The sequence below is a fragment of the Notamacropus eugenii genome, chromosome 2, assembly GCF_028372415.1.
Source record: "Notamacropus eugenii isolate mMacEug1 chromosome 2, mMacEug1.pri_v2, whole genome shotgun sequence".
NCBI lineage: Eukaryota > Metazoa > Chordata > Mammalia > Diprotodontia > Macropodidae > Notamacropus > Notamacropus eugenii.
The window spans coordinates 8,614,997-8,758,289 of record NC_092873.1 but is presented as its reverse complement, the minus strand read 5'-3'; the positions used below and the strand labels follow the sequence as shown (position 1 = coordinate 8,758,289).

The window sequence follows — 143,293 nt, the reverse complement described above, 5'->3', positions numbered from 1 at the left end:
ATGAGATTCTTTTCCACTTAGAGGTACTTTGAAGGAATTATGGATAGAAAGTTGAGCCTGGGGTTAGAAAGATCTGAAATCAAATGTGGCCTCAGATGCTATCTGTGTGACACAACTCCTTTAATCTTTCTCATTTGGGGGATAATAACAACAGCTATTTCCCAGGATTGGTGTAAGAATCAAATGAGATAATAATTGTAAATCTTTTAGCTTTGTGGCCTTTATTTTAGGCACATATTAGACACATGATAAATGCTACTGTCTCTGCTCCAAAAACATAGTGACCATTGTCGATTATGTTAAACTAATCACGGCCTCCCACATTTTCATAAGCACTTCCTAATTTTAAAAAAGTGTTCTCTTCACCTGGTTCATTTCAGTTTACTTGTCTTAACTAAGAAATTATTGTGAGGGCCAGTCTCATTCTTATGGAAACTTCTTTTCTTTTGCATTTTTATGTTTGAGAAATTTTTCTAAGTTTCAGAAATCAGTATAGCAAAGAAATAAGTTTTGTTTTCCATTTAACTCCCCTATCACTCATTGTCTTCATTTCCCTCCTTCTTTTAGGAGCACATTGATGGAAATATTAACCTTCCAAAGCTTTTGGCTTCAGGCTGCAGTCAAAAAACTAGGTGTGGACCGAGCCCTCGAAGGTAAAGCAAGGAAGCAATAAGTTAGAGTCCATCTTTGGCAGTACAAATTACCTCATTTTATTTGTGATCAGGGAAAACTGGCAGCCTTTTTCGTCTAATGTCCCTGAGCATGCAAGTTTTCAGTATGTCAGCTTTCAGTCAGATTACAGTTTCTTCCTTGTTCAAAACTTACATCATCAACTAGTGCATGTTAATTATGCTAATTACACTATAGTAGGTCCTCAGTAGGTTGCAAAGACTTTGTGTAAGACATGCCCTCTCTCCGTGAAGAATTTACAGCCTCAATAGGAAGCCAATGCAAAATAGAGGAATTTCATTTTTAATATAAGGTAACACATAAACAACTATTGAGGGAATGATATACATATACGTATTTATAAAAGGGAGAGATCACTACAATTGGAGATTACAGTGGATGGGATTAATCCCGTGGTGTTCTTCTTAACACGAGAAACACTCCATGCAAATTTGCGGAGGTAACACCTCTACTGGAAGAACAATTGCCAGATACTTAAATTTTATGCTTGCAAATGTACTTATGTTTTTATGGATCAACTCTCCTATGCCATCTGTTACTTCCTCAGTTGTAGCCATATATAAATGAACACATTTCATGTACCCGTGAGAAGTGCCATTCATATTCCTTAAAATGAATTCTAGACACACAGGGAGACAAGATGGCGGAGTGAAAGCAACGACTCACCTAAGCTCCTGGAAAAACTCCTCTGGATATCTCTGAGGGGAGAGTCTGACCAGACTTTGGAGGTGTAAAATCCAGTGGGTGACGGACTTTGACGGATTCGGAGCCCAGGCTGTACCGGAGGGTCCAAGGGAGGGATCTGTTCCGCGGGGGTAAGACCCCGGCGCACAGCGCAGCGTGGTCGGCGCGGCAGGGCAGAGGGGACCAGAGGAGCCCGAGAGTGGCGGGCGAGACCAGCGGAGCAGGAGATAAGCCAGGCCGAGCCGGTGAGAGCCGCTGAGTGCCAGACATCAGCGCAGCAGCCCTTGAAATCTTCAGCCTGAAGACGGACTTCGGTGGGTCACTACTTGAACTTCCAGGAACTGGGATGGCAGAGTGATCAGTAAGTGCTCTCTCCTCCCCCCTGATGACCGTGAGGGAACCATAAAATTCTTCCCCAGATTAATCCTGGATCAGCGGGAACAGCAGAATGGGGCAGGTGGTCTCATAACACCAGAGGCTGGAAAAGTGGCAAAGGGGGATTCTTCCTACTGTGGTGGAGGCGATCTTCAGGGACAGATGACCCAGGGCAGAGAAAATTCGCACTGAGACCCAGGCAAGCCTCAGAGCCGGGAGACGAGCCCCAGGAGGGGCGGGAACACGCATTAGCTTCTAGGCGTGCCCCAGCCCTCCAGGGGAAAAGGGAAGACAATAGGGAAGCTGGGATTACCATCCCCTGACCTTGCCTTTGCCTCAAGTCAGCTGAGGAGATATCCTGAGACCAGACCACACCTCCCACACACCTAACAAGCTAACCCCAAGGTTAATTGGGGAAACAAAAAACAAAAGCCTGCTTTTAGCCCAGACACACATCAGCTCAACTTAAAGATCTGTACCTTCTGACTGAAAGAACCAAAAGCTACAACACTCAGCCAACATGATGAATCGGAAAAAGCAGACGAAAAGTGAAAAAACCATAGAATCTTTCTATGGGGATAAGGACCAAAACACAAACACCAAAGAGGTTAGACCTGAGACTGTACTTCCATCTGAAACCTCAGATGGGACTATGAATTTCTCGCAAGCACAACTAGATTACCTGGAACGTCTGAAGAAGGATATAAAAGAAAAACTGGCCAATGATTTTAAAACTATAAAAAAAGAATTCACTGATGAGAACATCACCCTGAAAAAGAAAATTGAAGAAATGGAAAAGGAAGTTCAAAAATTAACTGGAGAGAATAATTCCCTAAAAGGAAGAGCTAATCAAATGGAAAAGGAAACCCAAAACCTAATTGGGAAAATTGATCAGATGGAAAAGGAAACCCAAAACCTAACTGGGAAAATTGGTCGATTGGAAAAAGAAGTACAAAAATTAAATGTAGAAAATAGCTCCCTAAAGGGAAAAATTGGTCAGATGGAAAAGGAGATGGAAAAGCTAACTGAAGAAAACACTACGATGAAGATTAGAATTGGGCAAGTAGAAACTAATGACTCAATGAGGCAACAAGAATCAGTCAAACAAAATCTAAAGAATGAAAAGATAGAAGAAAATGTAAAATATTTAATTGGAAAAACAACTGACCTGGAAAATAGATCCAGGAGAGAAAATCTAAGAATTATTGGCCTGCCAGAAACCCATGATGAAGAAAAGAGTCTGGACAATATCTTCCAGGAAATCATCAAGGAAAACTGTCCAGAAGTACTAGACTCAGAGGGCAAAATAGTCATCGAAAGAATCCACCGTTCCCCTCCCGAAAGGGATCCCAAACTCAAAACCCCAAGAAATATAGTTGCCAAATTCCAGAGCTATCAAGTGAAGGAGAAAATACTACAAGCAGCCAGAAAGAAACAATTCAAATATCAAGGACACACAGTCAGGATCACACAGGACCTTGCAGCTTCTACATTAAAAGATCGAAAGAATTGGAACCCAATATTCCGTAAGGCAAAGGAGTTGGGACTTCAACCAAGGATCAACTACCCAGCAAAGTTCAGCATAACATTTCAGGCAAGGAGAAAGTCATTCAACGAAATAAGGGATTTCCAGAGCTTCCTGACCAAAACACCAGAACTCAATAGACAATTTGATCTTCAAATGCAGGTCTCCAGAGAATCATAAAAAGGTAAACAGAGGGGAAAAAACAAAAACAAAAACTTGCTACTCAATTAGGGAAAACTGTTTACCTCCCTATAAGGGAAGATGATACCTGCTAATCTTGAGAACTGTGCAGCTATTATGATAAAAGGGATATATGTAGAGGGAACGGGCATAAAGTAAATGATGTCATGTCAAAAATATGATTTAAGTATGAGAAGGGAATGTAATAGGAGGTGTGGAAAGGGGGAAGCAGAAAATGGCAAATTATATCACAGGAAGAAGTACAAAACTATAGTAGAGGGAAGGAGGGGAGGGAGATGAGCATTGTTTGAGAGGTACTCTCATCTGATTTGTTCAAAGGAGGGAACAATAATCTTAAGTAGATAAGCCTAACTAGCTCTATAGGTAGTAGGAGGGGAAGGGGGAAGAAAGGGGAGGGTGGCTAAAAGGGAGGAAAGAAGCAATAAGAGTAAAGGGAACTAAAAGGGAGGGGGGTCAAAAGAAGGAGGGGAAGGCTGCAGGAGGAGGGGGAGAAAAGTGAATACTATTGAGGAGGGGAAGGGAGACAGGAGAGCTAAAAGCACAAATGGTGGGAAAGAGGTTGGAGGGAAATACACAGATTGTAATCATAACTGTGAATGTGAATGGAATGAACTCTCCCATAAAACGGAGACGGATAGCAGAATGGATTAAAAGCCATAATCCATCAATATACTGCTTACAAGAAACACATTTGAAACGGGGGGATACACATAGGATAAAGGTCAAAGGATGGAGCAGAATATATTGTGCTTCAGCTCATGTAAGAAAGGCAGGAGTAGCAATCCTAATCTCAGTCAAAGCAAAAGCAGAAATAGATCTAATCAAAAGGGATAAGGACGGAAACTATATCCTGCTAAAAGGCACCATAGACAATGAAGCAATATCATTACTAAACATGTATGCTCCAAGTGGTATAGCATCCAGATTCTTAGAGGAGAGGTTGGGGGAGTTGAAGGAAGAAATTGATAGCAAAACTATACTAGTGGGGGACCTCAACCTCCCCCTCTCTGAACTCGATAAATCCAACCTCAAAATAAACAAGAAAGAGGTTAAGGAGGTAAATAAAACTCTGGATAAGGTAGATATGATAGATCTTTGGAGAAAATTAAATGGGAATAGAAAGGAATATACTTTTTTCTCAGCGGTACATGGAACATTTACAAAAACTGACCATGTACTAGGACATAAAAATCTCACAATCCAGTGCAGAAAGGTAGAGATAATCAATGCATCCTTTTCGGATCATAATGCATTAAAAATTACATGTAATAAAAGGCCATGGAAAGAGAAACCAAAAATCAGTTGGAAACTAAATAATCTAATTCTAAAGAAGGGTTGGGTTAAAGAAGAAATCATAGAAACAATCAACAATTTCATTCGAGAGAATGACAATAGTGAGACAACATACCAAAACTTATGGGATACTGCAAAAGCAGTTATTAGGGGAAGTTTTATATCTCTGAATGCTTACATAAATAAAATAGAGAAAGAGGAGATCAATGACTTAGGCTTGCAGTTGAAAAAGCTAGAAAAAGAACAAATTGAAAATCCCCAAGTCAATACCAAATTAGAAATACTGAAAACCAAAGGAGAGATTAATAAAATTGAAATTAAGAAAACTATTGAATTAATAAATAAAACCAATAGTTGGTTTTATGAAAAAACTAATAAAATTGATAAACCTTTGGTCAATCTGATTAAAAAAAAGAAAGAAGAAACCAAATTACTAATATTAAAAATGAAAGGGGTGAACTCACCTCCAATGAGGAGGAAATTAAAACAATAATTAGAAACTACTTTGCCCAACTTTATGCCCACAAATTCGATAATCTAAATGAGATGGATGAATATTTTAAAAAATACAAATTGCCCAGATTAACAGAAGAGGAAGTTGAATACTTAAACAACCCCATCTCAGAAAAAGAAATTGAACAAGCCATCAATGAACTCCCTAGGAAAAAATCTCCAGGGCCAGATGGATTCACCAGTGAATTCTATCAAACATTTAAAGAACAGTTAATTCCAATACTACATACACTATTCTTGAAAATTGGGGAAGAAGGAGTCCTCCCAAATTCTTTCTATGATACAAATATGGTTTTGATACCCAAACCAGGAAGAGACAAAACAGAGAAAGAAAATTATAGACCAATTTCCCTAATGAATATAGATGCAAAAATTTTAAATAAGATTCTAGCAAAACGAATACAGCATCTTATCACGAGATTAATACATTATGATCAGGTAGGATTCATACCAGGACTACAGGGCTGGTTCAATATTAGGAAAACTATTAGCATTATCGATCACATCAACAACAAAGCTAACAAAAACCACATGATTATCTCAATAGATGCAGAAAAAGCTTTTGACAAAATACAACATCCATTCCTACTAAAAACATTGGAGAATGTAGGAATAAAGGGAACTTTCCATAAAATAATAAGCAGTATCTATCTAAAACCTTCAGCAAGCATTATATGCAATGGGGATAAGCTAGATGCATTCCCAATAAGATCAGGGGTGAAACAAGGTTGTCCATTATCACCACTATTATTTAATATGGTACTAGAAATGTTACCTGTAGCAATTAGACAAGATAAAGATATCCAAGGAATTAAAATAGCCAAAGAAGAAACTAAGTTATCACTCTTTGCAGATGATATGATGATTTACCTAGAGAATCCCAGAGATTCAAGTAAAAAATTACTAGAATTAATAAACAACTTTGGCAAAGTTGCAGGGTACAAAATAAACCCACACAAATCTTCTGCATTCCTATATATTAGCAACAAAGTCCAACAGCAAGAGATAGAAAGAGAAATCCCATTTAAAGTTAGGGTAGACAGTATAAAATACTTAGGAGTCTACCTGCCAAAACAAACCCAGGGATTATATGAACACAATTACAAGACACTTTTGGCACAAATAAAGTCAGATTTAAGTAAATGGAAAAACATTAGTTGCTCATGGGTAGGCCGGGCTAATATAATAAAAATGACAATTCTACCCAAATTAATATACCTATTTAGTGCCATACCAATTAAACTATCAGACAATTACTTCCTAGAGCTGGACAAAATAATATCAAAATTCATTTGGAAAAACAAAAGGTCCAGAATATCAAAGGGACTAATGAAAAGAAATGCTTGGGAAGGTGGCCTAGCGCTACCAGACCTCAAACTGTACTATAAAGCAGCAATTATCAAAACCACTTGGTATTGGCTAAGAAGCAGAGAGGTAGACAAGTGGAATAGACTTGGCACTCAAGATGCAGTAGGCAAGGAATATAGCAACCTTCTGTTTGATAAACCCAAGGACCCCAGCTTCTGGGATAAGAACTCATTGTTTGACAAAAATTGCTGGGAAAACTGGATAACAGTGTGGCGGAAATTAGGCATAGACCCATACCTGACACCGTACACAAGAATAAAGTCCAAATGGGTACATGATTTAGGTATAAAGATTGATACCATGAATAAACTGGAGAAGCAAGGAATAGTGTATTTATCAGATCTATGGAGAAGGGAAGAATTCTTTACTAAAGGAGAGATAGAATGCATTATGAAATGCAAAATGGATAACTTTGATTACAGTAAACTCAGAAGTTTTTGCACAACCAAACCCAATGCAACCAAAATCCGGAGGGATGTAGTAAATTGGGAAAGAATTTTTACAGCTAAGCTTGGGGATAAAGGCCTCATTTCTAGAATATATAGAGAACTGATCCAAATGTATAATCATACAAGTCATTCCCCAATTGATAAATGGTCAAAGGATATGAACAGGCAATTTTCAGAGGAAGAAATTAAAGCTATCTATAATCATATGAAAAAATACTCTAAATCACTATTGATTAGAGAGGTGCAAATCAAAACAACTCTGAGGTACCACATCATACCTATAAGATTGGCAAACATGACAGACCAAGAAAATGATAAATGCTGGAGAGGATGTGGGAAAGTTGGAACACTAATTCATTGTTGGTGGAGCTGCGAGCGCATCCAACCATTCTGGAGAGCAATTTGGAACTATGCCCAAAGGGCTACAAAAATGTGCATACCCTTTGACCCAGCAATATCGCTACCAGGACTATATCCCCAAGAGATCATAAAAATGGGAAAGGGTTCCACATGTACAAAAATATTTATAGCTGCACTCTATGTAGTTGCCAAAAACTGGAAGTCAAGGGGATGTCCATCAATTGGGGAATGGCTGAATAAATTATGGTATATGAATGTAATGGAGTACTATTGTGCCATAAGAAATGATGAACAAGAAGACTTCAGAGAGGCCTGGAAGGACTTATATGACCTGATGCTGAGTGAAAGGAGCAGAACCAGGAGAACTTTATGCACAGCAACAACCACAGTATGTGAGAGTTTTTTCTGGTAGACTTAGATTTGTGTAATAACACAAGAACTTCTTACCAAAAAAAAAAAAAAATCCCAATGGAGGATCTCAAGGCAAAATGCCTTCCACACTCAGAGAGAGAAATATGGAAGTCACTCACATATTGTAGCAGATCATGTTTGTGTATGTGTATGTGTTTGTGTATCATGTTCTGATTTGTTATACGATTTCTTTCATTTATCTTAGTCTGACTACATAGCATGACTATAGTGAAAATATACTCAATAGGAAAGTATATGTAGAATCTATACAGAATTGTATGCAGTCGTGGGGAGGGAGGGGGGGAGTGGGTGGTAGGTGGGGGGGATAAAATCACAATTGTATGGCAGTGATTGTTAAACATTACAAAATAAAAAAAAGTAAATAAAATGAATTCTATTTCCTCTTTAACCAGTTCTTAAAGATGGGTTTTATCTCCTCTGATTATTTTCCCATGGTACTGGCATCTTACCACTTAAAACACAGTCTTTCTGTGATCCTTCTGCTTTTTTTAGAACGTCTTCAACATCTATATAAAAAAAAAACCATACCCATATCAACACATCTTTTTTATTCAATACTGTAGAGAAATCTTTTGCAAAGTCATCACATATAATATACAGAATTACGTCCTAATTTAGTTATTAGTATTAGTAAAGTATTAATAGTAAAATAGTATATTAGTAAATATCCTATATGTATGCGTATTTTCTTCAACTAAGTTTAGAAACTTAAAAGATATTGCATATCTATGGCATCTTTCTCTCCCTTTATAAAACGTGCCTAATTCTAAGGACCTCCCAGAGCCAACATGATAAATGTAATGCAGTCAACATTCAATACAGCAAATGTTTCATTTTTTTTAAAGACACTACTAAAATGCCTTAAAAATATATGTACTGAATGTGTTAATCACTCAGGGAAGATCAAATGATTAAGCATTTTGGGTCAGTGTCTAGTAATCTTCTGAGTGATTTTGATATAATGAAACATGAATAAAAGTTAATAAACATGTCTTCATCGTGAAGTTTTAATTAAAACGTTCATTTTGAAAACAGATAGTTTTGCAATTTTTAGGAAAATATTGCATGAGAAAGTCTCCTTATTAAGCCATAGTTGACCACTTTGTTTTACTTGTACATAGATAGGAATTATAATCACTCCTTCCCTTTGCCAATCAGCTCACCTTCACTTCATTTTATTTCATTGAACCGTGTGGTATAAGATCTATACATGTGTTCTTACTTCTGCAGCTCCTTAATCAACAATTTGTTTCACCCTTCTGTTCTCTGCAACTATATCCATGAAAATGGGTGTACTCAATATTACTCAATGGTCTTACTTGCTCTCTGTTCATGGCTTGGACCACCATAGATGCTGGGGCATCTATATCACCATATAATTGCCTTATGAATAGAAGTTTATTTTTGCCATTAAAAAAACAACAGCTAGTCTATATTCAGATTGTAGTCAGCTGGTTCTGATGTCATTTCCAGGAATCAATCTTTTCTTCTCTCATAATAACCAATTTCATTTCTTCTTTGTGTGTGGTTTTCTTTTGCTTTGGGTAGTTACCTTCAAATTCTTCTGGAAAAAAATCATCAGAAGAGACATGCAGACAGAGAAATATTCTAAATCATCTTAAAAGCCTTTGTTCTCTTTCATTTCTCAAACTTGAGTTATGTTTTTCAGCATACCTTCTAGAATCCCCTTTTTTTCCATCTTTGTTCTGAAGTCACTAAACATCAAAAGAAGTTATGATTTGAATAAATACCTCTTTATTTCTCACAGAAGGTCTCTTCTTTGCTCTATTCAACACATTACTGGCATGGAGGTAACAATTATCTTCATGGTGGTCTTTTTATAAAGACTTGTCGTAATCATTGCTGTATGTGATGGCCAATTATGTGGAAAGATGGATCTTGTTGCTTTGGAGCACGTAGTGAAACCAACAATGATCGATCCTTCTAAGCTATCTTTCAGTTTCACTAGAATTTTATTTTGTCTTCTCGCTTATTGCGGTGACTTCATTAAGTGTGTTAAGGATTTTTTGCAATAACAGAGCAATTTCTCAGTCATCGTACACTGAAATTACCAACGGTTGAGTTAATATTCATAAAATGACTTAAACTATGATTGTCAACCCATCTCCACTGTGTGGAAGGAGGGATGCCTTTGAGAAGGACTAAAAGCCATTTATGCTTTTATCTAAGCAAGTACGAAGCATATACACACTACCTACAAGGTCATTTGTTTTGCACGGTGGGCAAATGAACTCGGAATGAAAATAGGACTTGGACGCACTTGAACTGAGCTTTCAAATGATACTGGGTATTCTGAAGACCCAGGGAAGGTGGGATTATATGCTGGCATGGGAGAAAGTCTTTGGAACATCTTGGAGATAGAAGATGGAATAACATTTTTTCTTTTTTAATTATTATTTTATTTGTTTCCAGTGTTCTACAATCACTTCCATATATCTTAGATTTTTTTCTCGTCCCTTCCCCCCCTTCCTCCTATCTGCACCCGCCCTCCATGAGAAAACATACAATTTCATATGGGGTCTACACATACATTCCTACTCAATTCATTTTCACCTTATTCATGTTCCTTAGAAGAATTAAAACGAATGGGAGAAATCATCAAACAAAAGAAAACATAATACAAAAGAAAATGTTCTGCTTCATTCTGTGATCCAGTTCCGTAGTTCTTTGTCTGCATGTGAAAGGCGTTTTACCTTAAGAGACCATTCTGAATTTTTTAAGTCCTTGCATTGCAATGAAGGACTACGTCTACTAGAAACATTTCTCACACACTGTGGTTGGTGCTGTGTGAAAAGGACTGATGGTTCTGCTCCTTTCACTCAGCATCATTTCATACAAGTTTTTCCAGGTCTCTCAAAGTCTTCCTCTTTATCATTTCTTATAGTATATTCACATTCCATTACAGTTAAATACCACAGTTTATTCAGCTGTTCCCCAATTGATGGTCATCGCCTTGATTTCCAGTTTTGGGCCACCACAAAGAGAGCTGCTATAAATATTTTTCTCCATGGACACGTACATGTGTTTGTTCTTCATCCCCGAAGAACACCTTCCCATCAAAGAACTGATGACACTTGAATTTGTTCTGAGTGAGGGAGGGCTGTGCAACGTCAATAGAATCACTTCGTCCCCAGAGCCATCTGAATCTAGTGAAGTGATATTCCTCAGGAAGCCTGGAGATGACCACAGATGCAATGGGAGACCTTGGCACTTTTAGGCCAATGGCTATACAGGTATTCCCTTAGGGTGACTCCTTGCTCATTCATTGAATAGGCCTCTTTAAGAAGTAGTCAGAGTATGGACACTCCTGCCTTCAGAGTGATTATTAAGAGTCCAAATACTAAGGCCCAAAATAAACCCTCACGTCTAAGCATAGATACTCTTTTCAGGGCTGAAGGGCAAGACTATTGTGACTCTGTGCCTCGTTAGAAATTAGCAAAACATGTCTGAGGCCCATTAATGGATGGGGAGGTCTTGAATTCTTCCCCCATGTACCATTAACCTTACATTCACCTTACGTTCAGCGCGAAGGGCATCCTTGACCCTTACGTAGGCAACAAACATTATCATTACTTAGGTAAACACGAAATAATTCCCACAAACCCGTCTTGAACTTCACATTTGCAGAATACAGAACGCAAAAACTAATTACGAGAGTGGCCTTAAGAGTGGAGGCACAAAATTATAGTACATGAGAAGTCGGCATACTCCACACCAGGTCACACTCAATACAAACAAAATGTCCAAATAATGGTGTATGTGTATGTTGTAAGATTGACCTCATATCTATCTATACTATTCAAACTATTTCATTTGTCTCCTGAAAGGGAAACTATACCATTTTAATCGTTATCAACAGTGACTTCTCATTTCATCTTCTCTTTCTGTATCTATGAAGTGGTTTTAAGAATTGAAGTAATGAATGAGGAAACAATCTTTCCTTCCTTCTTTACAAGTTAAAGATGGAAGTAGAATTTATCTTAGCGTGGTTTCTAAAATCTGCACAAGGAGAAAGCATGTATTTTGAAATTCAAATGAAATCAGTGTCTGCCTGGATAAAGAAATAATTCGAATGTAACAGACAATGCAGGAGCGGCTTTCATTTAGTACTCTCTGCCCTTCCTTGGCGATAGTGTATTGTATTTCATCATTTCCAGGAATTTTCTTTTCTGTTAAGGACCACTTACGGGTCATTTTCTGTTTATACTGAAACTTAATGAAGACAATTTTAATGTTTGAAATTAAGTATTTTAAGCATAGAATATGAAATTGATTTTCTTTTTAACGAAAAATGTTATATTGATCCAATGGAAATAAAGAGGGCACAATTTGCTTAACACAGACGAAAATTGTATTCCCAACCTGAGACATGACTACTGTGCTAAAAATGTTCACATGTCTCTTTGTATTTAATCGTGAGAAATTCATGATTGTGTTCATAATAATATTAATTTATTACATCAATAGCTTTTCTGTTGAATGTCTAAAATCAAATATACTGAGGTCTTAATTTTATTAGTCATTTCTTTGGATGTCTGCATTATTTATAAGATTTTTTGAGTTCTGTGTATTATCTTGACTTCCCATTTCCTCATTTACCTCACTGTTCTGACTTGTCTTTTCATTTGACTTCAGATGTGACAGGAGTTGGAAGAAAATATAACTAGGGAATTCAATGAAGGTATGTCCTAACTGGTCACAAATAAAATGTTATAATTAGATACTATACCTGATTTTTAAATATGGTGAAAAACTTCCACAGAGGTGCTGTTTCATTTCCACATCCCTCTTCTTCATCACGTTGAAGCATCCAGGGATTCTTCTTTGCAGGTGAAGTGCAAGATTTAGCAGCTTCTTTCCAATAAGCTAGAAAGGTGGCACAAGCCCTCTTGTGTCTGTTTCCAGAAGAGAAGCCTGGTCAATTACAGAGAGACTCAGATGCCGAAGCCTGGTCAGTAAGTAATGAATCTTTGGCCACCATATCCCATGAAACAGAAGAAAGAATAGTGCTGAGTTCTCGGTAGCACCTTCTGATCTTCAAATGAGAAATGAGTCACATTGGGCGAATGCCCTCAGGATGATAGAGGATCAAGGACTGTCTGGATTAGAAAGCTATTGAAGTCATATTCAGTCCTGAGATTCTATTATTCTGTTTAATCCTGTGATTCTACGATGATTTCATGAGGGTGAAGAGAGAGGGGACAAACGGTACTAAGAATGCCAGGATTGAAAAACCGTTTACAAATATCAATATGATTGTTAGTACCTCAATTGACACTCTTTTTCCCATGACCAACAGTACTGAAAATCAAACCAAAATTTTTATTGACGCCCTGGTTATCAGTTTAACCAAAAGATACAAAGAAGTTGCCGCTAACTGCTATTGTGGTTCTTATTTTCTTGAAATAGGCAAATCAAATTATTGGCATGATTGATTGTGTGGTGAACTCAAAAGCAAACATCAGCATTCTTAAGTAGGAAGCATAGTTCAATATGAGCATAAGTAAAGAGGTTTTTATGAACATCATCCTGATTGTTATGTATATAGTGATTTCTACAGCAAAAATTTAAAAGGAAGATCATAGCAACAATTGGCTGAAATCAAATCAACACATATCTTAAGTGTAATAAAAAGATGAACTTTATTATAGCACTTGAAACATTGAAAGCCTTGTGTTTGAACTTTAAAACACCTTGTATGGTAGATGACTTCCCCAAGAGCTTGAGTTCAACTCATCCCTATGATAAGACACATGCTGCTTATGACACCATGACCAACTTCCTTCACTTCAAAGGGCTCAGGACACTCTTAGGCTCAGTTGGACCAGTGACAATTTTCATGCTTCTCACACACAGAATTCCTTCCTATAATGAATCCTTTGTCCCAAGTAAAAGTAAAGAATTGCACACATACATATATGTGGTATGTGTATACATACACACATATAGACGTACATATATATAAGGTCAATTGATTTTCCTTCTTTGCTTTCCCAGCAGCTACTGATAAACTTTGATTACAAACCTTGACGGACTTCTCCAGTAGACAACAGACTAAAAAATCCTTGAGAATGCCAAAGATGAATCAGCATCCGGAAATACGCTTAGAGGAAGAAATAATGTTTATGTATCAAATGAACTATGTTTAACAATGTTTACTGCTTTTCCATTAAATATACAAAAGTGAACAAATCTTGACTTCGAAAATATGTTGTGTCATGTTTTAATATGCACCATGTGTATATGTATGAAAATATGTTTGTACAATCCTTTATTAAAAACGTTTATTTCACTATATTTTTAACAGTGTCCCTCAAATTGTTAGTTGTTGCAGGAATTCTAGAGACCACTAAATTGGCTAGAACACTTTAATTACCTATCATTGAACGTTATAATGTAATTTCTATTTAAGAAATAATAGAGAAGACAGGTTTACATCTTATTCAGATACAATTGCTAAACTAGTTGTCATTTTTTAATTAAAAAAGAAGACAAGCTTACTTTCAGATGTATTTTTCCTTCCATTTTGTGTACTGGAGAACACTGGTCCAACATACATGAGTTCCTGCTGTTGATTGCTAACATCTTAGTGCATCAACTGAGAGTTAACTTCGTGTTGTGTTGATTCTCATGTCTCTAACCAAGAATGATTTAGGACATTTTTCCTGTCACCATACGTAACGTTAATTACTTCCTCTAAAAATTACCTGTTCATATCGTTTGACTGTTTATCAGTTGGGGAAGGCCTTGTATTCTTCTCAACTTGAATGAGTTTTCTATATATTTTAGAAATGAGGCCTTTCTCCAGCCAATATTCATAAAAATCCCAGTTTTTTGCTTCCCTCCTAATTTGGGTGCATTGGCTATGTTTGTGCAAACTTTTCTAAATGTAGTGTAATCAATATTATGCATTTTGCATTTCATAATATTCTCTATCTTTTATTTGGTCATAAATGTCTCCATTCTCCTTCAACTGAGAAATAATCTCTTCCTTGCTCCCTGATATTTTTATATATTATCAGCCTTTATAGCTTGATTGTGAACCATTTGGACTTCTTTTTCGAGCATATGCTGTCAGGCATTGGTCTATGCCCAGTTTCTGCCATGCTATTTTCCAGTTTTCCCAGCAGGTTTGGCAGACAGTGAGTTTGTATCCCAGAAGCTGGAATCCTTGGGTTTCTCAAACAATAGGATCCTATAAGCATTGATTAATGTCTCTTGTGTACCTAACCTATGCCCAACCAACTATGTCTTAGCCAGTACCAAGTGGTTTGGATGATTGCTGCTTTTTATTAGAATCTGAGGGGGCTGTTTTGCAAGATGGGAGAGGGAGAGCGTGTACTCCCCTATGCTGTACCAGAAATTCCTTCAGATATCTCCAAAAGGAGAATCTGAATAAACTTGACTTTTCACCACCTCCTCCTGCAGCCTTCCCTTCCTTCTTTTGACCCCACTCCCTTTTACTCTCCTTTACCCTTACTGCTTCTTTCCTCCCTTTTATCTTCCCTCCATTTTCTTCCCCCTTCCCCTCCTACTGCCTCTGGAACTAGTTAGGACTATCTAATTAAGGTTATTGTTCCCTGCTTGAAACAAATCAGATGAGAGTACCTCTCAAACAATGCTCATCACCCTCCCCTCTTTCCCTCTACTATACTTTTGTACTTCTTCCTGTGATGCAATTTACCATTTTCTGCTTCCTCCTTTTCACATCTCCTCTTAGAATCCTTTGGGCATACTGCAATCATATTTTTAACATGACATCATTTACTTTATGCCCGTTCCCTCTGCATATATCCCTTTGATATTTCATAATAGATGCACAATTCTCAAGATTAACAGATATCATCTTTCCTCATATGGAGGTAAGCAGTTTGCCCAAATTGAGTAACAAGTCTTCTCTCCCCCCCCCCCCCCCGTTTACCTTTTTATGCTTCTCTTGAGACCTGCATTTGAAAATCACATTGTCTATTACTTTCGGGTGTTTTTGTCAGGAAGGTCTGGAAATCCTTCACTTCGTTGAATGGTGGTCTCTTTGCCTAAAATGTTATGCTGAAGTGCGCTGGGTAGTTGATCCTTGGTTGTAATCCCTGCTTCTTTGCTTCAGGGAATATTGGGTTTCAATTCCTTCGATCTTTTAATGTAGAAGCTGCAGGGTCCTGTGTGATCCCGACTGTAGCTCCTTCATATTTGAATTGTTTCTTTCTGGCTGCCTGTAGTATTTTCTCCTTCGCTTGATAGTTGTGGAATATGGCCACGATATTTCTTGGGGTTTTGAGTTTGGGATCCCTTTCGGGAGGGGAACGGTGGATTCTTTCGATGACTATTTTGCCCTCTGGATCTAGCACTTCTGGGCAGTTTTCCTTGATGATTTCTTGGAAGATACTGTCCAGACTCTTTTTTTCATCATGGCTCACTGGCAGGCCAAGAATTCTTAAATTGTCTCTCCTGGATCTATTTTCCAGGTCAGTTGTTTTTCTGGGTAGATATTTTACATTTTCTTCTATCTTTTCATTCTTTAGATTTTGTTTGACTGCTTCTTGCTGTCTCCTTGATTAATTGGTTTCTAGTGGCCCAATTGTAATGTTTATGGAATTGTTTTCTTCAGTTTACTTTGGCATCTCCTTTTCCATCTGCCCAATTTTTCCTTTGAAGAAGTGTTTTTTTCCAGTTAATTTTTGTACTTCCTTTTCCATTTGCCCAATTTTCACAGTTTGGTTTTGTTCTTCCTTTTCCATTTGACTAAGTTTTCCTTTTAGAGAGTTATTTTCTCCAGTTAATTTTGTATTCCTTTTCCATTTGTTCGATTTTCCTTTTCAAGGAGATGTTCTCATCAGTGAATTCTTTTTTTATCATTTTAAAATCATTGGTAAGTTTTTCTTCTATTTCTTTCTTCAGGTGTTCCAGGAGAGTTGTTTGTGCATGCGAGCTGTTTCGAGACCATTCTGAAATTTCTGAAGGAAGTACAGCCCCAGTACTGACCTCTTTGATATTTCTGTTTTGGTCCTTATTCCCATAGAAAGATTCTATGGTTTTTGCCCTTCTGCTTTTTCTTGTTCATGATATTGATTGTGTGTTGTGGCTTCTAATGCTTTCAGTTAGAAGCTGCGCAACGTGGTGTAGAGCTGACTTGTGAAAAAGCTAAGAGCAAATTTTTGCTTTGTGTATCCCATATCAGCCCTGAGGTTAGCTCCTTAAGTGTGGGGAGGAGTGGTCTAGTCACAGGAGATCTCCTCAGTTGCACTGAGGCAAAAGTAAGCTCAGGGGATGGTGATCACAGCTGCCTTATTGTCTTCCCGTTTTCTCCTGAAGTGCTAAGACACTCCTAGATGCTAGTCTGAGTTCCCACCCCTTCTGGAGCCCCTCTCACGGTGCTGAGGCTCGGCTGGGTCCCAGTGCGACTTTTCTCTGCCCTGGGTCCTCTGACCATCTGGTTTGCCTCTGCCACAGTAGGAGAAATTCTCTTTACCTATATTCCTAGCCTCAGCTGTTGGGAGACTATTTGCCCCCTTTGCTGTTCCTGCTGACTCAGGATTTTTATGGGGAAATATTTTATGGTTCTTTCACAGTCATCAGGGTAGGAGGAGAAAGCACTTACTGATCACTCTGCCATCCTGGCTCCCAGGAGTTCAAGTAGGTTCACCTTGTTTGATCTGAGGGCTGATAGTCTCAGGAGCTGCTTTGCTGATATCTGGCACTGAGTAGGTCTCACTGGCTTGGCTTTGATGGCCTCCCAAACATGGTTGCAGCTCAGCCCGTTCTGCCTACTGCTATGAGGTTTCCCGGGGCCCCTCCACTCCACTGTGCTGGATACACTGCACTGTGCGCTGTGGGTTGACCCTCACAGAACCGATCCTTCCCATGGACCTTCCAGTCTGTCCTGGGCTCTGAATCCGCCACAGTCTGTCTCTCACTGGATCGCACACCTCCAAAATTTGGTCAGATTCTGCCTTCAGAGGTATCCGAAGGAGTTTTGCCAAGAGCTTAGGTGAGTCGTTCTTTTCACTCTACTATCTTGACTCTGCTGCCCTGTTACAATTACCCTGAATCAATCCGAGAGTGGCAGAATCCACTGTGAGATGGAGTGTGGCAGATTTCCAACCCAGGACGGTCTGGAATTTCGATGGGAAGAATCTCTAACATGGGGCTGGGGGAGCGTGGAGTGCACATGCTGCATCAGCACAGAACACACCATAGTGGAGCACCTGGCTGGACTGAAACTGAAGAAGGTATGCGAATTCTCCAACATATCAGCCCAGGAAAGGAGTCCTGTGTAAGTGAGGGAGAGAGATGTACAGGACCCTTGGTAACAGCAGCAGTCACTCCTGTGACTCTCAGCCCACAGATCCAAAGTCTGTAAGTTATCTACTTGAACTTCTGGGAGCCAAGATGCAGGAGTGATTGTTCAATGCTCTGCCCTTCCCCTTGTTGATCTTTGAAAAACCCTTAAAATAATTCCCCAGGACAAATCCTGGAACAGTGGGATCAGCCAAAGTGGAAAACAGTCTCTTAGCCTGTGAGGTTCAGAATATCTCAAAGGGCTGGGAGGTCCACCTTGCTAAGGCTGAAGGGGACCAGTATTGTAGGTGTTCTGGAACTAACCTGGAAAATATATGCAGGAGAGAAAATGCAAGAATTCTTGGTCTAACAGAAAGCCATGGTGCAAAAAAGGACCTGGACAATATCTTCTAAGAAATTATCAAGAACTTCAGCGAACAAGGAAGAAATGTGAAACCCCAGTGCGTTGGAGTCCACAAACCAACACCAGGAATCTATACATGCCTCAGCATCCTAGGGGACTAGGGAAGACAGTAGTGCAGACACGTTCACCAACCACCGAGTGTTCCTATGCTCTAGTTCAACAGAGGAGATCTTCTGTGGCCAGACCACTCCTCCCACACACTTAAGGCAGCTAGCTCTCTGGTAACTGCTGGGAAATCTTGAATGATTTCATCTAGCCTCTGCTTTCTCACAACAGCCACCTCAGGGCCAGGTAAGCTACAGCTTTTATTCATTCATTGATTCATTCGTTGATTTCAAGTATTTATTTATTTTTAGTTTTCAACATTTATTTCCACAAAATTTTGAGTTCCAAATTTACTCCCCATGTCTCCCCAACCCCACCCCAAAACAATGAACATCCTCACTACCCCTTCACCCAATATACCCTCCCTTCTATCATACCCCTACATTCCCTTGTCCCCGTCCTCTCCCTTGTCTTGTAGGGCAAAATAAATTTCTGTACTCCATTATCTTCCCTTTATTTCCTTTTTCCCAGTTGTATGCAAAAACAATTCTACAAAATATGTTCCTCAAACTTTGAGTTCCTACTTCTCTACCTTCTCCCACTGAAAGCTACAGTATTCACTGTAATATATCTGGGATTCTACCTGTCAGAAGAAAACCAGGGGCTATATGAACACATTGACAAAACACTTTTTACACAAGTAAAGGCCGATCTCAGTAGGTATTAAAGCACCCGTTGCTCATGGGTAGGCTGAGTCAATATAATAAAATGATAATTCAACTGAAATTACATTATTTCTTTAGTGCAATACCTATCAAACTACCAGATAACTATTTTAGAGACCTACAAAAGATAGAGAAAGAATCACAATTCATCTGGAAGAACAAAAGTCCAGAAAATCAAATGACCTAATTTAAAAAATGCGAGTGGAGTGGGGGTAGTACTTCCAGATCTCAAATTGTATTACAAAGCAGCATTCATCAAAGCCATTTGCTACTGGCTAAGACACAGAGGAGTAGACCCGACCAGGGGAAAAATATAGGTACACAAGACACAATAGACAATGAATGTCCCAATTTATTGTTCGAGAAAGCTGAAGATTCCAGCTTCTGGGAAAAGAACCCACTGTTCGACAAAAATTCCTGGCGAAACTAGATAGCAGTGTGGCAGAAACTGGACAGAGATCAAAGCCTGATACCTACACAAGAATAAAGTCCAAATGATCTCGGTATAAAGATTGATACTATACACAAATTAGAGGAGCAAGTAATACTGTATTTGTCCATTTTATGGAGAATGGAGAAATTTTTGACTGAAGAGAGAGAGAACATTATGAAGTGCACAACGGATAAATTCGATTATATTAGCTTGAAAAGTTTTTGCAGAATCAAATCCAATTCAGCCTAGATTAGGAGGAAAACAGGAAACTGGGAAAGAAGTTTTGCCACTGGGGTCTGTGTAAAAGGTCTAGTTTCTACTATATAGAGAGAACTGAGTCAAGTGGACAAGAATACAAGTCATTTCCCACCTGGTATGTGGTCAAAGGATAGGGATAGGCACATTTTAGAGTAAGAAATTAAAGCTACTTGTAGTCACATGAACCAGTTCTGTAAATCAATACTGATTAGAGCGATGCAAATAATAAAAAACTTGGAGGTGCCATATCACACTTATAAGATAAGCTCACATGAGACAACACGAAGATGATAATTGTGGGAAACGATGTAGGAGAGTTGGAACATTAATTCATTGTTGGTGGACCTGTGATCTGATCCAGTCATCCTAGAGAGCCATTTAGAACGATGCCCAAAGGGCTACAAAAATGTTCATACCCTTTGATACAGCAATATAGGAAAGGGTCTCCCACGTATAAAAATATTTAAAGCAGCTCTATTTATGATGGGCAAATACTGGAAATCAAGGGCATGCCCATCATTTGGGGAATGGCTGACCAAGATGTGATATATGAATGTAAGGGAATGCTCTTCTGCTATAAGAAATGATGAACAGGAAGACTTCAGAGAGGCCAGGAAAGTCTTACAGGTACTGGTGCTGAGTGAAAGGAGGAGAACCAGGAGAACTTTGTACACAGTGCGTGTGTACAACCACAGTGTGTGAGGAATTTTTCTGGTAGACTTCGTCCTGCAAAGCAATGCAAGGACTTCAACAATTCCCAATGGACTTTGGAGGCAAAATGCCTTTCACGTCCAAAGAAAGAACTGTGGGATACATCACAGCACGAAGCAAACCATTTTTTGTGTGTTACCTTTGGTTTGGTTTTATGGTTTTTCCCACTCATTTTAAGTCTTCTATACAACACGACGGAGGTGAAATTGCATTCAGTAGGAATGTATTGTATAGGCTCTTTAATACCGCTTGCTGTCTTTGCGATGGAGTACGGAGAGAGGAGACAATGAGGACGAGGATGCTGAAAAAAATCTAAGATAATGGGAAGTGATTGGACAACACTGAAAGCAAATAAAATAATCAATAAAAAACCCCAAAGAATGAAAAAATAGAAGACAATGTGAAATATCTCTTTGGAAAAACAACTGACCTGGAAAATAGATCCAGGAGAGACAATTTAAAAATCATGGGACTACGTGAAAGTCGTGATCCCAAAAAAGACCCTAGACACCATCTCTCATGGAATTATCTCAGAAAACTGCCCCAATATTCTCGAAGCAGAAGGTAAAAATTTCACCTCCTGAAAGAGATGCAAAAAGAAAAGCTCTTAGGAATATTGCAGCCAAATTCCAGAACTCCTAGGTCAAGGAGAAAATACAGCACTCAGCCAGAAAGAAAAAATTCCAGTATGGTGCAAATACAATCAGGAAAGCAGAACATCTAACAGTTTCTACATTACGGGACTGGGGAGTTGCAATATGATATTGCAGAGGTCAAAGGACCTGGGATTAAAACCAAGAATCACCTACCCAGCAATATTGAGTAGAACACTTCAGGGGGAAAAGCGGTCATTCAATGAAATAGAAAACTTTCAAGCATTCACGATGAAAACCCCAGAGTTGAATAGAAAATTGGACTTTCAAAGACAAGAATCGAAGAAGCATGAAAAGGTAAACATGAAAGAGGAACCATAAGGGACTTACTAGAGTTGAAATGTTGACATTCCTATATAGAAAGATAATATTCCTAACTCTTGAAACTTTTCTCAGTATTTGGCTAGTTGATGGAAGTACACACACTCACACGTGCAGATACGGAGAGAGGGAGAGGGAGAGGGAGGGAGAGAGAGAGAGAGAGAGAGAGAGAGAGAGAGAGAGAGAGAGAGAGAGAGAGAGAGAGAGAGAGAGAGAGAGAGAGGGCTGAGGGTATGTTGAACAGGAAGTAATGATAAGTAAAAATTAAAACTAAGAGGTGAGAGGAATATATTGGGAGGCGAAAGGGACAAATGAAAGGGGACAAATGATCTCCTATTAAAGAGGAAAGAAAAAGCTTTCTCAATGGACTGCAAAAGGGGTGAGGTGGGAGGAAAAAAGTGAAGCTTACTCTCATCACATTTGGCTTAAGGAGGGAATAACATGCACACTCAATTTCCTATAAATATCTATCTTACACTACAGGAAAATAGGGGAGCAAGGGATACCTGGGGTGTGGGAAGGCAAATGGGATGAGGGAGTAATTGGAGGTAAACACATTAGGGGAGGGACAAAAATCTAAAGAGAAAACAGGAATAAATACGGGGCAGGATAGGATGGAGGGAAATATAGTTAGTTTTTCACAACACGATTATCATAGAAGTCTTTGGCAAAAGCCTGCTAATAGAGCCTATATTGAAATGCTTGACTTCTGAATAGGTATGAGTGGGGAAGTAGGAAAGGAGAGAAGCTGAAATTCAACGTTTGAGGAAAGAATGTTCAGAATTGCTTTGCACCCAACTGGGGTATAAGAAATAGAGGTAATGGGGTATAGAAATCTATCTTGTCCCATCATAAAACAAACAAGATGGGAACAAGGGAAGGTAGGGGTGTAATAGAAGGGAAGGCAGAATGAGGGAAGGGGCAATCAGAATGCAGGGTGTTTTGGGATGGGGGAGGGGAGAGACGGGGAGAGAATGTGGAACTCAAAATCTTGTGGAAATGAATGCTCAGAAATAAGAATTTGTAAAAAAGAAAAGACCAGAGGTGAATCGAAAATTTGACTCTCAAATACAAGAATCAAGAGAAATATGAAAAAATAAACAAGAAAGCCAAGTCTTAAAGAGCACATTAAATCTGAGTTGCTTACATTCCTACGTGGAAAGTTGTTATTTACAATTCCTGAGACCTTTTACATTATTAGGGCAGTTAGAGGTAGTATATGTATATGTATGTGTGTGTATATATACATACATATACATATATGTATTATGTATATAATTCCATATGTCTGTGAGTAGATGCAGATATATATGGGTATGTAAATATGTATATTATATATGCCTATGTGTGTCTCAGTATATATGTGTCTGTGTATATATATATATATGTATATATATACGTATATATTTGTATACATACGTGTATATATGTATACACACAAACAATATAGACAGAGGAAACAGGATGACCTGAATATGAAGCGAGAATACCTAAAAAGATGAAACTTACTATTGAAGGGTATGTATTATGAGTAAGAGCAAGGGAGAGGTGGAATGTAGGAAATCATCTCATATGAAAGATAGAAGGAAAGGCTTTTACAACGGAGGAGACGAGGGGTGGGGGATGAAGGGAAATAAGTGAGCCTTACTGTCATGGGATATGGCTAGAGCGGGCGAATAACATACACTCAACTGCATGTGTAAATCTGTTTTCCCCTACAGGAAGGCAAAGGGAAAGGGCATAGGAGAGGGAAGATAACATAAGGGACAGCAAATTTGGGAAAGGGATAATCAGAAGCAAACACTATTGCGGGAAGATAGGTCAAGGGAGAGAATGGAATAAGTGGAGGGCAGGATAAGACAGAGAGTAATGTGGTAAGTCTTTTAAAACCAAACTATCTGGAAGTGCCCTGCACTGTTAGACATATATGACCTATATTGAATTGCTTGTTATCTCAATCGAGATGGGTGGAGAGGGCGGGAGAGAATATGAAACTCAAAATTTTAATACTAAATGTTAAATATTGCTTTAGCATGCAAGTGGAAATGAAGATGTAGAGGCAAAGAATTACAGAAATCTATTTTTCCTTACAGGAAAATAGAGGTGAAGGGGAATGGAAGGAAGAAGGTGGGTACTAGAAGGCAGGAGAGACTGGAGGAAGGGGTGGATGGGGTGCATGCTGTCCTGGAGTAGTGGCTGGGGAGAGGTGGGGAGAAAATTTTTAATTCAAATTCTTGTGGAATTATATGTTGAGAACTGAAAAATAAATAAATTACATATTTTTTTAAAAGACGTTTGTTGAATTTCATTGAATAGATTGGGATCCTTTCATTTTCAATCTTCAAAGGACATCCTGCAAGAAAAAGATAAATAAAGGAAGCAAATATGTCTGTGTTTTGTCCTCTGTTAAACGACTGGTTGCCTGTGTTACAGAATTTTGTATGATTTTAGCATAGGATTGGAGATATCATGTTTCAGGAGAAGATTAAACGTTTTTACTGAGTCAAGGACTTTTAAAAATTAACAAAGATATCCAAACACGTCCATTTAAGAAGGTATGGTCTGCTTGATAACAACCTCTGAAAACCTTTTCTTCCCTTATGATGCATCCATCCAGGATACCTTGTATGCAAGCACAGTCCATTCCTATGGTTTATCATGATGAGGACTGTGTGTGAGGCTTAATTGCTGCTGTATTTTTGAGTCACATTTTAAAAAGGAAAGGAGCCTCTCACTCCTTCTGAACTCTTTCCTCCTTTCAGATATCTTGAAAACATATTCCTCAGTTCCATCAAAATTTTGTTGTATTCATTTAATTAATTGTAAATTTTATCGTTATGCAATTCTTCTGGATATGTTGGTTAGATCCAAGTGTTCTTCCTAGTTTTATCTGTTCAGCTGCTGTTGCCATTTCCTCACATTCTGAACTGGGCATAGAAGAGGTAGAATTCAAATGTTGTAGTTCCGTTATCACCACTAATCAGAAAAAATGTTCAGACCTGCTCCATTTCACGTCTCTATATTGTTCATCCACTGTAACTTATGAATCGACTTAGAACCCTAAGAACTCCACACTAACGTTTCCCCCTACTGCTTTTCATTCTCACTGTTTTGTGAGTTTATGTTGTTTGTCATCTTATGTTCTTTGGCCCTAAGCACAGTGACTAGCATATAGTAAATGCTTATGAAACTCTTGTTGATTGGTTAACTTTCTACGAACTCTTACAATTGGGCTTGTAGTCTAACTCTATGTTGCCCTTCCCTTCCCTGGCCATCTCTGACTGATAAGAAAATGATGTTTCCGGACATTCTCCTTGTGGTAAGAATTTTGCCTTCATAAAGCATCAAGCTACTCTTAGAAAGCAAGGTATGGGATTGTAAGAAGGTAAGCACAGAGGCATAGTGCCGGTAGAGCAGCAAAGTAGTTCAATCATTTTGGAAAGCAGTTTGGAGTTGTGCAAATAAAGAGGGTATGACATTCATACTTTCTGAGCCAGAGATTGCACTATTAGGATCTTTGACAAGAATCAAGTCCTCATCCACAAAACAATATTTATCGCACTAATTTTTGTCATAGAAAAGAATCGAAAAGAAAGTAGATGCCAAAGAATTGGAGAATAATTAAACAGATTATGGTACATGAATGTGGTCAGATATTTATCTGTGCTATAATAAACTGCAAATATCATGAAAACAAAGAATCATGGAGACATTTGCATGATCTGACTCAGAGTGAAGAAATCAGAGCCAGGAAAACAATATATACTCGGACTATGGTAATGTAAATGAAACCACAAGCACAAAACAATCAAAAGTGAATGTGGTAGAATGACAAATAAGCCTGTTCCCAAGGAAGAGTTAAAATGGCACTCCCACCTCACTCATTTACACTGGTGGGAAGTTCATCAGTGTGGAATATTGGTTATGTTTCCAGATTTATTTGTTAAATTGAACTTTTCCTAGCTGTTCTCTTTGTTATAGTTTACTTTGAAAATATTATTTTTTATGTGAGATGGCTCTGGAGGTACAGGAAAGGACACTAGGGAAAATTCTGGTGATGGAAGAAAGCAAATTATATTGAAGAAATGAATTTAAAAAAGAAATAGATGAGGGTCTATATCTTTCCTTTTGACCATTTCAAAATACTTGACATTGAATGTTTATATTTCTGGTGTTGCAGCTGATGTAATTCCATGCTATATCCCCTTTTTTTCTTCAAAGATAATTCTACTGCTTTTCTCTACCAAGATTAGCCTCTACCAAGAACATGATTAAACCACATAAAGATAATTCATTATTAAGTAATTATTATGACAGTAACCCATGATTTCCTTTATTATAAGATAAATGTCTCCATGTGTGTGTATGTCTCTGAGTGTGTGTGTGTGTGTGTGTGTGTGTGTGTGTGTGAGTGAGTGAGTATATGAATGTTCACTATATTTGTTGTCTCCCTACTCGACTAAGGAAAATATTCATGTTATATAGGTGTTAGACTTTTGAGTGGTCACTTTGAGTTCTTGATTCTTAGGTATATTTTCGCACGTAGTTTGTGTTACATTTCCCCTTTTCCAATTTATCACTGTCGTTAGCCCGTGCGACAGTGGTGAATCTTGTTAAATTCTTCAGAGTAGAATTTTCATATTTCCTCACTCTCTCCTGCATATTTCCTTATTGTCTACTACATCCACTTCTATATATTATCTAACTGAGTTGTTCTGAGGAGTGAACTTTGTAAATAATAGCATTTTGAGGTGCTGAATAAATGGGAGGAGATAGTAAATATAATAAGTTAATGAGATAGTATAAGTACCATATGATTTAATGTGATACCATATAACATGGCATAATACAATTATAATATATGATATAATAAAAAGATATCATAAAATATGACATAATATATCATGTGATGATGTAATGTGATGTCATTTGATGTGATGTGATGTAACGTGATGTAACATAACAAAATATAAAAATAACTATAATATATTGCAATGCAATGCAATACAGTCTAACAGAATATATGTACACTAGTGTCTTGTAACTCTTTTCTGAGCAATGTTTGATCCACTCACTGAGACTACTAGACGATCAATGCCCAAATCAAATGAACTTTCTAATTTTGTACCCATAATGGAACTAGTGATGGGAAGTATGGGGAAAAACAGAAAATGAAAAGAGAAGTCTGTCTCCTCATATCGGCAGACTGCAATATCTGATACCACTCCTTTCATCGCTGCTGCAGTGGAAAAAAAAAAGCTCCTAACCGTTTTTCTCCTTAAGCTTACAACAAGGGTAAGGGTGGAGGGGAAAGAGTAGCTGTGGGAGAGGAGGTTCAGATCAATAGGAATGTTAGGAATTCAGAAGTTGTTACATTGAAGAATCTGCGATTTACTGTAAAAAATTCAGGAATTACTAAAACTCCTATCTCATTTCTTTATTTTTGTTGCTCTCTATGATTAATCATAATAGGATGACACATCTTAAACATTTTGATGAGCAAGAGGTATAGGTGTAAGAGAAAAATGATTGCATAGGAAATGGGAACTTTGACCAGCTATGTAACTTTAGTCACTTCGTCTCTCTGGATGTCTTTGTAAATGACTTATACTTGATTAGCTCTGAAGATTCCATTTCGACCTTCATAACCAATGCCTTTTGAAATATAGCACATTGTTAGCCTTTTGAACATTAACATAGACTCTTACAATACAGATTAAGAACCTTTGAGTTGTAATAAAAATTTCAACAGTTCTAAAGTAATTCTTCATATCCAAAGTGCAATATCTGTTTTTCTTAAAAAGCTAATGCGTTACTTAAAAAAACACTTTGAAATTCCTTGGACATAAAAGATCTATCCTGCATCAGAGTTATTTTTCCCCTTTCTGACGTCACGAAGGGATTCATTCAAATTTCTCAAGCATTTGTCATGAATTTTTTTGTACTATCTATGAGTTCGTTGTACTAATAACCTTAAAAGGATCTTGCATTCCAAACTTATATTACCTTCGTCAAGGAGGAGAAACTTTTACTGATTGAGGGAGTTTCTTTTCTTTTTTGGACCTTATTGTAGGAACTGTCTTACACTAGGTAAAGTTTTCCAGTCACTGAGGCTTATAACCTTGGCATCACTTGGACTGTTTCTTTGCATTCATACCACATATCAGATCTCTTACCGAGTCTTGTTTCTACCTTAAACATCATCTCTTGTATATATCCCATCATTGTCATACAGACCCTCATTAACTGGCTCTTGGACTATTCAGGAACCTTCTTAATGGATCTGCTGGCCTCCAGTCACTACCTGTTTCAAGTCCATATCCTATTCTGCAGACAAAGTGGTCTTCCTAACTCCTAAATATACTAATCATTTCATTTCTCTACACAATAAATTCCACTGGCTCGTTTTTAGCTCTGAGATCAAATACAAAATCCTCTACTTGATTTTTCAATAACTTCATAAACTGCCTCCTTCCTGTGCTTTCAGTTGTGTTACACTTCTCCGTACACTTCTTACCCTTACAGATATTGTCCCTATTCCTCATAACGATTTTATATCACAGAAATACGAGTCTACAGCATGACAAACAAATGCCCTTTAATTGTTCATTTTATCATTTTAAACACTCCTATCACTTGTCTCCTTAAGGACATGCAAAATTTTATCTCATAATTTGTTAATCGTTAGATCATAAATGCCACTATCCTCCACTGCAGAAAAATTGAAAATATATCTAACCTATTTGAAATAACAATCTACGCAAGCTAAAGGGACATATAACAATTGATAATAAAGCAGACATTAGGCTGACCTAGATGTTTTTAAATAAGTCGTTTGACTTTACAATCTCTTCCCATATATGTACCTTCCCACCCTGTCTAAAGAATGATTTTTTGATCAATTTTTCAGAAGATGTAAAATCCCTTCCCCAGCGTCCCTATCCTGTTACCAAAGCTTTCCAGGACCATTGAAAGCTTTCTGTATTACGTAAGGAGGAAAGGTGCATTCTTTTTTTTTCTTTCTGACAATTCTTTGAAAATATTCTTTACACACATGGAAAATCAGTCTATGAAAAATGGAAAAGCTGCTAAAAAACCTGAGCATTCGGCTTCTACTCTGAATCTGAGAGCCACATGACCACTGATAACACATTCTGTTCAGAGAAAGGCTGAAGACCGAGGCCTACATGTCCAGGAGTTGGAAAATATTCTATTATACTTAATGCTTTAAATTAAGAGAAGCAGGCACTCTTTAATGGGGAAAAAAAACACAGATTGAAGTCAGATCATTTGGATTCAAATCCCACGCCTCATATTTCTAGTATGAATGTGGATAGTCAGTTGACATTCCTCACCTGCATTTTTCTCATATCTCAAATAATGGCGTTGGTTGAGATGTCCTCTGAAATCTCTTATACCTCAAGCTTTATGATTCTAATATTTGATTGACCACAGCAAAAGAATACTCAACAAAATGCAAGTGGCATATTTCTACATATGTGGTTAAGATGATTTGATGTTGAACAAATGTACAAATGAACAAAATGTAGTCACATTTTAGTTGTTTAATTATTAATTCTCTGGTATTTCATTCTCTTTTTTAATAAAACTAGTAACTCACATTCAAATAGTCTTCTAATGTTTTCATTAATACTCTTAGTAGTATTCTTTTCAATTACATGTATAGTTCTCAACATTCACGGTTGGGATTGGAAGTTCAAATCCCTGTGGACGGTCTCGGGTGGGTAAAAGTGGGACTTCTAAATCTTAGAGCTCTCACGAGACCCCCCCAGGGAACGGCAGGGAATCGAGGTGAACCGAAGTATCTCGAGTAATTCCGCCTCTTCCCGTGAGAAACGTGATGGGAGAGAGATCTCCCCGCCCTCGAGATTGTCCCGGATCTGGGCACACCTAGTTACCTAACAGCACGGTATTCAGATGCAAACTGTGCGGCTGAAGGTTAAGTAGGATTGAGGAAGCCTGAAAGCTCTCTTAGCACGTGAGGAGCCAAGAGGACAGTAGGTTCCGCTTTTCTTCTTTCCTCTCTCCCCTCCCCCTCTCTCCCCGCTTGTACTTCTACTTCCAATCCCTTAAGATCCTAGCCTCCTTAGGAAATCTCCCCCTCTTCCTCCTAAGGAAGACTCCCCTGCACTTGTAACTAGACCCTGAAATAAAGCTCAACCCTTGTTCGACTCTGGAACGTCCTTTGTCTCATATGAGCATCCAGTTTTGGCCAACCGAAGACCTCGGAGGTGAGGTAAGAAGACTCGGGTAGCCCACACAGGCCTCTAGGCCTGGCAATTCACTATTGTAAAATTTTATGTTCCAAACTTTTCTCCCTCCTTGATTTTCCTCCCTTCTGCCCATGACACCAAATAATCAGATCAAGTTTAAATCAGATAAAATATTTAAAAAATGACAATTCAACCTAAATTAATTTCCTTATTAAGTGGCATACCAAACACAAGATAAATAGCTTCTAGAAATAGAATAAATAATATCCAAATTCATTTGGAAGCACAAATGGTCCAGAATATCAAGGGAGGTAATGAAAAGAAATGCTCGGGAAGGTGGCCTATCTCTGCCAGATCTCAAATTATATAATAAAGCAATAACTATGAAAACCACGTGGCTAAGAAACAGAATCTTAGATCAGGGGAATAAGTTAGACACACAAGACACAAAGTCAAGGAATGTAGCAATCTATTGCTTGATGAACCCATGGGGAAAGGAGCAGGAGGGAAGAGGAAAAAAAAAATCTAAGTTATATGGATATGACTGTACAACACTGTAAACAAAGAAAATTAGAAAAAGAAGAAGAAGAAAAGAAAGAGTTTAAGATGAATGAGTCAATTTCTTATTCTTCATGCTGGGGGAAGGTCTTTGATTCCCTAAAATAGAAAAGCGATGCAGAGGACATAGTGCACTAAAAAGGTTTTCACCCACTTACTGGAGGAATGAAATGAAAATCTTTAGACTACTAGAGTCTTTCCTTCCCTTAAACCAACTCGAGCCCTTTTTTCATAGAGAAAGTCCTTCACTTTTAATTCTATGTTGTATTATGAAGTTTCTTAATATTAGCGGTAATCATCTTGCAATCAAATTTTGTTTCACCTATTTTTGGTAATTTTCAAATCTCTTTTCAAATAGTTTCCGAATACTTTATGATTCAGTCCTCCTTGTCAGGGATATTTTTTTATCTTCAGGATTAGAGAAGCGGAGAATGAGAGGGAGCTCAGAATTTCTAAGAGCCCTGGAAAGACTGCACATGAAAGGCTTTCCATCATTTGCTTTCTTCAAACAGTCTATCTCCTTTTGGGAAGACTCCAATTCTTAGAAAATTTGTGTATACGTGAAATCAATATTTGTGTCTTTGCAGTTTCCACTGATGAGCAAAACAAGCTTGATATTTCTCACACGTGACAATTTGAAAATCCTTGATAGGTGCTTTTAACACACTATATTTAGATACATTTTATTGGACATGAATTTTATAATGGCAGAAGGTGAAAAATTTCTAACATACAAATCTAGATAGAAAGTCACTGGAGCCTAGAAGATTCATGTAAATATAAATTCCCCAACTTATCTACTGAGTTCCTAAGAGGAGCAAGAAACATGTGACTAGGACTTAAACAGAAAGTATTGCTTTGCAGTCATGGGGAAGATGTAAATCCCAAGGATGTAGCTCTCCAATGACCTGCTACGTGTTCTAACTACTTCAAGAGGAATATAAAGAGAAGATATTTCACATTCTTCTATGTTATGGATTACCTTATTTTTCAACCTATTAATTTGTCTATCCCTTTCAGATTATACTTGCTCCACTTCCCCCTTGTCAAGAAAATCTCCTTTTTCAGATTCTCCAGATTTCTTTTTACTTGTTTCCAAAAGTTTTTTTTTAATCTGTGTGAATGAGCAGGATAGTTGAGTCAAACTCTTTATAGCTCAAATATTATATAATTAAAAAGTATTAATTTTGACCAAGTGCCTTAAACTATTTTGAATCACAGAGAAGGAAATAAATCTAAAAAGAATTCTTGATGTCATCCAACAACATTTTCTTAAAAAACAAAAGCAGAGAAACAGTAGCCTAACTTATCTTTTCATCCCTATTGCAAGAGATGCATATTCAAGATCAGCTCTTCATTAATATAACTTCATTGTACAATATTCCCCAAATGAGTTTTGGTTATGTTTTAATATTTGTAGAAAGCCGGATAGCTTCCACCAATATAATCCAAAATCTAAAACGTAAGTAAATTTCTTTTGAAAAACGTTTTACACTGATGTGTTTTTGTGTCTTTGTAATTTTAGTTGCAGATCTGGATAAAGGAGCTAGCGAAGTATTTGAAGGTCCTACTCCACACAATACAAATGATATCATTTAATGTTATTAGACTGCAAAGCTGCATTTATAATGTTCCTTTAGTGGATGTAAATATAGACAGTCCCTAACATGAAAAGTCAATTAGAACATTTTGAAAATGAGGAAACCAAGGCCTGAAGACAGAAAACCCTTTGTGAAAACTCATATGGACAGCAAGGGGCTGAGCCAAGCCTGGGGATGTTGGAAAAGTCACCTTCAAGTGCAGGTATTTCTTAGTATATATGTATCGTATCAATAGATATTATGCATGCAAATATATACTACACAGTAAATGTAGCTATTTGGCAACTGTTCTTGCAGTAGAATTGCTAACTTTGCAAATTTTCATTGACCATTTTTTTGTGTAGGGAAGAACAGGACTGGCTTAACTACCACCTCCTCTAACCCCCGACTATAGTGGTCTCTCCTTTTTATAAATATTTACATATATACCATTCAGTGAGTAGTTCTTTATATCTTACCTTGTATTATAAATGAACTTCCACTATTCTGCATTGGCTTCCCAGTGAAAGTGCATATTCTACAAGGAAAGAGGACATGTCTTACACATAGTATTTGTAACCTGGTCAGAATTAACCATAGTTTAATTCACATAACCGGCATTCACTATTTGATGAAGTGTTGAAAAAGGAGGAAACAGTAATTTGGATTAATTCTTATGTAGTAAAAACTTAGTTGCCAGCATAGTCAGGGAAATTAGACAGGGAAGAAATGATGCCAGTTTTCCCTGGAAGGCAATCATGTGAGTTAAGTCATAATGCCAAAGATGGACTCTAACTTAGTGCTTCCTTGCTATACCTTCTACTGCTCAGTTCACACGTACCTTCCCAATTGTAGCCTAAGGACAAAAGTTTTGGAAGGCTAATATTTTAATCAATGTGTCCCAAAAAGAATGCGACGGTAATAAAAGGAATGGGTGGTAGGGGAGTTAATTGGGAAACAAAACATATTTTATTCCAGTATTGATTTCTGAGACTTAGAAATATTTTTCAGGTCATTCTAACCCCAGGCCAACATTCTATCCATAATTCCAGCAACGTACCTCCAAGCAGAGAACAACCTCGTCGTCGAAAATTTTATTTTTCAGTGTGCTGGCATAGATTTCTATTACTTTACCATTGAAAATGGGTACAAGACTGAAAATAGGTTTTGAAGGATACCAAGTATATATATTTCTGTAATTTTTGGCTGGTGTAATGATGAATATATTACATTTAAAAGCACATAAATGTGAAACACAACTGATAACAGAGAAATGTATTTTGCAATAACAAAGGGAACATTTTAGGGAACTTGACTGTCAAACTCTTCTATGCTTTCCTTAGCCTTTATTATAATAATTTTAGTAGTAGTAGTAGTAGTAGTAGTATTAGTAGTAGTAGTAGTAGTAGTAGCAGTACTAGTACTAGTAGTTTTAGTAGTAGTAGTAGAAGTAGTAGTGGTAGTATTGGTGGTGGTTGTAGTAGTAGTACTTGTAGTAGTGCTATTAATAGTAACAGTAAAACATTTTTTATTGAATTTCTATTTTGCCACTGGGAGACTCTAGGGAATTGGGAACTAATAAAAAATGAGACTAGAAAGACTCAAAGTGGACTATTCCAAATACAGTCCACATATGACCTTGGAACAATTTTAATGTTAGCTACACTTTCAACTCAGGGTAAAATCAAGAAATAAACATTTACTTAGCTTCTTCTTCTTCTACCACTATGAAGATGACTACTACTGCTAATGCCACTACCACCACTACTACTACAATAATGACCATGACTTTTGTTTCCAACAAGCTGTGAAAAACAAATTCTATGGAAGATGACGTTTTATAAACAATCCATGTCCTGAAGGAATTACAGTCTAGTTGAGGAAACAAGCCTTAGGCACACAGAATGGTAGGTTGATAACAGGAACAACATAAGGCTATCAGTACACAGTTAAATAGGAAATCATGTGGTATGAGATGAAAAGTGGAATTCAGAAGACTGTGAAATCAATAGGACTGAAAAGTCCAAAAAGACATGTAGCAAAAGAATCATTCTTTTGGAATTCAAAAGGATCTTGGAGGTGAAAGAGGTATTCGTGCATCAGGGTGCTGAGGAACAGATAGATTATGGATAGGTAGCAGAAATGGGGAAGTATAATTAAGCAAGAAGAAGAGCATGACTGAAGTTGTGGAGATGCAAAGCAACACGGTGAGATCATTACGAATAAATTAGAGAATATTAATAAGATTATTCATCTAATTAATTTAATTCTCAATGTCCGTTGGCATGCACAAGTTATATATTTACAAATTATGAAGAAATATCATTTTTCTCTTATTCAAGTGGTTTGATTAGAAGTAAGCAACTTCCACTTCACAGAACTGTTATGGGGATTAAATGAGAAAATAAAGATTAAGGAATTTCCAAATATAAAGTGATGGAAATGACTTAGTTAGTACTGTTACTTGGAAAACTATCTCATTCTTTGCATAAGGACAGAAAAACAAAACTGTCAAACACCTAAAGAGTGAATATAATTATCCCAGTTGAAGAGTAGAAATGGTGGAGTTTATCAATCTTGTTTTATGTCCATTTGAACAACAGACGCAGTGTTCAGATAATAATGGTAAAAACTGAAGTTACATTGAAAACACTTTCCATTAATCAATGAGCAACTACTGACTTTTTGAATACATAGGTTGCATTTAGTTTGATGTATTTCCTTCTGCAGTTTTGTTTCATATCCCTCAAATTATTTCAAAAAAGTGATTTACCCTCTAGTTAAGCTTCTGTCCTGCATGTTTTTTTGAATGAGTAAGTTCTAGTTGAAGCTTTCTTACTGTAACCTAATAGAAATATGTTCGCATTGTTTCTATTAATTAGTTCATGAATTCATATCAGCTTATATAAGAAGAATAAACCTTAAAAATTAACAGATATAAATATTATGACATGCAACATAATTTCATTAATGTATTCACACTTTTGGTAGATTTAGAACTAGAAATATTCTCAGGGACTAGTGAATACAACCACCTCATTTTGCAGATGAGAAAAGCTACACCACAGAGGCCAAATGAGTTACGCACAGCCATAACGGTTGCAATTAATAGAGAAATGAAGTGCAATTTGGCTCCTGAGATTACACAGCTCTTTTGACTATACCACCCATCCTTCATTCAGCATGGATCAAAGGCTATCTTCCTACATTCTCGGTATACTCCTCATAAAGTCATGCATTCAGCCCTATTTCCCCATTACCACTTTCTGAGATTTACAACACCTCCAAGGCCACCTAGGGGCTAAAATTTGTTTTAGTGCAATTCACATGGAAGATGGGGCAATGGAAAGGAAGAATTTATAGGTTCCTATTCTACATAGAAACTTCAGGGTTTCTCTTTCCATTTTTCAAAAAGGTAGAGTACTTTATTTGAATAAGGACATCTATTGTAAAAATTGCGTTTTCTTTACTCCCATAGTTTTCCCTGAAGGATGAACATGTGCACTGATACGCTAGTCAAGCTTGGTAAAAACACATGAACAGATTGATTTGGATTTCTGGAAGCCAAAAGAAAAAAAAAAGAAAAAAGAAAAGAAAAACAGAAAAAAAGATCATTCGCTATCATTCACATCTTGAACTGTCCTTGGCAAACATACAATTCAATTCCTTTTTCTGCTAGAATAGGAAGTACGCTCTTGGCTGCAGTCAATAGGCAGAAAAAGGGGAAAATATGTTAATTCCACCACTTAAGTAAAGGGAAATCATTTCATTTCATTTCATGCCCTAATGTAGCAAAACTGCATACATACGTGTGTGTATTTACACACAACACAAATACACAGTTGTATTTTTATAGATATATACAGATATGCTATAAAATCCTATTTATTTCACTAGACAATAAATTATTGTACATATTATTAATAGCAAATAAAACTGAAAAGCAAAAGAAATTAATATTTTTCCATCATTAGATAAAATTAAGTATCATGTAAAAAAAAATTTAACTAAAGTCTAGGAAGTTTTAGAAAGGAAACATAAACTAAAGGAAGCCAATATAAAATTGTGAAAGGAAAAATTGGCATAATGAATTGAATGCCTAAAAACAAATTAAGTTCTAGCATGAAATCATGAGATTCAATCACATGATCGTATATATTAAAATTAAATATATATATTATTATACGAAATTTTTTTTACCCAGCACAATTTGTTGTAGTCTGGCCTCCCACTGCATGTGCGAAGAAATCTCAAATAATAAGAACTGCTATTATACCACAAAAGACTAACCATCTTCAAAAAATAAAAGGCAATCATTCAAGAAACTACAATTGTGTGCATTTAGCAAGAAGTGTTAGTAAAACAGAGAAAAAATAGTGAGATAAAAATATGGAGTGGCAATGCAAAGAACATTTTTTAATTGGAAATATTAATGTAGAAAAAATACTTATCCTTAATGCAGAATCATAATATCTTTGAACAGCATCACCGTCCTAAATTTTAAAGGGACATAGTGGACAGCATTTGGAATAACATTAAAAATATGATCCAGGGATTAATATTTCTAAAATTATTTCCAAGTGTTTTGAATTGAACATAGATCGACTGATAAATATTTTCAAGTAATTATGAAAAGTGTAACTATATTATTCCACACAATCAAAATTCAGATGTACCATTTCAATTATTCCATAATTGCTAGCATAATTTTTCAGGATTTTCTTCAGGTATAGCATTTCATGTAATTTATTCCATGGCAGAATTAAAATGGAAAAGTAGGCATATTATTAGAGACATCAATTCATCAGTATTTATGCACAAGGGATTAACCCTACGTGTATTTATGAAAGCCACATTTCATGGGCTACATAATTTCATTATCAAAAAGAGTCATCTTATTTGAAAGATGATTTTTAAATTTTATTTTCATACTTTTCTTTTTAATTTTATTTTTATTCTATCAGTTTCATATTTGAAATTATTTCCATTTAGTTATTTAAATATCTATATTCTATTACATTCTGTTTAATTATTTTTTCTTATAATGATTAGGTTCATATTTTATTACACAGTGCTACATTATTATTCTAGTAGCATATTCATCGTATTATTGTTTCTCATTCTCCTTTCCTACATATCAGTATTTTTTCAATGAAAGGTAGTATCATCTGCAGGCTGAAAATTCAAATCTTCTTTTATCTTGATCAAAATTACTTTGATTTTCATTTTAAAAAGAAAATGCTTATCCAACTATGACAAATAAGGAGCTATCTCTTTTTCTGCTTTCCCATTTTCATATTTGCACATTTGTTCTCTTAAGGGATTATATTCACTGATTACCTCTTTATTTCTCTCTTCTACCATAAAAATTTGTTTTTCAGTATCAACACGAACTTTGCTGAAGACATCAATACATTCTACCTGGTCATCACTCCATACCTTTTCTTGAATGATGCCTTTGTTTTGCGTATCTTCAAGCTGTTGTTGAAGTAATATATTTTCACTCCAGATGTAAGCTAATCTTTCTTGGATAGATTTATGTTTGACAATATATTTGTTCAGTTTTTCTTTTTACACTTGCTTTGTGTGTTCAAGTTTCTTTGCGTTATGTTGGGCCTGTTTTACTTCTCTCTGTGTGCTTTCCAAAATGGCTATCGTTACTCTAAGGTAGTCATGTACATGGTACAGCTCATTTTTTTACACTGTTGGCTTTACTTTTAGGTGTAGAGAGCTCTTGACAAAGGGCACAATTGCCTTTCCCTAACCTAGACAAGTTATGGTTTAGTTTGTCCTGTAAATGAAGTCACTCATCTCTTTCTCCCTGAAAGGTATGTCCAAAGGCTAGTTTCGATGTCTCACTTTGTTCATGACCTCAATAGTAGAAGGGGTGCTATGATTTCATTTCTGTCTCAAGCCTTTCCTATTTTTCTTTGTTGCATTCTCTACCTTAGTGTTCAACACTACATTCTCAGCTGTCCGAACATTTACTTGTCCACTCTACTGGGATATGATTTTTGTTACTGCTCCTTCATTCAGTTGTAATTCCTCTTGAAGCCCATATTTCTTTTCTTTTCAAACCTCAGTTTCTTCTGGATCTTGATTTTCTTTTGCATGATCTTTAATTTTTACTGTATTTAGCTCCAGTTTGAGCATAGCAACTTTGTACTGTAGGGTTCCAATTTTGTCCAGCAGATATTTTTCTTTTTCATTACTATCATTCGGGACCTGAATACAATTAAAAGGGGAAAAAATGCTATTCAAGATTAAATTGTATATTCTGAGTTTTCCTTAGTAATTCAAAACAAACTCCAAGGGGCCAAGAAGCATACGGAGAAAAAGTAAATCGAGGGAGTTGCACGTATTTCACATTTCGGTCAGACTCAGGTTTCCCAAAGAATAGGTCTTCAAGGTGCTTCATCAATCTGAAGATGTGGGTTGGAATTTTAGGCCTGTAAAACTGTCTGCCTTTCAGCATATTTCATTTCCTTTGCTCTATCGATGGGACACCACACTGATTCATCCTACAGTAATGACAAAGGTAACAATACCTACTATTTGCACAGGCATAGTAGGGTTCTGTGCAAATGACTTTCATTGCATTATCTCACTTCAGACTGGCAACACACTTATGAGGGCAATATTCATATTGTTCAATTCATTTTACAGAATCGAACTTAGGTGAGGAGAACTTGTTAAATGTTCCCTCCCCCCCGCCCATATCATCACACTCAGTAGGTTTTAGTAGCAGTATTTCAATCTAGGGCTCTTCATACTCGAAGTCTAACACTCTTTTGCAAAAGTTATTTTCCTCTTAGGTGTTGAAGATAAGAATTTGTCCTATATTTAGAGTCATTATTCTGGTACAATCATCTTAGCTGCAAACCAATGAAATGATGACTGTCTTAAACTTTCCTAATACACGTCTTGAGAAACAGCTCTTTTCTGGGAGAACTGTAGCATTTTCATTTTATCATTGATTTAAAACTTTTAGAAGTTTTCTAGTCTGAACATCTCTTTTAAGGATGGGAAAAGTGAGACCCGGAGTGTGGTCAGTAGATTGTAACCTAAACTTCCTTTGCCATCAAATTTCAAAAGAATAGTGGAAGAATTATTGAGTTCAAAGTATAAAAGTTTGATGTTGCAGTGCCATCAGTTCAAGCAAACTGGGCCCCATTCAGGATAGGTGGAAAAGCTATCTCAAAATGCTTAGAAGATCCATTCTATGAGATTCCTTCTATAAAGTCACGAGGAGAGCATGAATAGGGAGCACTCCAGTACCCAGGCGGCAAAGGACTACTAAGGGCTAAATGATTTACTTGCTAAATGATTTACTTCCAATCGATTTTGGATAAAAGAAATGCAAAATCCTAAATCTGGCATTTGAGGAACTTGATTTTTTATCATACAGAGCAATGATGAATGTCAATTACTGAATCATTGTAATGGAAGGAGCCTTATTTTAGAAATCTAACTGAAAGTTATTCCTGTTACAAATCCTTATGTTCCTTCTCTTTCATGGAACATGTGTGAGACAACATCGTGAAATCGATCAAATTATTATCATGCATTTTATCACTCTTTCCCTCTGCCTATGAAAGCAGAAACGGATGAAATCAATTAATGAAGGAAGGAAAGAAATTTGTTTGAGATATCACCTTCTATTGGTTGCATTCCTTCCTCCCTGTAGGTATTAGTGACACTGATGAGCTGCCCCTTTCTGATTCTCAGAAAGGGCAGAGGTGCTCCCTTTGTCTTCCTTCCCTTCTAAAGACCCCGTCCTTTTTCTTTCCCCTTCCTCTTCTTACTGCTTCTGAGCCTAGTTAGGTTCCATACTTAACTGAGTATGTTCTTCCTTTCTTGAATCATATCTAATGAGAGCAAAGTAAAAACAATGCTCATCTCCCTCCCTTCTTTCCCTTTACAGTCATATATTTTTGTGTCTCCTTAAGTGGAGTAATTTACAGTTTTCTGCGTCCTCCTTTGCCCTTCTCCCATTGCAATCTTTTTGTGATACTTAATTCCTTTTTTTGTCACATCTGTTAGTTTATACCCACAGCCTCTGTCTATGTCATTATAAAGATAAAATTTTCAAGATTTTTAAATGTCAGAATAAAGATAAAATGGTCAAGATTGTGAAGAGTATTGTTGTCCCACATAGGTATGTCAACAGTTTTCTCTTATTGAATAAGCTGATATTTTTTTAAAATGTGTTTTTCTTGTTTATTTTTTCATACTTCCCTTGAGTCTTGTATTTGAAGGTCAAATTTCCCATCAATCTCTGCCCTTTCATCAGGAAGATCTGGAAGTCCCTTCTTTCATTTAATATCCATCTCCTTTACTGAAAGATCACCCTCATTTTTGCTAGGTACCTGACCCTTGGATATAGTCCAACCTTCTTTGCCTTACAGAATAGCATATCCCAAAGCCTCTGACCTTTTAATGTACAAGTTCCAAGGACCTTCGTGATCCTGACTGTAATTCCATGGTATTTGAACTGCTTCTTTCTGAATGCATGCAGTATGTTCTCATTCACCTGATAATTCTGGAATTTGACTACAATGTTCCTTGCAGTTTCAAATTTGAGATCTCTTTTAGGAAGTGATGGGTGGATATTTTTGATGACTAGGAGAAGGAAGTGGAAGAGGAGGTGGAGGAGGAGGAGGAGACAAAGAAGAATGTGACCTCAGCAGATCATATTAAGGAATGGGAAAGATGTTTACATTTAAATTACCATTACCGAAGGAGGAGAATAAAAAGGAGGAGAGCAAAGAGAAGAAGGAGGGGGAGGAGAGAGAGAGAGGGAAAGGGAAAGTGAGCGAAAAAGTTAAAGGTAAAGGAAGAGGGAGAGGGATAAGAAAAGGGGAAAAGAAGTAGAAGAAACAGAAGAAGAAGAAGAAGAAGAAGAAGAAGAAGAAGAAGAAGAAGAAGAAGAAGAAGATGATGATGATGATGTTGATGATGAAGAAGTAGAAGAAGAAGAAGAAGAAGAAGAAGAAGAAGAAGAAGAAGAAGAAGAAGAAGAAGAAGAAGAAGAAGAAGATAGAGAAGAACAAAAAGGAGAAAAAGGAGGAGGAGGAGGAGTAGAAGGAGGCAAAGGAGAAGGGAGAGGAGGAGGAGGAGGAGAAAAGGACATCATCTTGTGAGTATCCGTTATTGTTGTATTCAGAAGTCCAGTGATCATGGACCTGAATGAACAGAATGAATGTTAGTAGTGCAGAGTACAAATTTCACATCATGAATGGAAAGCTGCAGAGGAAAAAAAGGGGAAAAGCCAAAGACCATGTGGTCATAGCTGTTTGTATTCCCCTTTGCAAGTACTTCCTGAGGTAACATCAATAAAGATCGCCAATCTGCTCTGCATTATATGTACCTTCAAAACCAAGGCAGCTTTCATGATCTATTCTAATGGAAGTCTGCAACAGGACGATACAAACAAATACAGAGAATGAAAATATCCCTGTCGGAAGAGACATTATAAATTCCAGAGTCCAACCTTGCAGTCAATGTAAGAATTGTGTCTGTAGTAGTCACCCATAGTCAGACAGTGTCTCCTGAAGGAACTTGTCTCACAACCAATCCATTCCATTGCCATAAATTTTCATTTTTCTTATAAAAGTCACAACTAGGCACCTTTCATCACTGATTTGACCAATCTGTTCTAGAGATACCCAAGTCAGCACAGCAGCTCTTCACGGATCTGAAATTAGACATCATACCGTCCCTCAACTGTCTTATTCATTCTTAGTTCATCCATATCACTTGTCTCTGAATTGAGTTCAGCCTTCTCCAGTCATCCTGATTCATATATGGCCAAAGAACCCTGGTGGTTCTGGAGGAGAAAGTGAAGCTGGTGACTTTGCACAGCCATTCCTTATTGAAATCCAATTCAGTGGTAAGCCGTGTCATCATCTTCTTCAAGTTCTATTGCTCCTCAAGAATAAAGGAGATACCAAAGCCTGTGAGTAGCTCACTTTAGCTCAATAGGGACCCAGCTGAGCAGTTCTAGTTGGGCTACTCAGCTCGTCCTGTCCTCTCTCCTCTTTTTCTCCCCGACATAGGGTATCACCTCTTTCCTGTAGGGGGTTCTGCCCAAAGAAAGGTGAGATTTCATGACTCAAACCTACATAGTTACCGGACATTTACTGGTTGGATTCGCTTCTTAACGATAATGCCTTCAACTCAATTCATTCTGCCTCTGATTAAGTGAACTATAGGTCGCTGACGAAGTACCACTTAATGAGTATTTTTTGGCCATCCTGGCTTCAGAGTGAATGTAAATAATAATTGTTTCTCTTCAGGAGAGAAGAGAGTTGAATTTTTTTTTTTAATTTCCATTAAAGGAGATATCCTTTGATTTACCTTTTAAACAGGCTTCTTCACTGAACTGGCATTGCCTCACTCAAAGTGAGAATTTGAAAAGACATTTATTTCAAACGAACAAGTTTCCTCGGCACACGCTGGGTCATCTCCAGTCATGCTGATCGATATGTAGCCAGTGGACTCAGATGGCTCCAGAGGAGAAAATCAAGCTGGTGGCTTTGCACAGCCCTCCCTCCAATCCAGTTGAAGTATAAGTCATGTTGTCTTCTTACTGAGGTCAAGGTCCTCTATCAGAAGGAAGGACAAACCATAATCACAACTCTTAACTTATCAATATTCCTCTTAATATGTAGCCCCCATTATTATCATAGTCTTGTGGACGGGGACCCTGCAGCCCAGAGGTGAATGGAACTGTTAACTTGCGAGATTTAAACTGTATTATTCTATTACCGTAGCCTTTCTTATGATCAGCTAAAACGAACATCACTTTTTCCAAGAAACTGCTGCAACCCACTCTTCCCCTACCCTTACTTAGGACATATCTAGGGCAATGATAATTTTGCAGAAGCTAGGCTTGAACCCAGGGCTTCCTGTCTAAGGCCAGCTCCACCCTCCCCGTGCCAGGCAGCCTGTCCCTGAGGAATCATTGCCCTCCTCTCCTGAAGGTCAGAAGGGAAAAGGAAGAATGAGAGCAAAGAGGAACCTAGGCTACCAGACATCAGAGTAGTAACATGCTACTCGTTTTCAGTCGGGGCGTCAACGAATTCTTAAAGCCTTGTAGACCCTTGGCAGGCTATGGAGAATCACCTCTTCCTTTTACAGACGCAGAAACTGAGGCTGGGAGAGGAGGTGCTTTCCCAAGTGAAACAACAGAGCCAGTCCGGAGTTCGACATTCGAATCCAAGTCCTCTGAATCCAGCTGCTCCAGCTTTCCCATTAGGTCTCCTCCACCCCTTCACAGCCCCGCCCCTATGCATCCTGTCCCAGCGCGAGACCCGGCAGAACCTCTAGCAGGGGAAGCAGCCAGCCTTGGGCCCAGCCACCCTCGCGATCATGACCTTTGGAGCCTTCCAGCAGAGAGTTAATGGACCTGGCACGTGAGCACTCGTGCAGGCTTAATCTTTCCCGTTGGGCGCGTGCGCATGCCTTGAGCGTCTGTCAAGCTCACGCGCACTTCGGTCTCGCTCGAGGCGTTGCTAGGGCTCCAAGCATCTCCAGGATCGATTCCTTTCTAACTGTTGCCCTGTTTGGACGCAGTTTCCTTGGAGTCTCTGACTATCGAAGTGTTTTGGAGAGTAAGCGAGCTCCCGGAGAAGGCTGAGGGTCTCCAAGTGAGTTCTCCAGACCATCTCTGAAGCCCGCCCTCAGGATGAGGAAGATTTTCAAAATCTTGAGAAGGAGAGAGCGGTCTCCATCTGGCTCCTCCTCTCCCAGGAGAGACAGCGAGGTCCGACCCTTGGTCCCAGGTGCCGGTTATGTCATCAGAATGAAGGACCTCGGGAAGATCCATAAAGCTGCCTCCTTCGGGGATGTGACCAGGGTGCAGCACCTGCTGCTGCTGGGCCAGGCACACGTGGACGATCTGGATAAAGAGAAGCGGTGAGAGGGCGCTGGGGGTGAGAGAAGGGATGGCCCCCCCCCAGGAACAGTGTAAGACACCCCCTCCTCCACCCTCCCTCCACGAGTCTGCATGTGCCTTGGCTAATCCTTGGAAAACTTGTCCTTTGAGCACCTGGGCCAGAGCAGGCGCAGGCTCTGCCTCCTGGAGATTGGATCCCAAGTTCTGAGTGCTGGTGACCCCTGACCCTCCTGCCTGCCCATTTTTAATGGAGGGGAAACTCCTTCCTTTTACTTGTAGTCTGCTTCCAGCTGACTTACTCTTTCTCAGTGACGTGGTGGGAGCAAATGCTGCTCTCTTCCAGTGAAATGTTCTTCTGAGTCTGCTATTTATTTCCCAGACGTTTTTGTTCATCATATCCGGTCAGAAGAACTAATGCACATTGTAGATGTCCTCGGGTGAGAAGGGTGGCCACTTATATTTATTTGGGCAGCGATTTCGATTTCAGGCGGAGTAACAATAATGCATTTTATGTTACAAGTATAGTACCAAACAAGAGTACAATTTTGATTTTCGTAATTACCAAGCATTGACTTAGCTCTCATTTTCATAGCACACCTCTACACCTGGCTTCTGCAAATGGCCATCCAGATGTTGTGTCTCTCTTAGTAGAGAGAAAATGCAAAATAAACCTGCGTGACAAGAACTATCAGACATCTTTAATGAAGGTATGCCCTAGTTAACCTTGCTGGTCTATAGAATGCCTTTGGAATAAGAAAATGTGCTTTACTAAATTATTTAAATATCACTAATGATGTTTTAGTATACTAAATACTTTTTAGAGTATTGATTGTCTCTTTCTCTACATTCCATTCACAGGCAGTACAGTGTCAGCAGGAGGAGTGTGCAAGGATCCTGCTGGATTATGGTGCAGACCCTGCTCTGATGGATACCCATGACAACACTGCACTTCACTATGCTGCCTCTGGACTTAACACAGCCATAGCAGCAAAGCTGCTTAGACATACAATAGACATGGAAGCAAAAAACAAGGTAGAAGTCTACCTCTTGTGTGAGAAAATATTTTCTGAGATCAAATGTGTAAATCAGGTATTTTCCAATGCACATTATATTCTTGGAAGCATTTCTTTAATGCAAGTATCTTAAAATCCATCTCTACTCAAAGTTCATTGGCCTTGGGAATTTTCTGATGGCCAGGCAAAACGGGGAGGAGACTCCATTCACAACGGAACTCTTAATGAGGAACTTCCCTCGACTGCTTTGGACCAGGGCCTGTTCTAAGATTTAATCTTCGAGTAGGGTTGTTAACCTGGGATCCATTAATTTCAAAAAAAATCACCATTTATTTTATAGTTCTTTCAATGTTATTGGCTTCCTTTGCATTCTCTGTATTTTAGGTATTTAAAAGCATTATTCTGGAAAGGGGTGCATGACACACACACACAAAAAGTTATGAAAACGTGACTTAGGGAATGGTTTGTAATGGTGAAATGTGAAGTGACTTCCCAGGCTCACCTAGCCACTCTAAGTGTCTCAGCAGCAGGCCTTGAATCTCTGTTTCACTGATTTTGAGTTTGGCTCTCCATTCAGTCCACCACATCTATCTCTCTAGAATTTTCTTTGCATGCTATATTAGGTCTGGTACCCAGAATTCAAAGGTTCCATCAAATATCTGTCTGCAATACTTTACATATAAACCTTTACCTATGATAGTACAATGTTAATTGGTCAAGAAGAAATGTCATAATGTTTTAAAAAATATTCTGTTAAAAATTTGTTCAGCATAAAACTGCAGACAGACATTTTACAAGAACAAATTCTTAAGTGTATGTAGGTGTGTTTTTTTTTCTATTTCCTACACGCTATGCCGTTTCCTTTCTAGACTTATTGAGTATCTCCTGATTTTTAAGAAAAGGTTTGACTCCTCGTCACTGCTGCTCAAGAAAGAAAATAAAAATCAAAATATACATTAGGAGGGTTGTGAAGGGAGGGAAAATATCAAGAGAATGACTTTCTTCAAGGTTCAGCCACCTTAAGGCAAGATTTTCTTGAGTTTTGAGGCTGGTTGTAACACACTTCAGGGGAAAGGATGAAGAGAACTAGGCAACTTGAAAACTGACCAGAACTTAGTTGTAGCTTGGCCAAGTACTGGGGAAATAAGGGTGACTGCACGCAGAACGATCATTGATCATGACATGAAGACAGAGGAAAGGAAGGTACCCCTAAAAGATTAGGAAAATCTCTTACACATCCTGGTTTTCTACGTCCTGATCACAAATTAATAACTGGAAGCAATCCCAGAGGCTATCTAACTTCATTCCCTCATTTTACATGTGAGGAAATTAAGGCCCAAAGAAGTGAAATAATTTACTTACGGTCACATGGAAATTAACTAACAGAAGCTGGATTTATGCCCTGCTCTTCTCATTCCAGAGTTCCATTGTAGCCTACTTCCTTAGCATGTCATTAGCAAGTTCACAGGATGTTCACAACATGCCTTCAACTGAATTCTATCATATAAACAATTCTTGCATACCTTAACTTGATCTTTAATATGATTTTGCAGGAAGGCTGCACACCACTTTTGCTTGCAGTTAAAGAAAATAACCGAGATATGGTAGATCTTTTCTTAAAGAATGGAGCAAATGTGAATACATCGGATAGGCTTGACAGGTACGGTAATTAAAGCTTCCAAGAAAAAAAGAGGTAACTGTTATTAGAGGAATAAGAACAACTTCAATCAGGGAACTCTTAGTGAGCAACAATAATTGAAATTGTTCATCACTGAGAAAGGGTGACAATGTGCACAAACATCAATTATGAAAAGGGCTACTATTTATGCTTCTGCAGCAGAGAAAGCCATTCATGTGGGCATGCCATCCACCATCAATTAGTGATTTATTTTCTCAGGTTTCATTGTTTGATTTTCAATGACTTAAGATCATCACATAGCTGTTTTGTGTACTCGTGATGCAATTGATTCTCTACATGAAATAATCTTCATGTCAATCATGAGAATTGATGTGTGTAATTTTTCCTTCTTCTTCCTTTCATTGTTCTTAAGGATATGTGCACTGACAAATACAAATCAATACAATAATAAGATGACTGACTTTCATGATCCTGTGACCTTATCACTGTGAATATTTATGCCACTGGCTGAGATTTTAGTCCTTCCATACTTTCTTATGCTACAGGATTTTTGTCCTAATACCAGAAATTCCACATAGAGGATCCAAGAAAGGCATTGAAGCCTTCTCCTGGTTCTTTTAATATTTGAGGACGATGGAAGCACTTACATTGTCACATTTTCTCTCTTTTATTCTTTTAAAATTTATTTATTTTTACTTTTCAATTTTTTGCAGTTTTCAAATTTTGAGTTCAAATTGCTCTTCTTCCTGGGCCTCCCCCTTTCCCAGGATGTTATGCAAACTGATATAGGCTGTACATGTACAATCATATTCAACCTATTTCTACACTGCTCATGTTTGACAGAAGTAGCAGAATAAAAGAGGAAAATCTGAAGACAGAAAAAACAAAAAACCAAAAGGGAGAGAAAATAGTATGCTTCCACCTCCATTCAGACTCCATAATTGTTTCTCTGGATGTGAATAACATTTTCTGTCATGAGACTTTTTCCCCCGGTTTTCTCAGCATTTTTTGTCAACTAGTGAATTCAGAAGCTGGAATCTTTGGATTTCTCATATAGAAGATTACTGTAGTCATTGACCCTGGTTCTTTGATACCAAACATATTCCACTAATCCTACACTCTGTTTCTCAGCCTGTCCCAAGTGGCTTTGATGATTGTCGATTTATACAATAGAATTTTATATATGGTAGAGATAGATCACCTTCACTTGTATTATTTTTGATTAATTCCCTTGGTATTCTGGACCTTTTGTTCATCCCGATGAATTTTATTTTTTAATTTCTATACAATAATTTTGGTAGTTTGATTGGTATGGCACTGAGTAAGATATTACTTTTGGTACAATTGTCATTTGTATCATATTAACTTGGCCTACCAATGAATAACTGATATTTTTTAGATTATTCAGATCTGACTTGATTTGAGTGAAAAACGTTTTGTAATTGTGTTCATTGTTGGTTGGTTTGTATTGGAAGAGAGATTCCCAAGTATTTTATATTGTCACAATTCTCTTTCATCGCTCAATTCTTTGCACACTTTTCCTTCTACCTCTCTTATATGATTTTAATTTCCTTTCTGAGCTCTTCCATGAGCTCTCTCTGGGATTGAGCTCACTTCTCTTTTTGCTTTGCGATTTTGCCTATACGTGTTTTGGCGTCATTCTCCTTCTCTGAATTTTTTTCCTCCACATTCTTTGTGGCCACAATAACTTCCTATGGTCATTTTTTCCAATGACTTTTTGCTCGTCTTTTTTTCCCCTTTCTTTTCAATTTGAGCTCTGCTCACAATGTGGAAAGGGCACTGTTTCAGAATTTTGTAGCAGGGTCTCCAGGTCCTGGCTGTTTACCTGGTGCTGCAATGTTTTGCTGACTCGTGTGGGAGCCCTCTTTTACGGTGGTTTGCTCGGGGGATGGGAGTGGGAATGAAAGGCACTGCTGCAGATAGTAGGGTTCTGGCAGCTTACCTGATGCTGTCCCGGAGTTCTACTGCTGATGTTTGTCATGTGCTACGACTGGTGGAGTGTTCTTGAGTTTCCCTAGATGTACCCTGAAGTTCTTGGCATTGTAACCATTGGTGGCTGCCTGTTTCCTTAATCACCTGTAGGGATAGACCCTACCTGTTTGGCTGAGTCTATTCTGAGGCATGTCAGTTCTTAGAACTGGAGTCTGCCCACTCCCTATACTGGGACTCCGAATCTACCATTGCTTTGTTGAGATGAGGCTTGCTGCTGCCCTGTTGGGATACTTCCTGTCCTGGAGTATGCTCCCTTTTACCTAAGTGAGAAAGAACTTCCCTGTCAATCTTCCAAGGTTTGGGGGCTCTAAGATTGTTTCACCCTATACCTTTGATGGTTCTGCTGTGGCAGGACTTGTTTGAGGGCAGTATTTTATGGTTGTTTCGAGGTGAATATTGGAGAGTTATGGCGATTTACTGCTTACTCCATCATCTTGGATCGCAAAACTAAAAATAATCTTTTAAAAAACAAACCTAATATTTTAAAAGATAGGATAATATTAAGAGCTAATACTATATTTCATAACTCCATCAGTTTCAATCTTTCCCATAATCCTTTATTCCGCGCCACCCCCAAATATATTGTACTCGTTCCTTTTGCTATGTTTGGTATTGAGATTTTGGATCAGAGAAAAACATTTAAACAGAATCAACATTTCTACCTGCCATAAAGAGTTTATTAACACTTGAATATACCTTAAAATATCCATAATTTCCCTATATAATATATTTACATTACATGGATATTTTTGACACTACTTCCACCTTCCACAGAGTTAGCCTATTATATCGGTTATCACTGCGTGAGTGTTCACCCTTCTTTGCAGAGGAAGACCATGCCATCAGGGCAATACTGCCATGACTTGCAATTGACTTTATTTTGAGCGAGGGAGGGCTGTGCAGGTTGCCAGCCTCACATCTCCTCCAGAACCATCTGAATCCAGTGACCAGATATTCATCAGGATGACTGGAGATGACCCAGGATGAGACAATTAGGGTTAAGTGACTAGGCCAAGGTCACACACCTAGTGAGTGTCAAGTATCTGAGGTGAGATTTGAGCTCAGGTCCTCCTGACTCCTGCACTCGTGCTCTATGCACTGCACCACCTCGCTGCCCCATGAGTTATCACGAAGTAATCAAGGAACAGCACACCTCTACGTGACATTACTGATATACCTACAATACTGCCTTAGGCAGAAAGACAGTGAATTATTCAACATAACACAAACTCGGAACTTCAAAAGATCTCTGTTTTCACGATTTTGGATATTTTCTCTACTAGTGCAGCTTGTAATCACACTAACTCTTTATCAACTGCCTTCATGGGTTAATGGGCCTTCCTGAAATCCAATGGTCCTAGCTATCTGGTGATGAACCTTTCTTCAGTTACATGAGCTTGTCCATAAACATTACTTTCAAAGAGCCTCCACTTTCCTTTCAAGGCTAGTAAACAAGTGGAAACTTGGTGTAGGCTCCCTTGAAAGTTCTTCACTTTTGTACACAAGTTACTCTGATGCACTACCTTCTTGTTGTCATGAAAATCTTGAATTGGACAGTTCCTGCTAGAACTCTAAGAGGACAAAAAATACCCCTCTCAATCCTGTCTTTCCTTCTTTTCCTAACTGCCATTTTTCATGCTGCATATAAGCACAAAAAGTACTCATCCCTCACGAAGTATTCATGTTGCACATGCGTATAACCTCATATATGAGATATCCTCTTGTTGCAACATATCGAGAGAAATCTAATTACGTGTGACTCCTTTAAATTCTGAAATGTCGATGGTTTCTTTGTTATTCTAGAACAGCCCTGATGATTGCTGCCCGTTGTAAACCAACAGGTGTAGTCAGTCTTCTTCTTCAATATGATATTGATCTCTCTTGCCGAGATGCATTTGGACAGACAGCTGAGGAACATGCTGCTTTCAGTGGTCATTCCATGTAAGTATCAACGTTTTAATTCTAATAATTTGTATGGAATTGCATTTAAAATCATTTCTCCTCTATACAAAGGAGACTGTCTGGGACTTTCATAGTTGCATAATATGGCAAGCATCTGGCAAGCATACTTCAAGGCACTGTGAAGAAGTTGGTCCAAAGGCCAATTTCGGTTATCCAAGTTCAGGAGGACATAAGCATGAGACGAGTTACAAAGTAGAGTCAGGGTATGTGAGATCAGATTTTTCAGAAGTAAGGATAACGAGGATGATAGGTGCCATTTTTATAGTTCTATAAGGTTTTCCAATGTTTTCCATACATTTTAGTATTTGATCATCCCAAAAGTTCACTTCACAAAAATTTATTTATAAAGTCTGCTTTAAAGACACGGTTTTTTTTTCCTGTTTGTTTCTTAATCTTTGCTGATACCTCCAGTTATAGTAGATTTAAAGTTAGTTTTAGGAAAAGCCACATGATATGTTGGACACCTGAAAGTGAGTGACAGCTAAAGAGAATAAGTAATAAATATAATAATCAACATCAAAATTTACAATGAGGCAGTTTGGTCAGGGGAAAGAGTGCTCTAATTGGAATCAGAGGACCTGAGGAAAAATGATGCCTCTCACTTTATGGATCACCCTGGAGAACTGTTAACCTTTTCTGGAACTCAGTTACTTAATCTAGAAAATAAAGTGTTTGGAGTAGATGATCTAAAGCTCTGAATCTATACTTCTCTATTACTGTGACTCTGAGTACATGTATACTAGGTTTAGGCTGAATAATTAGCTATACCCTACAGACTTCATCAAAAGAATAACAACAATTTTGCTGATAATCTGATTATTAAAGTCTAAGGTATGCAGAGACCCGGTACGTATAATTTTATCTTGGTTGATGTAGAAATATTTTGTTTTATCTTTTACTTTGTACATAGTCATTACGAACTAATTTATCAATATGGACAACAGAAGGCACTTAATCAGCCCCTTTCACTCCAAATCAGCAGTTTGGAAAGGGCTGCTGATTCCAGATTTACCGTGACTGGACCTGCCAACGATCAGGAAGGTAAGAGTGACAAATTAAAAAAAATAGCTAATTTTAAAAAATAATGAAAGAGCAATCTTTAATTTCATATATATTAAATATTTACGTATATAAATATATGTATATATGTTCTATTTCCATTTTATACTTTTAAAGGGTAGGAATTGGTCTATTTTTGGTTATTTACTTAATTATCCTTGTAGGTTGATTATCCTGAACAAAACAGCCTCAAGGTATTTTGTGTTATTAATGTCTGCTTTCTCCAAAAATTTCTTTAAGCAAGTTACAATAACAATTATCAGATTTCTCCATTGTTCTAAATGTAATTAATGAAATCATGTGAAAAATTTTGAACATATTTCACATGTATTATATGTAGTGATATTAGTTATTTTTGATGCTAAAACATGGGAAAAATAAGTACGTAAACGTCTCCTGTAACTGTAGCATGTTCACACACAGAGGCACACCGACACAGATGGGCTCATCTAATATTTGGACATATAAAGGCAGAACGGTAAAACAGCTGGAGAGCAAAGCCTTCTTCCTTTTTGGAAGTCTATGAAAATCACTTATCCAAGCTTTGGAAATGGATACATTTTAAACGTTTCCAACATTTCTAAATGTTCATAAAGCTTTCAGTTCAGAGATACCAAAGAGGATGCAAAAGACACAGAAGTTAGGGGGAACAGGGGACAAAGGTTTGCAAGGTAATACATATATGTTCCTAGATTTTTGGTAGATATTTGCACATGTGCCCACTTCCAACATCATCCTAGGAACACTTCCAATCTCCTGATTCAGGCCGTTAAACTTTCAAAGAGAAGAGATTTTTCTGAGTGGTTGCCTAATATTGAATCCTGCCAGCTGGGCCATTGGGAATCTCAATGACCTGGGGTTGCAATAATAACTTCATCCCGTATTTATGAGTTTTCTGTTTCAAATCAATTTACCCTTTACCTTGTGAGAAAAGCAGTGTGGGTATTCTGTTTACTTCCATTTGAATGGTGATGAAACTAAGGAGCAGTTAGCTTAGATGCCTTGCTCATGCCAACAGAGCTCAAAAGAAAGTGTGATCATGCGCATATTACACTACAGAACTGAAAGAGATGAGCTATGTAAATCGTCCCTTAAAAGAAATAAGAAATCACAATGGCACAAGAAACAGTATTTAATTTTAAGTATATCTAGTACAGTCTAAAATCACATCCTTTTCAGAAAACATTCCTTGCTTATAGCTTGTCAGGTGATGAATGAACTTCATTTTTCTTCGTTTTCTTCGTTTGTAAAATAGTATATCTCTAGCTACATACATGCAAATAGAATGAACTTTTAAGATTAAAAATGTCAAGTTGTATTCCTCAATTTCTATTATGTTATCTAGAGAAAGAAATTTAATCAAATTTTTTGAAATTCCAAATCAAATTGTAATAAAAATAATTGTACTTAGGAAACTCAATGAAGGTGGAATGTCTATGAATTTCATCAAACAAGAAAATTTATAGTCTACAAGACGGAAATAAATATAGGGAAAACTGAAAGGATTGTTACTGATAGAACTATTCATAAGTAGGTTTGTGACAGATATCTGAATGCAGACACTGACTTTATGAAATATATAATAACCAGAATCATTTTCTATAGAAACCCAAATCAGAGTGTAAGCGCAACCATAGTAAGGTTAGAATTTTAAAAGCTTCAAACAACTAGGGATAGGAATAGGAAGAAAAAAATTTCTTTTTTTAAATATATTTTTATTAAATATGTATGCTTTCCTTGAAATACTCATTCTGTACCATAAGACATTTATTTGTTCTATCTCATTTATGTTCATCCAAGAATTAGTAAAATTTGTTATCTGATACACGAGTGTGGCAGTACAGCATAGCTTCATGCAGCATTAGACAAAATTGGTGATGACTTTTTTGAACTTGAGGAGTCACTGAGCTGTGACCATGAACCTCAAATCTTCATTGTTTTGAGGGGAAGATGAGAGTAGTAATAAAGTGAGGACATATTTTCTTGAGTTTTATTAGTAGTGAACCCTTTGCGTACACATTTTCTTATAAATCATATTGGCAAAGGAAACCAGGCTCTTATCATGAAGTATGAGTGTGATAGAGTTCCGATCCTGGGGCCTGGTAGTCATTTTTCGTTCCCTGAAGCAACATCTTCCTTCCTTGTAATTATTTCTTGTTTTCTTTTGTTCACATTGAGAATAAGCCCAAATTATTTGTCAGAGAAATTCGAAATTTTCTGGTTTTCTGGCATTTTGACAAATTATTGTATTCTGGGGTGGAGCATTCCCTAATCAGTAATTCTCATTTCTTTGATATTTTAATTCAGGGTTATGGTAGCAAAGTCACAAATTATCCCAAAACATTGCAATCCAAAAGTCTTTTTTCTCTCTCTCCCTGATGATTGATATTCAGTTTTGTTTTCATGAAGCCATTACTTTAATTGAGTAATGTCATCTTGTTGCACAACTCTTCATGGGTAATACAAATTGGAAATGCTGACAAGTAAAAGTTGTCCTTCCCAAGTCAGACAGTGCTGTAGTGTAGCTAGATAAGACAGGCAGGATTTAGGACTAAGTGATCTAGTCCTGGCTCTGCCAGGTATTGTGTTGAATTAAGAAATCCAGTGCTCTTGTTAATTACTTTTCTCTTCTTGTCCTTAGCTTTAGGAAACAATGAGATGAATTTCAGTTTAATGAGTGGGTTATATAAATGTCTGCCTCAGGATACAAGCCCATATCACACAATTCTTTTTGGTGATAAAGACAAGACTTGTATTTCCGTTGGCATGAATTATCTCCTTCTGCAAGAGCAGGTTAGCACCTTCTGTGAAACTTCGGGTGGCAGAGAATTGACTTGAGCACTGAAAGGTGAAGGGATATATTAATTTTCACGTAGGCAATATCACAATCAAAGGTGCAACAATAATCCTATATACAAAAACTTGCACAGTAGTACCTGTTTCTTGATGCATTTACCTTTGTGCTCCCCTCCAGAAGGGCTCTAGAGCACGGCCCCATATTTCAGCGGACCAGAGGACCTGACTTTGACTATACATACATACATATTTATGTATGTGTGTGTATCTATGTATACGTGTACATATACATATATATCAATAATTGAAAATTCCCAAAGTTAATAAAAAGTTTTGCATATGTTCATTGATGCAACCAATTCCTCTTGTCAAACTAATTGTAAATACTTAATAAACAAGAAACCCCTGATAAAAAAAAAGCTTTGAATTTAGTAATATATTGTGGACTGATGAATAGTAAAGGTAATTATATAGTTTTGTATATTAAACAACATCTTAAGACGTTTTTGGACTGATATATAGTAAAGTCATTTAATATTTCAAAATAGACAATGGCTGATGTAGGAATTTAAAGATGTAAAATTTCTTCCTCTAAGGACATGAACGAATTGGGCATGCAGGTGAAAAAGCCAGAACAAGAAAAAATTGAAAATCCCCAAGTAAATCCCCAATCAGAAAGACTGAAAACCAGAAGAGAGATTAATAAAATGGAAATTAAGAAAACTATTGAAGTCATAAATGAAACTTTAAGTTGGTTTTATGAAAAACCACAAAATTGAGAAACCTTTGAGCCATTTGATAAAAAAAACAAAACAAAACCAAAGAAGAAAAGCAAATTACACTATCAAAGATGAAAAGGGTTGAAGTCACCTACAATGAGCCGGAAATTAAAACATTAACTAGAAATTACTTTGCCCAACTGTATGCCCATAAATTCGACAATCTAAAGGAGATGGATGACTATTTTAAAAAATGTGAATTGCCCAGATTAACAAAAGAGGAAGTTGAGTAGTTACATAACCCTGTCTCGGAAAAAAGAAATTGAACAAGCCATCCATGAACTCCCTAGGAAAAAATCTCCAAGGTTGGATGGATTAACAATTGAATTCTATCACACATTTAAGGAACAGTTACTTCCAATATTATATCGAGTATTTGGGAAAATTGGCAAAGGAGTCCTCTCAAAGTCGTTTTATGATGCAAATATCGTTGTGATACCTAAACCAGGAAGGGCCAAAACAGAAAAAGGAAATCCTGGACCAATTTCTCTAATGAATATTGGTGCAAAAATTTTAAAAAAGATTTTAGCAAAAAAAAAAAAATACAGCAACTTACCTTGAAAAGAATGGTTCATTATTAGGAAAACTATTAACATTATTGATCATGTCAAAAACTAACAGAAACCACATGATTATCTCAAAAGATGCAGAAAATCCTTGGACAATATACAACACCCATTCCTATTGAAAAGACTGGAGAGCATAGGAGTAGATGGAACTTCCCATAAAATAATAAAACAATAAGTAGTATCTACCGAAAACCTTCAGCAAGCATCATATGCAAGGGAGATAAGCTAGATGTACTTGCAAGAAGACCAGGGGTGAAACAAGGATGTCCATTATCACCCATGTTATACAATATGGTACTAGAAATATTAGTGGTAGCAATAGGAGAAGAAAAAGAAAAGGATGGAATTAGAATAGGCAAAGAAGAAACTAAGCTATCTCACTTTGCAAATGATATGATGATATACTTAGAGAATGCCAGAGGCTCTAGTAAAAAACTACTTGAAATGATAAATCATAAACAACTTGGCAAAGTTTCAGGTTGCAAAATGAACAGATCTTCTGCATTTCTATATATTATTAACAAAGCTCAAGAGCAAGAGATAGAAAGAACAATTCCTTGTAAAGCTAGGTTAGACACTATAAAATATTTAGGAGTCTACCTGCCAAGAGAAATCCAGGGATTATCTGAATACAATTACAAAACCGTTTTTGCACAAATAAAGACAGGTCTAAGAAAGCGGAAAAACACTAGTTGCTCATGGCTAGGCCAAGCCAATGTTAAAAAAACATGACAATTCTACCTAAGTTAATTTACTTATTCAGTGCCATAACAATCAAATTATCAGATAATTATTTTCTATAGCTAGACAAAATAAGATCAAAATTCGTCGGGAAGAGAAAAAGGCCCAGAATATCAAGCGAACTAATGAAGAGAAATACCAGGGAAGGTGACCTTGATCTACCAGATCCCAAATTTCATTATAAAGCAACAATCATTAAAACCTCTTGATACGGGCCAAGAAACAGAAGGGCAGACCGGTCGTATAGCTTACGTCCTTCCGACGCAGTGGTCAAAGAATATAGCAATCTACACTTCGAGAAAGCCAAGGAACCCAGTTTCCTGGGATAAGGACTCACTACTTGACAATAATTGCTGTGACAACTGGATAACATTGTGGTGGAAACTAGGGTTAGAACATTGCCCAAAACCGTACACAGGAATAAATTCCAAATGGATACATGCTATAGGAATAAAGATTGATACTATAAATAAATTAATGGAGCAAGGAATAGTCTATTTTTCAGATTTATGAAGAAGGGAAGAATTTTTGACTAAACAGGAGGTGGAAAGCATTATGAAATTCAAAATGGAAAATGTTGATTCCATTAAACTGAAAAGCTTTCTACAACCAAACCCAATGCAACGAAGATTAGGAGGAAAGCAGAAACCTGGGAAACAATTTTTGCAATTAGCGTCTGTGATAAAGGCCTCATTTCTAAAATAGATGGAGAAGTGAGTCAAATGTACAAGAATAGAAGTCAATCCCCAGCCCATTACCGGCCAAAGGTTATGAATAGGCAGTTTTCAGAGGAAGAAATAAAAGCTGTCTAGAGTGATATAAAAAAAGCTCTCAAGAACTTTTGATTAGAGAGATGCAATTCAAACCAACTCTGAGATACCACATCACAGCCATCAGGTTGGGTAACATGACAAAATAGGAAGATGATGCATGTTGGAGAAGATGTGGGAGAGTTGGAACACTAATCTCTTGTGGGTGGAGCTGGGACCTGATCCAACCATTCTGGAGAACATTTTGGAACTATGTCCAGAGAGCTAAAAAATGTGCACAGCCCTTGACCTAGAACTACCGCTTCTAACACTGTATCCCCAAGAGATCACAAAAATGAGAAAGAGTCCCAAATGTACAAAAATATTTATAGCAGCTCTCCTTTGGGTGGTCAAAACCTGAAACTCTACGGGATGCATATCATTTAAGGAATAGCTGAATAAAGTGTGGCACAGGAATGTAATGGAATACTGTTTTGCTATAAGAAATGATGAACAGGAAGATTAATGAGAGGCCTGGAAATAGTAATGTGAAAAGATTGTGAGTGAAAGGAACAGAACCAGGAGACCTTTGTACACAGCAACAACCGCTATATGGGAGGAATTTTTCTGCTAGGCGTAGCACTTCATTGCAATGCAGGGATTTACATAATTTCCAGTGGTCTCTTAAGGCAAAATGCCTTCCACATGCAGGGAAAGAACTACGAAATTTCATCACATAATGAAGCAGATCATTTTCTTTTATATTCTGTTTTGATTTGTTTTAGGATTTCTCTCATTCGTTTTAACTCTTCTATGTAACATGACCAAGGTGAAAATATATTGAATTGGAATGTAAGTGTAGAATCTATAACAAACGGTATGCTGTCTCAGCATGGACATGGGGAGATACGGGGTTACAGGGAGGGGGGAATCTAAGATATATGAAAATGACTGTTGAATACTGAAAACAAATGATATTTTAAAAGTATACAATAGTTTCAAAGCTTCAAATTTTGATTTCTGAGATATATCTCCAACATGTACATAGCTTTCTTTTTCATTAATGGTAAAATACATATGTGGAAAGGGTGTTTATATATTAATAACTTTGAATTACTAAAGGAGATGACTAAAACAATTTTTCTTTCTTGAAATAACTCTCCAAATGGCAAAAGTTTTTCCATCATGTCTTAAAAATATTTTATATACGTTCTTTCCTATATGGATAAACTAAACTTAAAAAGTAGCTTTTATATTTTTATAGTTTTGAACATACACTTCCATTAATTTTACATTTTCTCCCCCTCCTTCCCTTTCCCCCTCCTCAAGACATTCTGCAATCAGATATAGGCTGTACATGTATTTTCCTATCAAACGTTTTTTCACATTAGTCATGTTATATAGAAGAACTGGAGTGAATGGGAAGAGCCATGACAAAGAAAATAAAACGAAAGGAAAATTGTCTGCTTGACTCTGAATTCACACTCCTTAGTACTTTCTCTGGCTGTGGACGGCACTTTCCGTCATGAGTAAAGAAAAACCTTTTAAGACTGATAAATTAATGGATACCAGAGGTGTAGAGATGCCAGTAGGCAGCACTGGTAAGGAAAGAAATGAAACTGTATTATTAACTGTTATTCTACAAGTGTGCATCGAAGTGGATGTATTCAAAACATAATTCTAGCTCTTTATTTCTGAGATAAGAATATCATTTATACGTTGTTTGAAAGTACCTTATTGTGATTGCTTACATATTACGCGAATTTCCAAATTATACAACTAATTAAGGAATCATCCACACTGGGGTCCCTTGTGATATAATTGCATCAATCACTGCCATTGTTTGGAAGATATGATGCTGTGTTGCAGCATCAACTTCATAAGAGCCCCCTGGGAATCTTGAGTATCCATCCCTTCAAAAGAATCACCTTTACATGTGTCACTGTGGAGCATGTTATGTACTGCTCCATATACAAATATGTAAAACCCTTGAAGTAGGGTCTACTTGAAATGTGCGTTGCATGTTGTGTTAACACTATATTCTTGTTTTATTTCAAGAACTGATAATTGATTCTAATTGCTGTGATGCAAACGCCATAACCGGAAGTACACCAAATTATGGCTTTCATTCTTTAATTCACATAAGGGTATCCAACAAGGCTATTCGTTTTGTGGGAAGTTGTGATGGTATTATATTGCTGAAATACACTTGTTGATAAACCTTTCATTCTTTTTCTTTCAGATTCTCTTGAGAGACATCAAAATGTGAAGGTAATAAAAATGATACTGTTAATTTACATCTGATATTTATTCAAAGCTTTCAATATAACTATCTTCTTCTTATTGGTTTCATAGTCCATTCAACCCACTACAGAAAAGCATGTTTATTACACGAATGATAATCTGGGAAATGGAGTTCAGGAAAAACGAAAGTCATGTAAGTGTCCTAATTCTATAATTTAGGAAGAAAGAAAGTATATTTTTAAAAACGTAAATATTCATATCCTTTTTTCCTTCCATTTCTCCCTACTTATCTTACAGATTTAGTGGAAGAAAGGAACTTAGATGACTCAGATGATATTGACGGTATTGTCTCATTTTCCCCTTTTTTACAAGTAGGAGATTAAGTGATTTTTATTTTCAAAAAATCACACCTAATAGGAGATGTGCCCTGCAGTTTTCAGTTTTTGCTGTTGTGTTATGAGTACCGTATTTCAAGTGGCATTTTTGTACTTGCTGCCTCCTTTCTACATTTCCCAAAGCCACATAAATTGAGTTATGTATGTATTATCGCAATTCAAGTTAGTATTTATTAAGGAACGATTATTTATCATGTGAATATCACATTCTTGCTGCTTTATTGGACGATGGAAAGATAAAAACAAACAGTTTTTTTGCCTCAAGAAATTTACTTTCTCTGAAGGGGTACAACGTACAAACTGTGTTAAAATGTCAGTAGTATGGAAGGTAAGGGAGAAGAATTACACTGCTCCAGGAAAATTGAGGGGTGAGAGATCAGGAGAAAGGGTATTGGTTGTGGAAGAAAGGTTTCATAGCCCCGAGAACTGCAGCAATAAGGTACCACAGAAGGATTGAGAGCAAGAGAATGGCCAGTTCAGGGTCTTAAAGAGATTACTTGATGACTTTGTGTAGAAGGAAGCAGAGAAGGTAGAATTCAGAAATATGAAGACTGCTTAGTAAGCTATGGCAAAAATCCAGGTAAAAGTTGAGGAGTTCGTGAAATGGGGGTTCTTTGATACTGATGAAAAGGGAGAGGATGACAGATGTGATGGAGGTAGAATCAACAGGGACTTAGCAGCTTTTGCATGTGTATGTTTCTTCATACACACACATACATATATGGATGAGAGGAGTATCAAAGATACGGGCCCATATTCCTGAGAAGATGGCATGCGTTTACCAAAGATAAAAAGTATTAAAGACTGTAGATTTAAGAGCTGGAATGGAGAGAAAAGAAAATGATGAGTTCAGACTTGTTCATGTTGAATTTGAAGCTCCAGGAGGACATACAGGCTGAGAGATCCAGGAGCCAGTCCCAAAAGATGGTGCCCAAAACACAGAACAGTATTTAGGTGTGGTCTGACGAAGGCAGGGGTCAGCTGGATTTATATCTCCCTTCCTCTGAACGTGATTTCTATTTTGATGAAATCTAAAATTGCTTTGTCTCTCACGGCTATTATATTGATTCAGAGAAAGCACATCATCCAAAAAACTCCCAAGAAATTCTGACAACCATTTCTATGTAATTCTCTATCCTGTTCTTGTACTTGCGTTTGTTATTCTGCCCAGAAAGATGACTTGTAGGAATTTGTCAAATGCTTTTCTGAAAGGGAGGCAAAGTATAATGACAATAATACCCTGTTCCGTCAGTCTAGTAAGATTGTCAAAATGTGAATATAGTCTGCTATGACGTGTTCTGACCCTATCTCAAGAAATCATGAGAGTTGCTAACAAATAGCATCAGAGGAGGTTATCCATGAAGCATAGAACTTGAACAGTATGTGATCACGATCATGTAAGGTCAAGAAAGAGTAAGAACGAGGATAAAGGCTATCAGATTTAGCCTTTAGAGACCATTGCTAATCTTGGAATCAGCAGTTTCTGTAGAAGGTTAGATCCAGGGCAGACAAAAGGGTTTGACAAATGAATATAAATAACTCTACTACTTGGACAGTGAAAAGGAGGGCAGATATCAGATAATATATTCCCCACATTCCGTGAAGGCTAGCAAGCCTCTCTCCTGCTCTTTCATCATTGAGAAAAACAAGTAACCCAATGGATTGATTACTCCTGGCCTAACTACCAAAATGATCACACATGACCATTGTTCATTAGTTTACCTTTAATTTTCAAATTTTACAATTTCATCTGGAATGAATACATAAATCAATCCTCACAGCTTCCTGTGATTTGGTATAAAATGAACATCTCACAAGCTACTTAAAATGCAGCAGTTGATTGAGATTACAGAATAATTTGATGAATGCATGATTAGTGAAATCGAATTTTCTTATATTCATTCCTTTCTTGAAAAGAGAATACAATGGATAACTTATAGCTGTCCTGATTGCCACTGCTGATAAGAGGGGGAGGTTTCATTTCTATGAGAAAAATACTTCTGAATAAAATCACCTGTTACTTAAACATTAATGCCCATTTAACCCAATAATTGGAATTTAAAGGATCATCAGAGGAAAGTCAAGAAAGTTTTGATAAAAGTGACCTGGAACAGGTATGTAATAATAATATTCCAATTTCTGATATTTTGTATTATGCAAAGTGCCTTTCATGCTAGTTTGCTTGCAAGACTTTCATAACTTGGTTTACTTTTCAATGCTTTTTGCAATAACTTTAGAAAATAATGCATGTTTCAGTGACAACGAATAGGAATAGTTAATCTGAAAATGAATAATTTTAGAAATTGTCTCCTAGTCAAATATGTCCATTGTGAATGCTAGAAATTTGATGATAAAGCTGGAATTTACTTCATTTCTCCCTATATATTAAAGAAGAATGTTTATAATCAGGAAGATGTGATTATATATATTATACATATGATATAATAATATATGATTATATATCGTTATTTTATATACGTTATATGATATCATACATGATATCATACATATATATAATAATTTTCACAAGATTCCTAAATAATGTAGCTTCTAATGGGTTAGGTGGCATACTAGGTAGGGTCAATAAGACCTAATTTTGAATCCATCCTTGGATTCCTAGCTGAGTCTATGATACTGGACAAGCCACCTTACATTTGTAAAATGATTATGAATATTGCTTGTCTCACAAAATGGTTGTGAGAATGCCACGAAGTTTTGTGAAAATCTGAAAGTGCGACAGAAATGTTAGCCATTGTTGTTCTTTAAATATTTGTTTTTTTAATTTTCCCCTGCTGTCATGTATTTTACAGGACACAGTACAGATGGATGCAAACAATTGTGATGACCTCACTCAGTCTTCTGACACAGCTACAGAGGGTGATGATTTACCTGCCTTGAACTATAAGAATGTTTTGTTAGTGATGGAACAACTTAGTGTTGGTTGTGATGGTACGAACGTTTTACAATTTCCTAAGAAAATAACAATGTTCAACAGAAACCAAAGATGTGTGTGTATGCAAGAAGATACAACTGAAGTCCTAACCCATTTTCTCATAGCAAAGTAGAGGTCAGCTTAATCTCTGGCAGGCCTTCACCAAAGAATCACTAAGTACCTATTGTGTGCTAAATATTCAAAGTTTAGATAAGTTTCCTCATTCAATGTGCAATCTAGTACGGAATATAGCCTACATAGATAACTCAAAAATTAATATGTATATTCATATATATATGTATATGTACATATACGTATATATGTACTATATATGTGTGCATACATATGCATATATATATGTATGTTTGAGAAGCACAGTCATATTGCTGTTTGAGGTTCAGTGGGGGAAAGACTATCAACATTACAAAATAAATAACCTGTGTGTGAAGGTAGCATTTGAGCTGACTTTTAAAGAATGAGTATGAATTCAGTAGGTAGAGATCATGGGAAAATAGGGAGATGAAATGAGCATTTTCAACCATGGAAACTCTGAGTAGAAAGGTAAAAAAGTGACACTGAAAAATCCAGTTTTTCTGGACAATATATACCTGTAAGAATTAAATATGGAAAGTTAGGATATTGCACATTTGCACAGGGCCTTGATTTTGTCTGTAGTGCACACACTTAAACGTGGAACTTCAGTTTCATAACGTATAAAATGTCATACTTCACAGGATTGTTGTTGGAGGAGGTGTATTTTGTAAGCCTCTAAGTGCTATATTATATAATCTGTGTTATTAATATTGGTTGGTAATAGGAGAACCATTGAAGAGACTGAACTGACTACGAGTATAAAGGTCTCAAGGAGTGAACTCTTTCATGAAAAGAATAGTCAAAATATGATAATCTTTCATAAAATGGCCCCAAATATCAAACATCTTGTAAATATTCTGCCTAGTTTTTATAATTCTTCTCTCAGCATGGCATAGAGGATAGTGCATTGGACACGATGCCATGAATAGCTAGGTTCAGATTCTGCCGTTTACACGTTCCAATTGTGTGAATCTTAACAAGTCTTTTAACTTCTCTGTGCCTCAGTACCTTCTTTTCTTTGAATCGGTGAGCTAACCAGTTCCCTCAGTGTCAGCTTCGCTTCTACTCCAGTGTGGCTACATCCAGCAACTGGGTTCTCTCTTGTTGCCTCACTTCAGTTCAACAGTGAATGAATATATGAAGAATTGGAAGTTACCAAGGAAAACCCAATAATCAAGTTCGTTGAAACTGTAACGACATAACGAACATTTCTAACTCTGGATTAGGTCTCAATTTGACTCCATATGTCTCTCAAGAATAAAGGGGCAGCTATTTTCTTTAGTGCTCAGAACGATTTTTGACCTTCCTCTGGTGTTTCAAGTTACCAGAGGTTTCGCCAATGAATAAATGAGGATGGATATTTCAATGTGTGAATATTACATACTTACTGATATTATAAATCTCTAAAGAGGAAACAGTGTTTCCATACAATTATGTAAAGCAAAACATATTTATATTTCTAAAATAATTCAGTATATTTTCATTATGTAGATATTAAGTATATAATCCCTTGGATGAATCTTATTTGTCCCACCCAGAATACACCTCAAAATATTTCCTTTTCACAAATATTTTTCTTTCATTGTGAAGAATTCTGAGCTTTCAGATTTTTTTATATCAATTAATTTGTCACTTAGAGATTGTGTTTCATTGCCTACAGTGCACACATAGAAATAGGTTATTGTCATCTTCAATGTAAATTTTTGACAACGCATTATTTTGCAATATGTGAGGATTTATACGTGGATATGATTTTGTCATTGCCAGAGTATTTGAATTCTAAGTATACTGCTATGGTTCAGCGGATTTTAAAATACTCATATTTTTATTGACTTGCGTTTTTCTCTGTACAGATTTTATTAAACTTCTGAAAAATGAAGATGCAATACTTAGATATGATCGATCAGTGGTACGTAAAAAAGGACATTGTCCATTACTCACCAGGAAAGTGAAGAGTTTAGAAAACAAGATTTGTGGACTGCGGGAAGAATTATCAGAAACAAGGCAAATGGTGTCTGACTTAGAGCAACAAAAAGCAGAATGGAAAAGAGAACTCCTTAGCACGAGGTATGGAACTCATGATTTTAAACAAATCCTTGGAAGCTTTTTTCTTACCGTTGAAGAAATGTGATAGAGGATTTGAGGTTAGGAAGGCCAAAATACCACCTCATTCAAACAGTATTATGAATGAGCCCTACTTACTCATTTTTACTCTGTGGATATCAGGTAGAGATGCATTTGTAGTGAATTTTGAAAACTGTAACACAAGTAGCTGTGTTTCATTTTTTTCAACATGAAGTAAAAAATCACTTCACTAATCAATAGTAATGGAAAAATGGATGTAATTTCATATGCATCCCCCTCTACACTTTTCACCGGCGTCTTTGAAATGTATCAGAACTCGGGAATTTGGAAATAATCTTTTGTTCCAGCTCCATACAATTTATGGAATTTCTCTTCATTGAATACAAGAAACAAAAGCATCCAAGTGAATATATGATACAGTTTTGATAGAATTAAAGTGCCCTGCAGTAGCCTGGATAAAAAAAATGGGTCCCCTCTGATTTTGATGACAACTGGCAGAGGGGCAACAAGTGCCACGCAAAGACCAGAGTACCACGGGCAGGTCACCTGGAATGAATTCACAAACTCAAACATTTTTGACATCAAGGTAAAGCTTTCTGACACTTTTCAGCAGCAAGGGTTCTTAGGGAAACTGCAACCCTAGCTGGGTACAGGTAAAGTTTATATACGATAGTCTATAGGAAAACATGTGCCAAATATGCTAAGCAGCTGATTCAAGGTGAGACTAGGCAAAGGTTAAGCAGAGGTTATTTCTTAAAGGAACATGCACTTTTGGTATCTACCTGGCAGGTATTATACGCAGAGTTCACAGGGAAATAGCATAAGGAGGAGTGGCAACTGCATAGAGATGCGGTTTTCGGACTGAAACATCCCTAAGTTCACTCGTGGTCAGGACAGACTAACGGATGCCAGATTGGTCTCACGAATATCTTGTTGGACAAGAAAAATGTAAGGGAGTGTTCCTATATCTAAATCGAGGAAACATATGATGGGTCAATGAGTAGTCAATGTCGTTCTGGCCATGTTCACAGACTGTTCAGCCAGCACACAGCTGTTCAAACTTCTGAATTCTATGGTTGTAACTGGCTATTGTATCAGGTAAGGAGATAATAGTTGTTGCTGTGACAGGCTGTTTTCTTGCACTGGGGAGAAACTGCCTGAGATAATGTTTTGAGGCTAGGGAGAAATGCGATTTTGAAAGAGAAACGTGATTTTAGAATTGTGTCCAAGCACAGGCACCCAAGAACTCCATCAGTTTCTGACACATCCTGACTTTGTGAGCCTGTGCAAGTTACGTTTATTCTCAGTGTTATAGGGAACAGAAACAGGTCAACTCAAAAGTGTAGAGCACGGACCACTCTGCATGAACAGAGGGAGTTCCTTGACAGGGAGTTCCCTACATAGATCGAGTTCCCAATAAATTAATCTTCTTTTCCTTTAGAAATCCAGATGAGTATATTCAATGGTATTTCATCCTTATTTCTACTGCATTGTCATTGAAAAAGGACAATTTTCATCTAGGGTTCCCGGGAAGCAAGAAGAAATTGAGCAAGACGCTGAAGAAAAGCTAGTTCTAAAAATGAGTCACCAGTTCAGAAAAAAAGAACGACGTGGTGAAAAAGTGGAGCTAAGACAGGAATTTCAATACCCTCTCAGAACTCTGGACCTGGAATTGAGAACAGAAACAAATCATTCGAAACAGGTAAATTGGAATTTTAAAGTCACTATTTCCATCTGTTCTTGGTAAGACAACTTGTGGGTTCCCTGGGAGTGGGGAAGTGAACATCATACTCTTTTTAATCTTGAGAAAGGACTAGGATTTTTATGTCTAGTGTAAGTAAGTTGGGTCTAATCATTTGTAGATATGTACTCATGAATATAAAAAAATATATATCCCATGCAGTAGCATTAGAATGTAAAATTGCAGTCTAAAGAGCCATGAAAGAGTAAAGTGAAATTAGTACTTTTTAAAGTATATCTCACAGTAGAGGATCACTATGGCGTAGTGAATAGAACTAACCTGATATCCAGAGAAACCTGGGTTCAAATGTTGCCACGGAGTTCATCTCACCTAACCCTGAGCCAAAGGTTTCAAAGTCCCCCAAATCTGTCCATAGAACTCAGTGCTGGAGGATCTGTTTGACACCACTGCTCTATCCTCAACTTTGATAGGAACATAAGTTCCAGAGGATTCCTCTCCATTTTTAGAGAGAGTCTCCTTATCTGAAAATACTTTGGGCAATGCAAGTGCAAGTTCGTTCTCTTTTTCTCTTCCTTTCACTACACTTTAGCACACATCCTTCAGGCTTTCAGAAGAGTTTATTGGTCTCTAGGGTCTTTATGTTTTACTTATTTACGTGTTGATTTACTTAAAATTATTGCAGACTTTCTACATGGAGGAAATGCAAACTCTCAAGAAGTCAGAGTACTGGACTGAGCCTATTCATAACATGATATTTAGTGAGGATTACTGTCAAATTATACAATTAGTTACAAAATTAGGTTCATACGTATGAGTTGGGGGAAATAGGTTTAGATAGCATTTTGCCTGAAAAGATATAAGAATCGTGGCCAGTTCTAAACTAAAGTTGATTTATTGATGTTATTTGAGAACCCAAAAGCTAGTGTAATTTTGCATCTTATTCAGAAAAGTATAGCTTCCAAAATAGAGAAGGCGAAAAGCACTCTCTACTCTGAAGTGAATAAGTAGATAGGCTTATGTTGTTTAACTCATTTGTGGCTTCCTCAGAATTATGCTCGCTAATAAGCAGGATGGCAAACAGGATGAGAAAGGCCCTTGGGGACCATGACTTGTGAGGATGTGTTCAAGAAAACAGAGCTATTGATCCTTATATGTTCAAGTTTTTGAAGGAGAGTCATGTGGAAGAAGGACGAAGCTTGCTCTGCTTCAGTCTAAGGAGAAGAGCTAAGAGCCATGGATAAGAGTTGCACAAATGTACATTTTTAAGATTAATGAGAAAAAACTTGCCAACAAAGAGAACCATCCACAAATCGAATGAGTTCACTTGAGATATGGTATCTATCCTCACCTGTGAAGACTTCAAGCTGAGGCTTGTAAGAGTTAGGGACTTAACCCTGGGTGTGGATCGCCCTGAGGAGTGATTGAGTTTCCTTTCCAACTTTGAAATGCTTTCCTTCTTGTTGCTTTTCCTTTTCAGTAGCCTGTTTTTCTTTGAGTTTTTAAAGTTAGTGTCCGTGCTTTGTCGGATTCTGTATTCCAGTTAAAGGTAAAATGTTGTTGCTGACTGTTGAAGGAAAATGATGATGAAAATTTTATAAACTTCTTGTCCGCAGGACGAAGAAGAGCTAAAGGAAACTCAAGGACCACTTTTTCCGGGGCTAAATGTTATAGCTTTGCAAAGTGGGATTCTGAACAATCCTCTTTCGAAGCAGAAAGAAAACAAAACAACTGCTTCCAAAATCACTCAGACTTCTGAGATATTTACTTTGGTCATTTTCAAATCTAACTACATATTTTGAAAGTTCAGATTTCGGTTCTTCATTTTGGGACATCTTTGTTATCCTCAGTCCTGTCCATCTGTCTGCAACAGATAGTTCAGGACACAGCTAGTGACTAAAATCAGCACAATACTGTTTGTCTTGCTTGACCGTTTCTTTTTCTTTTAATTGAATGATCTCTCCCGAGACCCAACTTTACGTCTACTGAAAAAAGTTCCTGGTGCACAACAGTGCCTCTTCCTTTCTGGACATAGGAAAGGGGCAGCACATCAGTGTCACTAACTCCTAGCTTAGAGAGAGAAAGGAATGCAACTAGGTAGAAGGTGACACCTCAAACACAAACCATTTTTCTTCCTTGATTAAGGGATATCATCTGCTTGTACTTTTCAGGGAAGAGAGTGAGGGTTCTGAAATATATGTTAATAGATTGCTCTATTTCACCTTCTTGTCTCCCTCATCTTTCATTAAAGAAAAGGAATAAAAGTATTTGCCACAGAAATAAATTTCACTTAGGTTTCTGACATAAGGCTCTATCCGGGCCATGAATTCCTCCATTCGCTCACATTCATCATTGCTCAGCATGATAGAAACACAAGTTTCTCAAATGCCAAAATTAGAAATTTTCATTTTCTTCTGTTTTTCAACAGTTGTTTGAAGTAAACCATTTGGGTTGTTGGCCCTTAGTAGTCCTTTGGTGCTTGCACACTGGAGTGCTTCATTGAACTCACCTGTGACCAATTCATGCTCTCCTTCTGGCTTTTTAGAAAAGATATCATAGAATGCAGCTTCTAAGCTATTGGATAAAACTCTGTTCTCTGGTCCTGAACGGGATCCAACGCTTCTGGAGGAGTTTGGTTGTGATGGGAGTGCAATAGTCATATTTTATTATTTGGCCCCAATAATTCTTTCATCATTTCTTTAACATGTCATGGTTAAGACTAGGTTACCATCAGTAGGGGACCACATTCTAGGCCTGACTTTTCCCTTCCCTAAAATGAGAGATTTCAACTTGATAACTTCTAAAAGTTTTAAATCAATGATGCTATGAAAATGCGACACATCCATGAGAAAATCGATTATTCGTAAGACTTCTACTAAGAAACATAAGACTTATGAGTTCATTGTTCTGGAGTGAAGTTCATTGTACCAGGGCAAGGAGTCTCCATTTAGGACAAATTCTTAATATCAACTGCTGAAAGGAAATAAGCTATTGAAAAAAGTGTGCTAGATTTGGAGTCTGAAGAGACCTGGATTGAGATATTGCTGCTGATACTTACTGAGTGTGATAATGGACAGGTTGTTCAATAATGTATCCTAACCTAAGTTCTAATCTGTAAAACGGGGAGGAGAATATCAATATTTCCCGCATCAGGGTGTGGCAAGGCTTAGGTGAGACAATGTATGGGAAGTACTTTCCTGAATACCACCAAAGGCAATGTGTCACGAAGACTTTAGAGAGGCCTGGAAGGACTTATGTGAACTGATGATGAGTGACAGGAGCAGCACCAGGAAAATGTTGTATGCAGAAACAACCAGAGTGTGTGAGGAAATATTCTTGTAGATGTAGTATGTCATTGCATTGCAAGGACTTAAAAAATTCCCTTTGGCTTCTTGAAGCAAAATGCCTTCCCCATACTGAGAAACAACTATGAAATTTGATCGCAGAATGTAGCACAGCATTGTCTTTTCTGTTACATTTTGTTTTATGGTTTCCCCCGTTCATTTTAATTCTTCTAGGGAGTATAACTAAGGTAAAAATGCACTTAATAGGAATGTATGTATAGATACAAGATACTAGATAAGATATAAGACAAGATATTGATGCTCTATAAGATCGTACACCGTGTAAGGCAGTAAGTGGAGAGAGAAGAGGAAAGGAGGTGGGGGAAAGGGAAAAGAATCTAAGATATACAGAAGAGATTGCACAACACTGAAAATGAGTAAAATAACACAACATAGAAGAGGCAGTTTGAAAATATTAAGTATTTTAATTCTATTAACAATATGACTTATCAGCGTGGAATAGAATGGACAGAGCAAAGGAAATAAAATATAAGCTTTCTAGGCCTAAAAGTACACTCCATGTCTTTTGATTAATGAAGCACTTTTAAAATGTGTTCTTTGTGAAAACTGACTCTGAGAGAAATGTGAAATAGGGCAAACTCCCTCATTTTAATTTTGTTTTACTAAAGTATGCTTCTTGGTACCTTGGCGTTTATGTGGAATTGCTAGGGAATAATCAGCATCCATAACTTTATTTTGAGTAGCACTTTTTTTCTGTTTATTATGTTTAGATTCCTGACAGCCATGAGAAAGAAAAATATCTGTTCGACAAAAATCAAATCTTAGAGGATGAAAATGCCATGCTCAAACTCGAAGTAGATACACTAAAAATTAAGAATCGAGACAAAGAAAACCATATAGAAATTTTAAAGGAAAAGAATGATTATCTTCAACAGAAATTACAGTTGAATGCAGAAATATTAACAGCAATCAGAGTACAGTACAGTGAAGAAGTAAATGTTGTGACAGCTGAGAATGCAGTGCTGAATTCTAAATTGGACACTGCAAAACAAAACACAGAGAGACTAGAGGGCGAAATTGAATCATACAGGTCTCGTCTGATGTCTGTTATTGACGATTATGAGCAAAGTGAGGCGTCCAAGCTAGCCCTTGAACATTCCTTTCAGGAAGCAAGAGATGAGTGGCATCATGTACAGGACAAGTTAAACAGTGACTTGTCTAGTTTAAGAGAGAACCATGCTTTCCTTTCTGAAGAACTCTCTCAGGCTGAAAGTGGAGCCAAGAGTTTAGAAAATGAGCTAGGCCATGTCCATGAATCCCTCAGAGAAAAGACATATATTGTAGAAAACACACAGAGAGAACTGAACCATGCTGAAGAGAAGGCAAAGGAACTTGAAGAAACAAATCAAGTGTTAAAGGAAAAACTCAACAGATATAGTTTGGAAAATGAATCTCTGCAAGAAAGATTAGGCCAAATCCAGAGTGAAAATATGGTGCTTCAGCAAGCGCTTGAAGACACACAGAAGAAAGTCACGATGAAAGAAAATCAACTGAGTGATGCCCAGGTACAGTTTATTGATCTCTTCAACAAACTTTATGCTGATAGTGAAAAACAACTTCTTCTATTAGAAGAGAGCAAGAAAGTGTTATTCAGTGAATGTAACCACTTAGGAGAACACATGTGTAAATATGAAATTGAGAAGGGTGAGAGAGGGTTCGGTCATTAAATGTCTTGGACAAAGATAAAGCTTTTCGAAATGAAAGTCAAAGTAATTTTAATCAAGATAATTTAGGAATTTGAATTCTCAACAGGCAGGTGAGGTTATCAACTTTCATTGGGAAAATGCTGATATGTAAGAATTGAGAATGAGAATCCATAATATGATAAATAGAACAAGTAATATCATGATTTTGAAGATATATGATTGCAATAATAAGTAAATATCCTGTAATAAAATATAAGTAATTAACTTAAATGAAAATAATGTGACATATAAAATAATAATTTAAACATCTACGAAGTGAATGATTTTTCAGGAAGCATTTACAAAAGGGAGATATCACTAAAGTTGGACGTTAGAGCAGATGGTATTAATCCATTCATGTTTTTCCTAATGCAAACATTACTTGATGCAATTTGGTTGAGTTAGCAGCCCTACTAGAAGAACAATTGCTGAATACCTACCTATTGTATATCTATATCTATCTGTCTATCTGCCTATCTGTCTATCTATCTCTCTATCTACCTATCTATCTATCTATCTATCTATCTATCTATCTATCTATCTATCTATCTATCTATCTACCTACCTACCTATCTATCTATCTATCTATCTATCTATCTATCTATCTATCTATCTATCTATCTATCTACCTATCTGTCTGTCTATCTGTCTATCTATATTGACATGTAAATATATATAATTATATATTTATTTGTATTGATATATTTGTTCCTGTGTGGATGTGTATATGCACACACAGAAATATACATGTACACATACATAGATACATGCACATTTGTGTGCGTGTGTTTTTCCAAATGTGTGTCTGAAGTTTGTTAAAACTCTGCATCTAAGGGTGACTTTTCCAAGATTTTGTGTTCTGCTTCAGTCCATTGCCATCTAGATGGCTTTCAACAAATGATTTTCTGTCTTTAGGCTTCTGGTTCTTGATTTGTAAAATGATGTACTAACTCATCAGTAGTGTCCCTTTTTGCTCGAACAATCTGGAGATTTACGTGCGTGAACTGCACTTCTGTTACACAATTAGCAATATGAAGGAATATAAATATTTCCTTCATAAAGGCGGTGCAAAATTTAGGTGAGATGATGCACTGAAACTCTTTTCCAAAAACCTTGACATGTCTCAGATAGAATCATCAGTGTGAGAAAAAATGTATGGAGAAAAGGAAACGAAATCTAGTGAAAGACAGACAGCTTTGTGAGTTCAAAAATGGTGCCCAAATCTTCTGGTTGATGAAGCAGTTTTCAGTCGTATGCTTTCGGCAAATTGACAGAAATGGGAAAGAGGTGAAAGTCCCTCAGTTAAGTTTTTCTCTAAATACACTATGCTTCTTGGCCCCTTGGCGTTTCCTTTGAATTTTGAAGGAAATATCAGAATAAGTCATTTTATTTTGAATAACACTTTCTTTTCTTTTTCTTATGTTTAGGTTCCTGTTAGGAATGTAAAGGAAGAATACTTGCAGGAGAAAAAGGAAATCATACAGTATGAAGTTGCCATGCACAAAGTGGAATTAAAAACAGTAAAAATTAAGGATCAGCGAACCAGAAAGCACCACAGAGAAGAAACTGAAGCTTTGAAAGAGAAGAATGAGGAGCTTCAACAGGAATTGCAGTGGAATAGAGAAGCATTAAGAAAAATCCGATTTCAATACAGTGGCCAAGTAAAGGTTCTGAAAGCTGAAAATGCAGCGCTGAACTCTCAATTGGAGAATGCAAAAGAAAACACAGAGAGACTAGAGAGCGAAATTGAATCATACAGGTCTCGTCTGATGTCTGTTATTGACGATTATGAGCAAAGTGAGGCGTCCAAGCTAGCCCTTGAACATTCCTTTCAGGAAGCAAGAGATGAGTGGCTTCATGTACAGGACAAGTTAAACAGTGACTTGTCTAGTTTAAGAGAGAACCATGCTTTCCTTTCTGAAGAACTCTCTCAGGCTGAAAGTGGAGCCAAGAGTTTAGAAAATGAGCTAGGCCATGTCCATGAATCCCTCAGAGAAAAGACATATATTGTAGAAAACACACAGAGAGAACTGAACCATGCTGAAGAGAAGGCAAAGGAACTTGAAGAAACAAATCAAGTGTTAAAGGAAAAACTCAACAGATATAGTTTGGAAAATGAATCTCTGCAAGAAAGATTAGGCCAAATCCAGAGTGAAAATATGGTGCTTCAGCAAGCGCTTGAAGACACACAGAACAAAGTTACGATGAAAGAAAAGCAACTGAGTGATGCCCAGGTACAGTTTATTGATCTCTTCAACAAACTTTATGCTGATAGTGAACAACAAGTTCTTCTAGTAGAAGAGAGCAAGAAAGTGTTAGTCAGTGAATGTAACCACTTAGGAGAACACATGTGTAAATATGAAATTGAGAAGGGCGAGAGAGGGTTCGGTCATTAAATGTCTTGGACAAAGATAAAGCTTTTCGAAATGAAAGTCAAAGTAATTTTAATCAAGATAATTTAGGAATTTGAATTCTCAACAGGCTGGTGAGGTTATCAACTTTCATTGGGGAAGTGCTGATATGTAAGAATTGAGAATGAGAATCCATAATATGATAAATAGAACAAGTAACATCATGATTTTGAAGATAATATGATTGCAATAATAAGTAAATATCCTGTAATAAAATATAAGTAATTAACCTAAATGAAAATAATGTGACATATAAAATAATAATTTAAAAACCAAATAAAACTAAAATTAGAAAATGCTTTTGTAGGTAAGAGAACTCATTTTGATTGAAGAAATTCTAGAGGCCATGACATTTTGGTTTCATAAATATGTGTAGGGGAATTCGCTAGTGTATAAACACAAATAATTTTGTTATTTTATTAATTTTCCTAGTATTCTATTTAAATATTGAAATGGAATAAATTAATTCCAACGCTGAAGCTTAAGAGAAGTCTTACCAAAAAATGCTAGGAATAATGTAACAGTTGAAAGATAACATTTCTTTTGAGATACTGTGAAATATTCCCATTAGACATCTCATTAGCATTTAAACATGCTCAACATTCTGACGAGTTTCAATTCAGATTCCTCTGAACTACTCTTTGCAACGCTAACGACAGGATGATAGTTGTAGTGAAAATCCAGAGTCTAGACACTCCTTTTCTTTTCAATTTAGGACAGTAATTCTATTCACAAAGAGGTTAATTTTGGGGTTACTAATATTATTTTTTATTGTGCTTCACTACCAATTTTTTTTTAATCTCAGTACTTTTTATTGTTTTACTAATAATGCTTGCTCGGTGTGCAAAATTGCAAGTTCTGGAATCACTGCCTTTTAGTTGTTGAATAAGAACAGCTTTACACAGTCTAAGAGCAGCTCTCATTTTCTGTGATTTGTCATATATGCAAAGAGCGTCCATTATACCATATATTGTACTGGGTAATAATTTCATTTAAAGAATTTAAAAATTTTGTCTTCTCATTCAATGGTGGAATTTAGTTAACATGTAAGAATTCAGTTAATTGTGCCCATTTTACTTTCTCAACTTTACATTGTCTTCTTTTAGCCTTACGTTTTCTTCAAAACAACTTACCAGACTTTAGTTAAATTTAGTTTCACAAAGTATTTCAACTTGTCTAATAGGAGAAAACATTTTGATTTCTTTTGATTTGGGGCTTCATTTGGTATTCATAATTTATGCAATAACTTGCCTGGCACTATGATGAAAGCAGAGATGAATTTCTGCAGTATAACAGTCCATAAACACACGACTTTGTATCTCTGTGTGTATATGTGCTTATACACATATGTGAATGAATGAATACGTCTGCAGGTACAAAACTCTGATTTTGTAATGTGCTATATATGCATAAGCGGGAGAGCTAGCATGTTTTCCGCAGTTTCCTTTTTTTTTGCCGATGGACCGCCATTACCAGGCGTGTAATTCCTATCAGAACAGGAAAAGGAATTCTTTGAAGGCTTAGCAAAGACTCTTGAAGATGGGAACAGCAGCTAGTGACCATATGTGTGGTTCTCATTGTGGCTTTGAGCAAAGCACATCATTCATGTGAAGCGCTTTTACCAAGCCTGACATGCGTACCAGTACCTACGTTCCTTCCCCCGAGTTAAACAATGAGAGGATGGAAAATTTAAACGTTTCTTGTAGATGTCCTCTTCTTTCTAAAGGTTGGTGCATAGAAATGAGGCAGTTAACTTTTCTGAAAAACCCAATGGGAAACCATGAATGTGTCTATCAAGTACAAAAAAGTATACATTCCTCCCCCCTCATTCCATTACCTTCCATGTGAGTCTCACCTATCATATTTTAGTCCCTAGATAACTTTTGAGGTGATACAATTATGCTCAAAAAACAGGCAATGGGAAATCAGGCTGAATGTTTGAGCAAGTAGAAAGATCTCATTTGACCCATGCTAAATGAAGGTTGAGTAGAATAATCAAAAGAGCTTTCTCGTGTCAGGAGCCAAGTGTCAATCTTTTTCCCTAGAAACGACTAACGTTAGGACCTTGGGTAACTCAACTAACCTCTTTGGAGTTTCATTTTTCTCATGTGCAACATGCGGGAATTTTGTTAAATAACATCTAAGTTATTTATACCGCAAATCTATGAAAATTATGAATATGTTGATGAAATTAAATTGCATGCAGAACTATAATGACTTTTGATGTGAATTTTGACATGATATTTATTTCATATGAGCTAATACTGCTTTCTGAAATCAGCAATAGAAATAATTTGGACATATATCTCTCAGGCCAGAGAAAGAAATCTTCAGCGAGAAGTTCCTGTTTCCGGCAACTACCAATCCATGAGAATAGTTTCGCAACAAGTTACATCATATTATCGAAGGAATTATGAAGAGAAGGAAAAACTACCGAAGCAAGTAGATGAAACCAAAAGTAAAGTATGTATGCAAAAAGATCAATAATTTGTTCCTGATGAATGGAAATTGTGTGCAGTGTGACATTTCCCTTTGTCTCGTCAACAGCATAAATTTTCTGAACGCTCTGTCTGTCAATTAAGTCGAATTAAATTAGACCTACAACCTCCACAATGTGTGCACACGAATTTCAATAGAAATATTCACTCATGATGTCCTTGACAATTTGGTTTATCTGTCTTTACAGAAAGAGTGAGGTGTTTTCCCAAGGACCCATAATGCCTAAATCATTTCTATGATTCCTTATGTTTAGAAAGACCTTTACCATTATTTTCTCTTTTAATTCCGAAGCAATACTGTGAAGTAGAAATTACTTGTTTACTTACGTTGAAACTTCTCCTTGAACAACAGGAAAAAGTTGTTTTTCACAATTCCTAAATATGTAAATTGTACCTGCAAAATGCAATTGAGAATTCAAGTAATGAGATGGATGATTTCATTAATATCCTCTAACTTCATCGATCTGATCTCACCATGTAGATTTCTGGTTCCATACCTTCTTCACAGTCTTCTTCTGGCTTACGCACAGTTACACGTCCTCATCTGCACTACCCGTCAAAAACATATTGACTCTTTACCTCCAGCATGCTTGTGCATTCCAAAAGAATGGTTCTTTTGCCATAATGCCATTGGGACTTTTCACCCATATGGATTTCTGAATCTCCTGAAATCCACTTTTCATTTGATATGACCTCATTGGGTATTTATTGCTTTATGCTGTTCACATCTGTTAACAAACTATTACTTCCTTGTTCTACCTCTTGTTTGCCCAACTATCATAGATTTCCTTGAGGACCGTGATCATTTAGACTTCGTTATTTTCCACAGAACGTTGTTTTCAAAGCATGCTGTCAGCAGAAGTAATTGTTATTATTTTTTCAGTACAAGTAGTACTAGTAGTAGTTGTAGTACTAGTAGTTCTAGTGATAGTAGTACTTGTAGTGGTAGCACTAGCAGTAGAAAAACAGGAACAAGGAAACTCAATGTTGTCTGTTGATTTTCCCAGGAGTTGCAAGTTTACCTAAAATTAAATTTGTTCTAAGGTAATGGTTGGCCTAAAGTGCTTTGAGTTTCTCTAGTCTGATTTTTTACAAAGTTTCCATTTCCCAGACGTCAAAAGTACAAATTCAATACAAAAGTATTTCAGTTTCTATTATCATTCTTCGAAATTATTAAAATGAAAATGCAGTTAAGCGTACAATAGCATGACAGTTAAATTCTTCTAGCCCCTTCCCTTTAATACTATCAAATACCTTTCTCCACTGTCAGTTGCTTTCCCACATTTCCATGTATTTCTGTATGCTACTCATCATGGTGGAAGGCACAACGTATATTAAGGGAGATTTCTGAGATTCTTCCAAACGCAATTTCACCCTGGTAGTCATCATAACTTGCAAAGTAAGTAAGTATCTCTGCCAAAGCAGGGAAGAAAAGAACTTTGGATGATGAGATAGTTCTCCACTTAGACGTATGTTGGGGGAATTAGCGATAGAAATTTGGGTCTGGGGTTAGAAAAATCTGACTTCAAATGTGTCCGGAGATTCTATCTGTGTGATCCTAGGCAAGTCACTTAGTTTTTCTCAGTTTCCTCAGCCACAAAATGGGGATAATACTAGTACATACTTCTCAGGGCTGTTGCGAGAATCAAATGAGATCATTATTGTAAATCTGTTGTATTTATGGCCTTTATTCTTGGCACATATTGGATACTGAACAAATGATAGTTTCCCTGCTGCAAAAGCATAAAGACCATTGTCCATTATATACAAATCATACTGCCTCCCACGTTTGGATAAACATCTCCTAATATTGCAAAAGAGTTTTCTTAACCTGGCTACTTTCAGTGTACTTAGCTTAGTTAAGAAACTATTATGAATTCCAATCTCATTCTTCTGAAAATGACTTTTCTTTTCAATGTGCATGCTTGAGAAATTTTTCAAGGTGTCAGAAATGAGCACTGGAATGAAATAAGTTCTGTTTCCCAATTAACGCCCCTATCACTTCTTGCCTTCATTTCCCTCACCTTCTTTCTGGAAGACTTGGATTAAAATATGAACCTTCACAAGCTTTTGGCTTCAGTTTGCAGTCAAGAAACTAGGTGTGAACTGACTCCTGGAAGGTATACCAAGGAAGCAGTAACTTAGAGTCCATCGTTGGCAGCAAGAAGTAGGTCATTTTATGGGCATTCTGGCCATACTGGCACCATTTCTTGTGTAATTTCCCTGATCGTGTAAGTTTTCACTATGTAAGAATTTAGTGAAATTACAGTTTCTTCCTTGTTCAAACGTTATTTCATCAGCCAGTGAATATTATCTATGTGAACAGCACTGTGATAGATCCTGAGCAGGGTAAAAGACTGTGTGTCAGACGTGCACTGTCTCCTTGAAGAATTTTCACTCTCTGTGGAAGTCAACACAAAATAGAGAAACTTCATTTATAACAAACGGTAGAATTTAAACAACTACGAAGTGAGCGATTTTCCAGTAAGCATTTATAAAAGGGAGGTATCACTAAAGTTGCACGTTAGAGCAGATGGTATTGATCCATTCATGTTTTTCCTAATGCAAACCTTACTTGGTGCAATTTGGTTGAGTTAGCAGCCCTACTGGAAGAACAATTGCTAAATACTTAACTATTGTATATCTATATCTATCTATCTATCTGTCTATCTGTCTCTCTCTCTCTCTCTCTCTCTCTCTCTCTCTCTCTATCTATCTATCTATCTATCTATCTATCTATCTATATTTACATGTACATTTATATTTATATATTTATTTATATTGATATATTTGTTCCTGTGTGGATGTGTATATGTACACAGAAAAATATACATGTACACATACGTAGATACACGCATATATATATGTGTGTGTGTGTGTTTTTACAGATATGTGTCTGAAGTTTGTTGAAACTCTGCATCTACGGGTGACTTTTCCAAGATTTTGTGTTCTGCTTCATTCCATTGCCAAACAGATGGCTTTCGACAAATGATTTTCTGTCTTTAGGCTTCTGGTTCTTGCTTTGTAAAATGATGTACTAACTCATCAGTAGTGTCCCTTTTTGCTCGAACAATCTAGAGTTTTACGTGCGTGAACTGCACTTCTGTTACACAATTAGCAATATGAAGGAATATAAATATTTCCCTCATAAGGGTGGTGGAAATTTTAGGTGAGATGATGTACTGAAAGTCCTTTCCATAAACCTTGACATGTCTCAGATGGAATCATCAGTGAGAGACAGAATGTATGCAGAAAAGGAAACCAAATCTCCCGAGAGACAGACAGCTTTGTGAGTTCAAAAATGGTGTCCAAATCTTCTGGTTGATGAAGCAGTTTTCAGTCTTATTCTTTCGGCAAATTGATAGAAATGGGAAAGAGGTGAAAGTCCCTCAGTTAACTTTTTCTCTAAATACACTATGCTTCTTGGCCCCTTGGCGTTTCCTTTGAATTTTGAAGGAAATATCAGAATAAGTCATTTTATTTTGAATAACACTTTCTTTTCTTTTTCTTATGTTTAGGTTCCTGTTAGGAATGTAAAGGAAGAATACTTGCAGGAGAAAAAGGAAATCATACAGTATGAAGTTGCCATGCACAAAGTGGAATTAAAAACAGTAAAAATTAAGGATCAGCGAACCAGAAAGCACCACAGAGAAGAAACTGAAGCTTTGAAAGAGAAGAATGAGGAGCTTCAACAGGAATTGCAGTGGAATAGAGAAGCATTAAGAAAAATCCGATTTCAATACAGTGGCCAAGTAAAGGTTCTGAAAGCTGAAAATGCAGCGCTGAACTCTCAATTGGAGAATGCAAAAGAAAACACAGAGAGACTAGAGAGCGAAATTGAATCATACAGGTCTCGTCTGATGTCTGTTATTGACGATTATGAGCAAAGTGAGGCGTCCAAGCTAGCCCTTGAACATTCCTTTCAGGAAGCAAGAGATGAGTGGCTTCATGTACAGGACAAGTTAAACAGTGACTTGTCTAGTTTAAGAGAGAACCATGCTTTCCTTTCTGAAGAACTCTCTCAGGCTGAAAGTGGAGCCAAGAGTTTAGAAAATGAGCTAGGCCATGTCCATGAATCCCTCAGAGAAAAGACATATATTGTAGAAAACACACAGAGAGAACTGAACCATGCTGAAGAGAAGGCAAAGGAACTTGAAGAAACAAATCAAGTGTTAAAGGAAAAACTCAACAGATATAGTTTGGAAAATGAATCTCTGCAAGAAAGATTAGGCCAAATCCAGAGTGAAAATATGGTGCTTCAGCAAGCGCTTGAAGACACACAGAACAAAGTTACGATGAAAGAAAATCAACTGAGTGATGCCCAGGTACAGTTTATTGATCTCTTCAACAAACTTTATGCTGATAGTGAACAACAAGTTCTTCTAGTAGAAGAGAGCAAGAAAGTGTTAGTCAGTGAATGTAACCACTTAGGAGAACACATGTGTAAATATGAAATTGAGAAGGGTGAGAGAGGGTTCGGTCATTAAATGTCTTGGACAAAGATAAAGCTTTTCGAAATGAAAGTCAAAGTAATTTTAATCAAGATAATTTAGGAATTTGAATTCTCAACAGGCTGGTGAGGTTATCAACTTTCATTGGGGAAGTGCTGATATGTAAGAATTGAGAATGAGAATCCATAATATGATAAATAGAACAAGTAACATCATGATTTTGAAGATAATATGATTGCAATAATAAGTAAATATCCTGTAATAAAATATAAGTAATTAACCTAAATGAAAATAATGTGACATATAAAATAATAATTTAAAAACCAAATAAAACTAAAATTAGAAAATGCTTTTGTAGGTAAGAGAACTCATTTTGATTGAAGAAATTCTAGAGGCCATGATATTTTGGTTTCATAAATATGTGTAGGGGAATTCGCTAGTGTATAAACACAAATAATTTTGTTATTTTATTAATTTTCCTAGTATTCTATTTAAATATTGAAATGGAATAAATTAATTCCAACGCTGAAGTTTAAGAGAAGTCTTACCAAAAAATGCTAGGAATAATGTAACAGTTGAAAGATAACATTTCTTTTGAGATACTGTGAAATATTCCCATTAGACATCTCATTAGCATTTAAACATGCTCAACATTCTGACGAGTTTCAATTCAGATTCCTCTGAACTACTCTTTGCAACGCTAACGACAGGATGATAGTTGTAGTGAAAATCCAGAGTCTAGACACTCCTTTTCTTTTCAATTTAGGACAGTAATTCTATTCACAAAGAGGTTAATTTTGGGGTTACTAATATTATTTTTTATTGTGCTTCACTACCAATTTTTTTTTAATCTCAGTACTTTTTATTGTTTTACTAATAATGCTTGCTCGGTGTGCAAAATTGCAAGTTCTGGAATCACTGCCTTTTAGTTGTTGAATAAGAACAGCTTTACACAGTCTAAGAGCAGCTCTCATTTTCTGTGATTTGTCATATATGCAAAGAGCGTCCATTATACCATATATTGTACTGGGTAATAATTTCATTTAAAGAATTTGAAAATTTTGTCTTCTCATTCAATGGTGGAATTTAGTTAACATGTAAGAATTCAGTTAATTGTGCCCATTTTACTTTCTCAACTTTACATTGTCTTCTTTTAGCCTTACGTTTTCTTCAAAACAACTTACCAGACTTTAGTTAAATTTAGTTTCACAAAGTATTTCAACTTCTCTAATAGGAGAAAACATTTTGATTTCTTTTGATTTGGGGCTTCATTTGGTATTCATAATTTATGCAATAACTTGCCTGGCACTATGATGAAAGCAGAGATGAATTTCTGCAGTATAACAGTCCATAAACACACGACTTTGTATCTCTGTGTGTATATGTGCTTATACACATATGTGAATGAATGAATACGTCTGCAGGTACAAAACTCTGATTTTGTAATGTGCTATATATGCATAAGCGGGAGAGCTAGCATGTTTTCCGCAGTTTCCTTTTTTTTTTGCCGATGGACCGCCATTACCAGGCGTGTAATTCCTATCAGAACAGGAAAAGGAATTCTTTGAAGGCTTAGCAAAGACTCTTGAAGATGGGAACAGCAGCTAGTGACCATATGTGTGGTTCTCATTGTGGCTTTGAGCAAAGCACATCATTCATGTGAAGCGCTTTTACCAAGCCTGACATGCGTACCAGTACCTACGTTCCTTCCCCCGAGTTAAACAATGAGAGGATGGAAAATTTAAACGTTTCTTGTAGATGTCCTCTTCTTTCTAAAGGTTGGTGCATAGAAATGAGGCAGTTAACTTTTCTGAAAAACCCAATGGGAAACCATGAATGTGTCTATCAAGTACAAAAAAGTATACATTCCTCCCCCCTCATTCCATTACCTTCCATGTGAGTCTCACCTATCATATTTTAGTCCCTAGATAACTTTTGAGGTGATACAATTATGCTCAAAAAACAGGCAATGGGAAATCAGGCTGAATGTTTGAGCAAGTAGAAAGATCTCATTTGACCCATGCTAAATGAAGGTTGAGTAGAATAATCAAAAGAGCTTTCTCGTGTCAGGAGCCAAGTGTCAATCTTTTTCCCTAGAAACGACTAACGTTAGGACCTTGGGTAACTCAACTAACCTCTTTGGAGTTTCATTTTTCTCATGTGCAACATGCGGGAATTTTGTTAAATAACATCTAAGTTATTTATACCGCAAATCTATGAAAATTATGAATATGTTGATGAAATTAAATTGCATGCAGAACTATAATGACTTTTGATGTGAATTTTGACATGATATTTATTTCATATGAGCTAATACTGCTTTCTGAAATCAGCAATAGAAATAATTTGGACATATATCTCTCAGGCCAGAGAAAGAAATCTTCAGCGAGAAGTTCCTGTTTCCGGCAACTACCAATCCATGAGAATAGTTTCGCAACAAGTTACATCATATTATCGAAGGAATTATGAAGAGAAGGAAAAACTACCGAAGCAAGTAGATGAAACCAAAAGTAAAGTATGTATGCAAAAAGATCAATAATTTGTTCCTGATGAATGGAAATTGTGTGCAGTGTGACATTTCCCTTTGTCTCGTCAACAGTATAAATTTTCTGAACGCTCTGTCTGTCAATTAAGTCGAATTAAATTAGACCTACAACCTCCACAATGTGTGCACACGAATTTCAATAGAAATATTCACTCATGATGTCCTTGACAATTTGGTTTATCTGTCTTTACAGAAAGAGTGAGGTGTTTTCCCAAGGACCCATAATGCCTAAATCATTTCTATGATTCCTTATGTTTAGAAAGACCTTTACCATTATTTTCTCTTTTAATTCCGAAGCAATACTGTGAAGTAGAAATTACTTGTTTACTTACGTTGAAACTTCTCCTTGAACAACAGGAAAAAGTTGTTTTTCACAATTCCTAAATATGTAAATTGTACCTGCAAAATGCAATTGAGAATTCAAGTAATGAGATGGATGATTTCATTAATATCCTCTAACTTCATCGATCTGATCTCACCATGTAGATTTCTGGTTCCATACCTTCTTCACAGTCTTCTTCTGGCTTACGCACAGTTACACGTCCTCATCTGCACTACCCGTCAAAAACATATTGACTCTTTACCTCCAGCATGCTTGTGCATTCCAAAAGAATGGTTCTTTTGCCATAATGCCATTGGGACTTTTCACCCATATGGATTTCTGAATCTCCTGAAATCCACTTTTCATTTGATATGACCTCATTGGGTATTTATTGCTTTATGCTGTTCACATCTGTTAACAAACTATTACTTCCTTGTTCTACCTCTTGTTTGCCCAACTATCATAGATTTCCTTGAGGACCGTGATCATTTAGACTTCGTTATTTTCCACAGAACGTTGTTTTCAAAGCATGCTGTCAGCAGAAGTAATTGTTATTATTTTTTCAGTACAAGTAGTACTAGTAGTAGTTGTAGTACTAGTAGTTCTAGTGATAGTAGTACTTGTAGTGGTAGCACTAGCAGTAGAAAAACAGGAACAAGGAAACTCAATGTTGTCTGTTGATTTTCCCAGGAGTTGCAAGTTTACCTAAAATTAAATTTGTTCTAAGGTAATGGTTGGCCTAAAGTGCTTTGAGTTTCTCTAGTCTGATTTTTTACAAAGTTTCCATTTCCCAGACGTCAAAAGTACAAATTCAATACAAAAGTATTTCAGTTTCTATTATCATTCTTCGAAATTATTAAAATGAAAATGCAGTTAAGCGTACAATAGCATGACAGTTAAATTCTTCTAGCCCCTTCCCTTTAATACTATCAAATACCTTTCTCCACTGTCAGTTGCTTTCCCACATTTCCATGTATTTCTGTATGCTACTCATCATGGTGGAAGGCACAACGTATATTAAGGGAGATTTCTGAGATTCTTCCAAACGCAATTTCACCCTGGTAGTCATCATAACTTGCAAAGTAAGTAAGTATCTCTGCCAAAGCAGGGAAGAAAAGAACTTTGGATGATGAGATAGTTCTCCACTTAGACGTATGTTGGGGGAATTAGCGATAGAAATTTGGGTCTGGGGTTAGAAAAATCTGACTTCAAATGTGTCCGGAGATTCTATCTGTGTGATCCTAGGCAAGTCACTTAGTTTTTCTCAGTTTCCTCAGCCACAAAATGGGGATAATACTAGTACATACTTCTCAGGGCTGTTGCGAGAATCAAATGAGATCATTATTGTAAATCTGTTGTATTTATGGCCTTTATTCTTGGCACATATTGGATACTGAACAAATGATAGTTTCCCTGCTGCAAAAGCATAAAGACCATTGTCCATTATATACAAATCATACTGCCTCCCACGTTTGGATAAACATCTCCTAATATTGCAAAAGAGTTTTCTTAACCTGGCTACTTTCAGTGTACTTAGCTTAGTTAAGAAACTATTATGAATTCCAATCTCATTCTTCTGAAAATGACTTTTCTTTTCAATGTGCATGCTTGAGAAATTTTTCAAGGTGTCAGAAATGAGCACTGGAATGAAATAAGTTCTGTTTCCCAATTAACGCCCCTATCACTTCTTGCCTTCATTTCCCTCACCTTCTTTCTGGAAGACTTGGATTAAAATATGAACCTTCACAAGCTTTTGGCTTCAGTTTGCAGTCAAGAAACTAGGTGTGAACTGACTCCTGGAAGGTATACCAAGGAAGCAGTAACTTAGAGTCCATCGTTGGCAGCAAGAAGTAGGTCATTTTATGGGCATTCTGGCCATACTGGCACCATTTCTTGTGTAATTTCCCTGATCGTGTAAGTTTTCACTATGTAAGAATTTAGTGAAATTACAGTTTCTTCCTTGTTCAAACGTTATTTCATCAGCCAGTGAATATTATCTATGTGAACAGCACTGTGATAGATCCTGAGCAGGGTAAAAGACTGTGTGTCAGACGTGCACTGTCTCCTTGAAGAATTTTCACTCTCTGTGGAAGTCAACACAAAATAGAGAAACTTCATTTATAACAAACGGTAGAATTTAAACAACTACGAAGTGAGCGATTTTCCAGTAAGCATTTATAAAAGGGAGGTATCACTAAAGTTGCACGTTAGAGCAGATGGTATTGATCCATTCATGTTTTTCCTAATGCAAACCTTACTTGATGCAATTTGGTTGAGTTAGCAGCCCTACTGGAAGAACAATTGCTAAATACTTAACTATTGTATATCTATATCTATCTATCTATCTGTCTATCTGTCTCTCTCTCTCTCTCTCTCTCTCTCTCTCTCTCTCTATCTATCTATCTATCTATATTTACATGTACATTTATATTTATATATTTATTTATATTGATATATTTGTTCCTGTGTGGATGTGTATATGTACACAGAAAAATATACATGTACACATACGTAGATACACGCATATATATATGTGTGTGTGTGTGTTTTTACAGATATGTGTCTGAAGTTTGTTGAAACTCTGCATCTACGGGTGACTTTTCCAAGATTTTGTGTTCTGCTTCATTCCATTGCCAAACAGATGGCTTTCGACAAATGATTTTCTGTCTTTAGGCTTCTGGTTCTTGCTTTGTAAAATGATGTACTAACTCATCAGTAGTGTCCCTTTTTGCTCGAACAATCTAGAGTTTTACGTGCGTGAACTGCACTTCTGTTACACAATTAGCAATATGAAGGAATATAAATATTTCCCTCATAAGGGTGGTGGAAATTTTAGGTGAGATGATGTACTGAAAGTCCTTTCCATAAACCTTGACATGTCTCAGATGGAATCATCAGTGAGAGACAGAATGTATGCAGAAAAGGAAACCAAATCTCCCGAGAGACAGACAGCTTTGTGAGTTCAAAAATGGTGTCCAAATCTTCTGGTTGATGAAGCAGTTTTCAGTCTTATTCTTTCGGCAAATTGATAGAAATGGGAAAGAGGTGAAAGTCCCTCAGTTAACTTTTTCTCTAAATACACTATGCTTCTTGGCCCCTTGGCGTTTCCTTTGAATTTTGAAGGAAATATCAGAATAAGTCATTTTATTTTGAATAACACTTTCTTTTCTTTTTCTTATGTTTAGGTTCCTGTTAGGAATGTAAAGGAAGAATACTTGCAGGAGAAAAAGGAAATCATACAGTATGAAGTTGCCATGCACAAAGTGGAATTAAAAACAGTAAAAATTAAGGATCAGCGAACCAGAAAGCACCACAGAGAAGAAACTGAAGCTTTGAAAGAGAAGAATGAGGAGCTTCAACAGGAATTGCAGTGGAATAGAGAAGCATTAAGAAAAATCCGATTTCAATACAGTGGCCAAGTAAAGGTTCTGAAAGCTGAAAATGCAGCGCTGAACTCTCAATTGGAGAATGCAAAAGAAAACACAGAGAGACTAGAGAGCGAAATTGAATCATACAGGTCTCGTCTGATGTCTGTTATTGACGATTATGAGCAAAGTGAGGCGTCCAAGCTAGCCCTTGAACATTCCTTTCAGGAAGCAAGAGATGAGTGGCTTCATGTACAGGACAAGTTAAACAGTGACTTGTCTAGTTTAAGAGAGAACCATGCTTTCCTTTCTGAAGAACTCTCTCAGGCTGAAAGTGGAGCCAAGAGTTTAGAAAATGAGCTAGGCCATGTCCATGAATCCCTCAGAGAAAAGACATATATTGTAGAAAACACACAGAGAGAACTGAACCATGCTGAAGAGAAGGCAAAGGAACTTGAAGAAACAAATCAAGTGTTAAAGGAAAAACTCAACAGATATAGTTTGGAAAATGAATCTCTGCAAGAAAGATTAGGCCAAATCCAGAGTGAAAATATGGTGCTTCAGCAAGCGCTTGAAGACACACAGAACAAAGTTACGATGAAAGAAAATCAACTGAGTGATGCCCAGGTACAGTTTATTGATCTCTTCAACAAACTTTATGCTGATAGTGAACAACAAGTTCTTCTAGTAGAAGAGAGCAAGAAAGTGTTATTCAGTGAATGTAACCACTTAGGAGAACACATGTGTAAATATGAAATTGAGAAGGGTGAGAGAGGGTTCGGTCATTAAATGTCTTGGACAAAGATAAAGCTTTTCGAAATGAAAGTCAAAGTAATTTTAATCAAGATAATTTAGGAATTTGAATTCTCAACAGGCTGGTGAGGTTATCAACTTTCATTGGGGAAGTGCTGATATGTAAGAATTGAGAATGAGAATCCATAATATGATAAATAGAACAAGTAACATCATGATTTTGAAGATAATATGATTGCAATAATAAGTAAATATCCTGTAATAAAATATAAGTAATTAACCTAAATGAAAATAATGTGACATATAAAATAATAATTTAAAAACCAAATAAAACTAAAATTAGAAAATGCTTTTGTAGGTAAGAGAACTCATTTTGATTGAAGAAATTCTAGAGGCCATGACATTTTGGTTTCATAAATATGTGTAGGGGAATTCGCTAGTGTATAAACACAAATAATTTTGTTATTTTATTAATTTTCCTAGTATTCTATTTAAATATTGAAATGGAATAAATTAATTCCAACGCTGAAGTTTAAGAGAAGTCTTACCAAAAAATGCTAGGAATAATGTAACAGTTGAAAGATAACATTTCTTTTGAGATACTGTGAAATATTCCCATTAGACATCTCATTAGCATTTAAACATGCTCAACATTCTGACGAGTTTCAATTCAGATTCCTCTGAACTACTCTTTGCAACGCTAACGACAGGATGATAGTTGTAGTGAAAATCCAGAGTCTAGACACTCCTTTTCTTTTCAATTTAGGACAGTAATTCTATTCACAAAGAGGTTAATTTTGGGGTTACTAATATTATTTTTTATTGTGCTTCACTACCAATTTTTTTTTAATCTCAGTACTTTTTATTGTTTTACTAATAATGCTTGCTCGGTGTGCAAAATTGCAAGTTCTGGAATCACTGCCTTTTAGTTGTTGAATAAGAACAGCTTTACACAGTCTAAGAGCAGCTCTCATTTTCTGTGATTTGTCATATATGCAAAGAGCGTCCATTATACCATATATTGTACTGGGTAATAATTTCATTTAAAGAATTTGAAAATTTTGTCTTCTCATTCAATGGTGGAATTTAGTTAACATGTAAGAATTCAGTTAATTGTGCCCATTTTACTTTCTCAACTTTACATTGTCTTCTTTTAGCCTTACGTTTTCTTCAAAACAACTTACCAGACTTTAGTTAAATTTAGTTTCACAAAGTATTTCAACTTCTCTAATAGGAGAAAACATTTTGATTTCTTTTGATTTGGGGCTTCATTTGGTATTCATAATTTATGCAATAACTTGCCTGGCACTATGATGAAAGCAGAGATGAATTTCTGCAGTATAACAGTCCATAAACACACGACTTTGTATCTCTGTGTGTATATGTGCTTATACACATATGTGAATGAATGAATACGTCTGCAGGTACAAAACTCTGATTTTGTAATGTGCTATATATGCATAAGCGGGAGAGCTAGCATGTTTTCCGCAGTTTCCTTTTTTTTTGCCGATGGACCGCCATTACCAGGCGTGTAATTCCTATCAGAACAGGAAAAGGAATTCTTTGAAGGCTTAGCAAAGACTCTTGAAGATGGGAACAGCAGCTAGTGACCATATGTGTGGTTCTCATTGTGGCTTTGAGCAAAGCACATCATTCATGTGAAGCGCTTTTACCAAGCCTGACATGCGTACCAGTACCTACGTTCCTTCCCCCGAGTTAAACAATGAGAGGATGGAAAATTTAAACGTTTCTTGTAGATGTCCTCTTCTTTCTAAAGGTTGGTGCATAGAAATGAGGCAGTTAACTTTTCTGAAAAACCCAATGGGAAACCATGAATGTGTCTATCAAGTACAAAAAAGTATACATTCCTCCCCCCTCATTCCATTACCTTCCATGTGAGTCTCACCTATCATATTTTAGTCCCTAGATAACTTTTGAGGTGATACAATTATGCTCAAAAAACAGGCAATGGGAAATCAGGCTGAATGTTTGAGCAAGTAGAAAGATCTCATTTGACCCATGCTAAATGAAGGTTGAGTAGAATAATCAAAAGAGCTTTCTCGTGTCAGGAGCCAAGTGTCAATCTTTTTCCCTAGAAACGACTAACGTTAGGACCTTGGGTAACTCAACTAACCTCTTTGGAGTTTCATTTTTCTCATGTGCAACATGCGGGAATTTTGTTAAATAACATCTAAGTTATTTATACCGCAAATCTATGAAAATTATGAATATGTTGATGAAATTAAATTGCATGCAGAACTATAATGACTTTTGATGTGAATTTTGACATGATATTTATTTCATATGAGCTAATACTGCTTTCTGAAATCAGCAATAGAAATAATTTGGACATATATCTCTCAGGCCAGAGAAAGAAATCTTCAGCGAGAAGTTCCTGTTTCCGGCAACTACCAATCCATGAGAATAGTTTCGCAACAAGTTACATCATATTATCGAAGGAATTATGAAGAGAAGGAAAAACTACCGAAGCAAGTAGATGAAACCAAAAGTAAAGTATGTATGCAAAAAGATCAATAATTTGTTCCTGATGAATGGAAATTGTGTGCAGTGTGACATTTCCCTTTGTCTCGTCAACAGTATAAATTTTCTGAACGCTCTGTCTGTCAATTAAGTCGAATTAAATTAGACCTACAACCTCCACAATGTGTGCACACGAATTTCAATAGAAATATTCACTCATGATGTCCTTGACAATTTGGTTTATCTGTCTTTACAGAAAGAGTGAGGTGTTTTCCCAAGGACCCATAATGCCTAAATCATTTCTATGATTCCTTATGTTTAGAAAGACCTTTACCATTATTTTCTCTTTTAATTCCGAAGCAATACTGTGAAGTAGAAATTACTTGTTTACTTACGTTGAAACTTCTCCTTGAACAACAGGAAAAAGTTGTTTTTCACAATTCCTAAATATGTAAATTGTACCTGCAAAATGCAATTGAGAATTCAAGTAATGAGATGGATGATTTCATTAATATCCTCTAACTTCATCGATCTGATCTCACCATGTAGATTTCTGGTTCCATACCTTCTTCACAGTCTTCTTCTGGCTTACGCACAGTTACACGTCCTCATCTGCACTACCCGTCAAAAACATATTGACTCTTTACCTCCAGCATGCTTGTGCATTCCAAAAGAATGGTTCTTTTGCCATAATGCCATTGGGACTTTTCACCCATATGGATTTCTGAATCTCCTGAAATCCACTTTTCATTTGATATGACCTCATTGGGTATTTATTGCTTTATGCTGTTCACATCTGTTAACAAACTATTACTTCCTTGTTCTACCTCTTGTTTGCCCAACTATCATAGATTTCCTTGAGGACCGTGATCATTTAGACTTCGTTATTTTCCACAGAACGTTGTTTTCAAAGCATGCTGTCAGCAGAAGTAATTGTTATTATTTTTTCAGTACAAGTAGTACTAGTAGTAGTTGTAGTACTAGTAGTTCTAGTGATAGTAGTACTTGTAGTGGTAGCACTAGCAGTAGAAAAACAGGAACAAGGAAACTCAATGTTGTCTGTTGATTTTCCCAGGAGTTGCAAGTTTACCTAAAATTAAATTTGTTCTAAGGTAATGGTTGGCCTAAAGTGCTTTGAGTTTCTCTAGTCTGATTTTTTACAAAGTTTCCATTTCCCAGACGTCAAAAGTACAAATTCAATACAAAAGTATTTCAGTTTCTATTATCATTCTTCGAAATTATTAAAATGAAAATGCAGTTAAGCGTACAATAGCATGACAGTTAAATTCTTCTAGCCCCTTCCCTTTAATACTATCAAATACCTTTCTCCACTGTCAGTTGCTTTCCCACATTTCCATGTATTTCTGTATGCTACTCATCATGGTGGAAGGCACAACGTATATTAAGGGAGATTTCTGAGATTCTTCCAAACGCAATTTCACCCTGGTAGTCATCATAACTTGCAAAGTAAGTAAGTATCTCTGCCAAAGCAGGGAAGAAAAGAACTTTGGATGATGAGATAGTTCTCCACTTAGACGTATGTTGGGGGAATTAGCGATAGAAATTTGGGTCTGGGGTTAGAAAAATCTGACTTCAAATGTGTCCGGAGATTCTATCTGTGTGATCCTAGGCAAGTCACTTAGTTTTTCTCAGTTTCCTCAGCCACAAAATGGGGATAATACTAGTACATACTTCTCAGGGCTGTTGCGAGAATCAAATGAGATCATTATTGTAAATCTGTTGTATTTATGGCCTTTATTCTTGGCACATATTGGATACTGAACAAATGATAGTTTCCCTGCTGCAAAAGCATAAAGACCATTGTCCATTATATACAAATCATACTGCCTCCCACGTTTGGATAAACATCTCCTAATATTGCAAAAGAGTTTTCTTAACCTGGCTACTTTCAGTGTACTTAGCTTAGTTAAGAAACTATTATGAATTCCAATCTCATTCTTCTGAAAATGACTTTTCTTTTCAATGTGCATGCTTGAGAAATTTTTCAAGGTGTCAGAAATGAGCACTGGAATGAAATAAGTTCTGTTTCCCAATTAACGCCCCTATCACTTCTTGCCTTCATTTCCCTCACCTTCTTTCTGGAAGACTTGGATTAAAATATGAACCTTCACAAGCTTTTGGCTTCAGTTTGCAGTCAAGAAACTAGGTGTGAACTGACTCCTGGAAGGTATACCAAGGAAGCAGTAACTTAGAGTCCATCGTTGGCAGCAAGAAGTAGGTCATTTTATGGGCATTCTGGCCATACTGGCACCATTTCTTGTGTAATTTCCCTGATCGTGTAAGTTTTCACTATGTAAGAATTTAGTGAAATTACAGTTTCTTCCTTGTTCAAACGTTATTTCATCAGCCAGTGAATATTATCTATGTGAACAGCACTGTGATAGATCCTGAGCAGGGTAAAAGACTGTGTGTCAGACGTGCACTGTCTCCTTGAAGAATTTTCACTCTCTGTGGAAGTCAACACAAAATAGAGAAACTTCATTTATAACAAACGGTAGAATTTAAACAACTACGAAGTGAGCGATTTTCCAGTAAGCATTTATAAAAGGGAGGTATCACTAAAGTTGCACGTTAGAGCAGATGGTATTGATCCATTCATGTTTTTCCTAATGCAAACCTTACTTGATGCAATTTGGTTGAGTTAGCAGCCCTACTGGAAGAACAATTGCTAAATACTTAACTATTGTATATCTATATCTATCTATCTATCTGTCTATCTGTCTCTCTCTCTCTCTCTCTCTCTCTCTCTCTCTCTCTATCTATCTATCTATCTATCTATCTATATTTACATGTACATTTATATTTATATATTTATTTATATTGATATATTTGTTCCTGTGTGGATGTGTATATGTACACAGAAAAATATACATGTACACATACGTAGATACACGCATATATATATGTGTGTGTGTGTGTTTTTACAGATATGTGTCTGAAGTTTGTTAAAACTCTGCATCTACGGGTGACTTTTCCAAGATTTTGTGTTCTGCTTCATTCCATTGCCAAACAGATGGCTTTCGACAAATGATTTTCTGTCTTTAGGCTTCTGGTTCTTGCTTTGTAAAATGATGTACTAACTCATCAGTAGTGTCCCTTTTTGCTCGAACAATCTAGAGTTTTACGTGCGTGAACTGCACTTCTGTTACACAATTAGCAATATGAAGGAATATAAATATTTCCCTCATAAGGGTGGTGGAAATTTTAGGTGAGATGATGTACTGAAAGTCCTTTCCATAAACCTTGACATGTCTCAGATGGAATCATCAGTGAGAGACAGAATGTATGCAGAAAAGGAAACCAAATCTCCCGAGAGACAGACAGCTTTGTGAGTTCAAAAATGGTGTCCAAATCTTCTGGTTGATGAAGCAGTTTTCAGTCTTATTCTTTCGGCAAATTGATAGAAATGGGAAAGAGGTGAAAGTCCCTCAGTTAACTTTTTCTCTAAATACACTATGCTTCTTGGCCCCTTGGCGTTTCCTTTGAATTTTGAAGGAAATATCAGAATAAGTCATTTTATTTTGAATAACACTTTCTTTTCTTTTTCTTATGTTTAGGTTCCTGTTAGGAATGTAAAGGAAGAATACTTGCAGGAGAAAAAGGAAATCATACAGTATGAAGTTGCCATGCACAAAGTGGAATTAAAAACAGTAAAAATTAAGGATCAGCGAACCAGAAAGCACCACAGAGAAGAAACTGAAGCTTTGAAAGAGAAGAATGAGGAGCTTCAACAGGAATTGCAGTGGAATAGAGAAGCATTAAGAAAAATCCGATTTCAATACAGTGGCCAAGTAAAGGTTCTGAAAGCTGAAAATGCAGCGCTGAACTCTCAATTGGAGAATGCAAAAGAAAACACAGAGAGACTAGAGAGCGAAATTGAATCATACAGGTCTCGTCTGATGTCTGTTATTGACGATTATGAGCAAAGTGAGGCGTCCAAGCTAGCCCTTGAACATTCCTTTCAGGAAGCAAGAGATGAGTGGCTTCATGTACAGGACAAGTTAAACAGTGACTTGTCTAGTTTAAGAGAGAACCATGCTTTCCTTTCTGAAGAACTCTCTCAGGCTGAAAGTGGAGCCAAGAGTTTAGAAAATGAGCTAGGCCATGTCCATGAATCCCTCAGAGAAAAGACATATATTGTAGAAAACACACAGAGAGAACTGAACCATGCTGAAGAGAAGGCAAAGGAACTTGAAGAAACAAATCAAGTGTTAAAGGAAAAACTCAACAGATATAGTTTGGAAAATGAATCTCTGCAAGAAAGATTAGGCCAAATCCAGAGTGAAAATATGGTGCTTCAGCAAGCGCTTGAAGACACACAGAACAAAGTTACGATGAAAGAAAAGCAACTGAGTGATGCCCAGGTACAGTTTATTGATCTCTTCAACAAACTTTATGCTGATAGTGAACAACAAGTTCTTCTAGTAGAAGAGAGCAAGAAAGTGTTAGTCAGTGAATGTAACCACTTAGGAGAACACATGTGTAAATATGAAATTGAGAAGGGCGAGAGAGGGTTCGGTCATTAAATGTCTTGGACAAAGATAAAGCTTTTCGAAATGAAAGTCAAAGTAATTTTAATCAAGATAATTTAGGAATTTGAATTCTCAACAGGCTGGTGAGGTTATCAACTTTCATTGGGGAAGTGCTGATATGTAAGAATTGAGAATGAGAATCCATAATATGATAAATAGAACAAGTAACATCATGATTTTGAAGATAATATGATTGCAATAATAAGTAAATATCCTGTAATAAAATATAAGTAATTAACCTAAATGAAAATAATGTGACATATAAAATAATAATTTAAAAACCAAATAAAACTAAAATTAGAAAATGCTTTTGTAGGTAAGAGAACTCATTTTGATTGAAGAAATTCTAGAGGCCATGACATTTTGGTTTCATAAATATGTGTAGGGGAATTCGCTAGTGTATAAACACAAATAATTTTGTTATTTTATTAATTTTCCTAGTATTCTATTTAAATATTGAAATGGAATAAATTAATTCCAACGCTGAAGTTTAAGAGAAGTCTTACCAAAAAATGCTAGGAATAATGTAACAGTTGAAAGATAACATTTCTTTTGAGATACTGTGAAATATTCCCATTAGACATCTCATTAGCATTTAAACATGCTCAACATTCTGACGAGTTTCAATTCAGATTCCTCTGAACTACTCTTTGCAACGCTAACGACAGGATGATAGTTGTAGTGAAAATCCAGAGTCTAGACACTCCTTTTCTTTTCAATTTAGGACAGTAATTCTATTCACAAAGAGGTTAATTTTGGGGTTACTAATATTATTTTTTATTGTGCTTCACTACCAATTTTTTTTAATCTCAGTACTTTTTATTGTTTTACTAATAATGCTTGCTCGGTGTGCAAAATTGCAAGTTCTGGAATCACTGCCTTTTAGTTGTTGAATAAGAACAGCTTTACACAGTCTAAGAGCAGCTCTCATTTTCTGTGATTTGTCATATATGCAAAGAGCGTCCATTATACCATATATTGTACTGGGTAATAATTTCATTTAAAGAATTTGAAAATTTTGTCTTCTCATTCAATGGTGGAATTTAGTTAACATGTAAGAATTCAGTTAATTGTGCCCATTTTACTTTCTCAACTTTACATTGTCTTCTTTTAGCCTTACGTTTTCTTCAAAACAACTTACCAGACTTTAGTTAAATTTAGTTTCACAAAGTATTTCAACTTCTCTAATAGGAGAAAACATTTTGATTTCTTTTGATTTGGGGCTTCATTTGGTATTCATAATTTATGCAATAACTTGCCTGGCACTATGATGAAAGCAGAGATGAATTTCTGCAGTATAACAGTCCATAAACACACGACTTTGTATCTCTGTGTGTATATGTGCTTATACACATATGTGAATGAATGAATACGTCTGCAGGTACAAAACTCTGATTTTGTAATGTGCTATATATGCATAAGCGGGAGAGCTAGCATGTTTTCCGCAGTTTCCTTTTTTTTTGCCGATGGACCGCCATTACCAGGCGTGTAATTCCTATCAGAACAGGAAAAGGAATTCTTTGAAGGCTTAGCAAAGACTCTTGAAGATGGGAACAGCAGCTAGTGACCATATGTGTGGTTCTCATTGTGGCTTTGAGCAAAGCACATCATTCATGTGAAGCGCTTTTACCAAGCCTGACATGCGTACCAGTACCTACGTTCCTTCCCCCGAGTTAAACAATGAGAGGATGGAAAATTTAAACGTTTCTTGTAGATGTCCTCTTCTTTCTAAAGGTTGGTGCATAGAAATGAGGCAGTTAACTTTTCTGAAAAACCCAATGGGAAACCATGAATGTGTCTATCAAGTACAAAAAAGTATACATTCCTCCCCCCTCATTCCATTACCTTCCATGTGAGTCTCACCTATCATATTTTAGTCCCTAGATAACTTTTGAGGTGATACAATTATGCTCAAAAAACAGGCAATGGGAAATCAGGCTGAATGTTTGAGCAAGTAGAAAGATCTCATTTGACCCATGCTAAATGAAGGTTGAGTAGAATAATCAAAAGAGCTTTCTCGTGTCAGGAGCCAAGTGTCAATCTTTTTCCCTAGAAACGACTAACGTTAGGACCTTGGGTAACTCAACTAACCTCTTTGGAGTTTCATTTTTCTCATGTGCAACATGCGGGAATTTTGTTAAATAACATCTAAGTTATTTATACCGCAAATCTATGAAAATTATGAATATGTTGATGAAATTAAATTGCATGCAGAACTATAATGACTTTTGATGTGAATTTTGACATGATATTTATTTCATATGAGCTAATACTGCTTTCTGAAATCAGCAATAGAAATAATTTGGACATATATCTCTCAGGCCAGAGAAAGAAATCTTCAGCGAGAAGTTCCTGTTTCCGGCAACTACCAATCCATGAGAATAGTTTCGCAACAAGTTACATCATATTATCGAAGGAATTATGAAGAGAAGGAAAAACTACCGAAGCAAGTAGATGAAACCAAAAGTAAAGTATGTATGCAAAAAGATCAATAATTTGTTCCTGATGAATGGAAATTGTGTGCAGTGTGACATTTCCCTTTGTCTCGTCAACAGTATAAATTTTCTGAACGCTCTGTCTGTCAATTAAGTCGAATTAAATTAGACCTACAACCTCCACAATGTGTGCACACGAATTTCAATAGAAATATTCACTCATGATGTCCTTGACAATTTGGTTTATCTGTCTTTACAGAAAGAGTGAGGTGTTTTCCCAAGGACCCATAATGCCTAAATCATTTCTATGATTCCTTATGTTTAGAAAGACCTTTACCATTATTTTCTCTTTTAATTCCGAAGCAATACTGTGAAGTAGAAATTACTTGTTTACTTACGTTGAAACTTCTCCTTGAACAACAGGAAAAAGTTGTTTTTCACAATTCCTAAATATGTAAATTGTACCTGCAAAATGCAATTGAGAATTCAAGTAATGAGATGGATGATTTCATTAATATCCTCTAACTTCATCGATCTGATCTCACCATGTAGATTTCTGGTTCCATACCTTCTTCACAGTCTTCTTCTGGCTTACGCACAGTTACACGTCCTCATCTGCACTACCCGTCAAAAACATATTGACTCTTTACCTCCAGCATGCTTGTGCATTCCAAAAGAATGGTTCTTTTGCCATAATGCCATTGGGACTTTTCACCCATATGGATTTCTGAATCTCCTGAAATCCACTTTTCATTTGATATGACCTCATTGGGTATTTATTGCTTTATGCTGTTCACATCTGTTAACAAACTATTACTTCCTTGTTCTACCTCTTGTTTGCCCAACTATCATAGATTTCCTTGAGGACCGTGATCATTTAGACTTCGTTATTTTCCACAGAACGTTGTTTTCAAAGCATGCTGTCAGCAGAAGTAATTGTTATTATTTTTTCAGTACAAGTAGTACTAGTAGTAGTTGTAGTACTAGTAGTTCTAGTGATAGTAGTACTTGTAGTGGTAGCACTAGCAGTAGAAAAACAGGAACAAGGAAACTCAATGTTGTCTGTTGATTTTCCCAGGAGTTGCAAGTTTACCTAAAATTAAATTTGTTCTAAGGTAATGGTTGGCCTAAAGTGCTTTGAGTTTCTCTAGTCTGATTTTTTACAAAGTTTCCATTTCCCAGACGTCAAAAGTACAAATTCAATACAAAAGTATTTCAGTTTCTATTATCATTCTTCGAAATTATTAAAATGAAAATGCAGTTAAGCGTACAATAGCATGACAGTTAAATTCTTCTAGCCCCTTCCCTTTAATACTATCAAATACCTTTCTCCACTGTCAGTTGCTTTCCCACATTTCCATGTATTTCTGTATGCTACTCATCATGGTGGAAGGCACAACGTATATTAAGGGAGATTTCTGAGATTCTTCCAAACGCAATTTCACCCTGGTAGTCATCATAACTTGCAAAGTAAGTAAGTATCTCTGCCAAAGCAGGGAAGAAAAGAACTTTGGATGATGAGATAGTTCTCCACTTAGACGTATGTTGGGGGAATTAGCGATAGAAATTTGGGTCTGGGGTTAGAAAAATCTGACTTCAAATGTGTCCGGAGATTCTATCTGTGTGATCCTAGGCAAGTCACTTAGTTTTTCTCAGTTTCCTCAGCCACAAAATGGGGATAATACTAGTACATACTTCTCAGGGCTGTTGCGAGAATCAAATGAGATCATTATTGTAAATCTGTTGTATTTATGGCCTTTATTCTTGGCACATATTGGATACTGAACAAATGATAGTTTCCCTGCTGCAAAAGCATAAAGACCATTGTCCATTATATACAAATCATACTGCCTCCCACGTTTGGATAAACATCTCCTAATATTGCAAAAGAGTTTTCTTAACCTGGCTACTTTCAGTGTACTTAGCTTAGTTAAGAAACTATTATGAATTCCAATCTCATTCTTCTGAAAATGACTTTTCTTTTCAATGTGCATGCTTGAGAAATTTTTCAAGGTGTCAGAAATGAGCACTGGAATGAAATAAGTTCTGTTTCCCAATTAACGCCCCTATCACTTCTTGCCTTCATTTCCCTCACCTTCTTTCTGGAAGACTTGGATTAAAATATGAACCTTCACAAGCTTTTGGCTTCAGTTTGCAGTCAAGAAACTAGGTGTGAACTGACTCCTGGAAGGTATACCAAGGAAGCAGTAACTTAGAGTCCATCGTTGGCAGCAAGAAGTAGGTCATTTTATGGGCATTCTGGCCATACTGGCACCATTTCTTGTGTAATTTCCCTGATCGTGTAAGTTTTCACTATGTAAGAATTTAGTGAAATTACAGTTTCTTCCTTGTTCAAACGTTATTTCATCAGCCAGTGAATATTATCTATGTGAACAGCACTGTGATAGATCCTGAGCAGGGTAAAAGACTGTGTGTCAGACGTGCACTGTCTCCTTGAAGAATTTTCACTCTCTGTGGAAGTCAACACAAAATAGAGAAACTTCATTTATAACAAACGGTAGAATTTAAACAACTACGAAGTGAGCGATTTTCCAGTAAGCATTTATAAAAGGGAGGTATCACTAAAGTTGCACGTTAGAGCAGATGGTATTGATCCATTCATGTTTTTCCTAATGCAAACCTTACTTGATGCAATTTGGTTGAGTTAGCAGCCCTACTGGAAGAACAATTGCTAAATACTTAACTATTGTATATCTATATCTATCTATCTATCTGTCTATCTGTCTCTCTCTCTCTCTCTCTCTCTCTCTCTCTCTCTCTCTCTCTATCTATCTATCTATCTATCTATCTATATTTACATGTACATTTATATTTATATATTTATTTATATTGATATATTTGTTCCTGTGTGGATGTGTATATGGACACAGAAAAATATACATGTACACATACGTAGATACACGCATATATATATGTGTGTGTGTGTGTTTTTACAGATATGTGTCTGAAGTTTGTTAAAACTCTGCATCTACGGGTGACTTTTCCAAGATTTTGTGTTCTGCTTCATTCCATTGCCAAACAGATGGCTTTCGAGAAATGATTTTCTGTCTTTAGGCTTCTGGTTCTTGCTTTGTAAAATGATGTACTAACTCATCAGTAGTGTCCCTTTTTGCTCGAACAATCTAGAGTTTTACGTGCGTGAACTGCACTTCTGTTACACAATTAGCAATATGAAGGAATATAAATATTTCCCTCATAAGGGTGGTGGAAATTTTAGGTGAGATGATGTACTGAAAGTCCTTTCCATAAACCTTGACATGTCTCAGATGGAATCATCAGTGAGAGACAGAATGTATGCAGAAAAGGAAACCAAATCTCCCGAGAGACAGACAGCTTTGTGAGTTCAAAAATGGTGTCCAAATCTTCTGGTTGATGAAGCAGTTTTCAGTCTTATTCTTTCGGCAAATTGATAGAAATGGGAAAGAGGTGAAAGTCCCTCAGTTAACTTTTTCTCTAAATACACTATGCTTCTTGGCCCCTTGGCGTTTCCTTTGAATTTTGAAGGAAATATCAGAATAAGTCATTTTATTTTGAATAACACTTTCTTTTCTTTTTCTTATGTTTAGGTTCCTGTTAGGAATGTAAAGGAAGAATACTTGCAGGAGAAAAAGGAAATCATACAGTATGAAGTTGCCATGCACAAAGTGGAATTAAAAACAGTAAAAATTAAGGATCAGCGAACCAGAAAGCACCACAGAGAAGAAACTGAAGCTTTGAAAGAGAAGAATGAGGAGCTTCAACAGGAATTGCAGTGGAATAGAGAAGCATTAAGAAAAATCCGATTTCAATACAGTGGCCAAGTAAAGGTTCTGAAAGCTGAAAATGCAGCGCTGAACTCTCAATTGGAGAATGCAAAAGAAAACACAGAGAGACTAGAGAGCGAAATTGAATCATACAGGTCTCGTCTGATGTCTGTTATTGACGATTATGAGCAAAGTGAGGCGTCCAAGCTAGCCCTTGAACATTCCTTTCAGGAAGCAAGAGATGAGTGGCTTCATGTACAGGACAAGTTAAACAGTGACTTGTCTAGTTTAAGAGAGAACCATGCTTTCCTTTCTGAAGAACTCTCTCAGGCTGAAAGTGGAGCCAAGAGTTTAGAAAATGAGCTAGGCCATGTCCATGAATCCCTCAGAGAAAAGACATATATTGTAGAAAACACACAGAGAGAACTGAACCATGCTGAAGAGAAGGCAAAGGAACTTGAAGAAACAAATCAAGTGTTAAAGGAAAAACTCAACAGATATAGTTTGGAAAATGAATCTCTGCAAGAAAGATTAGGCCAAATCCAGAGTGAAAATATGGTGCTTCAGCAAGCGCTTGAAGACACACAGAACAAAGTTACGATGAAAGAAAAGCAACTGAGTGATGCCCAGGTACAGTTTATTGATCTCTTCAACAAACTTTATGCTGATAGTGAACAACAAGTTCTTCTAGTAGAAGAGAGCAAGAAAGTGTTAGTCAGTGAATGTAACCACTTAGGAGAACACATGTGTAAATATGAAATTGAGAAGGGCGAGAGAGGGTTCGGTCATTAAATGTCTTGGACAAAGATAAAGCTTTTCGAAATGAAAGTCAAAGTAATTTTAATCAAGATAATTTAGGAATTTGAATTCTCAACAGGCTGGTGAGGTTATCAACTTTCATTGGGGAAGTGCTGATATGTAAGAATTGAGAATGAGAATCCATAATATGATAAATAGAACAAGTAACATCATGATTTTGAAGATAATATGATTGCAATAATAAGTAAATATCCTGTAATAAAATATAAGTAATTAACCTAAATGAAAATAATGTGACATATAAAATAATAATTTAAAAACCAAATAAAACTAAAATTAGAAAATGCTTTTGTAGGTAAGAGAACTCATTTTGATTGAAGAAATTCTAGAGGCCATGATATTTTGGTTTCATAAATATGTGTAGGGGAATTCGCTAGTGTATAAACACAAATAATTTTGTTATTTTATTAATTTTCCTAGTATTCTATTTAAATATTGAAATGGAATAAATTAATTCCAACGCTGAAGTTTAAGAGAAGTCTTACCAAAAAATGCTAGGAATAATGTAACAGTTGAAAGATAACATTTCTTTTGAGATACTGTGAAATATTCCCATTAGACATCTCATTAGCATTTAAACATGCTCAACATTCTGACGAGTTTCAATTCAGATTCCTCTGAACTACTCTTTGCAACGCTAACGACAGGATGATAGTTGTAGTGAAAATCCAGAGTCTAGACACTCCTTTTCTTTTCAATTTAGGACAGTAATTCTATTCACAAAGAGGTTAATTTTGGGGTTACTAATATTATTTTTTATTGTGCTTCACTACCAATTTTTTTTTAATCTCAGTACTTTTTATTGTTTTACTAATAATGCTTGCTCGGTGTGCAAAATTGCAAGTTCTGGAATCACTGCCTTTTAGTTGTTGAATAAGAACAGCTTTACACAGTCTAAGAGCAGCTCTCATTTTCTGTGATTTGTCATATATGCAAAGAGCGTCCATTATACCATATATTGTACTGGGTAATAATTTCATTTAAAGAATTTGAAAATTTTGTCTTCTCATTCAATGGTGGAATTTAGTTAACATGTAAGAATTCAGTTAATTGTGCCCATTTTACTTTCTCAACTTTACATTGTCTTCTTTCAGCCTTACGTTTTCTTCAAAACAACTTACCAGACTTTAGTTAAATTTAGTTTCACAAAGTATTTCAACTTGTCTAATAGGAGAAAACATTTTGATTTCTTTTGATTTGGGGCTTCATTTGGTATTCATAATTTATGCAATAACTTGCCTGGCACTATGATGAAAGCAGAGATGAATTTCTGCAGTATAACAGTCCATAAACACACGACTTTGTATCTCTGTGTGTATATGTGCTTATACACATATGTGAATGAATGAATACGTCTGCAGGTACAAAACTCTGATTTTGTAATGTGCTATATATGCATAAGCGGGAGAGCTAGCATGTTTTCCGCAGTTTCCTTTTTTTTTTGCCGATGGACCGCCATTACCAGGCGTGTAATTCCTATCAGAACAGGAAAAGGAATTCTTTGAAGGCTTAGCAAAGACTCTTGAAGATGGGAACAGCAGCTAGTGACCATATGTGTGGTTCTCATTGTGGCTTTGAGCAAAGCACATCATTCATGTGAAGCGCTTTTACCAAGCCTGACATGCGTACCAGTACCTACGTTCCTTCCCCCGAGTTAAACAATGAGAGGATGGAAAATTTAAACGTTTCTTGTAGATGTCCTCTTCTTTCTAAAGGTTGGTGCATAGAAATGAGGCAGTTAACTTTTCTGAAAAACCCAATGGGAAACCATGAATGTGTCTATCAAGTACAAAAAAGTATACATTCCTCCCCCCTCATTCCATTACCTTCCATGTGAGTCTCACCTATCATATTTTAGTCCCTAGATAACTTTTGAGGTGATACAATTATGCTCAAAAAACAGGCAATGGGAAATCAGGCTGAATGTTTGAGCAAGTAGAAAGATCTCATTTGACCCATGCTAAATGAAGGTTGAGTAGAATAATCAAAAGAGCTTTCTCGTGTCAGGAGCCAAGTGTCAATCTTTTTCCCTAGAAACGACTAACGTTAGGACCTTGGGTAACTCAACTAACCTCTTTGGAGTTTCATTTTTCTCATGTGCAACATGCGGGAATTTTGTTAAATAACATCTAAGTTATTTATACCGCAAATCTATGAAAATTATGAATATGTTGATGAAATTAAATTGCATGCAGAACTATAATGACTTTTGATGTGAATTTTGACATGATATTTATTTCATATGAGCTAATACTGCTTTCTGAAATCAGCAATAGAAATAATTTGGACATATATCTCTCAGGCCAGAGAAAGAAATCTTCAGCGAGAAGTTCCTGTTTCCGGCAACTACCAATCCATGAGAATAGTTTCGCAACAAGTTACATCATATTATCGAAGGAATTATGAAGAGAAGGAAAAACTACCGAAGCAAGTAGATGAAACCAAAAGTAAAGTATGTATGCAAAAAGATCAATAATTTGTTCCTGATGAATGGAAATTGTGTGCAGTGTGACATTTCCCTTTGTCTCGTCAACAGTATAAATTTTCTGAACGCTCTGTCTGTCAATTAAGTCGAATTAAATTAGACCTACAACCTCCACAATGTGTGCACACGAATTTCAATAGAAATATTCACTCATGATGTCCTTGACAATTTGGTTTATCTGTCTTTACAGAAAGAGTGAGGTGTTTTCCCAAGGACCCATAATGCCTAAATCATTTCTATGATTCCTTATGTTTAGAAAGACCTTTACCATTATTTTCTCTTTTAATTCCGAAGCAATACTGTGAAGTAGAAATTACTTGTTTACTTACGTTGAAACTTCTCCTTGAACAACAGGAAAAAGTTGTTTTTCACAATTCCTAAATATGTAAATTGTACCTGCAAAATGCAATTGAGAATTCAAGTAATGAGATGGATGATTTCATTAATATCCTCTAACTTCATCGATCTGATCTCACCATGTAGATTTCTGGTTCCATACCTTCTTCACAGTCTTCTTCTGGCTTACGCACAGTTACACGTCCTCATCTGCACTACCCGTCAAAAACATATTGACTCTTTACCTCCAGCATGCTTGTGCATTCCAAAAGAATGGTTCTTTTGCCATAATGCCATTGGGACTTTTCACCCATATGGATTTCTGAATCTCCTGAAATCCACTTTTCATTTGATATGACCTCATTGGGTATTTATTGCTTTATGCTGTTCACATCTGTTAACAAACTATTACTTCCTTGTTCTACCTCTTGTTTGCCCAACTATCATAGATTTCCTTGAGGACCGTGATCATTTAGACTTCGTTATTTTCCACAGAACGTTGTTTTCAAAGCATGCTGTCAGCAGAAGTAATTGTTATTATTTTTTCAGTACAAGTAGTACTAGTAGTAGTTGTAGTACTAGTAGTTCTAGTGATAGTAGTACTTGTAGTGGTAGCACTAGCAGTAGAAAAACAGGAACAAGGAAACTCAATGTTGTCTGTTGATTTTCCCAGGAGTTGCAAGTTTACCTAAAATTAAATTTGTTCTAAGGTAATGGTTGGCCTAAAGTGCTTTGAGTTTCTCTAGTCTGATTTTTTACAAAGTTTCCATTTCCCAGACGTCAAAAGTACAAATTCAATACAAAAGTATTTCAGTTTCTATTATCATTCTTCGAAATTATTAAAATGAAAATGCAGTTAAGCGTACAATAGCATGACAGTTAAATTCTTCTAGCCCCTTCCCTTTAATACTATCAAATACCTTTCTCCACTGTCAGTTGCTTTCCCACATTTCCATGTATTTCTGTATGCTACTCATCATGGTGGAAGGCACAACGTATATTAAGGGAGATTTCTGAGATTCTTCCAAACGCAATTTCACCCTGGTAGTCATCATAACTTGCAAAGTAAGTAAGTATCTCTGCCAAAGCAGGGAAGAAAAGAACTTTGGATGATGAGATAGTTCTCCACTTAGACGTATGTTGGGGGAATTAGCGATAGAAATTTGGGTCTGGGGTTAGAAAAATCTGACTTCAAATGTGTCCGGAGATTCTATCTGTGTGATCCTAGGCAAGTCACTTAGTTTTTCTCAGTTTCCTCAGCCACAAAATGGGGATAATACTAGTACATACTTCTCCGGGCTGTTGCGAGAATCAAATGAGATCATTATTGTAAATCTGTTGTATTTATGGCCTTTATTCTTGGCACATATTGGATACTGAACAAATGATAGTTTCCCTGCTGCAAAAGCATAAAGACCATTGTCCATTATATACAAATCATACTGCCTCCCACGTTTGGATAAACATCTCCTAATATTGCAAAAGAGTTTTCTTAACCTGGCTACTTTCAGTGTACTTAGCTTAGTTAAGAAACTATTATGAATTCCAATCTCATTCTTCTGAAAATGACTTTTCTTTTCAATGTGCATGCTTGAGAAATTTTTCAAGGTGTCAGAAATGAGCACTGGAATGAAATAAGTTCTGTTTCCCAATTAACGCCCCTATCACTTCTTGCCTTCATTTCCCTCACCTTCTTTCTGGAAGACTTGGATTAAAATATGAACCTTCACAAGCTTTTGGCTTCAGTTTGCAGTCAAGAAACTAGGTGTGAACTGACTCCTGGAAGGTATACCAAGGAAGCAGTAACTTAGAGTCCATCGTTGGCAGCAAGAAGTAGGTCATTTTATGGGCATTCTGGCCATACTGGCACCATTTCTTGTGTAATTTCCCTGATCGTGTAAGTTTTCACTATGTAAGAATTTAGTGAAATTACAGTTTCTTCCTTGTTCAAACGTTATTTCATCAGCCAGTGAATATTATCTATGTGAACAGCACTGTGATAGATCCTGAGCAGGGTAAAAGACTGTGTGTCAGACGTGCACTGTCTCCTTGAAGAATTTTCACTCTCTGTGGAAGTCAACACAAAATAGAGAAACTTCATTTATAACAAACGGTAGAATTTAAACAACTACGAAGTGAACGATTTTCCAGTAAGCATTTATAAAAGGGAGGTATCACTAAAGTTGCACGTTAGAGCAGATGGTATTGATCCATTCATGTTTTTCCTAATGCAAACCTTACTTGATGCAATTTGGTTGAGTTAGCAGCCCTACTGGAAGAACAATTGCTAAATACTTAACTATTGTATATCTATATCTATCTATCTATCTGTCTATCTGTCTCTCTCTCTCTCTCTCTCTCTCTCTCTCTCTCTCTATCTATCTATCTATCTATATTTACATGTACATTTATATTTATATATTTATTTATATTGATATATTTGTTCCTGTGTGGATGTGTATATGTACACAGAAAAATATACATGTACACATACGTAGATACACGCATATATATATGTGTGTGTGTGTGTTTTTACAGATATGTGTCTGAAGTTTGTTGAAACTCTGCATCTACGGGTGACTTTTCCAAGATTTTGTGTTCTGCTTCATTCCATTGCCAAACAGATGGCTTTCGACAAATGATTTTCTGTCTTTAGGCTTCTGGTTCTTGCTTTGTAAAATGATGTACTAACTCATCAGTAGTGTCCCTTTTTGCTCGAACAATCTAGAGTTTTACGTGCGTGAACTGCACTTCTGTTACACAATTAGCAATATGAAGGAATATAAATATTTCCCTCATAAGGGTGGTGGAAATTTTAGGTGAGATGATGTACTGAAAGTCCTTTCCATAAACCTTGACATGTCTCAGATGGAATCATCAGTGAGAGACAGAATGTATGCAGAAAAGGAAACCAAATCTCCCGAGAGACAGACAGCTTTGTGAGTTCAAAAATGGTGTCCAAATCTTCTGGTTGATGAAGCAGTTTTCAGTCTTATTCTTTCGGCAAATTGATAGAAATGGGAAAGAGGTGAAAGTCCCTCAGTTAACTTTTTCTCTAAATACACTATGCTTCTTGGCCCCTTGGCGTTTCCTTTGAATTTTGAAGGAAATATCAGAATAAGTCATTTTATTTTGAATAACACTTTCTTTTCTTTTTCTTATGTTTAGGTTCCTGTTAGGAATGTAAAGGAAGAATACTTGCAGGAGAAAAAGGAAATCATACAGTATGAAGTTGCCATGCACAAAGTGGAATTAAAAACAGTAAAAATTAAGGATCAGCGAACCAGAAAGCACCACAGAGAAGAAACTGAAGCTTTGAAAGAGAAGAATGAGGAGCTTCAACAGGAATTGCAGTGGAATAGAGAAGCATTAAGAAAAATCCGATTTCAATACAGTGGCCAAGTAAAGGTTCTGAAAGCTGAAAATGCAGCGCTGAACTCTCAATTGGAGAATGCAAAAGAAAACACAGAGAGACTAGAGAGCGAAATTGAATCATACAGGTCTCGTCTGATGTCTGTTATTGACGATTATGAGCAAAGTGAGGCGTCCAAACTAGCCCTTGAACATTCCTTTCAGGAAGCAAGAGATGAGTGGCTTCATGTACAGGACAAGTTAAACAGTGACTTGTCTATTTTAAGAGAGAACCATGCTTTCCTTTCTGAAGAGCTCTCTCAGGCTGAAAGTGGCGCCAAGAGTTTAGAAAATGAGCTAGGCCATGTCCATGAATCCCTCAGAGAAAAGACTTACATTTTAGAAAACACGCAGAGAGAATTGAACCATGCTGAAGAGAAGGCAAAGGAACTTGAAGAAACAAATCAAATGTTAAAGGAAAAAGTCAAGAGATACAGTTTGGAAAATGCTTCTCTCCAAGAAAGATTAGGCCAAATCCAGAGTGAAAATACGATGCTGCAGCAAGAGCTTGAAGACACACAGAAGAAAGTCACGATTCAAGAAAAGCAACTAAGTGATGCTCAGGTACAGTTTTTTGATCTCCTCAATAAAGTTTATGCTGATAGTTAAAAACAAGAGCAATCAAGTGTTAATCAGTGAATGTAACCACTTAGGAGAAAAAATGTGTAAATATGAAATTGAGAAGGCTGAAAGAGGGTTCGATCATTAAATGTCATACTTGGATAACCATAAAGATTTTCGAAATGAAAGTCAAACTAAATTTAATCAACATAATTTAGGAATTTCAATTCACAACAGGCTGGTGAGGTTATTAACTGTCATTGGGAAAATGTTGATATGTAAGAATTGAGAATGAGAATCCATAATATGATAAATAGAACAAGTAATGTCATGATTTTTAAGGTAATACGAATGCAGTAATAATTAAATATACTGTAATTAAAAGTAAGTAATTAAATTAGGAAATGAAAATAATGTGATAAATAAAAATCATAACATAAAAACAATTTGTGCACATGAATTTAAATACTAATATTCACTCATGTTGTCGTTGACCATTTGGTTTATCTGTCCATACACAAAGAATGAGATGTTTTCCCAAGGACCCATAATGCTTAAATCATTTCTATGATTCTTTATGTTTAGAAAGACCTTTACCATCATTTTCTCATTTAATCCCCAAACAATGCTGTGAAGTAAAAATTATTTGTATACTTCCATTGAAACTTCTCCTTGAATAACAGGAAAAGGTTGTTTCTTCACAATTTCTAAATATGTAAATTGTACCTGCAAAATACAATTGAGAATTAAAGTAATTAGATGGATGATTTCACTAATATCCTCTAACTTCAGCAATCTGATCTCACCGTGTGCATTTCTAGTTCCATACCTTCTTCATTTCTTGCTCAGTTACACGTTCTCATCTGCACTCCCCATCAAAAACCTATCTACTCTTCATCTCCAGCAGGCTTGTGCATTCCAAAAGCACGATATTTTTGCCATAATGCCATTGGGACTTTTCACCCCTATGGATTTCTAAATCTCCTGAAATCCACTTTTCATCTGATACCACCTAATTACCTAATACCGAATTGGGTATGAAAGTGAGTATTTATTGCTTTATGGTTTTCACATCTGTTAACAAACTATTTCTTACTTTTTCTAACTGTTTTTTGCCCAACTGTAATAAAGTTTCTTGAGGACAGGATAATGGATACTTCATTCTTTCTTGGTAGAACGTTGCTTTCAAAGCACGCCGTCAGTAGAGGCAATTGTTATGATTGTTGTAGTACAAGTGGTACTAGTTGAAGTTCCAGTACTACTAGTTCTAGTGATAGGAGTACTTGTAGTAGTAGTCCTAGTAGTAGGAAAACAGGAACAAGGAAACTAAATGTTTATTTGTTGATTTTGCCAGCAGTTGAAAGTGGTTGGACTAAAATACTTGAAGATGTTCTAGTCTGATTTTTATAAATTTTGAATGCTCCAGACCCCAAAGAGCAAAGAAGAAATTGAATACAAAATTATTTTTAGTTACTCTTATTATTCTTAGAAATTATTAAAATGAAGGTACAGTTAAGCGTACAATAGCATGACAGTCAAATTCTTCTAACCTGTTCCCTTTAATGCTAGCAAATACCTTTCTCCATTGTCAGTTGCTTTCCCACATTTCCAAGTATTTAGGTATGGATTCATTATTGTAGAAGTCACAATCTATAGTAAGAGGTATTTCGGATACTCTTGAAAACAAATTTCACCCTAGTAGTCATCATAAATTGCATAGTAAGTACGTATCTCTTCCAAAGCTAGCAAAAAAAAAGAACTTTGGATGATGAGATATTTCTCCACTTAGACGTATGTTGGGGGAATTAGGGATAGAAAGTTGTGTGTGGGGTTAGAAAGATCTGACTTCAGATGTGTCCACAGATTCTGTCTGTGTGATCCTAGGCAAGTCACTTAATTCTTCTCCTTTTCCTTAGCCACAAAATGGGGATTATAATAGCACATACTTCTCAGTGTTGTTGGAAGAATCAAATGAGATAATTATTGTAAATCTCTTAAGGTTATGGCCTTTGTTCTTGGCACATATTAGATACTTAAGAAATATTAGTTTCCCTGCTCCAAGGACATAAAGATCATTGTCCATTTTATACAAATAATACTACCTCCCAAATTTTGATAAGCATCTCCAAATATTGCAAAAGACTTTTCTTAACCTGGCTAATTTCAGTAGACTTGGCTTAGTTAAGAAACTATTATGAGTTCCAGTCTCATTCTTCTGAAAATTACTTTTCTTTTGAATTTGTATTCTTGAGAAATTTTTCAAGGTGTCAGAAATCAGCACTGGAATGAAATAAGTTTTGTTTCCCAAGTAGCTCCCTTATCGCTTCTTTTCTTCCTTTCCCTCACCTTCTTTCTGGAAGACTTGGATTAAAATATTAACCGTCAAAAGCTTTTTGCGTCAGGATGCAGTCAAGGAACTAGGTGTGAACTGACTCCTGGAAGTTACAGCAAGGAAGCAGTAATTTAGAATCCATCTTTGGTAGGAAGAGGTATGTCAGTTAATGGGCATTCTGGCCAAACTGGCACCATGTCTTGTGTAATTTCCCTGATAGTGCAAGTTTTCACTACGGAAGATTTCAGTGAAATTACAGTTTCTCCCTTGTTCAAACGTTATTTCATCAATTAGAGAATAATAATTACGTAAACACTGTGATAGGCCCTGAGAAGGATACAAAGACTGTGTGTGAGACATGCACTGTCTCCTTGAAGAATTTTCACTCTCTCTGGGAAGTCAATACAAAAGAGAGAAAGTTCATTTATAACACAAAGTGGAATTTAAACAACTACTAAGGGAACGATATTCCTGTAAGTATTTATGAAAGAAGATATCAGTACAGGTGGAAATTAGAGCAGATGGTATTAATCCATTCATGTTTTTATTAATGCAAACATTACTCGATGCAAATTGGTTGAGTTAGCAGCCCTAGTGGAAGAACAATTGCTGAATACCTACGTATTATACATATATATGTGTAAATATGCATGTATATATATTTATACATATGTATGTACATTTATATATTTATTTATATTGATATATCTGTTCCTGCGTGGATGTGTATATGTACACACAAAAATATACATGTACACATACGTAATTACACACACGTGTGCGTGTGTTCATATAATTATATGTCTGAAATCTGGTAAAACTGTCAATCTAAGGGGGACTTTTCCAAGATTTTGTGTTCTGCTTCAGTCCATTGCCATCCACACGACTTTCAGCAAATGGTTTTCTGTCGTTAGGCTTCTGGTTCTTGAATTATAAAATGATGTACTAACTCATCCGTAGTGTCCCTTTTTGCTCTAATAATCTATAGTTTCAAATGCGTGAACTCCACTTCTGTTCCACAGTTAGCAATATAAATAAATATAAATATTTCCCTCATAAAGGTTGTGCAAATTTTAGGTGAGATCATGTATTGAAAGTACTTTCCAAAGACCTTGAAATGTCTGAAATAGAATCATCAGTGTGAGATAAAATGCATGGAGAAAAGGAAATCAAATATCTTGAAAGACAGAGAGCTTTGTCGGTTCAAAAACGCGTTCCAAATCTTCCGATTGACGATGTAGTTTTAAGTCCTGTTCTTTGCTCAAATTGACAGAAATAGGAAATAGGTGAAACTCCCTCAGTTAGCTTTTCTCTGAATACACTATGCTTCTTGGTCCCTTGGTGTTTATTTTGAATTTTTATGGAAATATCACAATAAATAATTTTATTTTGAATAAAATTTTTTTTCTTTTTCTTATGTTTAGGTTTCTCTTAAGAATGAAAAGGAAAAATACCTGCAGAAAACAAAGGAAATCGCAGAGTGTAGTGCCATGTTCCAAGTGAAATTACAAACAGTAATAATTAAGTATCAGCGCGCCAGAAAGCACCAAACAGAAAAAACTGGAGCTTTGAAAGAAAAGATTGAGGAGCTTCAACAGGAATTACAATGGAATAGAGAAGCGTTACGAAAAATTGGATTTCAGTGCCGTCGACGAGTACACGTTCTGAAAGCTGAGGATGCCACGCTGAACTCTAAACTGCAGAATGCAGAACAAAACATTGAAAAACTAGAGGACGATAGGGCATCATACGCGTCCAGGTTGATTGAAGTTGGTCTCGAATATGAGTTATCAAAATTAGCCCTTGAGGATTCCTTTGACAGGGAAAGAGATAAGTGGCTTCATTTAAAGGACAAACTAAACCGAGACTGGTGGAGTCAAAGAGAGGATAACGCTGTCCTTTCTGAAAAACTCTCTAAGGTTGAAAGTAGAGCCAAGAGTTTAGAAAATGAGCTAGACCATGTCCAGGAATCCCTCACAGAAAAGACATACATTGTAGAAAACACGCAGCGAGAACTGAACCATGCTGAAGAGAAGGCAAAGGAACTTGAAGAAACAAATCAAGTGTTAAAGGAAAAAGTCAACAGATACAGTTTGGAAAATGCATCTCTCCAAGAAAGATTAGGCCAAATCCAGAGTGAAAATACGGTGCTGCAGCAAGAGCTTGAAGACACACAGAAGAAAGTCACGATTCAAGAAAAGCAACTAAGTGATGCCCAGGTACAGTTTTTTGATCTCCTCAATAAAGTTTATGCTGATAGTTAAAAACAAGAGCAATCAAGTGTTAATCAGTGAATGTAACCACTTAGGAGAACAAATGAGTAAATATGAAATTGAGAAGGCTGAAAGAGGGTTCGATCATTAAATGTCATACTTGGATAACCATAAAGATTTTCGAAATGAAAGTCAAACTAATTTTAATCAACATAATTTAGGAATTTCAATTCACAACAGGCTGGTGAGGTTATTAACTGTCATTGGGAAAATGCTGATATGTAAGAATTGAGAATGAGAATCCATAATATGATAAATAGAACAAGTAATGTCATGATTTTTAAGATAATACGAATGCAGTAATAATTAAATATACTGTAATTAAAAGTAAGTAATTAAATTAAGAAATGAAAATAATGTGACAAATAAAAATCATAACATAAAACAATTTGTGCACATGAATTTCAATACTAATATTCACTCATGTTGTCGTTGACCATTTGGTTTATCTGTCCATACACAAAGAATGAGATGTTTTCCCAAGGACCCATAATGCTTAAATCATTTCTATGATTCTTTATGTTTAGAAAGACCTTTACCATCATTTTCTCATTTAATCCCCAAACAATGCTGTGAAGTAAAAATTATTTGTATACTTCCATTGAAACTTCTCCTTGAATAACAGGAAAAGGTTGTTTCTTCACAATTCCTAAATATGTAAATTGTACCTGCAAAATACAATTGAGAATTAAAGTAATTAGATGGATGATTTCACTAATATCCTCTAACTTCAGCAATCTGATCTCACCGTGTGCATTTCTAGCTCCATACCTTCTTCACTTCTTGCTCAGTTACACGTTCTCATTTGCACTCCCCATCAAAAACCTATCTACTCTTCATCTCCAGCAGGCTTGTGCATTCCAAAAGCACGATATTTTTGCCATAATGCCATTGGGACTTTTCACCCCTATGAATTTCTAAATCTCCTGAAATCCACTTTTCATCTGATACCACCTAATTACCTAATACCGAATTGGGTATGAAAGTGAGTATTTATTGCTTTATGGTTTTCACATCTGTTAACAAACTATTTCTTACTTTTTCTAACTGTTTTTTGCCCAACTGTAATAAAGTTTCTTGAGGACAGGATAATGGATACTTCATTCTTTCTTGGTAGAACGTTGCTTTCAAAGCACGCCGTCAGTAGAGGCAATTGTTATGATTGTTGTAGTACAAGTGGTACTAGTTGAAGTTCCAGTACTACTAGTTCTAGTGATAGGAGTACTTGTAGTAGTAGTCCTAGTAGTAGGAAAACAGGAACAAGGAAACTAAATGTTTATTTGTTGATTTTGCCAGCAGTTGAAAGTGGTTGGACTAAAATACTTGAAGATGTTCTAGTCTGATTTTTATAAATTTTGAATGCTCCAGACCCCAAAGAGCAAAGAAGAAATTGAATACAAAATTATTTTTTAGTTACTCTTATTATTCTTAGAAATTATTAAAATGAAGGTACAGTTAAGCGTACAATAGCATGACAGTCAAATTCTTCTAACCTGTTCCCTTTAATGCTAGCAAATACCTTTCTCCATTGTCAGTTGCTTTCCCACATTTCCAAGTATTTAGGTATGGATTCATTATTGTAGAAGTCACAATCTATAGTAAGAGGTATTTCGGATACTCTTGAAAACAAATTTCACCCTAGTAGTCATCATAAATTGCATAGTAAGTACGTATCTCTTCCAAAGCTAGCAAAAAAAAGAACTTTGGATGATGAGATATTTCTCCACTTAGACGTATGTTGGGGGAATTAGGGATAGAAAATTGTGTGTGGGGTTAGAAAGATCTGACTTCAGATGTGTCCACAGATTCTGTCTGTGTGATCCTAGGCAAGTCACTTAATTCTTCTCCCTTTCCTTAGCCACAAAATGGGAATTATAATAGCACATACTTCCCAGTGTTGTTGGAAGAATCAAATGAGATAATTATTGTAATTCTCTTAAGGTTATGGCCTTTGTTCTTGGCACATATTAGATACTTAAGAAATATCAGTTTCCCTGCTCCAAGGACATAAAGATCATTGTCCATTTTATACAAATAATACTACCTCCCAAATTTTGATAAGCATCTCCAAATATTGCAAAAGACTTTTCTTAACCTGGCTAATTTCAGTAGACTTGGCTTAGTTAAGAAACTATTATGAGTTCCAGTCTCATTCTTCTGAAAATTACTTTTCTTTTGAATTTGTATTCTTGAGAAATTTTTCAAGGTGTCAGAAATCAGCACTGGAATGAAATAAGTTTTGTTTCCCAAGTAGCTCCCTTATCGCTTCTTTTCTTCCTTTCCCTCACCTTCTTTCTGGAAGACTTGGATTAAAATATTAACCGTCAAAAGCTTTTTGCGTCAGGATGCAGTCAAGGAACTAGGTGTGAACTGACTCCTGGAAGTTACAGCAAGGAAGCAGTAATTTAGAATCCATCTTTGGTAGGAAGAGGTATGTCAGTTAATGGGCATTCTGGCCAAACTGGCACCATGTCTTGTGTAATTTCCCTGATAGTGCAAGTTTTCACTACGGAAGATTTCAGTGAAATTACAGTTTCTCCCTTGTTCAAACGTTATTTCATCAATTAGAGAATAATAATTACGTAAACACTGTGATAGGCCCTGAGAAGGATACAAAGACTGTGTGTGAGACATGCACTGTCTCCTTGAAGAATTTTCACTCTCTCTGGGAAGTCAATACAAAAGAGAGAAAGTTCATTTATAACACAAAGTGGAATTTAAACAACTACTAAGGGAACGATATTCCTGTAAGTATTTATGAAAGAAGATATCAGTACAGGTGGAAATTAGAGCAGATGGTATTAATCCATTCATGTTTTTATTAATGCAAACATTACTCGATGCAAATTGGTTGAGTTAGCAGCCCTAGTGGAAGAACAATTGCTGAATACCTACGTATTATACATATATATGTGTAAATATGCATGTATATATATTTATACATATGTATGTACATTTATATATTTATTTATATTGATATATCTGTTCCTGCGTGGATGTGTATATGTACACACAAAAATATACATGTACACATACGTAATTACACACACGTGTGCGTGTGTTCATATAATTATATGTCTGAAATCTGGTAAAACTGTCAATCTAAGGGGGACTTTTCCAAGATTTTGTGTTCTGCTTCAGTCCATTGCCATCCACACGACTTTCAGCAAATGGTTTTCTGTCGTTAGGCTTCTGGTTCTTGAATTATAAAATGATGTACTAACTCATCCGTAGTGTCCCTTTTTGCTCTAATAATCTATAGTTTCAAATGCGTGAACTCCACTTCTGTTCCACAGTTAGCAATATAAATAAATATAAATATTTCCCTCATAAAGGTTGTGCAAATTTTAGGTGAGATCATGTATTGAAAGTACTTTCCAAAGACCTTGAAATGTCTGAAATAGAATCATCAGTGTGAGATAAAATGCATGGAGAAAAGGAAATCAAATATCTTGAAAGACAGAGAGCTTTGTCGGTTCAAAAACGCGTTCCAAATCTTCCGATTGACGATGTAGTTTTAAGTCCTGTTCTTTGCTCAAATTGACAGAAATAGGAAATAGGTGAAACTCCCTCAGTTAGCTTTTCTCTGAATACACTATGCTTCTGGGACCCTTGGTGTCTATTTTGAATTTTTATGGAAATATCACAATAAATAATTTTATTTTGAATAAAATTTTTTTTCTTTTTCTTATGTTTAGGTTTCTCTTAGGAATGAAAAGGAAAAATACCTGCAGAAAACAAAGGAAATCGCGGAGTATGGTGCCATGCACCAAGTGGAATTACACACAGTAAAAATTAACTATCAGCACACCAGAAAGCACCACACAGAAGAAACTGAAGCTTTGAAAGAAATGATTGAGGAGCTTCAACAGGAATTACAATGGAACAGAGAAGCGTTACGAAAAATTGGATTTCAGTGCCGTCGACGAGTAAACGTTCTGAAAGCTGAGAATGCCACGCTGAACTCTAAACTGCAGAATGCAGAACAAAACATTGAAAAACTACAGGACGATAGGGCATCATACGCGTCCAGGTTGATTGAAGTTGGTCGCGAATATGAGTTATCAAAATTAGCCCTTGAGGATTCCTTTGAGGGGGAAAGAGATGAGTGGCTTCATTTAAAGGACAAACTAAACCGTGATTGGTTGAGTCTAAGAGAGGATAACGCTGTCCTTTCTGAAAAACTCTCTAAGGTTGAAAGTAGAGCCAAGAGTTTAGAAAATGAGCTAGACCATGTCCAGGAATCCCTCACAGAAAAGACATACATTGTAGAAAACACGCAGCGAGAACTGAACCATGCTGAAGAGAAGGCAAAGGAACTTGAAGAAACAAATCAAGTGTTAAAGGAAAAAGTCAACAGATACAGTTTGGAAAATGAATCTCTCCAGGAAAGATTAGGCCAAATCCAGAGTGAAAATACGGTGCTGCAGCAAGAGCTTGAAGACACACAGAAGAAAATCATATTTCATGAAAAGCAAATTCGTGATGCCCAGGTGCAATTTATTGATCTCTTCAATAAAGCTTATGCTGATATTGATAAACAAGCTCTTATAGTAGAAGAGAGCAATAAAGTATTAGTTAATGAGTGAATGGAACCACTTAAGAGAGCAAACGTGGAAATATGAAAATGAGAAGGCCGCAAGAGGGTTCGCTCTTGAAGTATTTTACTTGGATAAGTTTTAGTCTTTTTGAAATGAAATTCAAGTTAATTTTTATCAAGATATCTTAGGAATTTGAATATTCGACAGGCTGGTGATGCTATTATCTTTCATTGTACAAATTCTGATATATAAGAATTGAGAGTGAGAATCCACGATATGATAAACAGAACAAGTAATATAATAACTTTTAAGATCAAATGAATACAAAAATGAAAATAAAATGTACTGTAATACAATATAAGTAATAAAGCAAACAATTGAAAGCAATTTTAAATATAAAATAATAGTATAAAAGCTATAAGTATAAAAATAATTTACAAATTCTTCTTTTACGTAACAACACGTTTTGCTTCAAGAAATTATGTTGTCCATGACATTTGGCTTAATAAATATTTGTATAGGAAATCTCTAGTGTCTAAATAAAGATAAATTTTTATTTCATTAATTTTTCTATTATTCCATTTCAACATTGAAATGGAACAAATTTTTTCAAATGCTGCAACTTAAGAAAAGTCTTCCAACATAATGCTAGGAACAATATTACATTTCAAGTATGAAATCTCTTATGAGATAACTGTGCAATATTCTCTTTACGAGTTTCATTAAAATTTAAACATACTCATCTGTCTAACTAGTTTCAATTTAGACACTTTTGAACTAATTTTTGAAACATTAACGATTGGATTCTAGTTGTAGTGAAATTCCGTAGTCGAGCCACTACTTTTCTTTGAAATTTAGGACAGTGCTTCTATTCAGAAACATTATGATTCTTCATTAAGCGTTAATTTTTCAGTTACTAATCTTATTTTTTAATTGTACTCCACTATTTTTTCATCTCTGTTTTTTTTTTTTTTTTTTTTTTTTTGTGGTTGGACTAACAAGTCTTGCTCAGTTTCCAAAGTTGCCGGTTCTGGAATCACTCATTTTAGTTCCTTAATATGAATAATTTATACAGTCTAATAGCAGATCTCATTATCTGTGATTTTTCATATATGCAATGAGGGTGAATTCTACCATGTATTGTCCTGGGTAATGATTTCATCTAAAAAATTTAAAATTTTATCTAGTCATTCCATAATAGAATATAGTTTACTTGTAGAAATTCAGTGAATTGTGCCAATTTTACTCTCTGAACTTTACATTGTCTTCTTTTAGCCTTATGTTTTCTTCAAAAAATTTGATGAGACTCTACTAAAATTTACTTTTACAAAGTACTTCATCTTGTCTAATTAGAAAAAAACATTTGGCTTCTTTTGATTTTTGGCTTCATTTGGTTTTCATAATTTATTCAATAATTCCCCTTGCTCTGTAGTGAAAAAGGAGAGGAATTGTTGCAGTATATCATTCTATACACATACGGTTGTGTTTTTCTGTGTGGATATCTACATATACATATATGTGAACGGATGAATACGTCTGTATGTCCAAAACTCTGTACTTCTAACATGCTATGTACACATAGCGTGGAGAACTGGCATATTTTCCAGAGTTTCCTCTTTTTTCTCCATTCACTGAAACCAGGAGTGTAACTCCTATCTGAATAGAGTAAGCAACTTCCTCGCAGGCTAAGCAAAGACTGTTGAAGATGTGAATAGTACCTAGCGGCCACATTTGTTGTTGACATTTTGGCTTTGGGCATGTGAAGTGCTTTTACCAAGCCTGACAAGCATATCAGTGCCGATGTTCACTCTCCAGCGTAAACCATGAGAGGAAAGAAAGCACAACCTTTTCTTGTAGATGTCTTTCTTCTACGGACTGGCACACAGAAATAAGGTAGTCAACTTTTCCGAAAAATGGAATGGGAAACCTTTAAGTTTTCTACCAAGTATAAAAAAGTGTACATTCTTCCCTCCTGTTTCCTTTACTTTGCATGGGAATTTCACGTAAAATGTTTTAGTCCCTAGATAGCTTTGGAGGTGGTCTCATTCTTGTCAATTAAGACATAATGGGGAAAGCAGGCTGACTGTAGTAATTTCTGAGGAGTCTTCTGAGGGAGATCTCATTTGCTCCGTGCTAAATGGAAGTTGAGTGGTATAATCCAAACAACTTTGCTGCCCCAGGAGCCAAGTTTCAATCCTTTTCTCTCTAAACGTCTACCTTTAGGACCTTGGTTACTCATTAAACCTCTTTGGAGTTTAGTTTTTCTCACCTGCAAAATGAGGTTGTTTTCTTAATCCCTAAGAGATTTCTGTCTTTCAATCGTTGATAATTATGAATATACTGAAGAAATTAAGTTGCATGCAAAATTATATAGACTTTTGATTTGAATTTTAAATTTATATTTATTTTACACGAGCTAATGTTGCTTTATGAAATCTGTAATATTAGTAATTTGGACATATTTCTGTCAGGCTAGAGTAAGAAATCTTCAGCGAGAATCACCTGTTTCCTGCAATTATCAGTTCCTGACAGGAGTTTCACAACAAGTCACATCATTTAATGAAATTGATTATGAAGATAAGGAAAAACTAAAGAAGGAAGTAGATGAAACCAAAAGTCAAGTACGTATGCAAAAAGATCAGTAATTTGTTCTGGAAACAAATGAGTGGAAAGTATATTCAGTGTGACATTTCACATTTTTAAGCAATATATTTAGTTTTAATATTCTCCAATCACTACGACAAAACTTAGATTTTTTTCCCACCCCAAGAGCCATACACTTCTATATAGAATCTACATATACATTCCTACTGAGTACATTTTCACTATAGTCATGCTGTGTAGAGGAACTAAAATAAATGGGAGAAATCATATAACAAACCAAAATATAACACACACACACACACACACACACACACACACTCACACACATACAGAAATGATCTGTTAAATTCTGCGATTGAATTCGATAGTTCTTTCCCTGTATGTGGAAAGCATTTTGCCTTAGGGCATCATTAGGAATTTTTTTTTTTCTGTGACTATCGAAGTCTACCAGAAAAAGCTCTTGCACACTTTGGTGGTTGCTGTGCACAAAGTTCTGCTGGTGCTGCTCCTCTTGCTCAGCATCAAACCATGTAAATATTTCCAGGCTTCTCTGAAGTCATCTTGCTCATCATTTCTTATAGTGCAATAGTATTCCATGATATTCATATACCATAATGTCTTCAGCCATTCCCCAATTGATGGGCACCCCCTTGATTTTCAGTTTTTGGCCACTACAAAGAGTGATGCTATAAATATTTTTGTACATGTGGGGCCCTTTCTCATTTTTATTATCTCTTGGGAATACAGTCATATTGCTGTATATTCCTGGGTGAAGGGGTATGCACATTTTTGTAGCCCTTTCAGCATAGTTCCAAAGCGCTCTCCAGAATGGTTGGATGAGCTCACAGCTCCACAAACAATGAATTAGTGTTCCAACTCTCCCACATCCTCTCCAACATTTATCATTTTCCTGTTCTGTCATGTTTGCCAGTCTAATAGGTGTGTTGTGGTACCTCAGAGTTGTTTTGATTTGCATGTCTCTCATCAAAAGTGGTCGAGAGCATTTCTTCTATGATTATAGGTATCTTTAATTTCTTCCTCTGAAAATTGTTTGTTCATATCCTTTTACCATTTATCAATTGGGGAATGACTTGTATTCTGGTACATTTGACTCAGTTCTCTATATACTCTATCAATGAGGCCTTTATCCCCAACATTAACTACAATGTACTACATCCCTCCGAATCTTGATTGCATTGGGTCTGCTTGTGCAAAAACTTTTCAGCTTAATGCAATCACAATTATTCACCTTTCCCTTCATAATGCTTACTGTCTTTCCTTTAGTCAAAAACTCTTCCCTTCTCCATAAATCTGATAAATACACTATTCCTTCCTCCTTCACCTTGTCTGTGGTATCAATCTTTATCCCTAGATCATGTACCCATTCATTCTTGTGAATGGTGTCAGGAATTGGTCTATGCTTAGTTTCCACGACATTGTTATCCAGTTTTCCCAGCAATTTTCTCGAACAGTGAGTTCTTATCCCAGAAGGTAGGGGTCCTTGAGTTTATCAACCCAGAGACTGCTATATTCTTTGCCTGCTATCTCTTGAGTACCTAGCCCATTCCACTTCTCTACCCTTCTCTTTCTTAGCTACTACCTAGTGGTTTGGGGAATTGCTGCTTTCTCATTTTACCAGTTTTGTCAATTTTCTGAACACTGTGTCTGTAATTTCCGTTGACTTAGAATTACATCTACAACTTCCAAAATCTGTACACGTAAATTTTAATACTTATATTCACTCTTTCTGTGGTTGACTATTTGGTTTATCTGTCCTTATGCAAAGAGAAGAGGTGTTTCTCCCACGACCAATAATAGCTCAATCATTTCTATCATACTTGATTTTTAGAAACACCTTGACCTTCATTTTCTCATTTAATCCCCCAAACAGCACTGTCAAGTACAAATTCTTTGTTTCTTTCTGTTCAAACTACTCCTTGAATAACAAGAAAATGCTATTTCTTCACATTTTGTACATACAGAAATTGTACATGGAAAGGATAAATTGGAGTTGAAGTAATTAGATGAATGCTTTCATTAATATTCCCTAACTTAATCAATCTGATCTCACCTTGTGGATTTCCACCTCCATACCTCCATCTTGTTTAGTTACTCTTCTTGTTTAGTTACACTTCCTCATCTGTGCTACCTATTCAAAACCTTTCTACTCTTCACATTCAAGATGTTTTTGAATTACAAAAGTATGATTCTTTTGCCATAATGCTTTTTGGGCTTTTCACCCCTGTTGATTCCTGAATCTCCTCAAATACACTTTTCATCTGATACCACAAAATCTGGTATTTAATTACATATGGATTGTCCTATGGTGATCGCATTTCTTATCAAAAAATCAATTGCTTTATCTCATTGTTTTTTACCCAATTATAATGGAGTTCCTTGAGGACAGGGAGTATTCATGCTTCCTTATTTTCCATAGAAATTCCTTTTCACAGGATGTTGGCAGTAGAGTAATTGTTATTATTGTAGTAGCAAAAGTAGTAGTAGTAGTTGTAATAGATTTGGTAGTAGTACTTCTAGTAGAAGTAGTAGTGGTACTGGTAATAATAGTAGTATTACTAGTGGAAGAACAAGAAGGACAAAACTATATGTTCATTTCTTGGCTTTGCCTAGGCTGAAAATGTAGTGAAAATGAAAATTGACTCAAGGTAATATTTGTACGAAAGCACCTTGAGTTTGTCTATTCTGGTTTTTTATATATTTTCGATTTCCCAGAGCCTGCAATGGCCACATATAAATTCAGTAAAAAAAAAAAATTATTGTTGTTATTATTATTAGAAATTATTACAGTGAAGGGGAGGTTACGCATAGAATAGCAACACAGTCAAATTCCCCTAACGGGTTTCCATTATTAGTGTCAAATGCCTTTCTCCTGTTTCATTTGCTTTCCCATATTTATATGTAGTTATGTGTGCTATTCATCATTATGCCTGTTTAGAAGTGGATATTTCTGACATTCCTCAAACATATTTTCAAACTAGTACCCATCATAAGTGGTAAATCAAGGGAAATCTAAGGCAAAGTGATCAAAAAGAGAATTTTGTATGATGAGATGTTTCTCAGCTTGAAGGGGATTTTCAGCAATTATGGATAAAATCTTGAGTCTGGGCTGAGAAAGATCTTATTACAGATATAGCCTCAGATGCTCTCTGTGTGATCTTAGGCAAGTCACTTGATCTTTTCAGTATTCTCAAACATGAAATGGGGTTGATAATAGCACCTACCTCCCAGGGTTGTTGTGCGAATCAAATGAGATCATAATTGCAAATCACTCAACTTTATGGCCTTTGTTCCTTGCACACATTAGACACTGACTAAATGCTAGTTTCGCTACACTGAAAACAAAAGACCATTGTCATTTTCATACAAATAACCACTGCCTCCCCCATTTTCGTATCCACCTCCTAATTTTCCAAAAGCGTTCTTTTAACCTCGTTAATTTCAGTATACTTCCCTTAGCTATGAAATTATTACAAGGTCCAATCTCATTCTTAGAAAAACTTCTTTACTCTGGCATTTGACGCTTGAGACATTTTTCTAGGTTTCAGAAACCAGTACGAGAGTGAAACAACTTTTTTTTCCCCAATTAACTCCCCTATCCCTCATTCTCTTCATTTCTCTCACATTATTTGTGGAACACATCGATTAAAATATTACCCTTCCAAACCTTTTGGTTTTAGGCTCCAGTCCAGAAACTAGGTGTGGACTGAGCCCTTGAAAGTAACGTAAGGAAGAAATAAGTTAGAGTCCCTCTTTGTCAGTACAAATTGCCTCATGTAAATGGTATTCAGGGCAAACTAGCACCCATTTCTAGTCTAATTTCCCAGATCATCCAAGTTTTTGCTCTGTAAAAATTCAGTCAAATTACAATTTCTTCCTTGTTCAAAATTTACCTCATTAACTAGTGAATATTCATTATGTGAATTCCACTATGAGAGGTTCTGAGCAGGTAGCAAAAGCTATGTATAAGACATGCATTTTCTCCTTGAAGAATTTTCAGTCTCTCTAGCATACCAATGCCAAATAAAGGAATTTCATGTTTAATACAACGTAGCATATAAACAACTACTAAGTGAATGGTAAACGTAAGTATTTATGAAAAGGAGAGATCACTAGAGGTGGAGGTTAGAACAGATGGTATTATCCACCCCTATTTTTAACACAAGAAGTTCCCAGTGCAAATTTGCTGAAGTAGCAACTCTAGTGGAAGAAAAATTGCCAAATATCTGAATTTTATATATGCGTACACACATCTATACATCTGTATATATGTATATACATTATTGATAGCATATATAGGAGGGTGAACTTTCAAAATTTTACGTCCTGGCTCAGTCTCTTGGCATACAACTTGTTTTTATGAATGTTTTTCTCTCTCAAACCTTGGATTCTTCATTTATAAAAAATCTGTACTAACTCATGACTTGTCCATTTTTGCTCTGTTTATAGTTCTAAATGAGTATAGTGCAGTTGATTATCCTGAAAATATTTAGTGAATTCCTGCTAGGTCCCTATACAATATATCACCAGTAGACACTGAAATAATAAAGAACTAAAATGAGAGGTGATTCTCAATGTAGGCACTTACCCCAATAGCATATTCACTGAATGCTGCAGACAAAAATCTCAAAGAATGCAGTGAAGGCAAGGATCATTGCAGCAAAATAGTAAGGAAAGCATTGAAGAAAAGTGAGAACTTTGAGTTGCCTTCGAGATTTGGGAAGGGATCAGCAGGATAGGAGAGCAATGGAGTCCAATAGGCTAAGAAAGTGATGGATCAGTAGGATAGGGAGCGATAGGAAAATACAAAAAGCATAGGAGTGTGAGGAGGGGAGCCGTAGAGCAATTAGAATTAAAAGTTGGAAAAATGTGATGAAGTGAGAGATAAGAGAAAAAAAGACGGAGAATTTAAGCCTCAATCTGATAGCCCATAGAAGTTCCTGTACATGTTGCTGAGTAAGGCAGTAACATGATCACAACGATGTTTGATAGTACTTGGCTTAGCATTTTGTAGGAAAGATTGGTGTGGGGGCAAAATTAGAACAGAAAGACCCAGTAGCCCTTTTGTTTTTAATTAAACTGTATGCAACTGATTTAACACCAGTGTGATTGCTTCCTCCTTTGTAAAATGAGAAGGTGGGATTAAATGCTCACCTCCCTCACTCTTTGATCCTCGGCTTGAAGTCATGATCCAGGACCAAAGGGGTCTCCATGAGATAGAAGAGGAAAGAGAAACAGGGTGAAAGGATAATTTATAGGGAAAATAAATTACCAATCACAGAAGAGAAAGAGGATCTATGTTTCAGTGAAGTCAGAGACTAAGAAGAAAAGTTTTTGGATACCAGTATGACTTCTACCTCTTGAGAATGCAGTTGTAGTAGACTAGTAAGGAGGGAATAACTGATTTTATGGCAATGAAGAAAGGCACTATATTTTAGGAATAGAGATCTTGCCTCAGACGTAAGCGTAGGTTGAAATCCCAATGTTGACATAAATGGCTTCATGAACCTGGGCCAGTTTTGTATAATTTTGGTGCCCTAAGTTATTCAGTAAAACTCTGAGAGTTGCAGATTCTGAGATGTCGGTTGAGGGCAGGGCCTATTTGTACTGATACGTTATAAACGTTATGACTGGGAATTTCCTATACCAATTAAGTCACAGATAAATAGAAAATAAATAAGGGAAGAGTTACAGATAAATAGATGAATGAAATGGAAATAGGAAATGAAGAAATTGCAGCTGTGGTAATCATTCATTGGAGAAATGTGGAAGCAAAGAGGAGAAATGCGGTATTCACCACAATGAGCAGACTTCTGTCTTCCTTTGCAAGAGAGTAAAGAGCACCTGGCTCATAATCGGGAACAACAGATAACCACTCAAGGAGAAAAAGAAAACGTCAATTTACTCACGTTGCATCTCTCTTATTTCAGTACAAAGAGATTAGCAGAACTGTTTTACACCCTTACTTACAAAGACATACATTGTCATTTCAACATAGGAATGATTGGAACATGGGGCAGGTGTGCCAACACAAAGGGGAAGTGGAGCTGAACGGATAATTATCATGGGTTCTAGAGAAGTAGGAAAGGCCAATGTTCCTCCAAGGTGTGGTGTGTTGGGAAACTTGGCCCACTTTCTATTCATTCCTATTCCTTTCAACCATTCCTAAATTTATGAATATTGTTGGTAAAAGTAATACCTATATTGAATCAAATCAGAACTTTCATTGATTTAAATTTCAAAAGAAAAGAAATAGTTTGTAGTGAAATCACGGGAAATGTATGTCATGTCAAGGAAGATCAATCATTTTCAAATCTTTCCATATTTGTTTTGGTTCAACAATCTATGCTTAAATTGATATTTACAATTGGAGCTAGAGTTAATGAAGAGAATCCCTTTGAGAAATGCCAGTTCAATTGTGATATTTTTCATTGTAAAATTTTTTTAAAGCTTCGTATTGAAAGGGAAAAATTCACGAGACTCAATGAGTGGAAGCAATGTCTGGAAGATTCTCTAGAACGACAAATGAAGAGAAATGATGAATTAGAGGAAGATTTAAATCGGTAAGACCCCTTTTGGCAGGCCTTTCAAAGGAAACATAAAGTAAGCAAGGACTTCACTATTTTGTTAAATACTGAGTACAAATTCATTTTGTATATTAACACTTATAGAATTCCACCATGGATGATTCTAAGTGAACAAAGGGTTTTTTTTTTTTTTCACTTTCATTTTCTTCACTAACTTACCGCTGACAAATAAACCTTCTGTCCTGCATCTCTGGAGCTATAGTAAAATGCTGCATAGCACCTGTACCTGAAAGTATGTTTGGTGGAATGATACTATACAGCATTTGACAGTCGCTTGTTCAGTATACTATTTCTGGACACAAATGCTTCTCTATGGTAAATCTCTATGTTTTCCATCCTAATTTATTTCCTTCATTATTTACCTAATTTGTTCAATTGTCATTCAGTCAAAAAGTATTATCAAACATCGATTGTATATAAAATACTGTGCTGGTCCTGGACTGGCAGGGGTCGATTACTAATGTGCAGTCCCTGCTTTGACAGTGAGTGATTGTAGGCTATTCAAAGAGGTAATGTAGGGACCCAAATAAGCTGTGCAAATGAGAATGTATTAAGTGCTTTAAAATGGTCGAAATGAGGGGGCGGAGCCAAGATGGCGGAGTAGAAAGACGCACATACACATAGCTCTGAACCCACAACCCATAGAATGGCTACAGGGAAGTAACTCACGGCAAATTCCGCACCCAGAGGCCACAGAACATTGGAGCGAGGGAGATTTCTGTTCCAGAGAGACCTGCAAACCTCTCGCGGGGGGTCCTTCGCGCTGCGGACTGGGCGCCGGGACTGGGAGCTGAGTGCAGCCCTGCCGCGGCCGCGGCACCGAGAGGAAAAGATGCGAGCAGGCTTCACAGACAGGATCTCCAGCGGCCACGCGGGTCCCTCCACCCACAGAGGGATCTGCAAACCTCTCGCAAAAGGTCCGTCGCGCTGCAGACACAAAGCCCAGCCCAGACCTGCTGCGGCCACGGCTGCGGCACCGAGAGAAACAGATCCAAGCAGGCTTCAGGGACTGGATCTCCAGCGGCCGCACAAGTCCCTCCACCCACAGGTGACAGGGGTGGGTGAGAGAGTCTCTTTGGCGGGTCGAGAGGGGAGTGGGGTGCCCCCATAATTCAGGCCCCCCCCCGGGAGGTAGAAGCTGAGAGGCGGCTGCAGACAGGGGCTCCCCAAGCGGGCGGGAGCTTGAATCCATTGCGGAAGGTCTGCGCATAAACCCCCTGAGGGAACTGAGCCTGAGAGGTGGCCCTGCCCCGATCTCAGCACCAGATCATAATCTCATACTGAATAGCAGCCCTGCCCCCGCCAAAAGCCCTGAGGCTGGAAGCAGCATTTGAATCTCAGACCACAAACACGGGCTGGGAGGATCAGGAGGTGAGGTGGGTGTGAGGAAAATATTCAGAGGTCAAGTCACTGGCTGGGAAAATGCCCAGAAAAGGGAAAAGAAATAAGACTATAGAAGGTTACTTTCTTGGCGAACAGGCATTTCCTCCCTTCCTTTCTGATGAGGAAGAACAATGCTTACCATCAGGCAAAGACACAGAAATCAAGGCTTCTGTGTCCCAGCCCACCCAATGGGCTCAGGCCATGGAAGAGCTCAAAAAGAATTTTGAAAATCAAGTTAGAGAGGTGGAGGAAAAGCTGGGAAGAGAAATGAGAGACATGAAGTCAAAGCATGAACAGCAGATCAGCTCCCTGCTAAGGGAGACCCAAAAAAATGTTGAAGAAATTAACACCTTAAAAACTAGCCTAACTCAATTGGCAAAAGAGGTTCAAAAAGCCAATGAGGAGAAGAATGCTTTCAAAAGCAGAATTAGCCAAATGGAAAAGGAGATTCAAAAGCTCACTGAAGAAAATAGTTCTTTCAAAATTAGAATGGCACAGATGGAGGCTAATGACTTTATGCAAAACCAAGAAATCACAGAACAAAGAGAGAAGAATGGAAAAATGGAAGATAATGTGAAATATCTCGTTGGAAAAACAACAGACCTGGAAAATAGATCCAGGAGAGACAATTTAAAAATTATGGGACTACCTGAAAGCCATGATCAAAAGAAGAGCCTAGACATCATCCTTCATGAAATTATCAAGGAAAACTGCCCTGAGATTCTAGAATCAGAGGGCAAAATAAATATTCAAGGAATCCACAGAACACCGCCTGAAAGAGATCCAAAAAGAGAAACTCCTAGGAACATTGTGGCCAAATTCCAGAGTTCCCAGGTCAAGGAGAAAATACTGCAGGCAGCTAGAAAGAAACAATTCAAGTATTGTGGAAATACAATCAGGATAACACAAGATCTAGCAGCCTCTACATTAAGGGATCGAAGGGCATGGAACAGTATATTCCAGAAGTCAAAGGAACTAGGACTAAAACCAAGAATCACCTACCCAGCAAAACTGACTATAATACTTCAGGGGAAAAAATGGTCTTTCAATGAAATAGAGGATTTTCAAGTATTCTTGATGAAAAGACCAGAGCTGAAAAGAAAATTTGACTTTCAAACACAAGAATGAAGAGAACCATGAAAAGGTGAACAGCAAAGTGAAGTCATAAGGGACTTACTAAAGCTGAACTGTTTACATTCCTACATAGAAAGACAATATTTGTAACTCTTGAAACATTTCAGTATCTGGGTACTGGGTGGGATTACACATGCACACACGCTCACATACATAGAGACAGAGTGCACAGAGTGAATTGAATAGGTTGGGATCATATCTTTAAAACAAAATGAAATCAAGCAGTGAGAGAGAAATATATTGGGAAGAGAAAGGGAGAAATTGAATGGGGCAAATTATCTCTCATAAAAGAGGCAATCAAAAGACTCATTAGTGGAGGGATAAAGAGGGGAGGTGAGAGAAAAACATGAAGTCTACTCTCATCACATTCCACTAAAGAAAAGAATAAAGTGCACACTCATTTTGGTAGGAAAACCTATCTCACAATACAGGAAAGTGGGGGATAAGGGGACAAGCAGGGTGGGGGGGATGATAGAAGGCAGGGCATGAGGAGGAGAGTGCAATTCGAGGTCGACACTCATGGGGAGGGATAGGATCAAAAGAGAATAGAAGTAATGGGGGACAGGATAGGATGGAGGGAAATATAGTTAGTCCTATACAACACAACTATTATGGAAGTCATTTGCAAAACTACACAGATATGGCCTATATTGAATTGCTTGCCTTCCAAAGGGAAGGGGTGGGGAGGGAGGGAGGAAGAGAAGTTGGAACTCAAAGTGTTAGGATCAACTGTCGAGTAATGTTCTTGCCACTAGGAAATAAGAAAAACAGGTAAAGGGGTATAGAAAGCTATCTGCCCCTACAGGACAAAAGAGAAGATGGAGACAAGGGCAGAGAGGGATGATAGAAGAGAGAGCAGATTGGTCATAGGGGCAATTAGAATGCTTGGTGTTTGGGGGGGGAGGGGATAAAAGGGGAGAAAATTTGTAACCCAAAATTTTGTGAAAATGAATGTTAAAAGTTAAATAAATAAATTTAATAATAAAAAAAATAAAAATAAAAAAAATAAAAAAAAACTAGAAAAATAAAAAAAAAAATGGTCGAAATGAAATGCAGTCAGAGACTGAAGGAGTAAAAGGCCTCTTCTAATTTTGTGGGATCAGCCAAACTAAGTTAAGTATATGACTTTTGAGCTAGACCCCACAGCATTTCTTGACCTGGGATATAAGGCTCTTCACGATGTGCCAGCAGCGTGCCTTTTCTCTCTTCAATTATATTATTCTGTCTTCTACACTTTACACTCCTGTTCAACTGGGCTATTCTCTGTGCTTCAAAACATGCCCTGGGCTTTCCCAAATCTGTCCTGTGCCTGTGATATTTACCCATGGTATCTACACTCATCCTCACCCAAATGCAGTTTCTCACTGGGGCCTACTCTGATCTCTGTACTTGATAATGAATGACCTTCCCCATCTGAGTTCACATTGAAATTTCCATTACACTCGCCTAAAGCTCTTACACGTGGTTGTATATTGTCATTATCTGCACATTTATTTCATATCCTGCTTCAATGAGAGCATCGACCACGGTCTATCTAAATTCTGTATTCTGTCACAATTTTGAAAGGTAAGCATTTAATGCTTTCAAATTGCATTGTAACTGAATTCCAGTGGATGACTTTTAATTGAATGTGGCAAGAGGCTATCACTGTCGAGGTATCAGAGCTTCTTACCACAGGCGAGAGGTTGCCATATTAGTGGGAGAGGACAATCTCTAAATGGTCCTGCATTTTCCAGGACTTTAATTTAGTAGTGTTACGATAGAATTAGTTTTTGCGGGGCTTTTATTGAACTGCTTTTAAGAGTACTACCTCTGAGTGGGAGGGAGAAATGCCTCCCCTGTTCCACAAAGTCAGTTTGCAAAGGAGCGTTTGAGATCCATCTGATTTTTCAAGTTAGAGACTACCTGTAATTCCATCCACTAAAGCAACATTTTAAATGCAACTTGGTGTTCCAATAGCATTAAATGAGATCATTTGTGTTTTGTAGCCTAGGACCTTTAAACACTTGCCCAGCCAATTTACATGGATCGACAATGAAAATAACGAAGAAACAACACAGCACTGTAAAACTTTTTTTATTCAAAATGAATTTCCTTATCCTTTAATTGTTGTATTATATTATTTGGAAGGCATCCTTCGTTCTACAAATATGACAGCATAACGAGAAATCATGTGGGCAGTGTTCTAAAATGAAGTGACATTAATGTAGAGCTGATGACCAATATATATCTTTTGAAAGAGAGATGAAATCATTGGTGAGGCTACTGTTTCTCTGGTTTTATTTCCCAAAATATCGTCAGATGTGTTGAGTAATGACAAGAACTCTTTTTATATTTATTTTCTTCTCTATGATTGAGGATAATTTAAGGTAGTGGTTCAAAAATTACCCTTTTGAAATGTATAATATGTAAGCTATGAAGACATTGACTTAATTATTCTGTTCATTGTCACAGATGTTTCAACGCGTTGGAAACAGCCATGACGGCATTAAAAGAATATGAAAATGGAGATGTTGTTGACCAGGGTGGGAGTGAAGTGAACTGATTCTGAAATGGGTAGAGAAATTAATGCTTTAAAAAATCAGGTAATCCTGAATATTGAATTGTGTAAAATGACTTCCCTTGATATACCTTTTGAAATAGTTACAATATGCACCAGGTCATTGGACACCAATGTCCTTGAGATTTACATCTTCCCCATGCTAGGAAGACAACAATTACTATTTCAGGCCTAGTCACCTCTTGCTGCTCTTAGCAACTCAGTAAACAAGCTTGGGACTTGATAATCTCCCTGAAAATTCTGGACTCTACTAACTTTCTTTCTAGATTTATATGCTAGAAGGTTTTCTTCTTCTGCCATCTTGGAACTTATATCAAATAGAATGTATTTAAATATATTGTGTTAATGGTACTTCTCAAGGATTAAAAAGCTTTCTCAGGTGAGAGAAATATTAGACTTGTTCTACTCATCAATGGAAGTGTGCAAAGACACAAATTTAGATTGGACCTCAAGAAAAACTTTCCAGCAATCAGAGTGCTACCAGAGGGAGATAAGCTATTTGAAGAAACACATGATAGAAAGTCTTTTAGGGGCACTGATTGCAGGATCTCTTAGAACTTCTGAACTTCTTCTGACACTTCTTCGGGATTTCTAAAGATCCAAATCATATCCCCCCCAAAAAGATGACTACTAAGCAGAAACAATTTGAAAAGCACTCGCTCTTTAAGAGCTTTTAAAATGGCAAAATCACCCCCCTCCCCAAAAAAAACAACAACGAAAGAAATTTGATTGCAAGGTGATTACCGCTGATTAAGAACCTTCATAATACAAGGTAATTGAGTTAAAAGAGTTAAAAGTGAAAACAGGACTTGAGTTGTTTTAAGAGGAGAAAGGAGTCGAATACTTAGGAGATTTTCATATCATTCCACCAGGAAGTGGGTGAAACCGACTTCATTGCAGTATGGCCTATACATTGCTCTTCTGTTTTAGGGAAGCAAAGATTTTTCTCGAACTTGAGGAATAATAAGTTGAGTAATTCATCTTGAACTATTTCTTAATTTGTAAGGATTCTAGTATTTGGTAATATTGAGCCATTTCCCCAACTCCCAGCAGGATTTGGGGGAAACTCCTAGCAAGGTTTTGAAAAACAAGTGTTCAAATGTGATCCCACTGATAATGCTTAAAGTGCTATTTAAATGCTAACTAATAGTAATACTCTTTTTTTCTATGTCAAGTGACTCCTTAGAAACATTTTATCTTAACTCTCATTAATGTTCGTAGATGATATCTCCTGTCTTGCAGTTCTCATCAATATTTATCATAAAGAATTAACTTCTTAACATTTACTGAGGATTGGTCCTCTGGAAGGCAGTGGTAGCATATGTTTTATTGATCACTTATTTCAGTCTGTCCTCTAACCCCTGGGTCTGAAGGAATAACGATCGAGTCCTGTTTAGCGTGTTGGTTTATTCCCTTAAAGCACTTGGGGAGCAGGAAGACGGCCATTTCACAACAGAAGCTCTGAGAAACAATGTGATGTCCCTGGGTACTGTCACCTGAGTTTTGAGAAAGACCTCTCTGGTTTTCTCTGGCTCTGTAACCCAAAATCCTACCATGTCGCCTTCAAATGGCTATAAATGTATTTGATTTCTCAGTGAAGTTTATCAACATAGAATCAGTCTTCTCATTAGAATGAGAAAGGAAATTTCATGTCTTTCCAAATTCCTTTTGAGATGTCTTGCTGCCTTAGGCCTGGCATAAGTGAAGAATTTATTGATCTCCTTCGAGTATGAATTTTATTGATATCTGCGCACTGTATTAAGAGCTGGAAAAAAGATGCATGAGAAAATTAGAGATCACAGAAGAAAATATGGGATGAAATATGAAATGTGGATTACACTGAGTATCAGAGCTAATCAAAGAAATTCTTGGTTTATCATTTCAGTCTTAATTTTGTTTTTGTTTCGTCACTTTACCTGAGTAATCATTTCAGGAAATACAATTTGTAGCTGTAATATGTAGAGAATGATGCATTTAATTACAACTGAATTCAAAATAATTTAATGTTATCAGTTTAAAATTAGTCTTTAGTTTGAAAGACCTAAATTGAATTGGTGTAACTTGATAATGTTCTTTTATACAGATTAAATACCTTACACAGCAATTGGAAGCAGCATTTTCATTTTATAAACACTTGGGATCAATTGATCAAAATCTTCAAGAAGAGGTTTTTTTTCAGGAAAATCTTGCAAAAGAAATGTGACCAGTTGGAAGCAGACAGCAAACACCTGGAAGAAGAAGTTGTTGCTATTAGACATCATCTGGAAATTCCTAAGCTAAAATGCAGCTAAATGACACAGAATAGAAACATGATCTTGATGAACGAGCATGGCTGGAAACTGATGAAAAACCAAAGGAACTCCATACATTCCTCCAGGTAACTTCATTTACCACGACTACGATTGTAAAATATTTCAATGTAAATGAAATTTTAGGATATTTTTCCCGGTTGTACACCCAAAGTAAGCATTCCCAGAGATTCTGGAGTTGAAGACAACTTTTGGAATTATACATGTTTTTTGGAATGATCCTAATACTAGCACCAGAGTAAGTACCAGAGTGCAAACTAATGACTAACTTCCTGTAGAAATAGGGCTGTTGTTGCTTTTAGTTAAAATTTAATTCAGATGAACTTTATGATCAATACTTTCAAAGTTCGAATCTATTTTTAGAAATTCAGAATCGGTCTCTGAATCCCTGACTGAAATTAAAGTGAAAGCTAAGAAGTAGACATCTGTTAATTTCCACGATAAAACTGGGCAGTTTCTCATTAATTTCATTCTTTGTTTTCCGTTTGGTTTAGACTCAGCAGAGACAGACAAGTTAGAACAATGAAGAGAAAATAAATTATAAATATTTATAATTACAAATTAGAAAATAAGAATGCTGATCTAAGGAACCAAATGGAGCAACCAATAAGAGATCTGGAATCCCAACTCTCAAGAATGACAAACTCATATCAAGACGGTACTGAGGGAGAGAGAGACAGAAATATGCCCAGCTTTCTTTTGAAGATTTAAAAATTAGACAATTATTGTCAAACAAATTATACAGGTAAGCCGAGGCAGAGACACTAAGGAAATAATACTTGAACTTATCAGACTGCTCTTGAACTTTTCGATGATGATTTTTAACAAATCCTTAATTCACAAATCCATGACTCCATTGGGAACTCGGTATCAAGAGTAGACATTATATTCATTAATAAAAATGAGTAAACCAGTTTTTTTTCCAATGTTAACTAGGTAGACAGGAATGAAGTGTGGTCCATTGGAGAAACGTTGCCTTGGCTGTAGAAGCAGAGGACCTGAATTCAAATTTTGCCTGTGATGCTTACTCCCTGGTCGCTCTCATTCCCTGATCCTGAAACCTCTGGTTATTTATTCGCTGTGTCTATCAGATAAAACACAAATTGAAGAAAATGAGTAATAACCTTCATCTTTAAAAAACAATCTTATGTATCTGCTTTCGAAAGGCTGTTAATGTTCACACTCTTGACAGCAAACAGTGACTGAAGAAAAATGTAGGCAATAGGAAGTCAGAAATATAGATAGTAGGAAATGAGTTCATTGGAATCAGGAAGAAAAAGAAACAAAGAATTCTCTTACTTTCATAAAGTTTGAGGGAGGGTATGAAGGCCTCAGTCTATACTGGGAGTTCTTATTACTGACTTTTACCCAGACATATGTTTTCCCTCCCGAAATTCATTTATTCAAGAATAGGTTATGCTTTTTGCTCTCACCCTTCTTTGCACCTTTTGCCTCCTTTTCTTGGCGTGTTGCTATCTTGATATGTAGTCTAAGGATATTCAAATGTGGTGGGCATAGGGTAATGTACAAAGTCAAAAAAAATATTTCCAATACCCAGCAGAAAAACACACCTTCCAGCAAATGTTCAGGAGATGAAGGAGCGCTGCCTTCTAGGACCCTTGACAGTAGGACTCTGACCAGTCTTAATTCATCCTGCTCGTCTTCACTCTCATTTTTCAGCCAAACTGCTCTACCACTTACTCTGTATTTTGTCCTGCTCTGTATGCATTCGGGCTATCTGTTGAAATCTCTCTCTTCCTTCAGAAACTTTCACAGGTGTAAACTCCAGGAAGCTTTCCTGGATTTTGCTCATCTCCCTGATAATCATTTCCCAATAAATTGATTTATTTGTTTCTTTTAAAGGCATACTAAATAAAAACTCTATCAATTAATGTAACAGAGTACCTACTACTACATGCATGATAATGTAATCCATCCCAAAGTTTGCCAAACTTTGACCTAACAGCCATTTTTTTTTCTGAACTATTCATAAAGGGAAATAGTGGACAAATATTAAATAGAAATGGCAATGATTATATGTAAGTGTTCAATTATCCCACGATCCCTGAATTCATAGGTCTAGACTCTAGCCCAGATTCCCTAAAACTGATACAGATTGAACCCGAGAACTTTTCTCCATCTGGTCTGAGTTACCTAGAGACTTTTTTATTCGCTTCTCAGCAAAAACAATCAGCACCTTATTGCCAGGATTTGATTGATCCCCACAAGAATGTACATATAGGGACCAACTTTGATCACATCCAGTAGCATAAGCTATCCCTCTCTCCTGGAAATTAAACCCGTCTTCCAGTTGCCAATAACAATTCCACTGTATCCTTCCTCAACCTGAAAATGCTTCCAGTATGTATGACCTCTGTTCTCAAAGCAGACCAAAATAACATCATTGTGCTTGAGTCCAGATTCAGTGTGTCTGACTGTGGCTGATGATACCAGTTCCGACTAGCAATGGTCTACCTCACTTTAGGCAGAAATGGTCCTTGTGAGTATTTGTGAACAAATTTGGGTATCCTGTGTTTCCTTTGAGCTATCTCAATTCAGATTTGTTCACAGAGCACAACACCTTTTGTGATGTGGTCACCCCATGATGAGCAGTCCTGTGCCAGTGTCTCCGATGTCACATAATGAATTCCAAAGTTCTTAAGAGAGACCATGAGAGTGTCCTTGCATTGCTTCTTCTAACCACCGTGTGAACGCTTGTTCTTTGTGAGTCCTTCAAAAAAGAGTCTTTTTTGCAAGCGTAAGTTTTTCATTCAAACCATGTGACCAGCCCATCAGATTTGTAGAGTTTGAAGGCCTGAACATTCAATATCTAGAAAAGAACTTAGTCTGGTACCTTGTCCTTCTAGATAATCTTCAGAATCTTCCTAATACCATTCAAATGAAAGAGATTCCGTTTCCCGTCATGGACCTGCTATAGTGTCCAGGTTTCACAGGCATACAACAGTATAATACAGTTTCTCTTCCATAATATTCTTTGGACCCTCCCAAACACTGAGTTAGGTCAGTCAGTGCCTGTGTCAGCCTCATTACCAAGGCTGTGATGCTAGGTAAGGTGATGAAAGAAAAAGACTTCAAAAAGTGTGATCAGATTTAGCAGTGAAGATACCATTGGCAACCTTGGAGGAAGCAGTTTGAGTAGAGTTTTAGGGTCACAGTCAGATAAATGGGTTTGAGGAGTGACTGTAAATAACTCTAATATTTAGACAGGGAAAAGGAGGGGAGACACTACATAAAAATAACCTGAAGGGATGCCAAATTCAATGAAGATAGGAGAAATTTTAAAAACCCAGAAATTAAACATATATTGGATAGTGTGGTGTTTATATCACCTTTCATACATCATTGTCCTTAATTTGCACTTTTTGAGCCTAGTATAAAGGTCATGTTATAATATCTGAAATGAGAATACATAAACTCTATAAACTGTTATTTGCCTTTTAGATTTGTAATGCATATTGAAAGTTAAAAGGTTAATCATGAAGAATTTAGAGTAAACTTTGAACTACCTTATATTCTACTCACATTAAAATCCGTCCTTGGGATCCTAGCTAACTCTGTGGTGCTGGACAAGCCACCTAACATCTGTGAAATGAGTTTGAGTAATGCTTGTCTCACAAAATGGTTGTGAGGATGCCACAAGATGATGTATATAAAGTGTTGTGAAAACCCTCATGTGTGAGAGAAATGTTAGCCACCGTTATTATTTTAAAGATTTCTGATTTTTTTTTGAATTTTCCCCTACTGTTACTTATTTTACAGGACAAAGTGGTGTGCAAATGATTGGGAGGACGTCACTTAGTCCTCTGAGACAAATAAAGAGGATGACGATTTATCTCCCTTAAACTGTAAGAATATTTTGTTATTGGTTGAACAGCTCAGTAGTGATTGCAAAGGTAAGTACAGTTTAAAATTTCCAAACATAATAACTGTTAAACAGAAATCGAGGACGTGCATGTATACAAGAAGAGACCATTGCAACCTTATGCCATTCATTCACAACAAAATAGAGGAAAGTCAATCACTGACAGGCCTTGGCCAAGGGGAAAGGGATTGTGTTGATTGCAGGGTCATAAATTTTTCAGCCATCTTCTACTTGTGTCAGTTCAAAAACAATTACTAAGTACCTATTTTGTGCTGAATACACAAAGTTTGTATAAGTTATCTCATTGAGTGTGCAATCTAATAGGGGATATACCCTACCTAGGTAACTCGAATACTGATATGTATATTCATATAAATATAAGTGCATGTGTACCTAAGTAGATATATATGTACACATGTGCTATATATGTATTTATATATATAAATAGTCATACAAATGCATATTTGTATATATACGCATATGTATGAAATGCACCGTCATAATGCTCTGTGAGCTTCAGTGGGGGAAAGAACACTAACTTTCAAGAAAAAATAACCTGTGTGTGAAGGTAGCATGTGAGTTGAGTTTTAAAGGATAGGTATGAATTCAGTAGCTATAGATCATGGGAGTATAGGGAGGTGAAATGAACCTTTAAACGATGGAAACTGAGTAAAAAGGCAGAAAAGTGACAGCGAAAAATCGAGTTTTTCTGGACAGTATTTAGCAGTGAGAATTAAATATGGAAACTTAGGGGATTACAAATTTGCCGAGGGCCGAGATTTTTTCTGTTGCCAAGTCACTTAAACTTGGAGCTTCAGTTTCTTAATCAAGAAAATACCATAGTTCACAGGATTTTTTTGGGGGTGGAATGTATCTTGTAAGCCTCTAAGTGCTATATTATATAATGTGTGTTATTAATACTTCATGGTAGGATAAGGTGCATTAATTTTATTTGCTTGGTTGGTGAAAGGAGAACCATTGAAGAGATTGACTTGACTTCAAGTATCAAGAGATCAGGCAGTGATCTCTTTCATGAAAAGAATGGTTAAATTACTAAAATCTTCCATAAAACGGCACAAAATGTCAACAATCTTGTCAGTGTTCTGCCTAATTTTTGTAATTCTTCTGTCAACATGACATATAGTACAGTGTACTGGACACCGTACCAGAAATGGCTAGGTTCAGATTCTGCCTTATACACATACCAATTGTGTGAGTATTAACATGCCTTTTGACTTCTCTGTGCCACAGCTTCTTCCTTTGCTTTGAATGTTTCAGCTTATCATTTCTCTTACCGTCAGCTTCACTTCCTGCTACAATCAGTGTGGCTCCATCTAGCAAGCGAGTTTTGTCTTGTTGCCTCAGTTTTGCTAAACACTGAAATATACGAAGAATTGAAAGTTACCAAGGGAAACCCAATACTCAAATCTGTTGAATCTGTAACTTGACATAACACACGTTACTACCTCTGGGTTAGGTAACAATTTGGCTCCATACCTCTCTGAAGAGTAAAGGGGCAGCTATTTTGCTTAATACTATAAAGAATTTTTCACTTTCCTCTGCTGTTTCAGCTATATTTGTTTCAAGTTACTAGAAGTCTGGCCAATGAATAAACGAAGATTGATATTACCATGTGAATCTTGAACGGTTTTTGCTATTATAAATCTCTAAAGGAGAAGCCGTGTTTCCACACAACTTTGTAAAATAAAACGCATTTATGATACTTATAAAATCATTCAGTATATTTGAAATATATAGATATTAGGCATAGCATCCATTATATTAATCTTATTTGTCCCATCGCAGAGTACACATCAAAATATTTACTTTCCACATATATTTTTCTCATACTGTGAAGAATTCTGAGCTTTCATATATATTTTTTCTATTAAGTAATTTATCCCTTAGTGATCTTTTATCATTTTCTTCAATGCTCACAGAAAAATAGGTTATTCTGATACACAATGTGAAGTTTTTGACCAAGTAATATTTTGTTATATTCTCCGGATTTATGCTTGGATATTATTTTGCCATTGCAAGAGCATTTCAGTTCTGGGAATACTGCTACTGTCTTGCAGATTTTAAAATACTCATATTTTTATTTTGTGTTTTTGTCTGTATACATCTTATTAAACTTGTGAAACCTGAGGATGCTGTTCCTGGATAGGACTGATCACTACAACGTGAAAAAAGGCATTGCCCACTACTCACCAGAAAAGTTAAGAGTTTACAAAGCAAGATTCGTGGACTACAGGAAGGATGGCCAGAAACAGGACAAAGGATATGTGAGTTCGTACACCAAAAAGCAGAATGGAACAGAGAACTCCATGGCCTTAGGTATGAAACTCGCGATTTTAAAGAAAGTCTTGGAAGCATTATTCTTACTGTTGAAGAAATGTGACAGGGGATTTAAGATTAGAAAGGCAAAAGGACTACGTCATTAAAACAGTATTATTGTTGAGCCTTACTTATTCATTTGCACTCTAGGGATGTAAGGAAGAGATGTATTTTGAGCGAAATTTGAAAATGGTAGCACAATTATTTGTGTTTTATTTTTCAAAATGAAGTAAAAAAGTCAACTCTGAATAATCAATAGTGATGGGAAAATGGATAGAATTTTATGTACATGCCCTTCTACACATTTCTCCAGAGTCATCCCAATGCATCAAAACTCAGGAATAATGAAAAAAGTCTGTTGTTCTAGCTATATAGAATTTATGGAATTCCTTTTCATTGAATACAAAAAAGAAGTTGTACACAAATAAGAATATGACCCATTTTTCATAGAACTATAATGCCCTAAAGTAGCCTGGATAAAAAATGGGTTCCTCACTGATTTTGATGAAGGCTAGAAGGGGGGCAGTGAGACCCTTGCCAAGATCATAGTACAAGGGGCAGTTCACTTCGAATGAATGCAAAGACTCAAGCATTTCTGAACTCAAAGTAAAGATTTACATTTTTCAGCGGACAAGGGTCCTTAGGGCACCTGCAACCTTATCTGTGTACAGGTAATGTTTCTAGAGGATTTTCTATAGTAAAACATGTGTCAAATAGGCTAACTAGATGATTCAAGGTGGGATTATGGAATGGTTAGTTCTTAAAGGAACATGTAGTTTTGCTACTGGGGAAGTATTTTACCCAACATTCGTCTGGAAACGAATAAGGGCCACTCCATGGAGGTACAATTTTAGGCCTGAAACCTCACTAAGTCAACTAGTGGTCAGGACTGACCACTGGCCACAGGACTGACTAAGGAATACCGTCCTGATCTCATGAATATCTTGTTGGAGGAGATAAATGAAAGGGAGTGTACTTATATCGAAGTCTAAGATACATATGATTGGTCAGTGAGTAGTGAATGTCATTATGATCAAGTACACAAACAGGTCAGCCAGCATACAGCTGTTTAAACTCATGAATTCTCTAGTTGGAACTTGCTACTGTATCAGTAAATGAGAAAATAGTGGTTGCTGGGGCAGGCTGTGTTCTTGGACTGGGGAGAAACTGCCTGAGATAGGGTTTTGAGGCTAACAACAAATGTTATCTTTGAAGAGAAATGTGATTTTAGAATAGGAGTCCAATCACATGCACCCAAGCACCCCATCAATTTCTAACATGTCCTGACTTTGTGGGCCTGTGCAGGCCAACAAATTCTCAGTGCCACAGGTAATACGAAAAGGTAAGCTTCAAAGGGTAGAGCACGGACCACTCTGCATCAATAGAGGGAGTTTCTTGACAATGAGTTCCCTACATGGATTTAGTTCAGCTGAAATGAACATTCTTTTTCTTTTAGACATCCAGATGAGTATATTCAAATGGCATTTATTACTTCCTTCCACTGAACTGTCATTGAAAAAAGGCAATTTTCACCTAGGTTTACTCTGAAACAAGAGGAAGTGAAGCAAGTGACTGCAGAAATGCTATTTGAAAATATTAGACATCAGTTAAGGAAAAAAAGAATGATGATGTAAAAAAGTGGAGCTCAACAGAAACTTCAATGCTTTCTCAGAATTCTGGACCTTGAACTGAGAACAGTAGCAAATCATTTGAATCAGGGAAAATGAAATTTAAAAGACACTATTTCCATCTCTTTTTGTTAAGAATATGTATGGGTTTCCTGGAATAGGGAGGTGAGTATTATAGTCTTTTTAATCTTAAGAAAGGGCTATGATTTTTATATCACATAAATATAAATTGGTCCCAGGTCATAGAAGAGCTCAGAAAGGATTTTGAAAATCACATAAGAGAAATAGAGGGAAATTTGGAAGAGAAAAGAGAGTAAGGGGAAAAAAATCATAGGCAAAATAGGAGTCAACAAGTTCATAAACGAGACCAAAAATATCTTGAAGGAAATAACGTGTTAAAAAAGTGGACTAGACCAAAGGGCAAAAGAGGTGGAAAAAATCAATGAGGAGAAGAATGCCTTAAAAAGCAGAATCATCCAAATTTTAAAGGAAACTCGAAAGTTCGTTGAGTAAGTGAGTCCTTAAAATTAGAATGGAGCAAACAGAAGATAAAGAGTGTATCAGAAATGAAGAAATGACGAAGCAAAACCAAAAGAATATAAAACACAAAATAATCTGAAATATCTAACCGAAAAACATCTGACCTGGAAAATAGATGCAGGAGGGATA

The 143,293-nt window shown here is 36.5% G+C and overlaps 1 protein-coding gene across 1 annotated transcript; it reads left to right on the top strand.

Moving 5' to 3' along the window:
- The first annotated feature begins 44,441 nt into the window (after positions 1 to 44,441).
- On the top strand, positions 44,442 to 127,528 carry LOC140522471 (uncharacterized). Its single transcript, XM_072637904.1, has 26 exons — positions 44,442 to 44,464; positions 44,620 to 44,734; positions 44,886 to 45,116; positions 46,594 to 46,700; positions 50,496 to 50,633; positions 51,565 to 51,695; positions 59,406 to 59,534; positions 59,590 to 59,618; positions 59,703 to 59,784; positions 59,889 to 59,933; positions 62,051 to 62,100; positions 62,797 to 62,935; positions 64,865 to 65,078; positions 66,618 to 66,798; positions 68,412 to 68,567; positions 70,871 to 71,092; positions 76,570 to 76,719; positions 83,571 to 83,720; positions 90,555 to 90,704; positions 97,546 to 97,695; positions 104,545 to 104,694; positions 108,232 to 109,038; positions 112,792 to 113,586; positions 117,339 to 118,133; positions 120,653 to 120,802; positions 127,254 to 127,528. Exons 1-26 carry the CDS (start codon positions 44,442 to 44,444, stop codon positions 127,368 to 127,370), a joined length of 5,406 nt encoding a protein of 1,801 aa, XP_072494005.1. The 3' UTR covers positions 127,371 to 127,528.
- The last annotated feature ends 15,765 nt before the right edge of the window (positions 127,529 to 143,293 follow it).

Coding starts and splice junctions, on each gene's coding strand:
- LOC140522471 (XM_072637904.1), top strand. CDS start 44,442: ATGCACATTGTAGATGTCCTCGG. Junction 59,619..59,702: donor AGAGACATCAAAATGTGAAG/GTAATAAAAATG, acceptor TTGGTTTCATAG/TCCATTCAACCCACTACAGA. Junction 120,803..127,253: donor TAGATGAAACCAAAAGTCAA/GTACGTATGCAA, acceptor ATTTTTTTAAAG/CTTCGTATTGAAAGGGAAAA.